At 39.3% G+C, this 103223-nt stretch overlaps 3 protein-coding genes across 3 annotated transcripts; 2 read left to right on the top strand and 1 right to left on the bottom strand.

The window, feature by feature from the left end:
* Positions 1-26587: 26587 nt before the first annotated feature.
* LOC137286255 (DEP domain-containing protein 7-like) lies at positions 26588-55179 on the bottom strand. The gene is made up of 7 exons (XM_067818004.1): positions 54971-55179; positions 31999-32198; positions 31310-31515; positions 30717-30913; positions 29660-30192; positions 29125-29326; positions 26588-28823 (listed from the first exon to the last, which is right to left on the bottom strand). Exons 1-7 carry the CDS (start codon positions 55047-55049, stop codon positions 28624-28626), a joined length of 1617 nt encoding a protein of 538 aa, XP_067674105.1. The 5' UTR covers positions 55050-55179; the 3' UTR covers positions 26588-28623.
* Positions 55180-58655: 3476 nt separating this feature from the next.
* LOC137286254 (ankyrin-2-like) lies at positions 58656-67802 on the top strand. The gene is made up of 6 exons (XM_067818003.1): positions 58656-59170; positions 61635-61726; positions 61921-62050; positions 63201-63248; positions 63462-63554; positions 63715-67802. Exons 2-6 carry the CDS (start codon positions 61667-61669, stop codon positions 67710-67712), a joined length of 4329 nt encoding a protein of 1442 aa, XP_067674104.1. The 5' UTR covers positions 58656-59170; positions 61635-61666; the 3' UTR covers positions 67713-67802.
* A 5360-nt stretch (positions 67803-73162) lies between these two features.
* On the top strand, positions 73163-85104 carry LOC137287301 (uncharacterized). The gene is made up of 6 exons (XM_067819538.1): positions 73163-73266; positions 78738-78830; positions 79023-79155; positions 79911-79958; positions 80190-80282; positions 80445-85104. Exons 2-6 carry the CDS (start codon positions 78771-78773, stop codon positions 84038-84040), a joined length of 3930 nt encoding a protein of 1309 aa, XP_067675639.1. The 5' UTR covers positions 73163-73266; positions 78738-78770; the 3' UTR covers positions 84041-85104.
* Positions 85105-103223: the final 18119 nt, after the last annotated feature.

Raw genomic sequence — 103223 nt, 5'->3', positions numbered from 1 at the left:
TAAGTAACCCCACGTCTCTCATTCCGCCAACATTTCCCAAATCTCCTCCAAAATCACCCACTATCTCCATGGCTACCCCTCGCAAGTCCCAATCAACTCTCCTCAATAACCTGGCCACAACTAAACAATGGGGGGTAGACGCCCAAGACAATCCCCAGAGCACCCGCAAACACAATCCAAGATACAAAAACGCCAAGGCCCCAACCAAGGACAACCAAACTCCAACATTTCATACTCCTTGTATTCAATACAGGTCCCACCCCACTCACTTCGCTGTACACTGTTACGAGCATGTATTTTCTGTATATTTTTGTTATTAATTATGTAATGATTATTATTGGGTCACAATGTTTAGTGTTTTGAATATTTAATATGATGGGTCACATTTCGTTTTAATAGCTGGTCAACACTTTTAGCATTCTGGTTTTCCGGAATTTATCTGCTCCTAGTTTTCGATGTGTCTACTTCCGGGAGACTTATTCTAGGGCATTCTGCAGTGTTGACGATGTTCGTTTGAGCGCGAACTTTCGGGAAATGACTGTATACATATAAAAAGGCTAGTTGCCGTGTTGAGGGCGACACTCACATTCATTCATATTTGCTGGAGTTACTGCCACGCTTACCCGTCAACGCCAGACCTACATTATCTGCTGTCGCACCGATCGCTGTGTTGACATTCTGCCATAGTTGATTCTCTCTCACACCAAGACTTTGGCGAGTTTGCTATATTGTATTTTGTGACCCATTGACTTAGATTTTGTCTCTCTTGGATTGTACCTGAAATGTGCATTGTTATATTGGCTTGTGACTTTGTACACCTTGATCTCGTTGCATAATAATAATATCTGAGTATTTTAGACTTGTCTTTGTTCTGTTTTGCTGGTTCACAATGGGATTTCTTAAATTGTTGTCACGGTAAATTCTTAACTGTAAAAACACAAACAATAACAGATTTGGTCTAATTCTAAAACAAGCTGACCTCAAATTCAAATTTCTAAACAACTGCGGCAGGACTTTCAAACAAACTTCCAGCATCAAGACGACCTCAATATGGCAATGAAAAATACTTCAGTAGATGGCCTCAACCTCTCCTGGCTAACACCCCGATGGCTATCCGAAACCAAAGACCGACCCAGCAGAATCTGACCACGACCTACAGACGTATGTCAACGGGTCAAACAAACTCCTAACCCAGCTTCAAATCACAAACCTGCACAGGATCACCAGAAAAAAACAAAAAACTTGGGAGATCTAAACGCCCATCACCATAGCTGGTCCACCGCAAAACACTCAGACAAATTTGGACATTTATTATGCGAGAGGGGACAGCGCATATTGTGACATGGATTACTACAAATACATAATAAATACATTAGTTATTTATAGCATAACATTTATCATTAGTGTATGCTTTTGCAGTTTTATACAAATGGCAAATGTTGTTTACAGGTGCCATACGGCTAGAGATGATAAAACGCAATTCAATAAACGGGTAAGCCTTATAGTTTTCCGTTGCTTCAGTACACTGTGTGAATGTTTAGACGGTAGTGTCTATTTGTTTAACACAAATATACTGAACATCATTGAAAACGCACCACCCCTAAAATTGTGGATTTCTAAGAGCAGAAGTGAGCAATCTATGTAAATTTTACATATTTGTGTAGAACAATGTTTGATAAAGAAAAGAAGCAAAAAACAATCAAGCAAAACAGTGAAGATTTAATGCAGCTGACAATGAAATAAAGATGGGGTCAAAATGGAAAGTCAGTAGCGTGTATGACCCCCGTTAGCAGCAACACAAGCTGTGCAACGTCTCCTCATTGAACGGATAAGTCTCTGAATAAAGTCCTGAGGCACTGCATTCCACTCTTGGTGCAAGGCATTGTCGAGTTCCCCAAGGTTGTTGATCTGCGGACGACGTGCGAGGCGTTGGCCGATGTAATCCCACAAGTGTTCGATGGGTGACAAATCTGGTGACAATGCAGGCCAATGAAGTAGAGGAATGTTGTTGTTAGCCAGATACTGTATCGAAACACGTGCAGTGTGGGCTCGTGCATTGTCATGTTGAAATGTGTGCAGATCTTGATGCTGGTGAAAGAAGGGAACGACGTTGTTCTGAAGAATGTTGTCACGGTAGTAAACGGCATTCACTCTGCCACGACAAACAATCAGAGCGGTTCTGTGGTGATAACTTATCCCCCCCCCCCAACACCATAATGCTGCCTCCACCCCACCGATCGGTTTGCACAACACAATCCTGATGATAACGTTCACCCCGTCGACGCCATACCCGTAGACGCCCGTCAGCATTTCGCAAGTGAAAACGCGACTCGTCGGAGAACACCACACCATGCCAACGTCGTAACAACCACACACGATGCTGTTCAGCCCATTGTCGGCGTTCACGGCGATGCCTGTCAGTCAGGATGGGTCCAACGTAAGGGCGTCGACAACGTAACCCTGCCGCACGGAGACGGCGTCGGACGGTGGAAGCGCTGATCAAACCACGTCGACCCTGGACAGCGTTGGCGGTTCTGGCAGCGGGCAAGGTTCGATCCCGAATATGGCGCCGTACAATGTCTCGATCTTGACGAGGGGTGGTAACACGTGCCTGACCTGGGCGTTGCCGGTCCCTGCTGGTTCCTGTTTGTTGGTATCTGTTAGCAAGCCTCAGAATGGTCGAATGATGACACCCAAATCGTCGTGCAATGTTTCTGCTTGAAGCGCCGACCTGCAACATACCCAAGGCCTGTTCTCGTTCCTCTGGTGACAATCTTGGCATGGTGAAAAAACTTTACTTACGAAAGTACTGCGAAAATGAGAACGGTTTTGTGCCGAAGGTCATTTATACCCCTGAACAGCATGCTTTCTGCATGCAGTTTGTGCCCTTCGTGTGTGATGTGCATGAATTTTGTTGTTTTCATGTGATGTGTTCGATGATGTGTTCGAACGATCCGTTTTTTACTGTAGAGCGTTATTTACGATCTAGTGTGTTATTATCAAAATTCCCACCATTAATTTTCCATTTCCAAAAGATTCTATTGCCTTATTTCACAATTTACAGGTGGTGCGTTTTCAATGATGTTCAGTATATTTTGTAATGAATGCAACCTGTAAAATATATTATAAGAGTCCTATTTGTTATTATATAAAACAATAATTGTTATGCGAATGGATTATTTCGCTATTTCTATTCATTATTGGTCAAATGTTGCAGGGTGATGCGTGTTGATCTACTGACTGCCCTTCCCTCACCCTAACCAGCGTGTTTGTCATTGATTAGCTGGTGGCATTAGCACACTCTGTGTTTGAGGGAAACTTCCAAGTTACTTACTTACGAGGCAAAAAGCAAATTTCAAGTCTAAATGCAGTGCCCAAAATCAGGTGTTCAGAATGAGTGTGTTAAATGATTTCTGTCGCAATATGGTGAACTTGCCAAAGTAAAGAGCTTCTTTTCCTATCGTTGGGCCCTTGTTTATCAGAGACAGTAACGAGGAATGTTGGGGTTGACATTCATAGTTAGATACCTTGAGAAACGATATGCAACATTTGAAACGATTGAAACTGAGTCCAAAGGTTCCAATGTCTACATTTCTGACTCGATGGTTTCACTGAAAATAGTCCGTGTGGCTTCAACATTCACCTGTGAGTGTTGTAATTGTAACAGACAAATAGCTATCAGCTACAACATGCAGGGTGTCTTGCTGAGCCTCAGCAGCATCATCCGTGCTGGTGACCTCGGTTCCCATATTCATCATTTACGTACATCTTGATCAACCGTATCTTACATAAACCCGTCGGCTATGTGTCAGCCTCCTTGCTCACCACTTGACATTTGCTAGGTCCGTGGGGCCTCTGCCCCTCGACCAGTCCATCGTAAAAGTTCGATTTCGATTGGACACTTATCAGTCGATCGCCACTGAAAATGATATGACTGAAACCAAATGATCGATTCTTAAGCAGCAGAAAGATAACGTAAGCTCCTTTCTTCTACTTTTACCACCTCACTTTCCCTCTCCACCCTTCAAACCCCACTAAAACTTCACAGTTCCACATTCCCAACACTTGATCTTAGAAACCCCAGTTATCTCATTCCATCAACTTTTGCAATCTCCCCTCCAAAAATTCAGAGATGTCATGTTCCCGCAAAAACGCGAAGATTTACGTTTTTCAAAACATGTTGCCTAAAATCGTCAACTGGACCGCGATTTTTAATCAAACAGCCAACGAAATTCATTGCTGAATAGTCCGGAGTATATCAACCCCGGAAATCATAAGATTTTCCTGCCATTTTAATCTCCATTGAGAGTCCTTATATGTGGTATCTCGTGGTACTGTGGGTAGTACCAAGGCAAGTCTGAGACCTCAGCGTAAGCAAATGATAAACATGACTGAAATTGAAATGGAATTTAAAATCCCTAGCGCTGGGCTTAATTGGACAAATATCTTAATAGAACACTTAACTTTTAAAATCTCAGGTTTAGTTTGTGAATTCTTTGGATGCATGTGACAGAAATTTACATTTTAAAAATGACAATGTTTGGAAATTATCTGCGTCATCACTATCTTGTATCAGTAATTTTTTAATGCTTGAATTGATATTTAGTGACAGATATTATAAACTATATTATCAAACAAAGAATCTGGGATATATTGCAGTGGCCATGAATGTTAAAAGAGAGCCCTAAGAGCTAGATACTTAAGAGTTAGACCTCAATCTATCTTGGCAAGCACCATTAAACCAAACTGTAGAACACAGAGATGAGTTATAGCCAAGTTTAGATATGGAGTGGCACCATTATGTATACAGTCAGGCCGATAAAGTAACACGTCAATAGAAGAAAGAACATGCCCATTCTGTAATGATTTTATTGAAGATGAGAAACGCGATTTATTAAATCGTTCCATTTACACGGATACCCGAGAAGAGCTCTACAATCACTGTTTTACAAAGTGCACTGGTTTTTAATCTTTGAATGACATGGGGAAAATAGATTTTATTCTTTAAAGACCAGAAGTAATTTTAGGTACTGTCATGGCCTGCACATCTATTTTTATAGATAAGCTGATTTATAACAATGTATAGATTATTTTTTCCATTTCACATTTAACTGTGTGTATATGTTTAGTTTCATATGGCTCACTTTAAAAAATATTATGGCGTATTTTACCAGCATCTACATGTACATATGTGATGTGTGAATGATGCATTTTATTTACTATTGTGATATATATAATAACTCGCGTGATTTGTCTTATATTTTATACAGTTTCTCATAACTCTTATATGAAGTGGCTTCTTTTGCTGTATCTGCTGTCTGTATGTTTTAGAATGTTAATGTATTTTGTAACAAGGTGAAACTTTAATTAACAATCTACTACAGATCACCAGAAAAAAATCAGCCCTCCAACCACATCACCACTGTAATCCTGACCTTCAAAGAAACACTGACAAAACTAGGAAAACCTCAATTCAATGATAAATAAAAAACTTTCAGAATCTGATCTTCCCGCTCTTCCCCAAAGGGTAAACCCCAATGTGTACAAATGCACAACCCGCCCCAGCTGTACTCATCTTCAAATGACAACGGCGTCCTCTCACCAGGCCAGGGTCCCCATCAAGACAAGAACACCAAGCTCCAGTCGCATACATATTTAAACCACATACACTTTGAACAACACTGACCTTGGCATCCTAGCCAAAAATATTTCTAAAAACGAAACCTTTTTAGTAGTCAAAAACACATCATATATGAACCACAATGAACCATTGAGACAAATTTGGTAATTTATTATAAGAGTGGGCTCAACACAACGACTTCATAGCCTTAAAAGACAAATCCCCAAAGAGATACAGCTTACAGGAACATCAAAACTCTCCAACAGCATCAGACCTTCTTATATTTAAATCACTACTCCAAATTTGGCATGTAAACCAACATGGGAAGTACTACAACCCCTGGGAAGCGGACATTTCCCCATCTCATTAACATCAATATTGGTCCAAATTCTGCACCTGGCAAACCCACCAGGACACAAAGCAGATTTGAGAAAATAGACTCTAACTGACCAAACTGACCATTCACAAATTGTCTATCCATATTGTGAAATAGGTGTATCTATTAGGCAAAAGATCCCCCAGAGAAACGAGCTTTCAGACGCACCAACACCCACCACGGGCACTCTCCCATGCAAAACAACTTGGAAATTAAACAATACACACACACACACTTGTTTAAAAACATTGGGGTAGATTCCGTAGCACTTTTCCAGGAAATATTCCAAACTGAGAAAATCTGGATTAACAGCGTTACTAAACGGGGAACAATATACAACAGAAACTATGCCAGCACCGCAGCCACGTCTTGTGGAGGGATTTATCACCACCGAACACGATACTTGGACAAGTACAGTGTGCTCTGTATGGACACCGGCTGGCTGTTGATGGTAATTCAAACCGAGGATATGTAGAAAGACATGGCAGAAGAAACAGACTCACACGATGCAAGCGCTTACCCAGAAGACCACCCTTTGCACAGCACTGCAATCAAGAATGTACTTGAGAAGACAAGGGATGAAAGTGCTAGAACCCCTTGTAGCAGAGTACCTTGCATTGAGGTCCAAACTGTATTCCATAAAGAAGGCAGACAGATGTGAATTGATAACAGGATAAATGTGTTAAGATGTACGTTCAGTTCAACGTGGTCCTGTTCAGTGGAAGAACGTTCAAGCACGATATGAATACCCTAATAATGACAAGTACCTATGGGTGAACAAGACATCGTTGTTGCCCTTGGATACAAAACGACTGATTGCTGATGACTACATATGCATACGGTTACAATATGGAATGGTTTAGTTTGTGTTATACTAATAACCATTTAATGGTAACGCAATGGCAATGGGGGAATGAAGATGTAAATTTGTGCTTACAGGAAATACAAGTACTTCAGACAAGAGTTGTGTTGCTGTGTGTTGCACGATGAGCCTGTTCCAGAGGAGAGGTCGTGTAAGCTATACAACAGCTCTGTGTGCGGAATGGGTGTCAAGGACGAGTACCGTTTTATGCAAAGCTCATGGGACAGGCAAAAAGCGGTTTCAGAATATTTTTAAAAGGTGAAAGGAATACGATAGCGAGAGAAAATTATAAGGTAGGATTAACCTTGTTGTAGGGCATTGCACTCACAGGGGCTTGTATCGCTTTGAAACGGCGTTCGAAAGACATATAGATGTATAGACCCTACCCTAGTACTATATATCGGGTCATCCGATTGGCCACTGCCACTGTATATTTTATTTCCCAGCAATCGGATGACCCGAGTCTGTTTGCGCGGATCTGCTCAGTTCATTGAATGTCAAGGTCACTTATGGCCGACAAGTGAGTAGGTTTGCCAGCGATTTTGGTGAAAATGTTTGCTTACTGTCGAGAAAATGACATGTAGATGTTGCAATAAGTTTTCCGACCCACGAAATGCCGCAGCCGATCGAATCCAGCCCAGCGCTGGTGCTGTCAACGTGTCTGGAATTAATAAACTAATTTAAAAGGTGAGTTTTTGCCGTATTTGGTGATCCATGATTTTGGCGTGAAATTGCGGTGGTAGCTGTTTTCGATGATTCGTGGCGTATAACTTTTGAAATAATGATCCGATTGTGACCATTTATGGCTCATTTTGTAGGGAAATCATCTGGCGTTCGATCCGTTGGCCTCGACGTTGCCTTAAAAATATTTTACCCGGTGACATGTAACTTTGATCGAGGAGGGGGTGGTTTCTTCGTTACATCCCTTTCCTTTTATATAGTACTAGGGTAGGGTCTATACATCTATATGTCTTTCGAACGCCGTTTCAAAGCGATACAAGCCCCTGTGATTGCACTAGGATATACTCTGTACTGATACAAAGTGTTCAAACTAGAAAAAGTACACTGGAATTTAGCTACTTTTGCCAAACATTTGCCACTCATTTGCAATGTATTTGATACGGATTTGACGAGCATTTGCTATTTTCCTGTTACAGTTTATAAGGGGCGGTGGAGCAGCCTAGTGGGTAAAGCGTTCGCTCGTCACGCCGAAGACTCGCGTCCGATTCCCCGCATGGGCACAGTGTGTGAAGCCCATTTTCTGGTCTACTCCGCCGAGATATTGCTGGAATATTGCTAAAAGCGGCGTAAAACTAAACTCACTCACTATTAGATTATATATATACTATACTAAATTTAGTACAATGTTGAAACGAAAAACTCTCTCACAGGAGGGTATCCAAAGATACTAGAACTGAATGGCAAAATGTCTGCCGCTGAAGTTCGGAAACAGTTCGGTACAAATTGACTGTGTAACATATGGAAAGGGGAAATGAACCCACCATCGAAGAACCTGTAAGGCCCATCGTTGATGTGGATTCAATAGAGACTACAACGTATAGATGATTTACACACACAATAAATTTCTTCAGGGCAGCGTTCAAAATTCACGTTGGTGTAATTAGGGCCGAAGACGACTTGAAAGCCACTCGGACACATAGCTTATGTTTTCTGTAGGTCCTTATGGTCCTTATAATTCTTTGGAAACTTCTTTTTCTGTACTTGATGCGTCGTTTGGACGGATTCATATACTGTTGTCAAACAAAATCATATACACTAAAATAAGTCGTTATCCATGAAGAATGTATATGGATATGTTAGGTTTTGAAAGTACATGTTCTCTGAATTTACGCTCTGAATCCAGTCAAAAATCATCTCAGTAGAGATGGTAAACTACTGCGTGGCTGGAATCTGTCATTCGTCCACGTACAAAGCGAGACTTGAAACTGACAAGAGCTTGCACCAGTTTCCGTCAGATCCAATCATCTGGAAAAAAATGAAGGTAGTTTGTTTGCAACCCACAGACCTAAAACATGTCATGTGTATCACACGTGCCTAATTACGTAATGTGGCAGAGACGGGACTCGGGTGCAAGAGTCATAAATCAATTTATTTTCTTTATGTCGTATAGTCTGATAGCCGTTAAATTCAAATTGCACGTGGTCAATGATTGAAGCTGGGTATTGCATATTGTCTTTAGCAGACAGGCAGGCAGACATATAGGTGTCAGTAAACCAGACACTGAGCTTTCTCTGTGACAGAGACTACTTACCACAATCAACAAGGTTTTTTTTGACGTAACGAGTAGATTATTTGCTTGTTTGTGTACACAACCACGATTAGACTACTGCTCACGACCTCAGACTCTGGGCATGCATACTGTTTCAAGCTCCGCGAACCTATTCACTGCGCATGCGTTATGGACGCAGCACAGCACAGCTGTTGAAACCAGTTTTCCCCCCAGCGCTGGGGGAAATTTAGTGAAACGTTTGAACTCCGATTTCGCGGGCTTTTTTTTCATCGCGTTTTTCAACTTTATAGGTTGAATTGGCATTTTTTATGATTTGTTTCGGTAAGTGTATGACGGAAGGTACCAGAATCTGCAAAGTTTCACGTTGCATGTGACCTCTAAGGTTAACCTTTACTCCCATTCTTTAATCACTGGAATAACTGGAATGTGTGAACCAGACTCGATTGCTCACAACGGATATCGTACCGCTGTACATAATTTAACAGTTAACCTCCTCATGTTTCAAAATGTTACTACAAAATTAAACCCGATAATAAAAGAAATGCATAGACCAAACTGATGATATGCAAGTTATAAAATCAGATTTTGAAACATTTTCCAAAACTTCCATAGACACCAAGGGTATCCCGACACCTCGTCCCGACACTTCGTCCCAACCCCCGACGTGGTTCTCTGGAGAATGTCAGAATGAATTAGGATATAAGACAAGGAAAACAAGTAGTTAGATGCACCAAAACAGATACACGTACACGAACACGCACATATGCACACGAACACACAACATGCCAAAACTACAAGCATAGTTTTTCTTTTTTAAAAAAAAGTATAGACAAAAATTAGACTGGGAAATACCAGGACAAACTGAGACACAAATCACTCCCTTTATTTAAACAGGCATAAGATGATAGATATCTAAAGAATGTATGTAGAGAATCATATAGATCGATATCACTCACATGTAACATAAGCCGTGTCAGGGACACAATAATTAACAAAGAAAGATTTCAACAACTTACATTGCATTATTCGAACTGAGCATTGCAATGTAACTTCCTTGGCTAACAGCACTACCTTCTAGTTATATTTATCGACTTCTCAAAAACTGTCAACGTCATTTGAAATGTTAAATAAAAAAATTATGGATGTGTTGCTGTCGCTCGTCCAGATCGCAAACCATGCAGACCATATTTGGTCCAAAAGGTGCACTTGCAGTCAGAGACACTTCCGCTATTGCAAGATGCAACTTCATGTGCTTGCACAGGGCACATGTCAGTGTAGCAGCTATTACGATCCATCTCGATAAACATTAGTTTTGGATTTTTCAATGAAGATTGACACATACTTACGATAGATGATTAAATCAGATCTGACGGTAAGTGGTAATTCACAAGACCGCAAAATTCCCGAATGAGCTGCCAAAATCATGGTGAAACCTACCACTCTGCTGGTTTTAAACATATGCAACAGCGTTATCGGATCGTTCTTACATACTTCCTCTTGTCCCCATCTGCAGGCTTCCAGTACTTTTTACATGACTATTTTCAATCAGGGAAAGTCACTGCAACAATAAAAGTAAAATGCTGCCTACGTACCCATGGCTTCAGACGTATCAATTAATTTGATGTGGTTATTTCTTCTCTCTGTGCCTGAAATGTCATTAGCGAGTCGGTCGTGAAGATATCCTTTACCATAGTCAAAATCAAATTTAATTTTCTTCAAATTGTCAACAGTTTCGGTGTGAAAGCTGAAATGAATTTTACAGCCGTCACGTTACCACACGAATTTTTTTTCTGGTTTGATTTTTTAGTCATATTTTTAACTATTATGCAAAACAGCGACTTTAGCATTCACACCGTTGTCAGGATCTTACGTGGACATCAACTGTGATAAAATGCTGTCAGTGTTTCAACTGATCTCAGACGAGTCGTTCGTAGATCGAAACCAGGTGCACCTCATGAAGAAAACTCCTTGCTGAGGGGCTGGCACGCAGACGAAAATGAACTGCACGCGCCACGACCTCACGGATATACTCCTTTTAACTCAAGACTGGCATTTATGAAATCATGTATAGACATGTACTTTTATGTATTAAGTTAAAACATACCTGTGAAAAGGACTGCGAAATGCCTTCACTTGCTGTCGACATTAATGACTCGTGACAGTGATGACCAAGGTGCACGTGAGACAAGTTAAAAACATGCAAAGCTGACAATAGAGTGTCATTCAAGTGGAACATTTGACCTGGGTAAAACAAAAGGGCTGGTAGGGTAGAGACAGGCCCAAGCAAAAACTACTTAAAAATATTAAAGGTCCAGTACCACGTCTTCATTACAACTAATACGCTTAACTAGCTGTTATGTTAATACTAATATTGACTAGTAATGTGTATAGTAATTTTAGTACTATTATTTCTATGTTAATACTAATCATTAAATGTTATTGTTAATACTTACTTAACTGTTTACGAACGATATTGATGAAATGTGACTTTAAATTTTAACTCACTCCCTCACACACTTTCCGTTTGACATGCATTTACTATTGTTGAAGTGACACATTGAATGCCACAGATGCAAGCTCAACGTTCCCAACTCACAACGTTCCTCAATCGCACCACAACCGTAAAGCGACACAACACGCATTGGATCACATCTCATTCAAAATGGTATGATACCATCGAAAAGATATTCACAGTTATCCGCCGAATGATAAAAACAGCTTTATTTCCAGACGGTGCAGTTTTTAAATTTCTGGACTGCACTGAATCTTAGGTACCTATCTAACACAGCCTACACAGGTACCTATTCAAGAGGTATATAGTCAACCCAATCAAAAAGTCCATTACTGGAACAACACTTTTCGTACAAAAAGTGCAAACCAAGATCTAATGCGTAGCATGTGAGACACGGACTAGGTCGGATTTCTTACTTAGCTAGAATATGCTGTATTCGAATACGACACACCCAAAGAACCGATTCAGAGCAATTAGAATCAATACCATACAAGACGCAAGGTATCAGACACTGCTCTTGTGTCTTACTTTGCGTTGAAACCCGTGAAGATCCTTAGTAGAATAGGTTTTCAACAAGCCATGGTTGTCACAAAAGGCGACTATGCTTGTCGTAAGAGGCGACTAACGGGATTGGGTGGTCAGACTCACTGACTTGGTTAACATATGTCGTCGGCTCCCACTTGTGCAGATCATGCTGTTGATCACTGGTTTGTCTGATCCAGACTCGATTATTTACTGACCATCGCCAAAGAGCTGGAATATTGCTTCGTGCGACGTAAAACCAAACTCACTCATTACGTTGACTGTAGAAAATAACCCCTACCTTGAAGTTCACATCACGCTAAGCGACTTGAACACAGCATGTACAAATCCATGACTAAGCGAAACAGTAACCTCATACCAAAATTTACCAGAAAGTCAAGCTACTCAAACTGACCCCAAATGCCTTAGTTAACTGAACAAATTTCTAAAACATAAACCACACCAATTCTGAGTTCGAATCGCAACGTTGGTGAAAAGTCGTAAGACCGTATGACCTTGACCTTTGACGGTAATTGTCAACCATATTCACAGCATCAGGTTTGCCAGATTTTAAGATTTCCTAGAGCTGTGATTTCGTTCCCTTTTGAGAGGTCATATTCATCAGTTGCAACCAGGTCATCACAACCCTTAACATCTGTGATCGTATTGTGATATTGTGCTTTGTCCATGATCATCTAAGACCTGGTAGGAAAGCATAGAAGGATTAAAAAACTCAAGAATTCAAATTAATTTATACTGAAAACAACGTTACCGGAGTGTCTTTCGAGTATATTCCCCTTTATCTACGAGCGCTAGATCGTCAAAAGGGCGACTGAAATTATATTTGATAGTTACCATATTTTATCTCACCATTTTAAACTACATGTACTTCCACCTGGGCGCCGCTCTCGATTACTTTTCGTTAAGGAAACAGAGCTCGACAGTTATTCATACCATTCAGTATTCGTGTTATTTATGCAACAAATTGTCTTTTTTATAGTCACCCTAACTATACTACCTGTGTGGTTAATTTGAAAACAGGGAAACTATAGCATGTCAAAATGTAACACATTCTTTTGAACACGACATAAACATAAGACAAATGCAAACAACATGGCGAAACATGCAAACTATGAAAATGAAGTCCAAACGAGCGGATCAATCCCAAGCAGACCCTGACCAAGTGAATATTGTAAATACAGTAAACATAAATGACCCAATATCAATACCAGCGGAACTTATCTCATTTGTCAATTCTACAGGCTCAGCAGAGACAGTAAACGGTTTCTGTCTGATTTAACAATTGGCGAGGAATCAGTATATGACTAAAGGTAAAGCTAATTTATCAGAATGTATTTGGGAACACTGGGTACTATTGTCAGGTTGTTTAACGACGTAACAATCAGTTGTTGGTGAACATTTTGCATATTTCTTATTCGTTTATGCACATAACAAAAGATATAATACTTAAGGGGTAAAACAATTTCAAAGAATTGGTCATCGATGTTGCCTGTAGACTAAGCGATTTGGGACTGAAGTGTCAGCCTGTTTTCAGACATAATTTATTGCATACTGTCGACAAGACATGTTTTATGTATAAACGATCCCCGAAACAATTTGTGTTAGGTTTCCACGGCATCACCATAAACCGCCCAGGAAACAGGACAATAAATTGAATCTATTTCTATGTGTTAACTGCAACACGTGCTCTCTCGCTTATACCTATATTTGTGAGGTGGTAGCCTAATGGTTAAAGCGTTAGCTCGTCACGCCGAAGACGGGTTCGAATGCGCACATGGTACAGTATGTGAAGTCCATATCTGGTGTTCCCCGCCGAGATGTTGTTGGAATATTGCTAAAACGGTGTAAAGCTAAAGTCACTCACTCACTCATTGGTGGACCCCTATTTTGAAGATGTTGCTTGTACACGTAGCAACATGATAGCTTCGATTACAACGTTTTCTAGTGATGGGTATAGCATTACCAAGCAGCTCATATTGTTGGGTACAGGGTAGTCACTGTCATGTACTGTGTTAACAGTCAAAAGACTATTCCCGATTTTGATTTAATTTGTAATTCATTGTTTTCATTTGGAGACAAACTTACTGTTCCATCGTATCCCAATTGCGTAGATCATGCTGTTAATCTCTGGATTGGCTGATCATTTATTTACAGACCGCCGCCGTATATATCTGGAATTTTGTGGAGTGTGGCGTAAAGCTAAATTCACTCACACACTCACTCACTAACAAACGGATTGTATATTTACCGGCATAAGTGAGTTCGCGACCTCCCTGTGTTATATGATTCATGTGTGGTGTCATTAACCTATGGTGTTGTTTCTATGGTTTTCATATTCGAGGCAGTCGGTGTCACCTAGATTATACATATCTGAAACCTACATCACTTAACGCGGACACTGATGTTCAGTGGTACATTCATATGATTTCACAGCTGTTTTGTACTGTAAACAAATGCTATACATAGCCGAAAATGGGTATTCTTTTCACCAACTTTGAAGTTAGGGATTTCCCTCCACATTAAGATGATAAAAAAAAGACTTTTAGTAATTAAATATTCAAGTAATCATCCATAAATATTCCTCAAGTTTTTTCAGGTTATAGGTGATAGTAGCAAAGCTTGAATCTGAACAGGACAGTTGGCGGACCGATTAGTGATGATATTAAATTGTAACAGCATGGTAACTGATGACGTCACAATGTATGTAAACCGTCTTGCTTTATCCTACTAGCCAACACGTGAGTTACTTTCATGATACTTATTATCTTCAATGTTTCTTTTTTGTTGTTGTTTTTGTTTTTTGGTTTTGGGGGTTTTTTGGGGGTTTTTTTTGCTTAATAGTTGCTTTGGGTTTTTTCTCATTTGTATTGTTTTTCATACATTTTACAGTCTTTTCAGAAAAAAGATAACAATTTGACATCCAGAGTAACAGACTCTAGACACAAGAAAATATTGGCAGAGGCAATAATTAACATGAATATCCAAAATCATAAAAAGAGGTTGTGCACATCAAATAAACAGTCCGTGACATGACGAACAAAACCTATAGAAGGTGTTGATATTACCCTCCAACAGTGGTGCCTTCATTCTGGAAAACTTGAAAATGTGTCACTTTCTTTTTAAATCTGCTTCCAAAAATGATGTTTTTGAAGATAATGATAATAATGTTTAGAGGATCGTTATTTTTATCCAAACCAAAAAGTACATGTCTTTTACGTTATTTTAATATTGATATGTGCTTTACATTTAAGCCAGATTTCCAGTTTTTGGATTGGATATGGTTGGATATGGTATCTTGGACCAGTTTTCAAAAGGTATATTAAGTGATTTAAAATAGAGCTTTATTGATCTAATAGACCCATACATGTAACAAAGTCACTTTTCAGGTTTTAAAAGTCTTACAAAGTTTTCGAAAGGGTGTATGTTGTTCTTAGAATCAAGTAGGCTGTTAATACATCGCACCCCTCTGTCAAACCATTGTTTACAAAACACGGGTTTACCTCCAACATAAATTTTTTTGCTATACCATAGACTTTCTGAAAGTTTATCATTTATGTCATGGTTAGAATGGTTTTGAGATATGCCACCATGCAGTTAAAACATCTCTATAATATCTATCGTTGATCAGCGGGAGGCAGTCCTCTTTCAAATATTGACAATTATAATAACAAACATTGCCAGCACTAAGCTTTGGGAGATTATACATGCAGAGATGACACCAATTTGACTCACGTCTGAGAAATCTTACAACCATAGATAATGTTTGTGCTTGCGTTAATGTTTTTTTTATATTTGGCATATTAAAACCTCCATCTTGTTTGTCGCAGATTGCTGGACTTCTCTTAATTTTGTCAGGTTTATTGTACCAGATAAATTTGTAGCATTGTTGCTCGAATTTATTTATAACTTTCGAATCTGGGTCAGGAAGAACACTAAATAAATTATTAAATGATTATCTTCAGATGTGTTCCTTAATGGTATACCTGTCATTCAGGCACCAGTTATCCTAAATCATCGTTCATGTCGAGCATGTACACTAAAATATGTTTCTAACGAATGAATGTGTGACGATTACAGTGAATACATCGTCTCCGTAGGTTCAGCATTATGGTCAATAAAGTATGAATCAAATTCAGAGTTGGTGTCTTACATTTGAAGAATAACGAAGGAAGGTGGCAAAATATTGATGTATATCTGAGAAACCGTCGTGTATCTAAAGTAGATTTAGGAGATGAATATCACTATTTTTTTAATGTTTTGATTATAAAGAAGATTTTGGGTAAGATAAGCTATGCGGGCAGACGGGTAAAAGCTATGAATTTTGAGAAATGTGTCTTGTTTGCTTCATGCCTTCATATCTGTGTTGAATATATATATATATATATATATATATATATATATATATATATATGGGACGGTAGTCTTAATACGTAATAAAGAATTTGTTGTTGATGATGATGATGACGATGATGACGATGATGACGATGACGATGATGATGATCATGATCATGATTGGTTTGATCAGTGTACAGTTGACTTCAAAGCATCTGAGTCTGATGCGAGGGATGAGCCGAAAGTAATGCAGGTCTTAGACGTTTGTGAACTAACTGACAAACTTTGACTCATAAATCTGGATTATGTTATCGGTTTCAAGGTATCATATATGACTCTCCCCAACCATTGTGTGCGCAGGATGCAAATAATTTGTGCATTACATTCGCGCCACACATTTTATTGAATTACCAACACAAACTAGAATGGGATATCTGCAAGCGGAGCATTATTGTTAATATGACAAGGACACGTCCATGTACTGAAATTCAAGGATCTCCTCACCAGTGAATATGCACATGGTTACATACTGTTTATGTTTTTTTCATATTGGCAATAGTAGTTATTGGGAGTGTCGCAAGCAACGTCATCCCAGAGGTATTTTCCCTGCCTTCTAGAATACTGGATGCAATCATATCTTTTAAACACCGAGTTTGTAGGTTCATCTGTATGCCATCTGAATTCAGATTGTGATATTTCCCTTTCTATAGACCATTTCCAAGGATCCTTGAAGAAAAAATTGTAGTGATGTCTCCATCCACCAATAAAACATGACTCGCCTTCCACTGAAAATACACAAGTATAATGTTTGAGTTACAACGTGAAATACAACGTGAAGCATATCTCAAATAAAATGATAATCTGATAACTATAGTAAATGCCTTTACGAAAATCAGTTCTCTCAACCTCTCTCCACAACGAAACCCATTATTATTATAACTATACTGCTACATGTGACGCCATTCTAGCCCCTGTTGAGTATGTAGTTATCACTCGTTTCAATCATACTGCTGTTCATATGCTTGAGAGGCATTTGGAAGTAGGAGGGTAAGATAACAACATTCACAATTCTCCCGATGAAGGGACAAGAAGTAGTCAAAAAACGTTTTGATGTAAATAATAAAGAAGTTGTAAACAATACATATACTGGTGTTGTAGATTTTTTCGGCAACATTTCTTCTTCTCTGACTACTTCCTTTGCATAAAATATCACGAAAGCAGCCAGTATGTATCCTCACAAAGCAAACATCAATAGTGGGAGCGAAATGTGATTGGTAGCCTTCAGTAGTACTAGAGTGTACTGGTATGCGACAAAATCCGAACCTATTACAGACTAGAGTTGTCCGCCCTTCACACATATGATCAACTTACCAATTTCATGCAAAACCGCATTTATTAATTTCTCGTGGTCAGGTAAACCTATTTTGAGCTTCTTTTCCGATGACATTTTATATAAAGAAATATATTTCTATTGTTTCCATATATTGTAACAGTAATTTTTCGTTAGTTCATTGGCTATATTATCAACATGCAGTTCTTTTTTCCAAAAGCGTGCATTTCCACTCTCTGTAGCAGAGAATGCGCAGTACTGAAGTTTACCTGTCTAACACCACTGAGTCTAAGACAAACAAGTATTTGAAAACATGATGAACGATCCGCTCCATCGGATCACATGAAACAGATTACTGGTAGGTAATGAAACAGTGCCCGCCCGCCCTACCTATGACAAACAATAGCTATCAGCCTATATTGTACTATGTTAACAAGTTTCCTCACAGATGTGAACATAGTGAAAATGTCCTATAAAGGTAGCAAGAGAAGCTGATGTGAATGCACACATTTAACTATACTCCTAACCACCAGTTTCACATGTCCATGCTTGGTGGTGAGATGACGCCATAACTCACATTCTTTCTGCACCACATTCACGAAGAACATGTGTTCCTCTTCGCTGTCAACGATAAACAGGTCCCCATCACGATTGCTGCAGTCAGAAGCGGCGTCTTCCTTTGTTGCTTTTCTCTGCGAGTTACTGTAGCAGGTGCTCCAAAGATCAGAGTAATCATGGCCTCGGCTGACGCACCACTTACCTGAGACATTCGTGTACATTTTATGTGCATCTCAAACCTAACATTGAAATAGGACTTGAACAGCTTGATACCGCTCTCTTGTTTAAGTGTTTTGTCTTACTGATACACTGACATTAAATTTTGTTCATATATGCGAATGTGAATGTGAATAATTGAATCGACAGTTCACACCTATACCGTTAGTCATATGTCTGAAATGTCACTGACAATGAACACAAACGACCCTTTCAGTTCGGAGAAACTCGCACTTCATGTTGGTGACGTCTATAGCCGCAAGGTTCAAAATATCTTGTTTCCATTATACTCAGGAGCGAACGTTCTTGTGAATGGAATATGTTATTTGAGCCAGTGAAAGAATGTGTCACAAAATAGTCGAAGAAATGTAACCAAGCATGCCATATTGGAGACTAATGTCCAACAATCTTTACTTTAATAGGTCAGATCAGTATGAAATAGTACAAAGGTCAGAAAACACATGTATTCATCGTCCTTGAATACATGTTCGCCATGCTATACCTCAGGGACAATGACCGATGGCGATTTATACTACAGTCTCGAACCCAAGGTTAACGTTGCTGGTTGATTGGAAGGCAACAGAAACGTCTTTTTTAACAAAAGGACCTACTTACTAACCGAACCCTTGGTGACAGAACAAAAGTTACGACCCCACGTCGAGACCGATGTATTTAAACCACGCACCTCCGACGCAGGTTCCAGCCAGCAGCCAAAACAGGCCTTGTCACATCTTGCAGGTGTATCAGTGAGAACAGTCCTACACGTTGTTTTCCAGCGGTCATATGAAAATACGAGGCATCTCTAACCCTAATTTGATTTTATACACGTGTTGTTCTGGCTTTTTCTCTTTAACGTCTGACCAAAGGGAGTCCGAAAACCATGAAAGTAGCCCGTTGGAACTCTGTGCTTTAAACGTCCTTGCACTGTACGCATAATGTACATACACTAAATACTTGTTTTGGTAAACCTGTTCTTTCGTATCCAGTTCTGAACCATCATAAGACAACCCATAAATTTTTGTCAGAACCACACGAGTACCACTATGAGGTATACCGAAGATACTAAACGACCTTCCGTGTAATACCATTTTTATTAAACGAGTTAATGATCTGGTATCAAACGAGCGAAAGCGAGTTTGAGACTTAATCTTTCACGAGTTTAATAAAAATGGTATTTCTCGGAAGCGAGTTTAGTTACTCGCCAACGTAAATTGACAGAAACTGCGGCGAAAATTCGTACAGTGTGAGGACTCTCAGCTTTCCGTGTGTCAACCAAGGTCTAGTAAACATGCGACAGCGACTAAGCATTGTGACGTCACAACTGTGAACATTGACGTCATACGTCAAGCGGTATTACACTAGTGTAATATTGCCGTAAAATATTACACTGCAGTATCTTCAACGTGCGAATAATAAACTCGGCTAATAATTTGCACATGTTCTTTATGCACCAGCCACAAAGCTGATATTCTTCCAAGTTACATGTCTAAATTTCTGTCTACAATAAATTTCACAGTGTCCATGTTTCGTGTAAAAGTGAAACGTCCTTCAGTGCGCGTGTTTGCTTGTTTGTCGTCTTTCTTATATTTGTTCTTTGTTGGTGGTGTTTGAGAAAATTTAATCAATTTGTGTCCCTGGCTGTAAGTTCTTCCCAGACATCAAGTGCTTCGTTCCTAAGTAAATAACAAATAACTTTTGGATCATGTGCTTCTTCCAGTTCGTTTCTTTGTGTCAAAGTTTCCTATTTGTGTGATATTGACATAAATACTGTCCAGTCATCACATTATATGTGATTCCTGTAAGTGCACCTATGCCAATTGACACCCCGAAAAACCCCATATAGATATTTTAACTTTACTTACCATCAGTATTGACCGTGTTCACGTAATAGTTCATTCCATTTCTTTCTTCATATTCTTTGCTCCAAACAGGAAGGACCCGAAAGTATGGATAGCATTTCATGAAGTTTTCATCGTGAAAGTATGAAAGACATTTCATGTCATTGTTGCACACAAGAGCGCATTTTATAGCCGACACGTTCCCAGACACCGCTTGTAAATCTCTAATAAATGCATCCTTGGTTGCCATCATAAAATGTAAAACGTTTATGGCAAAATACATAGTATGTATTCAATGGAGGAGCAACTCAAATTAACGTGATGTCTTTTGAAACAAGAGCCCGTGGACCAGCCACACATAACCTGTGTGTTGAGTGTAGTGTCTTGTAACGACCCCAGCAGTTTTGTAGTGCACAGAAATTGATATCTTGGGAGCACAAGACAAGACGCGGTTGAAACAACATTAACCCCCTGGATGCCGAGTTTTTTTTCAGGCGCACATTTTCATAAAGTTTGAAAAGTGAACGTTGTGCGAGATTTGCGCTCGCGTGGTCCTGGATCTGCGTACGGCTATGAAATTGCACAGACATGTAGAATATTTGATTTCCTATCCGTTGGTATAAATATAATTGCGGCTACCTAAGGGGTTGGAGAAATAGACACTGCTAAAAGTTGTCCAAAACTTTTATGTGTGTTCAAAAACAGTAAATTTCTCAGTTTTTTATCGTGCACCAATAAAAGCACTCTGCTACGATTTTTTTAATTTGGCATCTTTACGGAAAGTGTGAGCGAAGAAAATACAGCTTGATATCTGAACGACATAAGTGTATATGAAATGGATGTATGTGCTAATGCATAACGTCATACTCACAAAATCAAAAATGACCTGCAATAAATGTCAAAAATCGATTTTCTACTATGACGTCAAACGTCGACAGAGAGGTCATGCACGTATAAAGATAAGGGGGCATAACTCAGCTATGGTTTACATTAGGTCAATGTAACTCCGATCACATGGAGAGAATTTGCTGTGGATATGGACAGTATATTTTCGTGATGTTTTGTTCACAGTGAACCAAACTATTCCAATACAAATTTCCCCAATGTGAGAGGATACCTTTTGGTAGTTTCACAATTTGTAAGAAAAGATGCAAGTGTACTACATCAAAAATCAGGCAATAGCGATTTGGATGTCCCTATCCGATACATATTTTAGTTCTTAGATTCCCATATTCTCCTGTTTGTGTATATGTATTTTTATTAATTTTCCGTCATTATATACCGGAGTAACAGCCACATTTTCAAACGTAATGAAATAACTGAAAATAATGCGACATTTTAGTTGACGTCACGGCATGTTTTGTGCATTTTGTGACGTCGGAAAAAGACTACTCTGGTTGCTGATTAGTATATATCTAACCTAATTTCCACTCAATGTGTAACAGATCTCGGCTTCTGTGTCAGAATTCAACACGTTTTAGCCAAAATATAATGATTGGTTTTATCACTGAAATAGTTTCCTGAACTTATCAACAATTACACGGTTTTACTACATATCTTATTGTGAGCAACACGCGCACCTGCCTAGCATCAATTTAGCATAAATGAAAATTTCACAACACCTGAATATTCATTGAGTATTCATTTAGGAAAAAGACTTTTCTTCTCATGATTATGAAATCAATTCCCTTCATAAGTATGCACCGAAAGGTACAAAGAGATCGCTTTTTCAGTAAAGAAGTATTAGAAAATGGACGTAATGCTTGTCCAAATTAAGACTTGACCTGATGTATATATTTTTAACAATTTCCGTATGAATATTGTTTGAGTTAGACATTCTGCCATCAGATATATTTTAATCGCATTTGAATTGACTTTATTATCGAAAAACAATGGTAATGAATCATGAAACGTTTTTGACAAAATCGCACTTGGCAATCAATATTCATAATAGTTTTGTCTATAAAAATGACACAAACCAATACAATGAACAAGACAATTCCTTTAAAGAGTAGTATGTGTGCCCCTACATTTGATAAAATGTACAAATCATTTTCATTAATATTATCCGTTCTACTTATAAGTTGGAATTAAATCGCTGTTTATGAACCTGTTCGTATGAAACTGCAATATTTGTCCCAACGTATTGAACATTGTATATCACAGTTAACTAAAGCACATGTTGCAGTAATGGCTACGTGTGATCTTCCAACACTTGTGTAGAGGCTTAAAATGTGGTATAATACACTTACTGAGTCAATGTCCCATGTAAATATTATTCAAACAATCAAAAGCTTTCAAAGAATATAAACGGATACCTCATATCCACACATGCTATGGTGTTGAACATGGATATATGTAGATGCTGAAATCAATTTCATGAAAAAATACCCGAACGATGCCCAAAATATACACCACAATACTAAAAGTGCAATCGGACTGGTATGGGCATTGTGTTTGCTCTTGTTCAACCGACCCTCACCTCAAAGAAATTGCCTAATATGTGCAACAATGTTGACGTGTGACATCACTACCGATGACCGATTTCTTTCAAAATGGCGGCTTCGCTGAGAAGGGTACACAGGATTTTGCGACGACTTTTTGCTTGATTCAGGGATCTTTTGTATATAAATGTGAGATGTAAGTAATCAGAATTATTCTGACTGTCTGTGTATTGTGATATGTTCTTATCGTTTACATTGTAAGTGACGGAAGAAGCCAGAAATGCCGATAAGTACCGTTGTCGTTCTGCGTGATTTTGAGTCAGTCATGGCGTCACGCTGCACTAAAAGTTTGACAGTTTCTTATGAATTACCAAATTATTTCATTGTATCTATTTTCAATTTGCTATTTTTTGCCACGATACTCTTCCCCTGAACATACTAAGCGTATTGAGCCATTGTAAGCAATGATTAGAGTGCTGGATGTTGGAAAATTTCCGAAAATGCTACGCAGTGTAAAATTGGAATTTTTCTTTGTTTACATTTCAGTCAAGCGCTGTCTTTCGAGCACAGCGTTCGTTTTCATACAAAATATATTTCGTTTCGTTTTGTCTAGACAGTTGGTATTGGTGACAAAGACCATTTGTAATTTGATTCTAAGATGCTTGGGGAATTCAATGATGCATTTGTCGCAGCTAACAATGAAGTATACATGATGTAATAGGCTTCTCAATCCAGGCCTTCTCGAAACGTGATTTTGTAAACACTATCCAATATGGCGGAAAGCGCACTTCGGCGTTCGTGTAAGTGTATTTTCGAAAACATCCCAACCGATTCTAGGTACATCGGTGACGTTTCAGAATTATCATTCCTGGTTACATGAAAACTTGATATCAGTGATCATTAATATGCTATTTTTGAAATTCATTACTTCCAGTACTTATCCGATTTTCACATTTCAAAACATACTGCAAATAATGCTGTGAATCTCGATTTTGTACAGTTTGAAAAATGGCGACATTTACGATGAAGCCTATTTTGAAAGGCGATTTTAAGCACTTTAGCTTGGTCTAAGATAATAGTGGATGGTATCAAGAAACTGGGAATTTTCCGCAGAATTCAAAACTGTGAAGTATTTATATATGCGTGGTATATTTAGAATTTTATTGGACTTCCAAGTGAGGTATGTAGAGGAAGGACATATATGTCCCTGTGGCATCCAGGGGGTTAAAACTGATTAGTCGAAAGTATGTCCATGAAATTAAGACACCCTTCAAACACTGGTTTAACATTTAGACATACCTGGCTTTCTGTTTAAGGTTAAAGGGAGATGTAAGGCAATAGATTTGTCAAGGTTGCAATGTCCGATAAGTAACTTTTACACGTGTCGGTCAAACTATATGATATACACTGAATTCATGCAACTGATGCCAGTTGATGTGACATGTGAAGACTGGCTTCTTAAGTACTGGGGGAGAACTATGGTTTAGGCTGTCTTCTCCAATTTGCATCTGCGAAAAAAGAATGTGTCCGAGGGATATATTTTGCAAACACCTAGAATCATTTATATTTTATATCGATTTGCTGACCCACGTGCATGTCTGTGAAATAACATATGTCACAACTGGCATTACACTTTCTTTGTAAAGTACAAACTACAGTACTTTTTTGGGTTGAATCCCATACGGGATTCGAACCCGCATCCTCAGAATCAGGCACGTAATCGCCTAGTCGCGGTGGGTGAACGGGTTAGACGTCTGACTTTGTGTGCTGGCGATTGGGATTCAGCCGAACAAAATAAGTACAAGAATTTGTTCCTATTAAGAAAGTGTAATCCCAAATATGACATGTTACACTGACCACTTTCAAAATGACATTGTGTAATCATCGTCTCTGATATAGATGGAATCGGACAACAGACACTGTCGTTCGGTGAGGTTTTCTGTGGTCAGGATTTTATCGATGGCATTTTAGGCTATAGTAAGGATATTTCCAAACTGGGGTCATCATATCACATGTTCAGCATTCCGTCAGTTTCTTGGGTTGCAAAGCGATCTCCAACACATTCTCGAGTTTCTATGTAGTGTAGACATGTGACAGACAATGTTGTAACACGAGCCACTATTGGGTTGAAATGTATAAAACTTTAATGTGAGGGACTTCCAAGTAGCCAAAGGAAATATATCAAGTCTAACATGGGCCCAAAAGCATGAAAGATGCAGCAAGTCTTAAATCACTTCAAGCAAGTAACTCCATAAATACTGCATTTCTTTGGGTTTGACACAAACCACATTTGTATCAATATTGGTTTTGCAAGACACGTTCACTTATGATGTTAATTTATCTTCATTTCCCATAAGAAAAACAGATGTTGCGTCTTCATCTGCTCTAATGACAGTCTGGTACCTTTTTGTAAAGGTACATTGACCAGAGGCAGATAATTAAATCATCTTTTGGTCTACCGACTTTACAACCTTAATGTCAAACATTTCATGTCTGCACCTTTAGAAGGGGGTGCAGGGGGCACCATGTGGGAATCAAACCCGGCTCTTCGGTGAAAGGAGCCAGCGCTTTAACCACTTTTCTACCTCATCGCAGCTGGGCTCACACGAAAAAAGTGGCTCATTTCCCATCTGGCACAAGCATCGATCTACGCAGTTCGGACACAATGACGCGTAAATTAATAAATAGTTAATTATTCAACGAGCATGACCAGCCGATTCCGTTCGTCGCACAATGGAAGCATAAGTTACTCTGCTTGACGTTCATAACTGAAAGAAGCCCCAGTGATATAGACTTGCTTTATTTAGGGGTGAGTGAGTAAGTGGGTTTAGTTTTACGCCACACTCAGCAATAGTCCACCTATATGAGGGCAGTCTATAAATAATTGAGTCTGGACCAGGCAATCCAATGATCCATAGCATGAGCAACGATCTGGGAACCAGTGACATGTCAAGTCTGAGAGCCTGGCCACCCGATCATGTAAGTAGGTTCCTACCACAAGCACAGTCTCCTTTTATAGCAAGCATGCTCTTTTGGGGCCTTGGTGGGTGTGGAGGGTTAGGCAGTTCTGGGGCTGTGGGAGACTAAATGGCAGGCCAACAACCATGTTAATGTGGCTTTTTTTCAACATGGGTCGTTTCCTTGGGGCAGTTGAAGTAGGGGCCTTATTTAGCAATCATGGGGTGCAGTAATATGAACCAGTGGACTATATACTACAGCCTTGATTACTTTCAAATGTTTCTGGAAGGGTTCTTGTCCATTATGGGTTGTGAAAATAATGCTTCAAACGGGTCTCAGTGACAAAGCTTGTAGGTGTTGTCATTTTAAGCCAATGACAAAGGGTAACAATAACTGAAACTTGCTGAACAAGGAAAGTGAAACTATATAAGGCTATAAAACAAAAGTGAAATGTTTTTCAGGCATCAGCCCGTCCTGATCATCCATTTGTCAATTTTAAGAACGAGTGTCTGTAAGAACAAGTGACTGAATCTACAGCTGATTAACATCTGCTAAACTTCCCACACTGTATTTCTGAGGGATAAAAAATAACAGTGTATTCTTCCCTTGTCACTTTTTTCTATCAAAAATTAAAAGAAAAAGTCCAACCACCCTCATCACTTTTTTTTTTTTTAAAATGTGTCCAAGAAACATTTAATACTTTTTATGCAGCCAAATCCAGCTGGGGAAAGAAAAAATATCATGAAATAGTGTATACATGTTTATTCATTATGTCCATGTATATATGTCCTAATGATTACAAACATCTGATTAATATACTTTTATTTACAAAAAACATTGCAATAGCACTATTGGTACTGAAACAGTCAGCCAGTTCTGTACATAGCTACAAATGGAGCTTTAATTATATATACAATTTCTACATATGTTATCACACATTGTTTTGATTATGAAAATATCACACTCAGTTCTTCACTTCAACAATTGAGATCCCTTTAAACAAAAATATGCTTTCTTTTTACAGTTTTCATTGTTTTCCTTAAAATGCCCTAAAACAGTTTATATGTACAAACATAATTACACACCAATAATATCAAAATAAATTATTAAAACAAGTCAGCTAAAATGGCCATTGAGTTCCAGGAATTTGAGACAGAGTATTACTACAGGAGATCAACAAAGCTGGATACCTGATGTGTAATGTGATTGATGAAAATGAGCAATATCAAATCATATTTTCAAATAAGATGGGGGGGGTGTGAAATTTGAATGTGAATCGCAATGGGAACCATTCACTTCCCACAGGTCATATCTCCCTACAAACATCTGTTCTAGTAATGCAGTATTTCCCAGTCTTCATAAAATTCCCTAGCAGCAAAAAAGCACAACATGAGTTATCTCCCTTCTTTCTATACAGTTAGAACGTGTTACATTGACTTGCATCCAACTTGACACATACAGGCAAATACAGGACCACAAATATCCCTCCATAGCTGGGGACTTGTGTTGATGTTACACACTTAGGAATGATCACTTTAAAACAATGTTGCTGATTGCACAACTAAATCTGACTGCATCCATGCCCCCAAGTCCTACACTCGCACCATGAAAGGGTCATATTAGAATAGAGATTTGTAGGATATGACAGGAGTGACCTCTGTGGTAAGAGAATGAGTGGGAACAAAACTATAGTGAAATTAGGAACAAAGCATAATTCCTCCAATTTGTTCAACTCAATAATTGCCAAATTTTAGAAATTTATGAAGTAGATTTTTGACAAATGATACCACATTTGTATGGAAGAAAAATTTAAGATGAATGCTATTGCACTATGAGAAAAAAATTATCATCATATAATCCTAAAAACTGGAATACAATCTGCCTTGCTTAATAATGAGCAAAATAGGTAATAATTTAAGATTTGACGTGACACAAGACTAGTCATACACTCTTTAAGCTCTTCCTCTCCAGTATGGAAAAAGGCACATCCTCTGAATCTCCAAAGCTAAAGTAAGGGTAAACATAATATTTGGTAATGTCAGCTTAAATCATGAAACCAATTTCATATGATCAAACAATTAGCCTCTTTTGCTGAGCATAAGGTAATGTGCCTATATGATTCACTGATAACAGGAATGTTGCGTACATTATTGCCCTGAATTGCAGGGCTTCCACATGCTCCAAGAATGACCATGATACTGCCGCTGACCTCAAAGAAACATGTCTAACAGGTAAAGACACCTCAAGTTACTGAAGGAAGTACGTCAGATATGAAAGGTGTTTGGCAAGGTGTGGGTATTGCACTCAGTTCCAGAACTGCATAGTAACAGAGTAGAAGCATAAACATACTAACATCTGATATGCATATCTCAATCTCCCTTGACACTAATATTAAGGAAATTAATTCTAAAAACTGCAGAATTCACAACCATAAACACAACCTTTGATAAATAAATACTGTAAGTATCTTACAAATGATGTTCTGACACAGCCAGCAGACATAAAGAGCACCTGATACTTGATTTTATATCTGCTTATGTGTTTCTTATTCTAAACTCATCTGCAGTGTTTTGTCTTGCATTTACTTTGTTTTTTCAATTGATGTCTATACTTCTTTGACCTCCATCTCTTTTCATGCTTGATTATAACATTTAGGGCACCTTTTCTTTGCAAAGCATCAAACCTGGCGACCTGAATCAGACATAAGGGAAAACAAGTCAACATTGTACCCATATTTGTACAATTCTGTCCATAGCACCATGAGCACGTCAAACTGCAGTTGTTCAAATAAGTCCCTGGAAGTACTTTTCATAGAGAGCTGGATATATCTTCTGAAATGATTTTAATCTTTGTTTCTTTTCTTTGAGGGGCACTTGTGTATCATCTAATACAGAGTTCATCATTTCTATGAGAGCTTCCTTCGTTCCATCTTGAGACTGCTTCTGATATTCTTCCTGGGTAACTCGGCTACAGAATGTTGAGTCTAGAAACAAAATATATCAATACTCATTAAGGAGTCAAGGGTAAGTTTCGCAAATTATACATATCGATATGCCTGTAATATTCCAGTGGGGACTCATTGTACTCATTTAGGCATCAAACACAACCCATTATCCTACCATGACCATTACAATGAAAAATGAAACTACTTACTCAATGGTACAAAGTGAAAATCAAAATTTCATTTTGTTCTGACACACCTTTAATGAAATAGCTATCGTAGTGATTTCAACTAAATAAAGGTGTATATACTATTTCATGAATATGTAGGGAAGGACGCTCACCACTGACTATCTCCATAATGCCTGTTTTGACTTGATATAGTCGGAAGGCAACTTTCTGTCTGATGGAACGTGGAACAATAAAGATATCAGAGAGGTGGTTGAGGAAGAACTGCACTAGCTCAGCCCCAACACTGGATGACAACACCTTGTGCTTAAAAATGCAGCCACTGAACGTTCTCAAGACCATCACTTCATTTGTCTCCTAGAAAAAAATGCAATCACAGAAATTATAAATTATTCCCAATCAGAAACCTTCTTAATAAGAACATAGACTATAAAACAGAAACATGAAAAATGAATGCTTCCCTTATTAGCTGAAAGCATGTCAGCCGTATTTGTCTACAAATCTGTCATCATAGTGCAGAAAATGTACATGAACTTATTCCCTGAACTTATTTTGGTAATGTCATATCCCTCAACCAGAATTTGCTGAAGAGTAACTTCATATATCATATTGTATATATCTGCCAGATATATTTTACAAACAGACATGCTGTCTCCAGACATTTGAAAAAATGCACTAATTCATGCCTACCTGTTCATCAATCATGAAGGTGTTATCTCTGGCTATTGCTAACATAAACTTGAGTAACCTCTGCAGCTCCTCCCGAACTGCCCATGGCAAGAGCACAACATCCAGTTTTAGAGCCAGCAGTGCTGTCTCCTCTCTCCCAGTCAGTATCAGGTTCAGTATTGCCATGTGCAAATCAAAAAACCTCTCAGGAAGCAGGGGGTCTGACAGGTCCTGATAATACTTGGAAATAATCTTGAACAGTTTCAGTTTTGTTTGTGTCCCTGTCTGTTTAAGGGTATCATCAGATAGGAGAGCTGTTCCCTTGGGTAGACATTCAATACAGTCAAAAGCTGCCTGCATGACGCAGTCGGTTGTGTCTGAACCTTCCAGGAAGGGCACACCACTGTGTTTGGCAACAACATTTGAGATGATGACATTACGACGTTGCTGGCGCTTGTTTTCCTTTTCCTCACTGAGGATACCATCAAGGAACATGATGTCCACTATTGTCAGAAGCTCAGCCAGGGCTATCTCCTTCCAGGTCTCCTCCACCACTGTTGGGAGAAGCAGTTCACAATATTGGTCATGGTTTCAAAATAAGTACATACTTTAGTATCAAATAATATCACTGGGGTCACTCATTTGCGCTGAGGGTTTCCTAGCAGCTGCAATTTTCCCTCAATACAAATGCTCTATTTTATCAGCAACACAATTTTTTCATATTGTGCTCCAGTGAATCTATGTAATGTCCTTCCAAATTTTATTCACTAAGATTGTGAACTGAGTGAATGAGTACAGCCATACTCAGCAATATTCCAGCTATATGGCAGCAGTCTGTAAATAATCAAATCTGGATCAGACAATCCAGTGATCAACAACATGAGCATCAACCTGCGCATTTGTCAACTAAGTCAGCAAACCTGACCACCTGATCCCATTCTCACAACAAGCATAGTCGCCTTTTGTGGCAAGCTTGCTGAAGACCTATTCTACCCTAGATCTCTGTGGGTCATAAGATTGTCATGCATTACCGAAACCATGCTTAACTATTTTCTGTGTTTTTCATCAACATGTTTACCTTCTGGTGATATTTCCTGACTGTCTTCCGACCGTGTACGTTTGAGATCAATTGACTTGAGAGAGCTGGCACTTTTGCATCGTATTGAGCTGCCTAGTTTGACGAGTTCCTGCATGACAGAGGCTGACTGCTGCAATGCCAGTGGGTTGCACAACAGATCATCCTCAAGTAGGTCAGGCTCAAATGCTGGGTTGATTCTGAAATCAAGCAAACACAATGAGTGCATGGTTTGTGAACCCTTTGCTTGCTTCATGTATGGTACACTTCTTAAGAAGTTTTTGTTTGAATTATAGTAGTAAAACAAATGACAAATTAAAATATTAGATGTTTATTAATATTCAAGGCAATGTAAATAGATACATGTTTTCAAAATATACACAATCATAGCACATTTACATATATAAATATACATAAGAGATCTTGAAGATTAGTAACATAATCAAAGTTGTAGAGTGGGGCCTTATGCCACATAAGAAAGCAATATGTACACCACATGTTTATATCATTACAATAGGGTATCAGACAATCTGTCAGTTGCAATTTGAAGTACAGATCTGGGCCGGACTATTCTGGGATGGACAGCATGAGCTAACCTCATATGATCTTTCCCAGATTTGAAGTCAGAAGAGTCATCCATTGTAGATGCCTCGCTTTCGTCCTGACTTTCATCCTTGTTTTCCTTATCCGAGTCAACAAATCGGTACAGTTTACTATTACTGTCCTCAAAAACTTTCTTGGCTTCACTGGACCTGCAGCTGGCTGGCTCAAACACATTTTGGTTCATTAACATCTGGCACACCTGCAACATAGGAACTTGAACTGAGCAAATGGTCATACATTACTGTAATGAAATGAACATATGTAAAATAACAATTCTTCCAATAATCCACTGGGCTACAATAAAATCAATCGCATGTTGATTCTATTCTAAATCATGAGTCATGAGCATGTGTGTAGTATCGACAAGCCCATGGAAACCTAGGACTTAAACATATTTCTAGTATGCTAAAGGACACAATTTATGAAGCAAATGAATCAACATGCCCTAATCTCTCCCTGGAATGTAAATATATTTGTTAGTCACAGAGTGTTGATATGATTAGCAACTCAAACTTGTCTACATCAACAGCATCTCAGTGTTCGATAAAGAAAATAATATTAAGTGGGCTGATCTCATACACTGTGGTGAATGTAGTATATTTCACTAAACTACCAGTCATATTTTCTTTATAATTGGCATGATGTTGTCATTATGTATACATTCATCCGAAACATGAACTACCTTGACAGCCTTGTCCCTGGACAGGTCCGTACAGAATGTTTCTTTGTCACTCAGGAGATAGTGTAGGACAACATCCACAGCATCTGTACCAGTGAATGTGTTGTCATAATGCCTCATCTTGTAACGACGACGCTTCAGCTCCACTTTGCTCTTTACATGAGAGATTATTTCGTTCCATATTTGTGTGGCGCGGAAAGGACCTGAAACAATAATAAAAATACAACTCAAAATAGTATGAATACACAATGCTGAGTGGGTAAGGTGTCTGAATCTGAGGGTGTGGGTTCGAATCCTGGATGGGACTCAACCCGACAACAAAAGTACTAGAATCTGTACTCTACTGAGAAAGTGTAATCCCAAAGAGGGTTCTCAAATGTTGATCAGAATAACCCACTGTCACCATTTTACAAATCACACTTTCAATGATAATGGCTTACGCACAAGCACTAATACAAACCACAATTTTGACTCTATTCACAAAATTCTTCAACACTTTAAACCTTAATCCTTCACAGAGAGCTCACCTGAGCTCAACAGCTCACCTGAATAACAGCAAACATCAAAAACTACAAAGTCCCAGTCACAATAGCACAATACAACATCTCAGCAGGGCATCCAATAATAACAGACTGTGCAGGCAGTGTTTGTATGTGCTTAAACACCATGTAGCCAATGCATTGTTATCACCTTTGCAGCACAATCAGAGAACTGTTATTCTACCTATGCTGCGACTGGATTAACACCCTCACACAATGCGGGGTACCTGGGCTATTGTGAGCTGTGAACTCTAGCTCAAGTGCCACTTACTTCCATGGTCTGTAATTGCCAAGAAGTTTACAACATGGATGGTGATTTAATCCCTTTGTAGTTGCATAACTGAACACTTTGAACACAGGCTGCTGGTTTATAGGCAAGTTCAGGATTTTTACAACCTGCTGAAACAGGTTTCACAAAGATGTTTGCATTATTTCTAACAGCAGTTTTAATTACACTTTTAATTATGCTCCGGATTTACTTAAAGTTAAATAATTCTAATTACTTTCACCTGAATACTGGTTTTATCAACAATACTATAAACAAATAACCCTATTCCAATAACTGTGATCATGACACTTTTATCAATATCTACCATTATCTCCTAGTAGAATGGACAAAATTCTAATAAAGGCCGTTAAGAGTTGGACATTTAAATAGAACAATAAACAATAAACCTCATATGTTCAAAAGCTACACCTTATGCTGATATTAGATTATGGTCACTAAAATCAGCTAAAAAGCTGATTCCATGATGTCCATGAAGTCAGCTTCAGGTTAAAGTACCCACCCATGATGTGTTGTTGACTGTGTGGAGGTTCTGGGTGCATCTGAACTCACCCTCCCACAGCTCTAATTAACTACATGTGCCAGGTGAAATGAGTTCACTCATTGCCACCAAACAAGTCAACTACTGTCTCAACAGCTTAATTAGTTTATCAACGCAAGTTGTCGTTTCAGGTAAGCTCAATTAGCTAATGAGGAAACAATCTGCACTGCTGTCAATGAGTGTCACCCATCACTGATGAGTTAACTACAACAACAGCATGTCAGAAGCCTGACAAGTGAAACAGATTGGATTGCGATTTGGGATGGCAAGAATACTCTTCCAGGTTGTTACAACTATGTGCCATAGCAATGACAGCTATATATGTCAGATGGAGGTGAAGCTTTACATTGTAGCACCAGGAGACAATACATGAGGTAAATGTATTCTTGTCACGGAATAAAGTTTAAAATACATCATATTATCATCTACTGTGTGTGTGAGGGAACATGTTATACTATACAATGACCCAGCAAAATGATATTACCAACATATGAAATTCTGTATTCAGATTATTACAAGAAAATGCATGAAATTATCATTGCCTGTGAATTTGAACAATTACCTTATTAAGCATTTGCCATACTAATACTCCAGTCCACATAAGATAGACAGTTAAGTGTGGCATCTCAAGGTGGAAATACATCTTAGTATCACAAAGCTAATAAATTGTCTAGTATAGATTACTTTCTGTGAATTTTTTAAACACTCCACAGATTTATTATCGCCACTTTTAGAACTAATATTTAAGATCTTGCAAAAGGATAGTTCTGAAAATCCTGGTCCACTGGCACAGATCCTATACTGACTGAGTTTTGTTTTTACAGCGCTTTTGGCGATATTTTCAACATCACTGGCAGGGACACACAAACGAGGTTCACACATTGTACCCAAGATACTATACATAAGAACCATGACCTAAATAATCCTGAAACCTATATTGGCACTGCATTATTACGCATATTTGATAAGACATTAATTGAGTGGGCAGATACCTTAGAAATGATAACAGAATCATGGGCAGGCTTCAGGAATGGATACACTGCTATTGATAACATATTTGTTTTACATTCTATTATTCAGAAATATTTTAACCAAAAGGGAGAAAAATGCTATTTCTTATCTGAAGATTTTTCAATAAACAGAAATAAACTGTAGAATCTATACTGGACAAGCAAGGTTTCAGTTGCAAACTGAGAACATTACTGCAGAGAATATATGAAAATGTGAAAATTTGAGGTTTCATTTGTCCTGTTTGATACTGAAGTTTTATTTTTAAAAAATAATACATATTTTGAACTTCAGGCAAAGGGAATGTATACATGTATAGTCCATCTCATCCTTATGTTTGTAATAAATTATGCAATTTCAGATGAATATGACCTGTAAATCAAGAACACCTGAACATCAATATTAATTAAGAATGAATAACTTACATTCTAAACATGTTATAATTGACACGTGACATCAAAAATTAAATACTCCAATATCGTATCATTAGCTTTGCTAAATTCAGGACAAATCAGAATAATATATGATAAATTAACCCATAAAATCTTAAAAGTCCAAACTCACATTTTTTTTCATTTTAACTTATTTGCCATATTAGCACCCTAGGCACAAAAACAGATATGATCTTTGATAATTTGTGGATAATCAAAAGGGACAGGTTAATAGAAATTATCCTTTCTGGGGACAACATTATGACCAAAAGCATCCGACAGCTGCCAAGCTGAAATTGGGATGAACCAGGTGCATGTACAAAAATATTTTATTTGAAAACACAAAAGTTGCACCAAGAACCTAAAAAGTCTTGTGCAAAATTAATTTGATTTCAAATTAAAGATCAAGATGATATCAACTATTTAAACTGTTTACATAAAGTGAAATACAAATCCTTATTTATATATGCATATGCAACAATTTAGGTTTGTCTACCAAACTGTCCACATATTTTCTAAGTAAAAGTAACCTTAAATGCAAACTATCCTCATTTGGGGAAAACGTTTCAGTACATAACTATAAGTAACAATGTGACTTGTAACATTTTGAATTGTGAGAATTACTAACAGTAACACCAATTTAACCCTGACATTTTGCTTACTGCTTTCTGTAAACAAAAACATTTAAGTGCTACCTCATTTTGAAAGGCAAACAGCCACATCCTCAATGTCAAGAGTTGTACACAATGTCACATTATTCACATTACAATTGTGCTGGAAAACCAAATAAATGTAATCAGTCAAGATTTACTAACCTGATCTGTTGTTCACCATGATGCATGTATTTGCTATCACATAAAGTAAATCCAAAGTGTAAGAGATATATCTACAGTATACTGTCTGTAAGGGGAAAGTTGCATATATAGCCTTATCCCCAACAGGCCTAACTGTGTCAACCTCTTTCCTGATTGGCTGTTTTGGATGAGCATTACATAATGCTAGTCTCTATTTAACAATAGAACATGTGGCACTGCTTCAGCTTCAGTCTGGGCTAATACAATATTGTCATAACACAATTTAAAATGTTTATCACTTGTACAAACACCAGTTTAGAGTGGATCAAGGCAAATCCCATGCTTCCTGTAATTATTCCCATTGTCTCCCAGGTGAAGCTAATCTCCTACTAATCAGTACAGTGACATCAGTGTGTTCCAGTTCCTTATCCACACATAATTAGTTGCAATACACCCTCTCCAGGAGCAATGTTTTTACTTCCATGAAAAGATGTTTTCCTTTTGCTCTAGATACAGAACAAACTGCCTTCAGCGTCTAAACATTGAGATTGGCTTAGCTGAATTGAACCAGTAGCAATGTTTCTGGTAGGGGAATAACTGATTACCGTTGTCCCAGAAGGGATTTTCTCTAACCAAAGAAAACTGGTTTACTGGCTTAGTTTACAGGGTGATCAAGTGTTATAAACAAGCTTAGTATTATAGTAACAGATCTTAGAACTTTTCAGACTCTTCAACCCTTAACATTTGTCTGACGAAAAATAACCATTGCTAGCTGTCTTACAAATCCTGACAGCTAACCATTGCTAACTGTGGAGCAAATCCTGACAGGTAATAGCGACTAACCATTGATAACTGTGGAGCAAATCCTGATAGAGACAAGAATCTAATATTATAGGCAAATGTGAAATATATAAACAAAATTTAATATATCTTACATTTTTATTTTGTCTATTACTCATTCTCCTATTAAGGGAGTTTGTCTGAATACTTTCACGCTAAATTATATGTCAAAACGAATTTAAAAAATTGAAGTTATTTACAGTACAAATCTTGAAATCGGTTCATTTTCACCTGCTTCATTCCAAGAGGACAAGAATAATATGAAAATTAAAATCCTACATAATTTAAAAATTTCAGAGATTTTAAAGCACTGTGCCCCTGATCATATAAAAAAATAAACAGCATACAATGTGTTCATTGATCACTTCACAATGTTTACTCCGATAACTTGAAGAAACATCTTTACAAGTTAACAGTTTCATAGCGTAAACTTAACACTTGACAGCATAAACACTCAGCTTATGAGTCAGTCAGTGACTCACACTGTGAATATGAGCGAGCCTGCTCAAACCTTGACAATTAACTTTCAGCGCAACAGTCATTAGTACTTGACTCTTCAACTCGAAGATTGTAAGACTTAGAGAATGTACTGTCACTACACCAGCCTGCACTGTTCAGAATGGTAGGCCATGCTGTGCTGCAGCAGAGGTGGAAGCTGCTCGTGTACTGTGAGCTCCATACAGTTCTGTGTTCCTACGTGCTGCAGACAATACCAGACGTATCCACCTGGAAACAGTGTCCTTACTAACAAGTCTGAATGGTATCTGGTAACTCAAAAATAACTCACTTCTACCCTTCTTTTGGGTTGCTGTGGCATTAATGTAACATTGCAAACATTCTAAAACACAAACTTGAGTCTGCTTGATATTTCTTCAGCACAATAGATTTCTGTGAAACCCAGGTCTTAACAGTTTATGAGTATACACAACACACCGTTCCACACTGAATTTCAATGAATCTACAGTCAACAAATACAGAGTCCAGGCATCTCTGTCCAGTTAAAATAGCTAATAACATGACTAGTTTAAATGTCAATTGTTTCAATGAGATTGACTCATAACAAGGAAAAGTTTTCAAGTGCAGCAGTACAATATTAAGATCCCAGTCCTGCACATATTTTGGTAATGCTGGTTTACACTCAAATACCCCTTTCAATAGTCTTTTCACAATGGGGTGTTTACCAAAGGCTGAACCATCTGGCATGATAATCACAGATGAAAGTACACTTCTGGCTGTATTAACAACACTGTACCCTACTTTCCAAGCAAGTTCTGGAAGATAGTTAACTCCTCCATTGAAAGGGGCCGAAAGTGGATCACACCCTGAGGAATTACAGAAAAGTTCCCAGTCTTTAAGGTAGGTCTGATACTGTTTTTGTGTTGTGGTTCACCAAGCACGGAGGACATGCTGGGAAAGTCCAGTCTTTTGGAGCTGTCTCCTGGCAATGGGCAGATTAGGAGTCTGAAAGACTTGTTTCAATAACGTCCTTCATTTCCTTTTGAAGGTCATCTCCAAATAAGAAAGCAGTTACAGGGTGATCCGAATTACACAGACTTTTGTAATCTTGGTGTAAAGCAGGTCTCATGAGTTCTCTTCTCCTCAAAGGTAGATCATACTGAACCGAACCCAACATAATCATAGCATCAGTTACATGAGTTATAAGCATGTCCATGTCCATTTCTTCGGGTTTCGGTTTGGAGTATAACTCATTCAACCAATAGGAGACAGGCTTCTTCCAAACAGAACTCATGTCCTTCATAGAACATGAAACTTTATCAAGTTGCTTGCCCGCCTGCATAGTTTTCAGGGTTTCAACAATCTCACTTGTTGACACTGGGTTCGCTACTTTGCCAAGTGATGTTTTTATTTGGCTTTCTTCAATGTTAGAGTTACCATCACTATCCTCACTGAGGAGATTCTCACTAAAGTCAATTTCATCAGCCATCATGGCAGCTTGCAGCGGACCGCGTGGTCGGAACGAAACTGAGCGAAGCGTCACACTGGAAGGTCAAAAGCATGCGCACAATCTCACATGATTACGTAGTGATATAGACTTTAACGAAATAGAATTAAGTACCTTGTTCTACTAAATACACCAAACTGTTGTAATGGACATTACAAACAGAAGTATTGACTAACAGCCTGCTGGGCTTGCTTACTGATCCAGCCTAATTAATACTGAACAACACTGGGATTAATACTCAAATTCAATCTATTTGTACCTGTGAAAATTTAGAAATGACTACAGGATCCCAATGCTTAATGATATTGATCAGTGGATTGTCTGGACCAGCTTTGATTATTGACGCTCCCCGATCAAATAGCTGGATCATTGTCAAGTTTAGTGTTAAACAAACATCAATTCATTGGTAACTTAATTTGTACATCCTGTCTTTTCTACCAATTTCCATATTATGTTCATGTCATCCATTATCATGTACAAATTATGAGAACTACTACTATAATTCTTGACTTTTAATTAGTGATATTTGGGATTACACTTTTCAGGAAAGTACAGATACTAGTCCAGTCTTTTGGTTAGTCCCAACTGAATTGGATATTTATTTATGGGAGCCATTCCAATTTACAGTTATCACCCTAGGAACCCAAAGAGTGTGGTCTAGACAACTGGCTGTTAGGCTTTCAAGTTTTGTGTAAACCGATGAGTGGACTAGACTACAGATTTGTGAAACTTGTTTCATTATAAAGTGTATTGTGATGTGTGCAGAGAACAGTACCGCTGATTGTTCTTAGTGAACTATTTATAAAGAAATCTTAGAAACCCAGTCAGGTATACTTTAGAGCTTAGCAATGCAATGTTAATAATCCAGTAGCAATGCCTCTAAAAAAGTAATCCTATGTACATAATTATATCTCATTACGTATCCACTGACAGTCCTGTTTCACAGTGATATTCCTATGGTGGAGAATGCTATCAAAAATATCTTTCCATGTAGATGTCGCCCATTATGATTATATGACTGTCTCCTAATGAGAAATGGTGGTCTGAATGTATTTCATGAATGCTTCGTATACACTTTTCTCTTGAAAGTGTGATGGCAGTGTATCTTCTCTTTAAATCATCTGCTGGGCTTACACAACAGGAAATAGATCCCAGTTTATTTCTGTAAAGCTATAACGCAATAAAGCTAACAACAAAGTTTATAGAGCTATGGACATTCATGTATATTATTTTATCTCTTATTTTTTAACACTCAATATTTTACTCATAACCTCATTTGTTTAGGGATTTTTTGTGTACGTTTTTTGGTTAACTGAGTTTCAAACTCAGGAACGATGGTAGGGTGTGAATTACCATGGTTGATTCATACAAAGGTTTAAGCAGCAGTGTTTCATTCCATTTTTTAATGATTTTGGATTGCCTGACATTTCACAGAAGCTTAATGTTTAGCATTCATGGAGAACTGAAGGCTATAACACAGAAAGTATGCCAAACACAAGGAAAATATATAACTTTTAACATAGATGTCACCTTCTACAGTGACAAGACCACCAAGACCCATCAGCAAGCCAATGGCAGAGGCCCTAGAAAGACTTGCCCCAACCCCAGAGGATATATTTACCAGACTCCCTGCAACTGTGGACACCCTCAAACTCCTTAACAATAACATCTGTCAACAAACTAGACTTGAAATCCACCATCTCTGAACACATCCTCAAGAACCAAGATCATCACTTCATGCAAGAACCCACCAATGCCCACCAGCAATAACAACTGGCAACAAATTATGCTGCATGGAGCCATGGACATCAGAATACACCAGCCAGCCATGAACTGCGACCACAGAATTCACCTGAACAGAGCCTGGGACTTTTTGCTTTGAGGATTGTTTGATTGTTGTCAGTGACCTAGTGCTTTATGAATCTAAATCAGTGCAAATTATCTTGTTCTGGCATCCAGTTATTTGTTCTGGCCTCAATTTGTCAATCTCTACCATGTGTCTACTGCATTTATGTATTACTGTTATGTCCTATCTGCCCTTTGTCTATTCCCTATAACATAATCCCACCTTCCAGCTGTCCACTGTCCATCATCTAACACAATTTGACTGCTGGCTTCTATTCAGCACTAAATAACGGTTAACACCAGTTTCCATGTGGTTTTTTTGTTTAGCGTGCATCTTTGTTGTCTTATTACCAGTCTAAGTAAACTTTGTCTCAGTGTATTTCATTACACTACACCACTGAGTCTAACAAAACCTAGTAGGTCACGTCAGGTAACCTTTGAGCAATCAATGACAGTCCAACCACATGCGAGATGGTTAAATAGATTTAGCCATTCAGACAACGACTACTATTTAGGGATCGGAGGGACTTTCAAAATATTCAGGTCACCGACATAGATCTCTCCACAAACAAAAATCTGCATATAACACAGTTATTTGACCCGCAGTATATACGCTTTGGGGTTTCTGTTGACATGGTTACCATTAACTAATATTTCCGCAAGATAACATCCTTTAATATTGTCAAAAACACTATTTTCAGCGACTGTTTACTCGCCGTTGTCATGGCAGTATGTACACAGTGTGCATCACCCGGAAGCTATCGTACGCTAAATAGCATTCAGAATTGTTTGGGTACGAACCTTTTCGAGATAAAAAAATTCATAAGGTATGTGCGAATGTGCACTTTCGCAATTTGGTAAGCTGTGTTCTGATTGGTCAATCTCAAAGTTTACCTGACGCGACCTCCCATAAGGTTTTGTTAGACTCAGTGGTGGAGTGTAACTGAGGATAAGTTTACTTAGACTGTCTTATTACTTTCATTGTTCTTACTTTTACATACATGTTCTCTGTCTTACTATTCATTCAACAGTATGACAGTGTTGTTAGCCCATTACCAATAATTTCACACCATATTTAAACAAAATATAAAGCCCTCTAGCAACATACAGCTTCAGATATTATGGCCCCCTTGTCATGAGCACAAGAGGAATATGAAAATGTTTGCTGGGTATCACAAGATAACAGGTACACCTCTTATTACATGTACCTCATTGCAAAAAAACACGCATGAACTCACAAGTAATTATGCCTGTCCCAAACACACGTTACTGACTGCACAAGACCTGAAACCTGCTGTTGATCTAAAGGTAACAACATTATTGTTACTACGGTTACTAATGTCATGATTCTCCAATGCAGCAATTCCACTTTTTAAAGATAATGTTTGTCCAATGAACAATGCAATACATACATCCACTGAAGAGGGTTTCTCTTTATTTTCACACATTCAGCACTCCAGATGATACTAAAACAGCGTCACAGTATTTCCCCATGGTTATTCACGTTGAGCATTGATAGCTTTCTTTGGGTGTTTAATAGATTTTGAATGTATATCACATTTTCACACAAATATATACATATAATATTATCTCTACACACTTTCTCAAGAATGTCTAAAATGTCACAAGTTACAAAATCACAACATCTGTACGTCAGACATATGGCAGTATTTCTGGCCATACCCCTATACCAATCGTCATCCTAAAACTTAGTTCTCAAGCTTTCAAACTGCTTTGAGGGACTGGACATGATTTGGGACGTGAAGTGAAAACTACTAGATGCTCAGCTATTCCTGCAGCACCAGAACATTATAGTCTGATACGTTTCTATTTATCCATTTTCACCTCATCTACAATGATGTAGTTTTGGGAACTGGTTGAAGTCTCATAACTGATGATTTATTCATTACTAACAAACTATCATCCAACAAAATTAGTTTGCATCATTTTTAAGATTTTCCTATTCAGGTTGTTATTGCAGGTAATAAGGTTATCTGTTGTTTTCAGTTTCAGAAACTGTGCAAAATGCATTTGCAAACTTTACATACAATGTAAAATTAAGCAACTTGCTAACGTGATGACTAATATAATTATCATGAACATACACCTCCTGGTGACTTCAAGAAGTAGTCAGTCATGGCTTTCCAGTAAGTGAAGTGAGTCTTCTGTTTTCAGGCCCTTTCAATTTCTCATATATGTTCCATTGTCAAGTGTTTCAAACTCAGTAGTTTCAAAATCATTTGATTATAAGAAAATGTGATTGATTCCTTGGTCGTTTGGTCACTGCAACAAATCCCTGATTATTTCAACTAATCAGAACACCAGTACAGTGATGTAGAAGACATGGTCACTGAAGAACCCAAGAGATGACACTAAGGGACGCAACTCCAACATCCTTACCAACCAGGCTGATATCCTTTGCACATTCAAATGTATATGGACAAGACATATGAACCCCTAGATGGAAGTGTAATACATCCATGCTTATGTCTTATATATGTTTTATGCATCACAGTGCCTGTTATTATTGACTGGTAGATCAAAGAACACTGTGAATTTACAGTAAACGGGAAAACGTTTTAGTGCATTAGGATTATCTTTGTAAGATAAGTCTACAATAAACATGTCATAGGTGTACGATAAACATGTCTAATTAACAATACAGAAAATATAAACCTTCTTGTTCGATGACCATATCTCAGGTGCCTCCATTTCCTCATAAAACAGAGGATTTGTACCGATACATATGCATAATAATCACAGGCAGCATTGAGATATTGTGCAGAATTAGTCAAACTGAGTAGGGGTGAGAGGGAGTGTTTCATATGTATGTGTACACAAGTATCTAAAACTCGAACAAACCTGTAGAGGTTGCAGATTCTTTGAATAGAGTCCTCCTTGGGGTACTTATAAGCATTTAAATGTTCTTTAAATTCTCGCGACAGTTGTAACTATATTTTTTCAATAAAATATATACAAAACAAAAAACATCGTTTTTGTCTTGTGAGACCACCCCTACAGGGCCCCTGGCCCCGTGACAGCCAAGAGCAGGTAACTCTTCAGACTATAGCCTCCAGCAAAACACTTCCGTTCTGTAAGCAATACAGACAGAATGTGGGGAGGTGGGTGGCCTTACCCCAAGGAGGACTCTATTCAAAGAATCTGCAACCTCTACAGGTTTGTTCGATTCTTTTTCATAGAGATCCTCCTTGGGGTACTTATAAGCATAAGACAGACTCCTAAAGACTGATCTTAGGGAGAGGCATTCTGTCTGCTCATAAACCTGACATAAGATGATAACCTTTATTACGTTTAACTGAAAGTAACAAGGAATCAAACTTACCTGGTCACGTGACCTTCTATGCCTTGCGGCGGGGGTGCGGACCAGGGCCAGGCTATTACATGGTCTAACCCTACATTTCTATGAGAAAGTCATAGGGTGCTTATAAAAAATGCCCCCCCCCCCCCCCCCACTTTTTTTTTAAAAAAACGGGAGTCGAGACAGGCGACCGATATATCAGGGTCCATTCTCGTGCACTGGCCAAGGTGCTAGGGAAGGCCTGAAACAGTCTAGACCGGTAAAGCAAAAAATACCACCACCATAATAGAGCCCACCACCGGGATAAAAGATGGAAAGTATACAGTAAGACACCACCACCAGTCTACTTGTTGCAGCTACAATGTCAAATGATCGTTCGTCAAATGATCGTTCGTCAAATGCAAGAGTAGCTCAATTGGCTAGGGCACTCGTGCCCTGCCCACTGGTGAGAAGTGACTGGCCAAACCGAGCATGCTCGCTTGACAGTCTAACTGATAATGACGGATGAACGTGCTCGGTCGGCTCCAAATAGCCGCGGAGCAGATCTCCTCAATGGGCAAGGCAGACGCATATGCCTTAGACGTCGCCACAGCCCTAACCGAATGAGCTTTCAAACCTTCAGGGGGCGTACAACCTTTCGAGGTGTGTCCCATACAAATGGCAGAGACAAGCCACCTAGATATGGTCTGCTTGTTCGCCGGAAGGCCAGCCTTGCCGCCACCATAACAGCAGAACAATTGATCATTCTTCCGAATGTCTTTTGTTCGTTTAATATAAGCCTTAAGGGTCTTACGGACATCTAAGACGTGAGCACGTCGAAGAGAGGTACCGGGCGGCGAAGGCTGCGTGAAAACAGGAAGCTCAATAGGCTCCGTAACGTGAAAGGTGCTATCTCTCTTAGGACGGTAAGTATCTGGCAATCGAATGCTCACTCTGTCTTTGTGAAACACCGTTAATTCAGGGTTGGCGGACATAGCGTGTATGTCGCCTACCCGCCTGCAAGAGGTTACCGCCACAAGAACAGCAGTCTTCCATGTCAACAGCTGGAGGGACAGAGCTGACAGGTTGTGAAAAAGAGGACCGGACAGCCAATCAAGAACGACTGGCAAGTCCCACGGGGGACTAATCCGCCGGACAGATGGACGGATTCTCTCCACGCCTGCAAGGAAGCGCTGAACTAGAGGGTGCTGCCCCAATAATGCACCATCGACAGCAATGTGGAAGGCAGAGATTGCCGTGGAGTAACCTCTAACTGTAGAAGCGGCCAGACCGGCTTCCAGTTTAGATTGCAGAAACTCCAACACAGATACTAGATCTGCAGAAAAGGGATTGAGAATCTCCCTGTCGACACACCAGCGCGCATAACAGGCCCATCTATCCTCATATTGAACATTCATCGAATCCCTCCGCAAAGCCAGAATTGTGTCTGCAACTGGTGCAGGAATTCCTCTCGCATGGAGGCGACTCCTGACAGCGGCCAAGCCACCCACTGAATCCTGGGATTGGGGTGTGGCGCTCCGTTCTGGGATAGTAAGTCCGGTCGAAAGGGTAATAGAACAGGAGGCTGAGCCAGAAACCTGAGAATTACCGGAAACCAGCTTTGAGTCGACCAAAGCGGTGCCAGAAGCACAAGCAGCCAAGCCGGTTGTTCGGTCAGCTGCAAGAGGACTCTTGAGATCAGAGGAACTGGTGGGAACCCCACAGCACTCTGTCTGTCCAATCGAGCAGAAAGGCGTTGTTGGCTTATCGCTCTCGGATCTGGTATCCTTGAGCAAAACACAGGAATCTGATTTGTCGCCCAAGAGGCAAACAGATCTACCTGGAACGACCCGAACAACTGGGAAATAATCCCGAATATCCCCCGATGCAGCATCCACTTGTGTGGGACTAGTATACGTCTCGATAGCGCATTGTCTATGCCCGGGAGAAAAAAGGGGAGTACCTGAATGTCGAACTGGTCGCACCACAGCAGAAACTGCCACGCCTCCTGAAGGAGGGACGGAGACACTGTGCCGCCTTGCTTCAGGATATACGTCATAGCGGTCTGGTTGTTCATCTCTAGGCGAACCACTTGACCCCGCACTGACTCCACAAAGCTCTCGAACACCCGGCGGACTGCTCTCAATTCCAACACATTGATGTGTAGGGTAACTTCGTCCTCAGCCCAACGGCCCGAGACCGATAGTTCGCCCAGGACGCCCCCCCAGCCTGTGAGGGAGGCGTCCGTCTGAATCGAGAGGGAAGGTGTCGGTGTCTCTAAGGGGATCCCCCTGGACAGATTTCCGACTTCTGTCCACCACTGCAGGTGAGGAATCAACCAAGCGGGAGTCTCAAGAATAGTTTCGTAGCTCTCCGAATGGGACCACAACTGGGCTAACGCCTGTTGAATGGGTCACATCCTCAACCTCGCACGCCAGACCACGTCCACTGTAGCCGCCATAGTGCCCAGCAAATGAAGCCAAGTTCTTGCTGTGGCTCTGGGGAACTCGAGAAACTGAAATACAGTTCTCTGAACTTTGACGATGCGGTCTGGAGCTAGGGAAACAATCCCCTGAGCCGTATTGAACCGTGCCCCCAAGAACACCAGATCCTGCGTAGGGGTCAGGTCTGATTTCTTGAGATTGATGATCCAGCCGAGCTTCAACAGGATGTCCATCACTTGTTGTGTGGCATCGTGTGATAACAGGAGCCCGAGGGCCCTCAAAAGCCAATCGTCCAGGTACGAATGACAACACCTGCCCTGTGACCTGGCTAGCTGAGCCGGAATCACCATAAGTTTGGTGAACACCCTCGGCGCTGTGGAGATGCCGAAGGGTAGAACCCGAAACTGATAACACTTCCCGTCGAACGAAAACCTAAGGTATTTCTTGAACTCGGAGTGTATCAGAACATGGAGGTAAGCGTCCTTGAGATCGATTGACGTGAGCCAATCCCCAGTCTCCACGGACGAGATCACTGACCGCAGTGTCTCCATCCTGAACGACGGAACCTCTATGAACTTGTTCAGCCCCTTGAGATTCAAGATAGGTCTCAACCCTCCATCCTTCTTGGTCACAAGGAAGTACGTGGAATAAAACCCGTCTTCTTGTTGACCTTCCGGAACCACCTTGATGGCAGCCTTGTCCAGTAACGACTGGACCTCGGCACGGAGGACCTCTGCTTTTTCCCAGGAGAACGGCACCGACGTGTGGAGGGTCTCGCTTCCACTGTGGCATATGGCCATCCCTGACTGTGGACAGGACCCAGGGATTTGAAGTGGCTGCCTGCCATTCCGAAAGGAATAGTGACAGCCTGCCGCCTACAGGGACTTCAGGCGCAAGGCAAAGTACCCCCACATTCAGCAGTTCTCCGCCTGCTTGTGTGGGGGACACCAAAGGCTCTGGGCAAATGTTTAACGGGAAGCCGGGGCAGGCTTCCCTGTGCCCCGAAAAGGCTGCTGCTGCTGCGACTGCTGCAACGCAGGCCCCTTGCCTTTGCCTTTCGCCCTCTTGCTTCGTTTGTGCTGCAGCGGAGCAGTCCACTTAGCACCTTCCTTCGCCGGCGCCGAAGGGTAAGCTGAAGCAAGAGTGGGAGGCCGTTGGCGAGACGAGGAGGGTTGCTCTAACAAGGGCTTAGAGTCCTTGAAAGTGCTAACAGCCTCTGCTGCCTCCCGCACAGCCTGTAGTGCCCCAGGGAAGAGGGAAGATCCCAACCTGTAGGGCAGAGCCAGGAGTGCCTGCTGGGTAGCGGGAGAGTACCTGGCTACGGATAGCCATAGCGGACGCAACCCCATGACAGCCCCCATCATCTGGCTAGCACAGCACCTAATGCTGTCCCTCGCCAGATAAGAGTGCACGTCCGTAAGCTGCCAGCCCAACACTGAGTCGTCAGCAGTGCTCCCATGATCCAACAGCTGCCCCTGCGAAGCAGAAAGGTAAGCCGAATGGACCACTACTCTCAGCTGCTGGGCCGCACACCTATATTGCTCCTCAAAGGAACGATAGGCGGACCTCAGCGCTGGAGCGGCCGTGGAGAAGGATGGCAGCCGCCGGCCCTGCCTGGCCGAGGCCAAGGAAGAGGAGGAGGACCCCTCCAGGGTGACCGAGGCGTACACACACTTGTCCACCACCGGCGGTTCAAATAGCGAATCCTCATCCAGCTGATACCGGCGGCTAATCTCCGGGAGATCAAAGCGCGACCGGGTATCCGAAAGGAGTGGATTCACTACCTCCCCGACTAGCGATGGGAGCAGGTGCAACCTCGCCTCGGCGACCTTAGTAGGCGCGAACGCCTCCCCGGGGAGCCGAAACTCCAAGGGGTCAGGCTCCGACACAGGAATAGAAACCTGAGGTAAGACCTCGGCAATTTTCTCTCTAACCTGTTTGAGGGACGAACCGAACGAGTATGTGACCTCCGACTCGCACTCCTCCCCAATCCCCTCCCTATCGATATCCATCTCCTCACGCTCCTCAGACAAGGAACCTTCGCCGTGAAGCGAGCCTGTCGAGGGCGCTACTGAGACGGAACTCAAAGGAGCAGAGAGACTGAGAAGGGCCGAGCCGCTAGGTTCGCCCCTGCCAGAGCCCGAACTAGGTCGCCTGGGCAACTGGGGCATGAATGGGGCATGGCATTAATTGAATCAACAGAGATTAATGGTGCTTGCGAAGTAGGGGTAGGTGCTGAAGATACAGTGGCAGGAGAAGGGGAAGGGTCCCTAGACACCCTGGCCTTCTTAGCCAACCCCTCCGAAAAGGAAGCTGTGCCTTTCTTTTTGTGGGAGCGCTTGTATGGAGGGTCCTGCCCAGATATCCCCCCCCCCCCCCCCCCCCACCTTAAGTAGGTTGGAATAGAACAAGAAGTCTGCGTGTCTAGACTTTCTGGTCTGAAGGGTAAAACCTGCGCACACATCACAAGACTGATCGTCGTGATGACATTCCACTTTGGCCGGAATGAGGATTTGCATGTTGAGCAGGATTTAACTGCAAGGCAACAAATAGCCTCCTAGTGTTGCATAATACACAACAAATGAAACAAGACACGCATGGGCGCAAAGCTAGATAACTTATACTACCTACGTAGTTAAGGTAAAAGCTAAGTGCCACTACACCATAATTTACGACATATTTTACAAAAAATAGTAGTAAATATGGAGATAATATGAATAAAGTACACAAAAAGTATAGCTACACAAGCTTACTTTGAAAAAGACCGCCATAAAACTGAAAAGTTTTGGCGGGAAAAAAGGGTTGACTTCCACCATTATGCTAACCACGTGGCTACCAGCAGGGACGACAAAAGTTACAACATTTTGACAAGTAAACTGTAAAAGAAAATGATTCCTGAGGCGCCCATGCGTCTAATAAAGAAACCATACATACAGTTTGAGTCTCTGTGTTACTCATCTTAACACTTGTCAAGTCACTCTTGGAAGCAAGAATTGTGAACGCTGTAGCAAGTCTTCACAGGCGGGCGACAGAAAAGGAAGTGTTTTGCTGGAGGCTATAGTCTGAAGAGTTACCTGCTCTTGGCTGTCACGGGGCCAGGGGCCCTGTAGGGGTGGTCTCACAAGACGAAAACGATGTTTTTTGTTTTGTATATATTTTATTGAAAAAATATAGTTACAACTGTCGCGAGAATTTAAAGAACATTTAAATGCTTATAAGTACCCCAAGGAGGATCTCTATGAAAAAGAATTAACTGGCTAATTGTATTTAACATAAATACACAGTGCAGGATGTGCTCGTGCAGGATGTGCTCATGCATCATGTTGAACCAGGATCTTCAGAAAGACAATCAAGCACTTTCTGAAATTGGCCTCCCTTCAGTGTTCACCACATCTATGTGAAAAGTACTTTCACGCTTCAGAGAGACCAGAAACATGCAGCACAAACAAACCAAAACAGCTTCACAAAAAGATCAAAATAGGACTACAAATTTATCCTGGGACAATATATAAGAGTCACAAACACAGACTAAAATGATCAATACATGTCTCTTAGTCTTACCAAAATGTCGACCCCTAGGGTTGAGGGTGAAGATCCTTTGATGTGATATGTTGTTTTAGCATTTTTGTTTCAAGGGACCAAACTCTGGGAGTCACCCAAAGTGGTGTCGTACCAGGAAGGCTAAAATCTATTTTTCAGACGTCCCGGGAAGGCTAAAATGTAAATTTTGGTTTTCCCGGCAGAGCTAATTAGGGGAGTACTTAACCTAATGTTAGCCATTAGGGGTACAACATGGGATGCCGACAAACAAACATTAATCCACATTTATAAAACCCTTATTCAGTCGAAACTGGACTATGCTGCACCAGGCCTGCACTCCCTCTTTTCTGGAAATCTCCAAACACTAAACTCTATCCAATATAAGGACCTTAAGCATGCGCTAGGCGCTAGGACTGGCACTTCCCACAACATGCTCATCCTACTCACAGGCATTCCTTCATTCAGTACAATAAACCATACAGCACTCAATTACTGGGCTGGGGCCCAACACAACCCAATCTATAAACTACTCACCACAAAATACTCAAACTGCAGAAAATCAACCCTCATAAAGTATAAAAAAAACAAATAAAGCTCCACTACTCACCCATCTAAACAATGGGTGCTCTTCAGGCACAACAGCTAAACACCATACAAAACTCACCTCCCATAACCACACTCATCCACCACAAACCCCCAAATACCACTGACACCACATCAGTAACCATACTACAAGATCACCCCTTAAAGACTGACATAAACACCAAAACAAACCTCATACAATCTTATCTCAACACAACTTACCCAAACCACACTCACATCTACATCGATGCATCCATAGGAACAAACAAAATCACAGGAATAGGCATCCATGCACAACAAACATTCCCAAAATACACAAATCTCATCTACACAAACTTAGTAACACAGCATACACCACAGCAGAACTCGCAGCCATCCTATCAGCCAAGTTCTTCACCTTGTCCCCACTCTCCCCTCCCAAAACATTCTATTCTTAATCGACTGCCTCAGTGCCATACAACAGCTACAAAACATGCATTCACATTTACATCCAGATCTAATACACCAGATAACACAACAAATACACTCACTGCAACAAATAAACAAAAACATTACTCTACTATGGATACCAGGACACACTCACAACCAGTGTAACAACATTGCAGACACAGCAGCTAAACTCGCCGCTACACAACCAACTCACCCCATTCACCTACATACATCAAAATCCGAAATAAAACAACTCATCAAATCACACGTAACAAAAGAAAACTACCGACAAAACATCAACAGCAACAAATCCATATGGGCCAAAAATATCATCACTAAACCAATCACAATACTCCCCATCTTCTCAAACTCACACCATACTGACATTCTCATCACAAGACTAATATCACTGATTGCCACCTCCAGCATACAAACATTGCAGAATTACACAACTCCATACCCAGCACACTTCACTACAACATTCACAAACTACTAAACCCTCACAACTCACCCTACATCTTCAGTGCCACAGCTACCGGAAATCCGGTTTCTGTAACCGTACAGTCAATTTCACATAGAAAACACTAAATTATTTGCATTTATGTCTCGTATGTCCGGATGGTTGAGCACCTGTATGTTTACACACGCGATTACTGAGGGCCTTGTGTGCCGTAACAAAGAAGTAGGCGGTCTTTGAAGCGTGAGAAAATTAATTACCTCTGAGTAGCAAGGTGACATTGAGTTAATTATGAGGTGTGTCAATTTGTTGGTCACTATAATTAATTAATCCGGTTGGTCAAGCGAGCTTGGACAGCTGTGAGTGAAAAGACAATTGCTAACTGTTTTCATCATGTGGATATTATCCAATCAAATGAGGACCTACAAGTAGACATGGCCTTGTCGATCTACGATCCTATGCACAAGTTGCAACTGTGACTGTTACTGCCATTGATCTTGTGACTGTCAACAGTGACGAAAGTCCTCTCAGTACAATAAAAACACATGTGTTCGGATAAACTGTATACCCACACCTGTACAATACACTTCCGTTTGTATCTACCCAAAACCATCTTCACTTTGTGGTAAAACAACCACCCAGCCCTCGTTAACCTAGCCAACACTGGCCTCCCACCCCACCCCAACTTTAACCCATTTTTTTTCTTTAGTCCTGTACATTTACCAGTACAGCTAAACTGTACAATATCATGTCACAAGCCCCCCTATGCTAGACATCATCCCCCACCCCACACTTATCTATCTGGCTATACCACTCCCTTCTCTCTAGTCTCATTCAACAATGTTATTCTTTTTACCCTTCTCTCAATGTCATATTAATCACTTACCATCCAAATTAACCTAAGTTTACCCCTCTCAGTTATATTTACAGTTTTTTGGGTTTTATATTCCGAGTTATATTCCCAGTATTATTTGTCATCTTATTTTTCTATTGGAGTTAAAATATTACAATTCCATTTACAATTTAGTGCTTTACTGTTCATAAATGACAAATGATATCGTTAATTTAGCTAAAATGTGTACATGAAGTTATTGATACTGCTTAAACATGCTAAATGTTTTAAATTAATTCCATTTACAATTGAGTGCTTTACTGTTACTAAATGCCTATATACTCAATCCTTATCTTTGTCGTTTCTGTTTACTGTATGACCCATGTGACTGTACCAACAATTTAATCCCACTGTCAGTGGTGCGTGGAGACTGTCGGAGCCTCCCTTGCCATTTTGTTTTGAAACGCTGTAGAAGGTTGATGTTTCATTAATGAACCCTTATGGTCACTCAATGTGACAAGCCCGTCATCCCATAAGGATTTGCTTATATCATAACCATTTGGTGAAATGGGAACATGAAGTGTTCAGTAAAACTACAGTTTGACATTCTTTGTTTCAAACTGTTACCAGTGGTTACTACTACTTTGCTTCCAGGAATATATATGTTTGCTTAAAGCCACATTCAGCAATATTCCATATTTGGTCGTGCCCTGTAAATAATGGAGCAGACAATCAAGTGATGACTATCAAAAGCATCAGTCTAAGCAATTTAGATACAATAACATCTGTCAAGCAAGTCAGTGAGTCAACCACCTAAAGCTGTTGGGTACCTCTGACAAGCAGGCATTGCTCAAGATCAACTCTAACCTGAGTCTTCATAGATAGGAATATAATAGACTAACAGCTAGTCTCTGAAATGAACATATTTTACTGAAAAAAACGTCCATAGTGAAAAAAAATAATATAATGAAATGGAGCCCTGAGACTTTCATTTTCAGAAGCTATGGAAATGTAGACTTGCCACATTTTCTAGACTTGCGTGGGCTTTCTTGTACAATGTAAATATATATACTTCAGGGTCTGTATGACAGACTAGGAATATAAATGAAATTGAGCCAGTGAAATATGTTTTTCTGTCTGCTAAGACATAGTTCAAAGCATACCACATTGATATATATCAGAGAGAGACTAATTCAACATTTTACTTTGTTTTTTAAGGAAAAGGCACATCCATGTAGCAACAGTATCCCTAGCAGCAGATCAGCAGTTACCATGGTTAATGTTTAATGATTAGTAACTTTAGAACCAGGCACTTAAAAATTAAAAGTTGACATATGGCAATTCATACTATTTGGATTCAGTATTTGATGGTAGGAATATTATTTCATTATGGAGACTTTCATAACACTGACCATGACTAAAAATGACATGTTCACTAATGATTGTCCGTGCTCATGTGAATGTTTGAGTGACTTTCTGATCATGCTGATTTATCACAATCAATGATTATCTGTCTGCAGAAGAAGCCAGATAACTGATTGTGATCATTGTTTAAAAATTAATAATAAGGGTACATAACAGATTGAGAAAAATGCTACTTGATTTCAGGGTGTTTATTCCTCATCAATATTAGTCTCTTGACCTGTCAACAAGAAGGAAAATATAAATACATTATCAATATTAATCATCTGTGTAAAAGACAGCTGAAACATTTATCATTTTTATCGTAATAATAGAGGCCTTTTAATAAAAGAAAACTTCTTTTAGTAGCATCTGAGAAGTTAGGAGGTACAGTAAAGACTAACTATGGAAAAAGACCATCTTGTCAAGCAGGAAAGACAATATAAACTCTACTATAATGCCTCGCTAGCAAAAATGGTAATCTGTTATCGATAAATTCAATACTATTATGACACTTTTGACATATACATTAGAAATATTCTCCAAAATGGAGAAAAGAATATCTACTGTCAAGTGTATCCAAATGGCATGAAACATGCTGTCACAGCCAATTTATAATACCATCATATTTATTATTTGTTAACAGACGTTTTGAGTAAACAAAGAAATGAACCATATTAAATATTTCCTTTCCAGGATGATAAATAATATCCTAGTATCCTACACTATGCATTATGTGTGACTGCTTGAACTTTAAATTAGTTTAATTGCAGTTCTTGGTAATTTACACTTTGGTAAGAGTTCCTCCGTTCCCACATTCCAAATTATACCCATAAATTGATATATACGCGAATTATAAAGAAAACCTAACACAAAAATTACTAGAGGACTCACAAAAATAACTAGACACCCCCAAATTCAGATTAAGTACAATAATGAACATATATGGGATATATAGGATTGAACCACTTTGTGTTACATCTGTTAATCTGCGGAGGAAAGAATATGGGGAATGGAAGGAACTCTTTCCGGAACTTTTACTTATATTTTTAATACTTTACATACTATACGTTTCCTAATTTTTGGTGGGCATTTGTGATTTTGTTGTTTAGCATTAAAATCACAGGAACCCGATATCCCAATGTAGGTTAAACATAGACCATAGATCTACACTCACGTCATATATAGTATTAATATATGACGTGAGTGTAGATCTATGGTCTATGTTTAACCTACAGTGCGATATCGGGTTCCTGTTATTGACCAGAGACATGTCAAATGTCAAATAACGCTTCAGTCTGTCATGACCATGATATACATGGGGATACATGAACAGTAAAAGAAATTAAATCATGGCAGTCGATGTTCAACAATGTATCTGTATTAGACACAATATTGCCAGAAAAAGTAACATGACTCATGACTGTGCTAACACTAATTGTTTATGTTGAACATGATAACAAAATGTTATTTTCCGCTACGAGGATAGGGATGCAGCAGTGTTATGTATTTTATATCATTTCATGTTTTCAGTAAACAGTCGACTTCTGAAAATAACAATCCCTAGGCCACTGAAAGCGTTGGTTTGTTTATTATATTGCGGCCTGTGTTGATAAAACAAAAATGGCTGCCACGTGTCGATGTTGTAAACACAGCGCTGTTTCAGCGATTATGTTTGAACGAGAAATCACATGCAGGGCATTTTAATGTCTGGATATAGATCAGTACACTGTGTTTTGCCTTACCTATATTGCCACGCGATTGCCTCAAAGGGATGGTTCTTTCAAAGCGCCGAAGTTCAGGCGATGAATCCGATACAGCCATTTCTTTGATTTGAAATTGCCACCTTCACCTATCCCAGGATGCAGCGCTGTGATCTATTTTTAGTTCGCAGCTCGTTAACTCGAGCGTACCTGTCACAACTGTCAACGCATTGCGTCTATTGAATAATCTCAGTGAAAGGCTTTAGTAATCACCACTCACGGAGACAGAATCATTAATCTCCTAACAATAGAGAAATGTTTAATGAAATTATGCTCTATATTACCATAGGCATTGATGAATGAAGCACTGTATGCATGTACGTACTCTTGCTTACCTGGAAAAAGCACAGAGACTGTACATTTGATTTGCCATCAGCAGTGAAAAAGAAAATTATGCAATGAGGATCTTTTCTGGGGATACAGTCTATCACATCAAAGATGACCATAACTTATTAAATGCTTGGACTTGCAGAATTGTTATATTACGCACGTGATATTCAACTATCATATAGGCGTTTGGTTTTCCATAACTGTTTGTTAATATGAGACGATGGAAAATGTGTTGTTGGTTTCTTTTTTAAAAACATTGAATCACTAAGGATACAGAAAGCACCTGTTATTATTTTCACTTTAACTGAAATGACGACGTGAATGCGTGTCCATGTGTGGCTGGTTGCTCCAGCCGAGACCGTTTTATAGTGCTAGCTCACTGAGACACCATGCAGCAGTTCAGCGCGAATGCCCCACTCAGACACATTGTACTGACTCCGAGCCCACCAGTCCTTGTTGTACCCAGTAATGCCGGGCACCAGGGAGGGAGTAACGTCTTTTCGTCTGAAGAGGCCGGGGATCGAACCCGCGACCTTCCGCTCTCCGGGCGGACGCTGTAACTACTATCCCACGGAGGAGGTCTTTAATGATGCTTTGGTCTATTAGCATTTCTTAGATGCCCATCAGTTAGATGGCAAAGTAGAAAGAAATTTATAAAGAACTTGATAGACTCATGCCAAGGAATGTTATATTATATCTATATATTGTCCTTTAATGTCTTTCTAAATGGACTGTGTACTGGTGTTCATCCATCATCTAAATTGTATACAGGGACGTGCAGATCGGTAGTTTTCATGAAAGATGTTTGATCTTTGTTCTGGTTTGAATAATAAATGACAGTTTTGGTGAGATGTGTATGTTAAGACTAGGGACTGTGTACATTTTGTAAGCGTTATCTTTATATGAATAATATGTAGTTAAATCAGTCTTTTGTCGCCTGTTTGGGAGAATTAAACGTATATGTGGAAAGACTGTTGATGTGGTAAATATGGGTTGTTTAATACATATGTGGGAAGGGGGGAGGGGGGTGACTTTATAGTGGTGACTTAGGATAGTGTTAAATCATGTGTTAGATGCACCTCTATATTTTTTACAAATGTATAACGGTAATAACTGTACCTATGAGAGGGTATGGCAGGGGTACTGTTTTGTATATTATGTTTTTTTGTTCAGCTAATATTATAGAATGTTCCGGTTGCCTATGTGTACAGTTGTATAGACACGTAACTCATCTTACATTTCGCTTTCTGTTTTCTAATAATGTTATGTAGGTTTACAAAATAACCTAAAATTACCACAACAATAATGTCAGGAACACCAATTATGTGTAATTGAAAGCTCGTGTGATAGTGTGGAGTTCATTTCATTATTTATCATATTTCTAAAAAATGTCTTTCTCGGGTTGTTTTTTATTCCGAAGCTGGTACTAAGAATGAACCGAAAATTAGCCCGTGCATACCCAGACAGAACACTGTATCAAACGTATTTCCGTAAAAGTATTACTTCTAGCCTTAGCTAACTTTAGACCCGGACTCCCTTTCACTACTAATATAGTCTCAAGTCACTAATGTAACCTTAGTGCAATGTTAAAGAATGGCCGTTAGCTTGACCATGAATAAAGGTTGATTCGTGAAAGGAGCCCCTGGCTGATATCAACTTGAATTTACAAAATTACAGAAAGACTTTGTATGCAAACTGGATGTGTATAAGGTATAAATTCTTTTCTAGGTGATTGTAAGGCTTAGGGTGACTAACCCGACTTTTACATTCTTATTAAATGAACGAGAGTTTCTATTGTACATAAATATAAGAGTAATAATTAGTTACTCATGTTGCACCGTTTTCCACGAAAGTCTGCACAAAGGCGCTCTTGAGGAAAACAGCCCTGACAAGAGTACTCATTCATATGCTAATCTGAACAAGTACGTTTTCGAGCCGTCTGATAGTTCTTGAATACTTTTCAGGCTATGTGGAAGTGAACTCCAAAGCACTATACCAACTTTTGAGAAGACTCTGTCACCACTAAAGCCGGAGAGCAATTTCGGTTAGACTGCTGTGTCGTCATGAGCCAGATGGTACCATGATCTTTCATGAGGACACATATGTATGATGGTGCCAGCCCATGTCTCCCTTGTTAGGAGGAGTATTATATAAACATTGACGAACTTTCTAATAACCTGGAAACTGCGTTATTATAATGTTTTAATATTTACGGACAATATTAGGCATCTGGCTGGGTAACAAGATGTGTGAGGTATCAAAACACCGATCTTTCGTTCTTCAGATAGGCATTACATCTACTGCACCTTAATTTCCTACCCAGTGAATACACACGTTATACTAATAGCTCCCTGTTCAATAGATAAAAACATTCATATAATGGAATTCTAATTAATTTATTATATACTTCACAAACAACAAACATGTGAAAGGTCAGTTGTGGGCCGTATAATGTATCACAGTCATTGTAACGATTGTATCTACAAAATGGAACGCTAGAACTCCACTGAAAGGTTTGTCCATGCTTGTTAAAGTCTTTGAAGATAAACTGTAGCCTGTATCTATTTTGGCAATCCAGCCTCGCATCGAATCAGTACGAGACGCGTCGATAGCAGTCACGTGACCGGCCAATGCGCATGATCACCATCAAGTTCCCCAGAGGGGATTCCCCCTTGGCCTTTCCAAATCTGACTTTTAAGTAAATCGTAGACTTACACCATTGCTACTACATCTGTGGAGAGCCTTTGTCAGCAAAAGGTGAGAATGGTGGCACAACCAACCATTACACGTTTTCAGTGAATTCTAGTATATTTAGAAGTCGCTTCCGCTGCTTGATTCGACCCCCCTCACACACAGAGTAATGCACCTAAATCTGAAATGAGCGAGGATGATAAATATCTATACATCGCTTGCCATGTTTGTGAGATGCAAATCTATATGAAATGCACTTATTCCCGAATATTCACTGTTAATTAGGAAAAACTAGCTGGTGCAACAAAACCTTAATGACCTTTTCTGAATCGAACATTATGTTGAGAGGCGTCTCATTTCCGTACCTTTGACAAGGTGAAATACGTACTATAGGTCACATTTCAACAGTTGAAGTATACAATGATGTCATGCCACTTGTATTCTAGAATGTTCCACTGGGAAATATGCACACATTCTCATTGATTCGCATCGACTCTTCATCACGTGGGACATCATCAGAAAACACTAAAACATCCACATTACCATGCATTTCACTTACAACTGACGACTCTGAGATGGGTTATCGTGCCCTTAACTCCGGTATCGTCATCAGTACACCGGTGTCGTCACATTGCCCAAAGTGCACGTGAAAGCACCGCTCACTCCTGATAGGTAGTCTCGCCGTAGTTGTGAACCGCTGAATGATTTCTCACCGGGAATCAAACGGGCGACCCCAAACATGTAGCAATTCACATAACTCGAGACAAAACATTTCTGAACGTGTCAGTTCGTTTTCAGAAGGTGTCCGCTGTCTGCAAAAGCTTCGCAACCAATATGCTCACCCAAATGCATATCGGACCAATAAGCGCACCCAAATGCATTTCAGCTTGTGATAACCGGCAGCTAGCAACCACCATGCATTAACTAACTGCATGTATCGAAATCACAGGGTCAAAGTGACCTGCTGTTTCTACGAAAGGCATCGCTTTCCTGGAATTGTCAGCGACTGTCAGAGTTATCGCTAGGGTGAAACTGTATTGGATCAGTGTTGCCTGTTTCCAGTGGGTGTATTCTACAATTGTGCAAATTGCTGTGGGACCTTCTTGCTCCCTGTTTCATTTTGTAATGAACTAGACGTGCTGCTGTATCGCCCTCTAGACTGTGAGTATATCTTTATGCACTGTAACCATAACACTCTCACATTCATCTGACGTTGAAAGGGGATCTGAGTCTTACTGTTGATATCCATTTCTGCCAAGCACAAGAGACACAAAAACAATACAATGTGTACGTACGAAAATACACTTAACATTACAGATATTTTTTAGCAGTAAACGTAAACGGTCCACGGTCCACGGTCCACGGTCCTCGTTTGGTCAGTGCGCTGTCACAAGGTGGTCGTTACAGGCATATAGCTTCCCAGTCAATAAGCACATCGAACTGGATTCCCGCTTGCAATAACATATGAATTAATGTAACCACGAAGCCATGTACCACAGGCAAACTGTAGCGCAATTGGGGTTGCGTAACATAGAGAATATGACCAGTCTTCTTATATGCGAGCGAAGCGAGCAAAGGTTGGCAACGCACTTCCCTCGCTTCGTTTAAAAAGAATATTTTTCATGTCAAAATAAAATATCGCTACCATTAAAGGTACGCTCGCATTTCCTCACTAGTTTGTGCTCTCAGATTTCCAATCCCATTTTTAATAATTACTCACGTGAAATATGTTTTATTCAACATTTAAGTGCCACTCGTGGTATTCAGATCGTTCTTCTCCTCCATTATCCCTGCCAGCATCTGGTTCAACGTTTTACGCTCAATATCATGGCGTTCAAGTACCTAATACAAAGGCCCCAGCATCTAACAGTAAGAAGGGGGGGCATGATAAAATGGTTGCAAAACAAAGCAATATCGTATCCAGAAAAAGCAACCAAACCTGTTGTGTATGATATCACAAAGTCAAATAAAACCACACCTGTCTTTAAGGTTGATGAGTACCTTACAGAACATGGTCATTCAGTTTTGCGAGTGCCACCCTATCATTGCGATTTAAACCCAATAGAACTCATTTGGGGTATCATGAAATCGGATGTTGGCAGGCAAAATGTAACATTCAAACTTCGGGATGTACAGACGATTGTTCAACAGTCAATAGACACCATCACGCAGGAAACATGGTTGAGAATGAAATAGAAAGACATTATTGGGAACAAAGTGGACTGGACCATGCCACCACCAAGCCAGTCGTCATCAGGGTAGACTCTGATGGACTTTGTAAAAGCAACTGACTTCCCTCATCCTTATATTGAGGTCACTGGGGCGACGTGATGGGGTATAAATTTTCTATAAAGCCCCCGTTTTCATTGAGTGACTGTGTTGTCACTAGAGGTAAATTTATTGAATCGGTATTTTAGTTTGTTTCCAGTGCTTTATATTCTACTAATTTGTAAACTGCCCAATTTGCCCAATCGATCTTTGATCTGGTGATGAACGTGGCATACAGCTTTTTCTGCCAACTAAGGCCATGGAATAAATGTTCACAGCTACCGAAACTAGGCTAAAATTAGAAATATGCACTGCACATTACGGAGGTTGTATGACATAGCTATATATATGCAATTTTATATAGCCTTGTAATATTTTTATATTACATGGAGATTCAGAGTATCTGGGGGTTTTTTTTATGATGGACATGAATTGTAAGCGCTTGTGGCAAAGCTATATACTCTTTTCATAAATATGCCCTAACAAATAAAGGCATTATATAATATTTAGAGATCATTAAATGTGCATTTTATGGAGGTATGTTATGGAGATTATTTCATCGGTAAGTGATAATCTGGACATTTGTTTGTATTTACGTCATAGAAATGTATTTTGATATCATGTCATTGAAGAGAACATTTGGATATTATGGGTGTCTAATTTAAGACAATGTATAATATACTTTTCAAATAGCTAGAATGACTGTTATATTCCCATGGAATAAGGGAACAAATGAAAGTACAAATGTTCCTTTATTCTTTTCAAGATTTCATCTCAGGCCTTGTATTGCACTGTGGGTGGAATTTTGGAAAAGAATAAAGGACCACTTGTACTTTCATGTGTTTTCTTATTTGTTTCCATGAGTATATACAATATTTGAACATTATGTAGAGGACACATCGTATATGGGCAGGATTATTTGAAACGTGATGGATAATTTTGTTCTAAGTAATTTGGGTAGTCTCCACTGTTGTTTCCATCTGTCCTGTATAAAATGTATTTAGAACGAAGTAGCTATGTTACACTTGTTCATGTGTAAGTATTATAACAAAATGTCACTAAAATAATATCACACATTATAACAGAAAGTTCTGTCGAGTTTATTTTGTGTTATTAATTTTTTAAATGTTCTGAATATGGTTATAAGAAATGTATATTGAACGTTATGCTATTATAGACATCAAAGTACTAACTTTTTATCAATCCACCATCTTGATATTTCTTAAAGTGTTTACCATATTTACATGTAACTCCCATTTTAACCGCCTAATTATCTAATAGTTTATCTATCCTGTTCTATCCAAATAACAGCATCACTAGTTTGTTCTAATACACTGTGCCTGGTACTTCGTGGTAGGTACCAAGTCCTTACCTACAGGTACACCAGCAATGGCAGACCCAGAAACCGTCACAGAGGAGGAAGCCAGCATGCAAGAAGAAGATGATCAGGTAGGAAACATTTGTAGATCAACCATAGATAAGAATCATGAACTAACGAAGATCTCATATTTCAACGATATTGCAAACAAGCAACAGAAACTTGAAAGAAACTACGTGATATGATAATTTGTAATTACTGTATGTGAACTGGAGTATCTAGTTTGGGCTTTTGTTGAAATAAATCATATTTCTATTTACTTCAGAGTCTTACCCTAACGGACAGTGGTTTATCACGTGACATGGCCATGTCAGTCGCACAATATGAGACATCAGATGGTGCACTTGGTCACGAAGCATCAATACTAACCATTGCCCCACAGGAAATCGACCCAGGTTAGTTACTTCCAGGCGTCAGTGCTTATTTCGACAAGAAACTTTAGTACGTAAACTTACAAGTTGCACTTACTTCAAAATATGCTTAGTTGGTTTGCTACTCAACAGTATTCCAGCTGTATGGTGGTGTCCTGTAAACAATCGAGTCTGGACTATAAAATCCACTGATCAACAGCACGAGGATCGATCTACGATACTGAGGTGCAATGGCATGACTGTGTGTGCCAAGTCTGAAAGCCTGACCACCCAATCACCTGACCACACCTCTTACGACAAGCATGGGTTGCTGAGGACCAATACTAACCGGGATCTTCGCGGACTCAAATAAGCAGTGTAACCCCAGATAACAATTTCACGTTGTCACCACGTTGTGCTTTCGTGGTTACGACGTTATTCTGTGGACTCTCATTTACCTTGTCACCTCGTTGTGGCATGACGTTGTGATGCTTGCCATAAAAGGCGACTTAGCTTGTCGTAAGAGGCGACTAACGGGATCGGGTGGTCAGGCTCGCTGACTTGGTTGACACATGTCATCGGTTCCCAGTTGCGCAGATCGATGCTCATGTTGTTGATCACTGGATTGTCTGGTCCAGACTCGATTATTTACAGACCGCCGCCATATAGCTGTAATATTGCTGAGTGCGGCGTAAAACTAAACTCACTCACTCACTCACGTCGTCATAAGATTTAAGTTATTGATGCTAATGTATTTTAATTTGCCTTAGCGTCCTATGGTCAATTAGTTTCCACACCAGTGAACAGTACATAAGAAACAAAGCACAAGTTAACTTCAGAGTTTTTTCGCCACTTTGCGTGTTGTTTTATTGGTATGTTTTCTGCAGCTTTAGTTGAACAGCGAAGACAGAACCTCAAAGTTTCAAAGTGAAAAGCTTCACAGAAAACTCTATCGTGACACGAAGTTATAAATAGCGCTGTTATAACGTTGTGATGATACCAAAGCATGATGTTTCCTCAACGTAAATTTCTTACTACGTTGTGACATAACGTTATAAAACAACGTATTATTAATGCTGTGACAACACTGTCTCATGACTTTACCTATCTACAACCTTCCACAATTTTGCGGAGACTGTGTGTGTTAGCTGGGAAGTAATACTCCAATGTTTAACTACATTGAATATTTTTGCAGTTATTCTGGAAGCGATGGAACAAATGTCACTGTCATCGATTCCTGAAGGTGTGTATTATGCGACTGGATCTATTATGTGTGTTGTGGTAAGATCTGTGACTCATTTAGATGAAAATGAGTTGTTCATCATATATGTCGATAACGAATAATCATATTGCACATACTTTAGATGCCAACTGGTGTGGTCCGATGTATGTATTGTGCTATACCTTAAACTGAATCATTATGTTAAATGCTTTAATATCGTTTTTTTAATCACAGGTGTAAGACCAGAGAACGTGAACGTTGTAAACTTCATTCAAAATGTGAATGTTTCACAAGGAACCTCCCACGGTGCTGTCGACGATATTCCAGGTATGCGAACGTTCATAAACAAAAATGTGCATAAGTAAAAACGCGTAGAGCAACAGTCAGTGTATAAGAATGTACATGGTCTAACCAGAGAAAACATGCACAAATGTCAGTTATAATGGAAGTGTGTCTTTGTTTATACTGGTATATTATCTTCTTGTAGGTATGGTCAAAAAGAACATGAAATCGGCAAAAGACATTTTTGTGAAAACAGAAGCTTATGAAAATGTCTGTGATGCTCTGGAAAACGACGGACATGTGTTTGTTTCTGGATCACCGGGATCTGGTAAAACAACAATGGCACTCTACATCATGGGCAAATACCGACGAAAGAAGTACTACGTGAAATATGTTGATGATGTAGCTCATTTCAAAGTGGAACGCCATGTTGATCTCAAAGTTCCAACCCTGCTTGTGTTAGATGATGTGTTTGGGCGCTTCGCTCCTACCTCTGAAGTCAAAGTTCATTGTACCAAGATATTTGATTACTTAGAGACACATTTCAAACGCTTGGAGGAAAAGAGAAAGAAAAGACAAGATGATGATGAAAGTAAAGATGACAAGGCATCTGCATCTCCCGAAACCTCTCTAAAAGTTATCATGAGCAGTAGGACAAACATATTCAAGCATCAACTTGTTTCTACTATGTTAAGGAAATACAAAACATCCTTGTTCAGACCAAGCACTATAGCTGATCTGACTATATATGAGCTGAAAGAACATGAGAAAGAATCGATTCTTCGAAAACATTTACCCAAAGCGAGATTTGATCTCAGTGAACATGAAATAAAACACATCGCAAGTTTGAAATACAAGACACTTGGTTTTCCATATATCTGTCAGTTGTTTGCAGACGGCTGTTTGTCAAAGGATCAAGCTGTGACATTCTTCGCAGAACCCTGGACATATCTGCATGACTTGATAGGCGACATATTCACATCATCCGATCATCCCAACTACAGAGCTGCAGTGCTACTGCTTATGGTTCTCAACGATGGTACACTGAATTTGATTCATCTCCAACAGGCTCGTAAGAATGGAGGGAATGTTGAACTTCGGGAAAAAATAGAAACAGTCGAAGAGATACTTCCAGATGTTGGTCATGCAAATCGTCTAAATGAGGCTGCAAAAAACGAGAATCGAACTCTTTTGTTGTCCGAAGGCGACAGGATGACATTTAGCCATCCAACTATCTACGATGTTGTTGCGTTTGTTGTAGGGGACATGAATCAAGACTTTATCCTTCAAAATTGCAGTCTCAAATTTTTGATTGAAAGGACAAAGGTTTTAGAGGATTCCAACACTGAGGATCCAAGTGGTGGTGATATGCACAGTTTCATGATACAACTGAGACAAGAAGATGCAGGTGTTGCACTGGTGGAGAGATTAGCAAGGGAGATGGTTGATGGGAATATTGCTCTTCCATTGTCACATCAGTGTTTCACTCTGGAAAATATGACCATATGTCTCTTTTTAAAACTTCAAGGCAACATTGAACGATGTTTGCACTCTCGCGACAATGATCATGGTATGGGATTCTTGTACTGGTCATCCTTCTCCAGCACTGCTCCCGTAACCAAACTTTCATTTGAGCATACCACTTTTTCTCTTCGTGAACTGCTTGAAGGCTATCTTGGTTGTTGCCTGAGCGGAAACGTGTCTTCTTTACTGATACTCATAGAAAACTCAAAGGACAGCTTACACGAAGTTGCCTCTATTACTGTTGGAGACATCCTAGGTAAGACACAAGAAACAAGACCGTTAGTTCGAACCTTATCAACAGCATGCAGCCCGACCAAAACAGAAGTGCCATCAGAAATTGAAACACCTCGATCGCATGGTGACAACAAAGATCAGTTGATCCACATAGCAACTGCATATGGATTCACTGCAATTGTGAAACTACTTCTTGATGGTGTTGGTGTACATACTGATGTTCGAGGAGGCAATAACATGACTGCAATCATGTATGCTTGCTACCTTGGACACAAGGAGATAGCAGAACTCCTACTTCAAAGACATGCTGATCCAGAACTGCTTGATGAAGAAGGTGATAATTGTCTTCACCTTGCATGTCGAGGAGGATCCACAGATATTGTAAAACTCCTTCTTGATAAAAAAATGGATATCGACAAACGTGGGGAGCATGCAAGAACGCCTTTAATGTATGCCTCATACAATGGTCATGGGGATGTTGTGAGGTTTCTACTGGAGAACGGAGCAAATACCGTACCAGATGTATCTGCCATAAAACAAAAAGACAATTGTCTCCACCTTGCTTGTGTGAAAGGTGAAACAGAAGTAGTACGAATCCTTCTTGACCAAGGTGGTATGGAGGTTGAAGTGATAGGTCAAAGTGGAAGAACTCCACTGATGTATGCTTGCAGACATGGATGGTTAGCGACTGCAAAAGAACTTGTAGCGCGGAATGCCAAAGTTAATGTACGGGACGATGGCAATATGAACTGTTTACATCTTACAGCGATCAAAGGAAATATACCTGTTGCAGAGTGGCTCCTTGGTTTGAACGTTGGACTTACTGTTGACTGTGTTAATGCCGAGGGAAGAACACCCTTGATGTTAGCAATGAAATATGGTCACACGGAAATGGCTGATTTTCTTATGGGAAAAGGTGCAAACATTGCAATAACAGATGGTATGAAAACAACATGTTTACACATGGCTGCGAGGTCAGGGATATGGCATCTGGTGGAAATGTGTCTTGAAAACAGCGATGTCAACGCACTCACAGATTCAGACTGGACACCAGTCATGGCAGCATGTAAAGGAGGTCAGGCAGACCTTGTCAAAGAATTGGTACAGAGAGGAGCCAATGTCAATCTTGGAGGTGGTTGCCTGTATGTCGCATGCACTGAGAACTCTCTTGATTTGATCAAATATCTTGTGTCCCATTGCCAGGATATAGATATCAATAAACGTGGACCAAAGATGAGAACAGCCGTTATGACAGCCTGTTTTCACGGGAACATTGAAATTGTGGACTATTTGCAGTCTTGCGGCGCAGATATGACATGTAAAGACGAATACAAACAAACATGTCTCCATGTAGTATGCAGGAGCGTCAACGTGGAACTTGCGAAAAAGTTGGTACGATTGCTGCCTGTTGATGACCCAGATGAAAAAGGCATGACACCACTCATGTATGCAGTGAAGTCAGACTCCCCCGATTTGATAGATCTACTCATGAAAAGTGGTGCAAACATCAACACAAAAGACAGTTATGGAAGCACCTGTCTCCATATAGCTTGCTGGTTTCGAAATCTAAATGCTTGTGCTAAACTACTTGAGCTGGGCATGGATGTGGATGTTCTGGATTCTGCCAACAGAACTCCCCTGATGAGCCTTGCAAGGAGCAGGAAAGACTGCACAGAAGTTGCAAAGTTTTTAGTTGAAAGAGGAGCAAATATTCATGTTAGAGACAGGGATGGTAATACCATGTTACACGTTTCTGCTAAATCGGATGGTCATGAAGCCTTTGCCACATATCTTCTAGAGAAAGGTGTGGATGTCAATGCACGAGGAGCCTACAATCACACTCCCTTGATGTCTGCATGCAGAAGTGGGAATACAGCAGCCTTTGACTTATACTTAGCCAATGGAGCCCAGCTACACCACACAAATGATCATGGAGCAAACTGTCTACATCTGATATGCATGGTTGACACCGATAATACGTACATTGTTAATGAACTACTCGATCGTCGCGTTGACATCAATGCAATAGACGACAATGTGAAAACTCCAGCTATGTATGCCATCAGCAAAGGCAACGTGACCACCTTGCGAGTCTTACTTGAACGGAATGCATCGTTCATTGTATCTGATAAAAGAGGTAATCGGTCTACTTTGCTGCATTATGCATGTAGTGTCAAAGACATCAAGACAGACAAAATAGAGTTACTTCTTAAAAACGGTCTACGCGTAAATGAACCTAACATGTACTACTACCAGACGCCACTGATGCTTGCTACAAGACAAGGAAATAGGGCTGTTGCAGACCTATTGATACAAGCAGGAGCTGATGGAAACAAGGTTGACAGACATGGCAGAAATTGTGTCCACCATGCTGAGAGCCAAGGCCATCATGAGTTGGCTGGATACCTAGCAAATCGGTTAACAAGAAGATACCATTGGTATTGAAATGCCTACAATCTGAATATGTGATGCACTTTTATAGCTGCTTGTGACACCGAATAGTGCATTGCATTGCACAGTAGACGGGAATATACGTTCCTGACATGAACAACATATCCCTGCTTTTGTTGTTCAAAGGGAATCTGGCAGACATATTTATTGAGAAATGTGGGCCTAGCGGCCTATAGTAAAATTGACAGATAGAGTATATTACAATGTCACGTGTTGTGTAATGTTTACACAAGTGGTTCAAAAACAGAGCAACTCATTTAATGACATTTGAATCATTTGTATGCAATATAAATGTTCTTTGTTTACATTGAGGCATGGCATTCAGCTTTGGCATGTACGTTTTGTCGAATTTCATTGTAATACAAGACACTATTATGGATGACAACTTCTTTAATTCTTTTAACACGACGTTTCAAGGCTAATTCTTGCCCCTTCGTCAGGTGGATCACCAAGAAGGTGTCATCCATAATAGTGTCTTGTATTACCTCACCAACTTCTAAATGCCTTTGAAGAATTTCATCAGAATTTCATTGTATTTTGCATAAAAACACGGTATTCCAATCGCTCCAGAATTACAATTTGTACAGATACAATGAGTTGTACCGTTACCTAAGTAACTATGTAAAAATCATGGAGCAATGTTCTAAATTTACAAACTACTCTGAGAAGAGACTTGTCAGTCAGTTGTAAAAGTTTAAATTCAGGCTACAAACCCCTTTTTCAATGTTTTTTTGGACAGGTAAATTAATCTTTCTCTGAACTTCAGTATAAACACATTTATATCACCAACATTTTGTATTGTCCACACAAATATACAGCCCGTTCTAAAGAAGACAGTTCTAATGTTGGACGCCCAATAACATTTTTCATTTTCATTTAAATTTTAAGTAATGCATTACATTGATATGGATAACAGTTTACGAACATTTAATACAATACTTAATACATCGTATTTGAGATAATATAGGCATATCGAACTTACCAGTCTCACCTTGTATAGCCTTGTTAGATCCTAACCTTCCCACCCTTAAATATCGTTTTAAAGATGTATTTTGCACTTATTCTATTACGTCATGATAATTGGAATCAAACCAATTTGAATAGTATATTTTGTTCAAAAGTCAGTAATATCAACAATCAGTCTCCTTCTAGATTCTTTATTATTTATTTTATTTACACGCTGTTCATGTGTCAAAGAAGGGTACCTAAGTATATCCTTTTACTCTATTCTTTTATCATTATAGTACCATTAGTTTTTCCGTTTCCGTTCTTGTATATATGCACTAAATGTGTGTAGAATAATTTGTACATTATTTACGTTTCATACTGAACGATTTTACAAATCTGGCTGCAAACAAGCAATGTCTTCATTGTATGCGAACCAAGTAAATGTCTCCTTTAACAGCTGGCTCAGCAAAATCCCAACTGTATGACATTTGTCTGTGAATGTCTGGCTCAGGCAATAAAGTGACACCATGCAGGAATACCACTGCATGCATCATCAACCAAGTCAGAATGATCCACCACCCCATTTCGTCAGTCGCCTCTTCCACCCCATGGGATGAAGCAGTCAAGCACTATAGACTTTGCTCTATAATGAGGTCTGCTCGATGTAGGGGCGGCTAGAATGCGAGTTTATGTCGACCAATTCTAAGTCGAACAGGTGAAGCTTCAGTGTGTGAACTTACACTGATCTAGTGAAGGTAACTGTTTTATCACGTTTATTGAACATTTCGTCCCATGAAGATCCGAGTTAGAATTGATCTTTAGTTACCCACGTTTGCCGTCAGAGGCGTATACCGGAATATGGCGGTTAGTGCCACTGACTTGGTTGACACATGTCATCAGTTTCCAGTTTGGCAGATCGATGCTCCTGCTGTTGATCACTGAATTGTCTGGCTCGATTATTTACAAACCGACGCAATATAGCTGGAATATTGCTGACTGCTGCGTAAAACTACTCCATTACTCACTCTTGAACATTTCAAGAAATGAACTATATACTAGTATGTATGTGCTGCTGATACATTTTAGCTCATCCTTTGAAATGTTTGAGAAACTTTAAGGGGAGGTGTCTTGTGCCAGATGACTGAGACAAAGGAAACGTCACAGAATTTCATCAGTTCAGTGAACTGTGTTAATATATGAAACAAAGCCTAATCCAGGACCATTAAAGAAATATTTTCTAATATCAGTCTAAGAATCGTATTATGTCACTTGGTATGGTGCTTCTCTTATTTCGTCATTAACGTTTTAACTTTTTTGTTAAACCCTTTGACAAAGTTATCTTTGTGTCTATATTGTCAGTCCGAGCACAGAGAGAGAGAGAGAGAGAGAATATATATATAGATGCTCGAGAGATATTGTTTTCCGAGTCAGATATTTATGAAGAAATGGATAATGAAATACATCAGGCTATATTTTTGTTACCTGATATGGAACCTAAAGAAACATTTTCTAGGGTTCAGAATTGTGTAATAAATTGTATATTTATGAGAACTATATCACACGCTTTCATTTTATTTATTAACGTTATGCAAATTTTCATTTATACTGTTTTGATTCACATCAGTACCATACAAGGGGAATAAGAAATGACGTTTGTATTTCCTCAACGACTGTTTCTCGTATACTAGTCTACACTTTTATTAGCTGTTCTTTGGCCCATTCTCATCGGGATGCCATGGACATTACAATTCATGATAAAGAATCACGCATCACTACACTAGCAATCACTTGTTGATTCCTCTGGTCTGTTGTTGAGTATGTCAGGTGAAAGTCTTATGGGGATACTGCATGCAGAGTGGACCTGATACCTCCATTGTACGCCTTCTTGAAGGTCACATGCAACCAAAAAACAAACATAATTAAAACACAATTATCACTTATTCATGACATGATATACATTGCTCATTGTGGTAACGCAAATACACAAAATTATAAGCGAATCAAATAGCAAATCAAAAGTGTAATATTTTCCACTTCAGTTTACTTCCCTCGAAACGAAGCACAAGGGAGACCGAACCCAGTCAGAGCGGCTGGGTGTGCACTCAAGTGTAACCAAGACTTTTCATTGGCTGGTTCATTTGCCGATACGCTGAGGGCTTATTCAGTGTATATAGAGATGATTTGTTTGATTGGCATTTTAGGAGTATGGTGAGTAATAAGACAATTTGTGGGGATAACAACTTCTTTTATTGTATATGATGCAACGTTTGGGTAAGGATTCATATACCGTTGTCGATCAAGCTTTTTTTCATCGAGTTATTTTTCAACTTAATTAGTGGCATTTTTCGTAACTATGTTTTATATCCATACGGAAAGGAATCATAATCCGCAGAGTTGTATTTTGCGTTGCATGTGGCCTTTTTTAGAGCAGTATTCCACTATGCTTTCCACTGACAAAGCAAGATATGTTTGATTTACAAATGGTAGGTTCCTATGTGACGCCACCCACAGGTCCTGTCATCTCCGTAATTGAGATGACGGATTTGACTGCTCACCACATGTATCCGAGTTACACGACCATACACAGAACACAACTTTATCGTGTTCAGGTTTTAAAATGGGTCCGCAGACATGTCAGATCCGGAAAGAGGGTCAATAGAACAGCGTCCATTACATTTAGTAACAAGTCACATTTTACACAGGATGGACAGTCTGGAAACGTGTTCATGCGGTATTGTCGACCTCGTTTAATATTCCTGCGCGATGAATCGTACTGTCATACGGTTTCAGTGCCCTCTGCCATCCACGACGCCACATGGTTGTGGACTGTCATTTTAACATGAAAATGTTACACCCCATACTATAACCACTTACGTAACGCCGGTGTTGATGCCATGGACTGGCCTTTCCATTCTTCCGACTTGACGAAGATGAACTAGGAAGAGGAATATGAGAGCAGATGAATTCGCCGCAGACCTGTGAGAACTAGTTGACCCATTGGGACGCCTTCCGGTTAGAGCGTTGTGCTCACGGTCGCTCAAGGACACTGGTTACTGATTACGTCTATTCTAAGATTTAACGCCATGCAATAAACTGGTGCCACAATCTACTTCACATACTCTGTACCGTTTACTTCGAGTTTCTACTTCACGAATAGCTAAGATACCTTTATGTAATTGTGGGATTCGGTTAAACGTGTTATTCATTTGATTAAACAACACCCTAACACCGGGGGAAAACGCAAAGTGACAGAGGTCTGGAAAAGTATTACCATTCACGTGACGGATTAGAGCAAGGGAAGGACGTTGACAGACAGCGTTAAGGACGAGTGAGCTGATTGTACATTTCTTTTAGACTAAGTAATGTTACATCAGTATGACAGTGGGGAACACCAGACCCTGGGACAGGATTCAAATATTTTAACCCTGTGGGCAGCTGAATGCTGACAGTGGTTCTAAGGATCGACTGTTTCATTTACTTGACTACCATTAAAATGAAAGTACTATTTATTGAAATGCAGTTGCTCTATGCTAATTGATATTTTTGTCACTTTTTTCAAAGGAGTAGGAAGTTAATTGCCATCAAGTAGACAACAGGGCAGAACTTGAGGATATAATGTGTGACACAAAAAGCTATTTCATTCTAAATACATCCGCTGAGAGATAAATGAATTACCCATAAAATGTCATATCTGTCAACAACGCATTGATGTGTCTGTAACCGATCAGAAATTACACCTAGACACATCAAACACAAACCCCAATCATTTTCATTCTTTTAATGGTTAAACTCCAGGTTGTCTAAACTTGCATGTAACCTTGACGGAAGTATGTTAAAAATGAATAGGCTGAAATATGTCTTCATTATCCCGAGAAACTCCATTTCAAAATGTTAATCTACACTTCAGTGCATGAAAACACACTGTGTAAGATTAACGTTGATTAGCTGTATCAAATATATGTTGTTTTCAAACTCGTAGCTATTGAAATATTTAACAATATTTATGACTTCTCAGTAAATATCAAATTGAATATTACGTTGAAATAAATCAGAAAAGCCAAAGATATCTTCAGAGAAAATACTCAAATCTACGCACTGGAGCCGTAATGTCAAAAAGCGCACGTAAGAGGATTTTAATCTCATCCACGTTGTACATGACCCAGTAATTATTCAGAGCTTCCATACACGCACATAATGCTTTCAGCGATGAACGTTTTAATATCGAAGTCATGATGCATATTGTTAACGATTTAGACGACTTGTGTCAAAGTAACTCAATCCTTATTGTGTTTGGTTAATCGTATTTTCTCATGTCACATTGCTCGTTACTGGCACGCGCATTCAGGAGTGAGTGGTGGCATACCTTGCTTTTTATATGGTGCCGTTTTAGCTCTGAAATCAGTATCCGTTTTCGCGAAACAAATCTGGTGCCGATTCGCTGTGATTCCGTTTCAGCTATAACCCGGCCATGTGACAGACTGTGGCGCATGCTCAATAGGAAGTAAATTTCCCAAATGGGGTTTCCCCAGAAGAGTGCAGACCTTCACACTGACATATCAAGAATCGTGTTCAGGGTACAGAAGGAATAGTTCAGGAAAAGGTAAGAGGCATTACAAAATATTACAAGAAGCATTAACAATCATATGTGCAAAATGAAAATAGGAAGGCGAGGTGATTAACAGGTAGTAGGAACAAATACTAGTATAAATATTTGCTAATGTCAGAGTGTCGTTATAGCGTCAACTAACAAATGCCTCTTATGTGCAGATATAATATTATCGAGCTTTCAGATTTCTGTTTGTGTAAGGTATGCAGCTCAAAAAGCAATGTCACGACTGAAGGATTTCCACGTTTGCTTGACTGTAATGGGATAGCAGGTGACAATGTTGTTGTAGGTGACAGCTTGGTAAATATTTACTGCTACTGTATCTTGATGTTTAAATGCGCTTCGGTTCTATGAAAGAACACATTTTTCAAAACTATATTTACAATTCACACTTTAACCACAAGTGATACACAACGGGGAATCGGGATATACTTTCAAAAATAAACATATACACTCACATGCTCTTTAATAATTAAAACTCTTATAGATTTTGTTAGGCAATATCTCAAAATGAGGAATTGCTCTTACCTCAATGACGCCTATGCTGATTTAGTCATTTAATTGTAAAATATTATTGTTACCTGTGCATATCGCCATCACTTGACATTAGGTTGACTAGTTTGCTATCACAGGTATCCGTTAAATACACTAAGTACATTATCATATCCAGATGTAGATATTATTTCAATATTCTAATTTGTTTCATTCTCATGATATCTGATTAGGGGAAGGTTCAATTTAGATATGATTACCTCGGCATAGAGAATATGTCTTACCGAGCGATACATGAAGGTAGGCATTTCGGTCAAGATGACCTTATACTTCCAGGAAACTAGGTCTAATTTCCGCGAACTGAGCCACACAGACCGTGTCTCTGGTTGTTGCTAGTGCAGTTGTATTGCTCAGTGGGGTTATTTCCGTATCCTATAACGCTGTAAGTGTATCTTTTAGTAACAGTGCCACAGTCTTTTGTCATGTTTGTGTATGTGTGTTGTTATTGAAAGCCCGTGCCACACTTTCCAAGAGTCATCTGTATAAGATGTCAGGTGCAGAATAAAATATTATATGTTGGTTCCTCACTCCACAGAACAATATTGGAACTAAATTTGCGGTAATTTAGAGCTGTTGTATAAGTACCAAAATTTCATTTCTGCAAAAACAAATGAATAGATATTGGTGATTTCCTATGTTTTGGAGTGAGACAATTGAAACATTATGGACATATTTATCTCCATGCCTTACTACAAGAAATGGAAACTGTTTATCGGCATCGATGGATATTAGGATGTCCAAATTGAATGAAAAACATAAATCAGCTGCCTTTTCCTCATAGTTATTTTAGGTTTTGTTGATCTAGATTGCTAAAATAATCATTAGGAGTATTCAAAATGCCGTCAGTTCAAAATGAGTTCCCGTGCTTGAAATACTCAGTAACACCTGGGAATTGACCAACATAAGATGTCTACATCCTAAATGTATGAGTGTATGGTTAGGATAAATCAAGAAATATAATCAAGAGTATAGTGTTTCTGTTATGGATTAAACCTCGTATGTTGCCACGGAGATCGTTCTGCTTGTCGTACATAATAATGATGGAACGAAACGGTTATTTCATATGCATAATATGTTTCTTATTTCTGCAGCATACTTTTGACATAATGTTTTGAAGTACATGTCACGCATTTCCCAGCTTTATATGCTGTCTCCAATGGACTCGTATCAAACACATGCCCCATGTCCGTTCAGTAACCTACATCCAAACTGGATTTTCCTTTTCATTTAAAGGTCAACTACAAAACTAAAGTCGTGTCATGAAGTACATCGTCCTGTGCTAACTTCTACATCTGAAGGGCGGGTGGGTAGCCTCGTGGTTAAAGCGTCCGCTCGTCAAGCCGAAGACCCGGTTCGATTCCCCATATTGGGATACAATGTTTACATTTCTGGGGTCCATCGCCCTGATATTGCTGGAATATTTCTAACGCGGCGTGCGATCATATTCACTAACTTTGCATTGAAACTAGACACTGGAAACCAGTGGAGCTGAATGAATGAGTTGTGCTTCCCCTAAATGGTGCTCTGACACCATCGTACATTGCGTCATGGAAATGTAATGTTTGTCCACAATTCATGCGTATCTACATGGTTCATCATGAAATTTGATAAACAGAATCTATGGCATCACTTCGTCGTAGTTATACTGACGTACTAAAGAAACTTTGATGTTTTCATTATCGAAATAAGAACAGTGGCACCATTTTGAAAAGTGTTTTGATTGTACCGATACGGGGGTCATGGATATACTTTAAACACAGTTCGCCACAGCCAGTTTAATCAAGTATGACACTTTGATAGTTAATGAAGAGTCTGAGTGATATGGATCCTGACATGGTCAATCAGTCATTAACGGCAAAATCAAGCGTTTCATGAAGCCTATCGTGAAAGACATTCTGACTCATACCACACGTAAACTGTAGCGCAAATGGGTTGCGCAGCATAGAGAAAATGACCAGTCTTCTTACATACGAGCGAAGGTTTGCAACGTACTTTCCTCGCTTCGGTTCGAAAAATATTTGCCATGTCAAAATAACATCTCGCCACCATCAAAGGTATACACCCATTACTTCACTGGCTTGTACTCTCACATTTCCAACCCCATGTTGAACAATTACCCACGTGAAATATTTTTATTCAACATTTTAAACGCAACTCGTGGTGTATCAGACGGGGAGGGAGGGGGGGGGTATAATTCCATATGGAATGCTTACAGTTACCTCCCCGGCTTCATTCGTCTATTACGCAAGAAGTGTTTTTATGTAGAATAAATGTTACGAAAAATCTAACAATAGCGACGACATATTCTGCTTATTCTTCTTCCGTCACTCCATTCAACCGGAAGCTGGAAGGTGTAATGGAGGCGAAGAACGATCTGAATAGCACGAGTGGCGCTTAAAATGTTGAATAAAACATGTTTCACGTGAGTAATTATTAAATATATGGTAGACAATTTGAAGGCACAACCAAGTGAGGAAACGGGAGTGTACCGTTGACGATATTTCATTTTGACATGAAAAATATTTTTCGATCCAACGCGAAGGTAGTACGTTGCCAACCTTTACTCGCCTCGCTCGCATATAAGAAGACCTGTCATATTCTCTATGCGGCGCAACCCCATTTGCGCTAGTTTGCCTATGCTCATACAAACATGGCTGACACAGACAGCGACACTGACGCAGAGGATACTGATAATGCTGCTGATAAAGTAATCCAGAATGATTACCTGAAACAGTTTTCAGATGCCATGACGTCAGTTTCAGTTTGTAAAACCTAACGATAATTTGTAGACCCACAATTCCGGAATTGTAACAGAAAGAGTTGAGCACTTGGCCACGTACCCTTTCTTGAGACTTGTGAATACGGGAATTTCTTTCTGTTTGTACAATGAAATTTGAATCAAGACTATTATTGCACACCTGTTTGTCATTTTTGTTACAAAGAGTATTTCGCCCCTAATTATGTTGAAAGAGAAAACACAGTCTATGCTGGAAGTCACAGTGCAGATTAAACGCTTTCATCCGACCACCTTGTCAAGTCACACCCAGTTCTACCTTTTCGATGTGGCAGCACTAGCTTCTGAAGACCATATTAAAGCGAGAACGTGTTTTTGTAAAGATCCGACTCGTGATGATACACTAGTCATTGTATCCGGGTCAAGTGTTTGTTTTCTTGTCCGTTCAACTTTGTCTCAATATACACGTTACATCAAAAATGGTTTGAACAGAGTAAATTAGAAATGATATTGATGTCTCTTTGGTACGACCCCATATACAAAGGGGAGGTAACTGGTATTGCAGATAGCGCTTGTTGGGGCTATGTAAGTGACTTCACAGCGGTGGGTATTCATTCTCGCCTGCAGTCTAGTTCTGTTCGCTTGTGCTCAATACATGTAAACATGAGCACACGAAATAGCTACATCACTGGACACTGATGAGAAACTCAACAGTATCCTGTCTCAGGTGGTAACACGAGACGAAACTGTTAAAGTTGTCGAGTCAAGGTATGGAGGTTTGCAAGAAAACTGCAACAAAACCTCCCTAGAGTTCGTTTTCACAAGGCGTCCGCTGTATGAAAAAAGCTTCCCACAGTACATCCAAATGTATTTTGGCTTACAATTAAAGGCTGAAATGTAACAACGTGACTATGTAGTTTACACCCATTATGCTTCAACTAATTGTCATTTAGGCTCGAAATCACTGGATCAGCATGGCCTGCTATTTCTACGAAAGGTATCGCTTTCCTTGAATTGTCAGTGACTGTCAGTCACACTTGTCGATAGAGTGAAACTTTAAGATTGTTTAAATTGCTATGGTGACCTCTTGGATCTTGTGATTAATTTAGACGTACTTCTTTATCGTCCACCGTTGACACATCTTTCATTTAACTACCCTCATGCGTCTTGAAGTCACTGGGGCGAAGTGACCTGCTATTAATTTTCTACGAAGCCCTCGTCTTCATTGAGTGACTGTGTTGTAGCTAGAGTTAACTTCATTGGATCAGTGCTTAGTTTCTTTCCAATGGTTTATATTTCACTAATGTGTAAACTGCCCAGTGTACCCCATCGATCATTGATCTCGTGATGAACGTGGCATACAGCTTTATCTGTTAACTATGGCCGTGGGACAAAGGTTCACAGCTACTGAAGCTGGACTAAATTTAGAAATCTATAAGGAACATTACGGAGTAATGATAGGTTCTGTGTGATTTGTATGCATTTATGTCATATTGTGATATCATGTTATCGAACTAAACATTTGGATATTGTGGATGTCTAATTTAAGATAATGTGTAATATAGGTTTCAGATATCTAGAATAATTATTATATTCCCATGGAAACGTGTAAGGGAACAAATGAAAGTACAAATGTTCCTTTTCCAGTTTTTTTCAGAAGCTTTATATTACACTGATGGTGAAATTCTGGAAGAGAATATATGATCACTTGTACTTTTATGTGTTATTTTTTATTGTGTTTTGTAATGCATCTTTGGAAACTTTCTTTGTCGTTTTCATGCTTCCTGTATAAAATGTATTTAGAATGAAGTACCCATGTTGCACTTGTTTATGTCTAAGTATCATAAGAATATGTCACTAAAATGATATTACATATTATCACAGAAAGTTCTATATCTAAGTATATTTATCATGTTAATTGTTGATATGTCCTGAATATGGCTGTGTGAAATGCAGACTGAATGTTATGTTATTATAGGCATCACAGTACGTAGTCGTATTTATCAATCAACCTTCGTTTAATATTTCTTGTGTATTCTTCTAATGCGTATGTATTAGCAACTGCCATTTGTAAGGCCAAATTATCTAATATTTTATCTAACCTATCCTACGAGTAATGATAACGGTACTAATAACATCATCACTAGTTGTTCTAATGCACTATGTCTGGTATGTGTAGGTAGGTAACACCTGACCTACAGGTACACCAGCAATGGCAGACTCAGAGGCTGTCACAAATGAGGAAGCCAGCAGGCACGGAGAAGGTGATCAGGTAGGAAACACTTGTAGATCAATCATAGACAAGAATGATGCATTAACGGAGATCTTTTATTTCGGCAATATTTTAAATAGACAGAACTTTGAAAGAAACATACGTGATATGATAATTTGTAATTACTGTATGTGAACTGGAGTATTTAGTTTGGGCGTTTACTGAAATAAATTGTATTTCTATTTACTTCAGAGTCTTACCCTAACGGACAGTGATTTACCACGTGACATGGTCATGTCAGTCGCACAATATGAGGCATCAGCTGGTGCAGTTGGTCAGGAGGCATCAATACTAACCATTGGCCCACGGGAAATCAACGACCCAGGTTAGTTACAGACTTATTTCGACAAGTACGTTATATTATAAACAGCTGCACGTATTTCCAAATAAGCTTGTTTGGATAGTTGGTTGGTTGTTTAACACGGATGGTGGTGGTCTGTAAGTATCCGAGTCCCAGACAATCTAGTAATCAACAGCACGAGGATCGATCTATGTTGCAGGGATGCAAAGCATGTGTCAACCACGTCAGCGAGCCTCTTACGAAAATCAATACCAACCCGAATCTTCACGGGATGTCACATCGTTCTGGCCTGACGTTGTAATGCGTCTTTTCACGTCATCATGAGATTAAAGTTATTGATGCTGACGTATTTTACGTTGTCTTAACGTTATATTTCACGTTGGCAATTCCATAGTTTCCCCAGTAGTGAACAGTACATAAGAAACAAAGCACAAATTAACTTCAATTTTGTTCGCCACTTTGCGTGTTGTTTTATTGATATGTTTTCTGCAGCTTTAGTTGAACAGTGAAGAAAGAACCTCAAAGTTTCAAAGTGAAAAGTTTCACAGAAAACTCTATCGTGACACGAAGTTATAAATAGCGTTGTTATAACGTTGTGATGATACCAAAGCATGATGTTTCCTCAACGTAAATTTGTTACTACGTTGTGACATAACGTTATAAAACAACGCATTATTATTGTTGTGACAACGTTGCCTCATGACTTTACCTATCTACAACCTTCCACAATTTTGCGGAAGTAATACACCAATGTTTAACTACATTGAATATTTTTGCAGATATTCTGGAAACGATGGAACAACTTTCACTGTCATCGATTCCTAAAGGTGTGTGTTATGCGACTGGATCTATTATGTGTGTTGTGGTAAGATCTGTGGCTCATTTAGATGAAAATGACAAGGGAGTTGTTTATCATATATACCGATAAAGAATAATCATATTGCACACACTTTAGAGGCCAACTGGTGTGGTCCGCTGTATGTATTGTGCTATGCCTTAAACTGAATCATTATGTTATGGAATATTCATTTAATGCTTTAATATCGAATTTATCACAGGTGAACGAGAAAAGAACCTGAGCATCACAAACCTTATACTAGAGCTGAATGTTTTACAAGGAACCCCCCACGGTGGTGTATACGATATTCCAGGTATGCGAACGTTCATAAACACAATTGTGCATAAATAAAAACATGCGTAGAACAACAGTCAGTGTGTAAGAATGTACATGGTCTAACCAGAGAAAACATGCACAAATGTCAGTTATAACGGAAGTGTGTCTTTGTTTATACTGGTATATTATCTCCTTGTAGATAAGGTCAAAAAGGACATGAAATCGGCAAAAGACATTTTTGTGAAAACAGAAGCTTATGAAAATGTCTGTGATGCTCTCAAAAACGACGGACATGTACTTGTTTCTGGATCACCGGGGTCTGGTAAAACAACAATGGCACTCTACATCATGGGCAAATACCGACGAAAGAAGTACCACGTGAAATATGTTGATGATGTAGCTCATTTCAAAGTGGAACGCCATGTTGATCTCAAAGTTCCAATCCTGCTTGTGTTAGATGACGTGTTTGGTCGCTTTGCTCCTACCTCTGAAGTCAAAGTTCACTGTACACAGATATTTGATTACTTAGAGACACATTTCAAACGCTTGGAGGAAAAACGAGAGAAAAGACAAGATGGCGATGAAAGTAAACATGACAAGGCATCTGCATCTCCTGAAACCACTCTAAAAGTTCTCATGACCAGTAGGACAAACATATCCAAGCATCAACTTGTTTCTACCATGCTAAGGAAATACAAAACATCCTTGTTCAGACCAAGCACTATAGCTGATCTGACAATATCTGAGCTGAAAGAACATGAGAAAGAATCTATTCTTCGAAAACATTTACCCAAAGCGAGATTTGATCTCAGTGAACATGAAATAAAACACATCACAAGTTTGGAATATAAGACACTTGGCTTTCCATATATCTGTCAGTTGTTTGCAGACGGCTGTTTGTCAAAGGATCAAGCTGTGACATTCTTCACAGAACCCTGGACATATCTGCATGACTTGATAGGCGACATATTCACATCATCCGATCATCCCAACTACAGAGCTGCAGTGCTACTGCTCATGGTTCTCAATGATGGTACACTGAATTTGATTCATCTCCAACAGGCTCGTAAGAATGGAGGGAATGTTGAACTTCGGAAAAAGATAGAAACAGTTGAAGAGATACTTCCAGATGTTGGCCATGCAAATCGTCTAAATGAGGCTGCAAAAAACGAGAATCGAACTCTTTTGTTGTCGGAAGGCGACAGGATGACATTTAGCCATCCAACTATCTACGATGTTGTTGCGTTTGTTGTAGGGGACATGAATCAGGACTTTATCCTTCAAAATTGCAGTCTCAAATTTTTGATTGAAAGGACAAAGGTTTTAGAGGATTCCAACTCAGGGGATCCAAGTGGTGGTGATATGCAGAGCTTCATGATACAACTGAGACAAGAAGATGCAGGTGTTGCACTGGTGGAGAGATTAGCAAGGGAGACCGTTGATGGGAATATTGCTCTTCCATTGTCACATCAGTGTTTTACTATGGAAAATATGGCCACATGTCTCTTTTTAAAACTTCAAGGCAACATTGAACAATATTTGCACTCTCGCGACAATGATCATGGTATGGGATTCTTGTACTGGTCATCCTTCTCCAGCACTGCTCCCGTGACCAAACTTTCATTTGATCATACCACTTTTTCTCTTCGTGAACTGCTTGAAGGCTATCTTGGTTGTTGCCTGAGCGGAAACGTGTCTTCTTTACTGATACTCATTGAAAACTCAAAGGATAGACTGTTCGAAGTTGCCAACATTAATGTTGGAGACATTCTAGGTATGACACAAGAAACAAGACCGTTAGTTCGAACCTTATCAACAGCATGCAGCCCGACAAAAACAGAAGTAGGTCCTGAAAAAGTAACCCCCCGAATGCATGGCGACAACAAAGATAAGTTGATGCATATTGCAGCTGCAAATGGCTTTACAAGAGTTGTAGAACTACTCCTTGATAGAGTGGGTACACCAATAGACGTTAAAGGAGGAAACGACATGACTGCGCTCATGTATTCATGCTACCTCGGCCACTCTGACTTAACTGAATGGCTGATTCACAGAGGAGCAGATCCAGAATTGTTAGATGAAGAAGGCGACAACTGCCTTCACCTTACATGTCGAGGAGGATCTGTTGACATAGCTAAATCACTAATTGCAGTAGACATGGATATCAACAAACGTGGTGAACATGGACGCACTCCACTAATGTATGCCTCATATAATGGGCATGAAGAAATTGTGAAACTCTTATTGGAGAAAGGGGCATTGCCAAATCTTGATGTATCATCAATTGACGAAAAAGACAACTGCCTCCATCTGGCATGTGTGAAGGGCGAATTAAGAATTGTGAAGGTGATTCTTGATCAAGCCAAAGTAGACATTGAATCGAGGGGTGAGCGAGCCCGAACCCCACTGATGTATGCTTGCAGACATGGACAGTTAGAAACTGTCAAGGAACTACTAGCTCGGCATGCAAATACCAATGTCCTGGATGAAACAGGCTTTTCTTGCTTACATCTTGCAGCCATGAAAGGGCACGTTCCCACCGCTGAATGGCTCCTTTCCGTAGGTCAGGGAATCGATGTTGACTGCACTAACAATACAGGGAGAACACCCTTGATGTATGCAATGAGGAATGGCCATGCTGACATGGTAGATTTGCTTATTGCACAAGGTTCTGACATATCTGTAAAAGATCATTCCACGGTCTCATGTTTGCATATGGCCGTACAATCTGGAAGTTGGCCTTTGATAGAACTCTGCCTGGATAAAGGTCACGATGTTAATGCGTGTTCAAAAGCTTACCAAACCCCAGCCATGCGTGCTTGCAGACAAGGAGATTTGAACCTTTTCAAACGCTTGGTGGAGAAAGGAGCCAATGTCAGTTTGGGGGATGGTTGTCTTTCTGCCGCTTGCATTAATGGTAGCCTTGAAATAGTTGACTATCTTTTATCAAATTTTCCAAGTATCGACATCAACAGATGTGACCGCAAAAACAGATCCGCAATTATGACAGCGAGTTTTCATGGTCACACGGATGTTGTGGAGTATTTGCAGTCAAAAGGTGCAGATATCTTACAAAGAGATGAGTATGGACAGACATGTCTTCATGTGGCATGTCGCAGTGGTCACATAAAAACCGCTGAGCGGTTGCTGCCGACATTTCCTATTGATGTAAAGGACAACAATGGCATGACACCGTTTATGTTTGCCCTCAAAGCAAATTACTTTGATATGGTTGACTTCCTTGTTGAACATGGTGCAGACATGAATGTTCAAAACAATCGTAGCCAAACATCTCTTCACACTTCAGCATGGCATGGTAATGCAGTTGGATGTGCCAAACTACTTGATTTGGGTATGCACGTTGATGTCCATGATTCTTCAAAAAGAACTCCTCTCATGTGTGTATCAAAGCGCAGAGATGATCGAAGTGAAGTTATCAACATTCTTCTGGAACGAGGCGCAGACATTAACGTAAGGGATAAAGACGGCAACACATGCCTGCACATCGCTGCAGAATCCGAAGGACACATTGCCACCATAGGACGCCTAGTGGAACACCAAATCAACACCAAATCCAATCTGCTTCTTGAAAGGGGTCTCGACGTCAATGTTCAGAATGAGCATGGTGTGACTCCATTAATGTGCGCTGCAAGACAGGGGAACCGGGCTGTTGTAGACCTCTTGATAAATTCAGGAGCGAACGTAAATGTAACTGACTTGTGTGGCCAAGACTGTATCAGCCATGCTAAAGACCATGGGCATTATGATCTTGCTGACTATATGTCTACGTTATGAAGGTTGCCTTTGCAAGCACAAGGTTGATTGCACTGTTGTCATATCTCGGTTATCACAGTTAAAATGGCGACATCTATTTCACAGAAATACCATTACACGACTCCATCTCTATACATGACTCCATCACAGTTGCAAAGGTGGTTCTTTTCCTCTGGAATAAATCTCTCTCTCTCTCTCTCTCTCTCTCTCTCACACACACACACACACACACTCTCACACACACACACACACACACACACACACACACACACACACACACACACACACACACACACACACACCGACCTTGCTGATTATTTGTCACGTTATGGGTGAAATCTGTACATGTGTCTAAGCACAGTATGACACAAGGTTTTCTTGCATACCTCTTGCAAACATCTTGCAATATTGAAAGGAAGTATGCTGTTGCCTGAAATCAGGAAATCACTGCTGACTGTGTAAATGCTCGTTGAACACCCTTGCTACTTGCATTGTTCAGTGACAACTGTGAAATGTTTTATTGCACATCTACAAATAATCTTACCATTATTATAGTCCGTTTGTTTCACACACTGACCGATGAATTGCAGTGTAAATCGAAACACATAATACTCAATGAACCGCTGGTTATAATCACACCCCAGTAGGTTCCTGGACGTGTTCTTAATGTTACAAGTAATGATACATTGAATCCATTTTCATTGTGCTGGCGTGATAGATAGGCTACCCTTTAGATAAAATGGTTGCTTTAATTCATTACATTGTACAACTTGGAGACCTATTGATTTGGGCATAGGTGTTTGAAGAAAGGTTCGTGTATGTATCCTGTGCAAGCATATTTTCCTTTGTATTTTTATTCTTAACTGTGAATACTTTTGAAGTCTTGAAAATGGACATTTTAATCACCAATATTCATTTTTAATGGCTTATAATTTAGTTCTGTTGGGTTTCAGTAGATGTAGTAGATGACGTTGGATGGTAACAAGTTCGATGTCTGATGTGGTATCTTGTTTAAAGGGCCGGATGTTGTTTTTGATTTTCTTCACTTTAACCTGAATTACCCAGGAATAAATTCTTCTAATGCATGTCTTGACTTTCTTTGATGGATATTTCATCAAGATATTTGTTCCAACAAAACCGTTTACGTAAGAAGTGAGTAAGAGAGCTAAAAGTGTTTCGGGAGTATCGTGAAATATATGCCTAAGATATAAAATGCTGTCATCAAAGGAACTTTAATATTACTCGATTATGTTTAAAACTACTGTGTAATCATAAAATAATATGAGTTTTAACGGAATAAGATTATTAAAGCTAGACCATGGCCACAGCGGAATTTACATTTTGCAGTTGCAATCCCAATTCCAGGGCGACTGTACAAACACTTCCTTATACAGGTATACATTCTTTTCAATCATTATTGTTGATAACGGTGTACAGTACACAACCCTGTGCACTTAAAAGAACTCACGAATCCGTTGTTAAATTACCAGATCCTGGCTACAAGAAGTACAAACACCCCCAGTTGTTGGTACAGCAACGTGTAGTGAGCTTGGACAAAGTGACTATGTGTCCCAGTCCACCCAGCTATGAATGAGAGGTCGCTCCCACTGTAGAAAGGAACTTACTTATCCATACATTATTTTCATTCCTTACTTCTCCAATGTGTACGTACATCTTTAAGACGTTAGGATTAACATCGTCCTTTAGATTAACATAATCCTTTGGATTATTCGCACATTATGCCAAGTGAAACTAGCATATACTCTGCAATGGGAACTAAAGAACTTATTGTATGCATACAACATCCCTGTCCTCTTCGACGAAGCAGACTTGAACAGGCATAGTTTCACTTCTTCCAGTATATTCATTTTCTCTGAGTCAATCTTGGAAAATCGGATAGGTGACTTGTGCGCCCGTAATACGAATCACATAGCTGTATGATTCGTTACAATGTCATCAACAGCAAGTAATAAATGTTATTCAAGACATAACTTGTGGATGTCATGAAATGTTTTCAGTTTCCGTGGTATGTATTGATCGCGCAGAGTGCGTTTGCCTCTTTTTCTGAGCCCTCATGCAAGTGGCAGCATAGGATTGCCTGAAGGGAGGTACAAAGCTAGATGTTTCTCCTAACCAGCTAGGTTTCTAGAAAACGTTTAACACAAGCATTGTCCTTCAGATGTGATGCTATGTATGCTAAGTGTAGTAACAGGAAATGACTCGTATTTTTTGTGTTAAATCTTTTATCGACCAAATATGATTAACACATATTTTCATTTGGAAAGACTGGAAACACATTTGAACAGAACACAGGAAGACAGCACGTGTCTAACGGTGGTTGTGGAAGGTCTGGTCCAGTCCGGTTTAACCAAACTGGTATTGGCAGAGCTTTAAGCCTTGTTTACATATGAACAAATTTGCTGTGACACAGTATAAACTAAATCAACCATCATGGTAAAACATGTTAATATAGCTTGCAAAAGGATTTCGTATAACAAGCAAATAACTATGGTCGTATGATCTTAACCCTCTTCACTAACAAGCTAGCTTTCACTATAGCAGTACAAAAAAGTGGATTTACATATTCAAAGGCAATACAGCAATCCAACTTGCAGAGGCCAGTTTCCTTTCCATACAAAAGAAAATGTCTAGAAATGTCTATGATATTAGCTGAACCAGTATGTAAGCACTTTCGAGATCTTCCTCACTAAATCTGGTACAAATATTGGACACTACTGTTCCGGATTGAATCTGCATGTACGACACGCATTTGAAATAGTGTGGCACAACCTAAAACACTGAAACATAACAACATAAACACAGGGGTATGTCATTTTACATCAAAGTGACAGAACATGTCTATATGCTGGAATCAAGTGGTCCGTCTAACCAATGACAAAATACAGATTTACATACTGGGAAACAATAATCTTTAATATTATACACTGCTGTTGTGTTTAAATACGATGGTAAACATTCAGAAAGTCACTTTCAACATCAGAGTGTAAAATATTGGATACAATTCTCTCTTCTGGCTATTGCGCCCATCTGTATATCATTTAAATTCAAATTCTGATATTCTGCATGTCTAAAAAAATGTTCACGCTCGTCAGAAACACAGACTGGGATATTTCCTCCATCCACCAATAAAACATGCATGTCCTTGCACTAGGGGCTGTGGAGTAGCTTAAAGTGTCACACTGAAAACCCGGGTTCTGTTCGGTACATATCCTACCCATCAAAAGTTTAGATTCACTTAAAGCACTCACTATGTGCTATTTATATATGCATGGCTACATCGGAGATGAATTTTTCCACTATCTTGGAGGAACCATCTGTAAACCTTATTCAAAGGAATTGCACAAGGATCATCCGTTAAAGTGCTGAAATGTCATGTGAACAGGTACGTTCTGTGTAAAGTTTTGTTACAAAGTTACTAATTTTCACTGAATTTCATCATATACTGAGCTCAGGACAATAATCATTTCTAACGTTGTTTTACAATACACCAGTTTGTATATAAAGACTACCTATACAAAGTAAGGGATATTTTGCAAAATCAGCTTGAGAACAGTTGGCTGTAGTAAATGGCTACATTTATATTGGTGTGTCTAAACATTTTACACAGAGTATAGGAACAATATGTGGAGCCCATTTCTATAGATGTTTCTCACAAAGGATTTTTTGGAAATAAATCAGCAAGTATGTTTCTTCATTAAGCGACTATTGATAGTAGGAGTGACAGTATATGCAACAAAATCCGAACTTACTGCCACTATTTTGCATCACCCTTTCTTCTAACATTTAGACAAAATCTCATGCCAAAACATCCGAATTTACAGAATTTCGGTTGGTAAACCGATTTTCACTTTGCATTTTTTTCTGAAACATGTTGTCTTTAAATATACTAGTATATCATTCTGAGATGGCTGGGTCTTCATGGATCATGGTTAATACCTGTTTTGTAAGATATCATTAGGTATATCCAATATTTGAATATTAAGTAATGACGTGTCTTTTTCCAAGAGTGGGCATCTCTCACTAAACATCAGTTCGAGTCTTCGGAAGCAGTGCTGTTTATGGCTGCCTTTAAATAAACCCGACAAACAGATATTTGAAAACATATGATCACATGACCGGTTTATAGTCACCTACATATTGTATTCATATGGGATACCTGCATAAAACTGGGAATATCTCCTAGACACGAAATAGTAGAAGAGAAAGCAAATAATCACAATAATGCATGTCTACATTTTCTCCAAACCACAATTCACATGTAAGGTTCTGCCCATCAGATGACGCCATGATTCTTCTGTCAATGATGCACAGCAGTTGCATGAGCCCTGACTCAGAATGCAGTTTCAGGATCCGTCCATGTATTTACATGCAAGGATCTCAACAGTAAATGTACACCTAGTTATATCCACAGTTTATAAGCTAAAGCCTTAAAAAATGGCAGTAGTAATTATTAGGAGTGTCACAATCAACGTCATCCCAGAGATATTTGTTGCCTTTTCTAGAATACTGGATGCAATCATGGTTATCCTGATCTGAGTTTGTGGGTTCATCTGTATGCCATCTAAATTCAGACTGTGATATGTTCCTTGTCCTAGACCATTTCCACGGATCATTGAATACAAAACCCCAGAAGTCTCTCCGTCCACCAATGAAACATGAACCTCCTTCCACTACAAATACACAAGTATACTCCATGAGTTACATGAAAAGGCAGAGCACATCTCAAACATGATAAGCCCTGGTGGACCGTGGTTACTGTGTTCATAAGGTTAGATTTATTGGCTGTGTTATCATTTGCACAAGCAGTAATGAAATAAAACTTTTTTTCCAAGCATGAGTATCTCATCGGAGAATCAACATGGGTCTACGTAACCTACAAATGTTCAATATTCAGATGTATTCATGTTTATTTCGGCTTGTGATGCAAAGAGGTATTTGAAAATATGATGAAGTATCCACGTCCCTAATCACATAAAACGAAAAAACCATGAGTGATATTAAAACGGAGAAAACGACAATGACACGTACAAAAAATGCATTGTGAACATTCATGATGGTGCATGTTTAAATGTATTCCCACTACCAGTTTCATGGTTCTCTTTCTGGTCGTCAGATGACTTACATTCTCTCTGCACCACGTTCAAGAAGAACATGTGTTCCTCGACGCTGTCAACGACGAACAGAAATCCATGTCGAACCTTGCATTCAAACTTGGCACTGTCCCATGTTTCTTTACTCTGCGACCTACTGTAGCAGGTGCTCCACAGCGCAGAGTAATCATGGCCTTGACTGATGCACCATTCTTCTGAAATATCAGTACAGATTTGATGGGGATCGTTTGGCAAATTAGTTCTAAATTATTACCCCCGATGGAGTTCAATAATCACCACCGATCTTACCGATGTAACAACTCCGCGTCAGCTAGATACAGCCTCATTACGCCCAATGTCTAACTTCTAATGTCCATTATTGAGACAATTCATTCTCTACTGAACACTTTTGGAGTCTCGAATATGACAATGAATTGGTTTCTGTGTCATAGTGAGGTGGTTTTAAGGCCATGACTTTGTCCAAATTGTGCACTTTGGCTTAAAAGCCAAATCAAACTTGGTACACTGATACATCAAACATCAAAGATTTCTGGATATGCATCCAAATCAGTAGTGCTACCTGTGGCAGAAAATCCAGTGACCACAAGTTTGACTGAAATCTAACTTTTTCAGTCAATGTTCGTAATATCATAGTTATGTTGTCATATTCAGAATTATATTTTAAAAATTCGTCAAAATACTGTATGTAATTTACGTCTAGAATGCAGCGCCCCTTGGTGTTGACAAACGTCCTAACTTGTCCCCAAATTTTGATTGTTCATGAATGTTTGAAATGTATTTACACAATATGATTTGTTCAGATAAAAAAAATGTAGGAATTAAAAGTTTTTGAACATTAAATTAAACATAAATCAACTACATTGTATGAAATGCAATTTTCAAGAATTGGGACGTAGCCATTTAAATGGCCAACGATAACACAAGTTATTTGGTAGTGTTATTCATTGTGCAACAAATGTTCCACGTGTAAAACAGTGTGCATGTGGTGTTCTGTGAGGGTCGGTGGTTCGTTGTATTCACATTCATGTAGCTATATTTACATATAAATGCATATCTAATTACACTGAGCACAACGGAGGAGTATCTGACAGTTTTCCCTTTGGTATATAAGGGTGGTTAACTTTGACCTCTTATCTCAGATGACATCTAAAGTTACAAGAAGCGTAAAATTAAGTGTGATGATTAAAACTACCGTTTAAGTCTTCCTTGTATATTTATTACAGTAGAAGAGATGTGAATATTACCAATACTGTCTTCAGGCTGACAAATTCTGTTTCCACTCTTTTTTTACGAGCGCTTAGGAATTTGTTTTAAGCATAACTGGTCTGTCGATATCATCATTCCTCACAAGGATTAGAGATCAAGTCCCATGACTGCATTATCCGATCACATTTTCATATGTGTCTTCATCAAAGCAGAATGTAGACGGATTTCAAGTCTTGGACTAATAGCTGCAACAGTCCACCGCAATTCCATTTTACTGGAAGTTATTTCTTTGGGTAATTAACGGCGATCTACTTCTCACTTTCCTTGAGGGTGGGAAGCTAGGTGTCAACGCGTAATCCAAACTTATGATACGGTTGTACTTGGTTATCATTTTTTTGCTTGGATTGTTCTTTTTCTGTTTCACATTTGGTTTAGATTTAGTTGTCGAACCGACTTAGATTCCCTGAGATACTGATAAATACTGTTAGCTATGGACGTTGCGGAACGTGTGAAACAAGTTTTTTTTTTTGTTTTTTTTTGTGGCATAGCTACTGTCTGTGTCAACCGTACTGGTAGCCAGCCATCATCCACCAGGGAATGTCGTACGTGGAAGCTACAATCATGACCCTAGCGAGTAGAACATGAAGACAACAGTGCAACCTTAAAAGCAAGTACCACATGTTCAGAAATATCGGTGGTAACCAGTTGGTTTATGGCATGAATTGCATCCATGATCATTTTTTTTGGCAAGGGTAACATTTGTTAATAAGAATAGACTCTGGATTGGATTTGCTGTCTACATGCAGTCAGCAGAGAACGTCTTAACGTCATTTACTTTACTTGCGAAACACTCTATAAAGCGTGTTATCTCTTATGACCGTAAAGTGCTTTGATAAACTGGACCATGCTCCACCACGTGCTCATAGCACCCCAGTGTGTATCCTGTCTGGGATGTTTCAGCGTGCTTCAGGTAACCCCATATACACCGTCTCATTTAGGACATCACGATCGCTACTAAAGAATTTAACATCGTGATTTCATCGTGATTACCTTCGTCTGTGACTTTACTGCTTACATTTTTTTTCATACGTATAATAACGAAAAAAGAACCTGTATGTTATATAAATTGCATTAAACAATATTTTTTGCATGCTTCTGAAAATCTGAAGTTAACACACCTGATAGTTTTTCTTTATTTATTTATTGGTTGATTATTCTCCAGCCTCTGAATGTTGTTGGGAAACCCTATTTTCAATCTAAGCTGCGCGTACGTCATGGAAACCACGATGGAACCAAATGTTTCAGATGGTTAATCTAAATCAATTTCTGGAATAACCTCTACTGAAATTCATTTAATCTAATGTGGAATCGGGCATGTTTGTTACAGATTCGCGTATCAAAGTAAACTCTACTGTTAATAACGGTGTTGGCGGATTTGAATTCCTTGTGCCAATGACCTACGAGCTGAACCGCAGCTAGGGATTTTAACTTTACTTACCGTCAGTATTGACCTTGGTCACATAATAGTTCATCCCCTTTCTATCTTCATATTCTCTGCTCAAAGAATGGATGTCACTAAAGTATGGATAACATTTCATGAAGTTTTGATCGTGGAAAAAAGAAACACATTTAATGTCATTGTTGCACACTAATGCGCATTTTATCGCAGACACGTTCCCAGACACCGCTTGTAAATCTCTAATAAATACATCCTTGGTTGCCAACATGAAATGTAAAACGTTGATGGCAAAATACATTGTATGTATTGAATGGCGGAGCAACTCAAATTAACGTGATCTTAGAACAGAAGCACGAGCATCTCTACATTCCACAAACAAAAGAGTTTTTTAGCCTGCTACCAGTGTACGGATCCCTGTAACTGTTACCTCTTACAGTTCGCAGATATACTCACCAAAAGGTTGAGGGAAGTGGTTTATGTATATATTAATGCCATGATTGGTTTGCCAGAAGAACGATCACCTTTGTGATATGAATGACAGAGATGCATTATACCAATTACCCTGTCAAAAATGTTTTAACTTGGAGAAGTCTATTGTTCTGACCTTTAACTCGCTCAAACATGTTTCAGACACTGCTAATAAATATCTGATAAATGCATCCTTGGTTGGCAACATGAAATATATCGCGTATGTGTTGAATTGGTAAACAACCAAAGTTATTTTACGTTTAAATCAGACATGCACCAGATCCTATAAACGGCGCGAATAACTCTTATAGTTCGCAGAATGTTTGCAAGAAAAGGATATCACGTTGTGGACACGGCACTCATACTACTAGGTGAGAAGTATTTTGCATGAAATTGATGGCAAGCTCACGATGTCGTGTTAACATTTGCTAAATATCGAAGACATATACCATGGGATGTTTATCTTTATGTCAGTTTTGTCCTGAAAACCATATTTGTTTTCATGACCAGTCATAAAGTTGATCGCGCTCGTCTCAGGTTACCTAGCTCTTAAAATAATGTATTAATGATGTAGAACAACGTCTCCTTTCTAAAGTTCCGGAGCAAAGTAAGTTGGATGACCTTGCCATCCTCTTATATTACTCACAATACTGATGAGTTTAATATTTATTGGTGACATCGAGCTTACATATAATTTCTTTTCATGTGTTGTTCCTGGATTTGTCAATGGTCGAAATCTCAATTTTTGTCCTTGGTAGGGGTCTTGATTTATTTGATCGAGGATGTATTCGAAGATTAAGTCCACAGCTATGATTACTAACTTGTATCATATATAATAGCAAAGCTATTTCCAAAAAGACAGGAATGGCTAATTCTACATCACTTTGTGTAAAGCCCTGTTTATTTTGGAACTGTTTGCTTGTCCAAAAAATATTCGGTTAGGTTTTAAAGTTCAGTCTGACCTTAACTGACACTCTACCGTACGTAGTAAAAGTGACACTAAGATAATATTTATGGTCATCTGTAAGGATACCATGAAACAGACTCATTTGCCTATAGGATTTGTCAAGTATAAAACTGACATGTGACAGGCAATGGATGGTTTTAGTTCTATTAGTTTTGATGTTTGAACCTCGGGAATAGTCCTAAAATTACTAGCTGCATATTTGGACAACTGGAAAATGGTGACTCCACATGTATTTGAAGCTGTAGAAACAGGCGCTGATGTGGACGGTCAGTGGCGCCCAAGGAAATCAGTACCTTTACCAATATTTCAGCGCTATTGTGACCAGTAATAATATTATCTGTTGATGTTGCACAAAGTATATAAAATCTGTCGAAAGCCACCAGATTATCACATACAGACACGTGTATGTGCGTGTGTGTGTGTTTGCGCGCGCGCGCATGTGTGTCATCCTTCTGGCAACAGTAAGAAAATGAAACCGATCAATTCAAGGTACCTGTAGGAAACTGTAATGGGACTATCGTTTTTCATTGGGACAAATATTTTACTTTACTTCCTCCCCTTTGAAGATACCAGCACTAGCACTCATAGATATTTATTCATTCCACCAGATTCAAAATCACTTAAAATTATAATATCTGTATCATAACTTATCACTTAACTCAATTTTTTTTATAAAAAAACATGAACTAAATGAGGAGTTACTTTCAAAAGAACTTTTTAAGCAGAAATGTGGAAAATAGTTATCCCTTGTGGTGGAAACGTCGGCACAGCCACGTCAGCCAGGACGTGTTTGACAATGCAGACGAGTAACGTTATAAACTGTACTACATATGTCTATATAGTTGGACGCGCGAAGATGCGCGTTAGAAAACTGGTCTTCAGCAAGCCATGCATGTCGTAAGGGGCGACAAACGGGATCGGGTGGCCATGCTCGCTGACTTGGTTGACACATGTCATCGTATCGCATTTGCATAGATCAATTCCCATGATGTTGATCATTTTATTATCTGGCTCAGACTCAATTAATTACAGGCCGCCGCAATAAAGCTGGAATATTGTTGAATGTGGCGTTCAACAACAACCAAACCAACATTCTCTATATCTGACAAGTACAAATGTGTGATTTTGAGGATGAATTTCTTTAACAACCAGAAATGCTGGTCAGGAATCAACATGGATCATTGTGTCTTTTACAATTTACATGGTACACGAAATATATATGCGTATATGGCCAAATTACACACTGAATGATAAACAAATAAAACTATAGACATTTCCCTGGCTAATATCAATGTGAGTTTATGTCCAGGTAAATAGCAACTTTTAACAACGTTATCAACTCAGTGGGGTATCGCCCACACTAGCTCAACAGTGTCACACCTGACTGCATTATTTACCCCCTTAGCGACCATAAAGAGTAAAACATATTCATTTTCTCTGGAATAGTCAGGTCGTAAATTATCGACTTTGTATTTTTATCACGTTTCTGAGATCGTGTTCATGTTTAATAACTACTTGAGACAAAACTACTTCTTATCACATACACGTCTTGTATGTAAAAACAATGTGTATTGTAGTTATAGATGTCATGCTGGTGCATTCGGACGCTTCTCTGCTCCAATACAAAACATACTGTTATGATGTTCGGTGTTTATTATATACCCTCTTATTTAAAATTTTGCTTTAATCTTTTTTAATGAGGTTTCGAGACAGAACCGACAAGGGTTCAATACGGAATGGACAATTGTGTCAAGAATAAGAAATGAGAAATCGGTTTGTACATTTCCATGTCCATTACTAGCCTAAATTCAATCCTATAATGTGAGGTGCAAAAATATAGGTTCTCACAGCAGTTTGAACACCTGTCGTTGTATAAAACAGCTTGTATAAACGTATATAACATCTTCTGCTACGTGTCACTGGATGACAATTGTAACAAGTTGACAAACTTTCAGTTATTGTGAAACGTTTGGAAAATGAGAGAAATAGTACATGTCGGAAATATTCATGTTTTTGTGTTGCAGCCTTAAAGTATTTACTAGAACTGCTAATGACTGGCAAGATGCAACATATACTTGTCAGTGAAAATGTGTCATTATATTGAATATATCCTGTATTTCAAGGTGTCTGAAAACAGAAATGGCTAAATCGACGGTTGCATGTTTTCTCCCCTCTCTTATTCAACCTATTATTCAACGGTCTGGTGGTGATTTTGACGAGTTTGAACATCGGAATTGAGATTGGGGACGTGCTGATGTGTATGCTGCTATATGCAGATATTATACTTCTGGTACTGACAGAAACAGACCTGCAGGACATTCTCTACTATCTTTACAGCGGGTGTGGTACCAACAATGTCGACATCAAAGGGGATAATTCTAAAATCATGCATTTACGCAACGCATCAGTGTAAAGATCTGTAAAACGTTCTACAGTTGGTAATCTGGAACTAGAAATAACGGAGAGATATACTTAACAAGACTTGCTTCTGGAAGAACATCTTGACTTACGGACTACAACTAAACCAGTACCTCAGGAAGCAAGCAGAGCGCTGGGATCGGTGTTTGCAAAGTGTAAAGGAATTGGTTGAGTTGACTTTAACTTTTTCACCAAGTTTTATGATAATCCTGTCTTGCCAGTTTTTACATATGAAGCTTCAATATGGGGTCAGAAAGACTCTTCATATACCAACGTTATCCAGAACAGAGCAGGTCATGAAATTTCATTTCAACATCGGGTTCAGAAATGCAAGTTGGGACAGGGCCTTCTTTACAAACTGATAACAATCAAGGTACGTTCTAAAGAGCATGGGCAGTTTGAAATCCGTCTGCATCCATTGTTATAGGCAATGCGAGGTGACATGTCAGCCTCGTTCTTGTGCACACCCTTTTCATACTAGACTGTCTCATGACACTTAAATTACCTTTTGTTTTCTCGTCTGATGAAAAGTATTTTGCATGACTACCTTAAAGCGCTGGGTCGGGAGAAGACCCTCCATGACGATAGCAAGTAGTTGCCGTTAGAGAGGTATGAACGTACCGAGACACAATAGACAATACAGTTTGGGGGCCCGTCCATGTGTTGATATGCAAGGATGTCAACAGTCAATATACACATAGTTATATCCACAGTTTATATGCTAAGGCTAAGGCCTTAAAAAATGACAGTAGTAATTATTGGGAGTGTTACAATCAACATCATCCCAGAGATATTTGTTGTCTTTTCGAGAGTACTGGATGCAGTTCTGACTTCCAAACGCTGGGTTTGTAGGTTCATCTGCGTGCCATCTAAATTCAGATTCTGATATGTTCCTTGTCGCAGACCATTTCCACGGATCCCCGGAGAAAAAATCGTAGTACCGTCTCCATCCACCAATGAAACATGGACCTCCTCCCACTGCAAAAACACAAGAACACTCAGTGAGTTACATGAAAATCCATATAAGGCACATCTCAAACAATTTGAGAATCTATCTTTCTTAGATAGCAAGCCGACCCACACCGACCAATACATCCACTTCTCGTCCTGCCATCCCATCCAAGTCAAGAGAGGCGTTATCGCAAACCCTGACCTGTCGTGCCAAAAACATCTCCTCTGCACCTGAACTACTCGAGATCGAGCTGGACCACCTCAGACATGCTTTCACAACCTATAACGAACACCCACCCTCCTTGGTCAACCACACCATCAAGAGCACCCTCCATCCAACCACCAAGAGCCCCAGACAACAATCAGCTCCCTTCACCAACAGCATCCCGTACATTGGATCAACCAGCCACCACATCCGCAGACCCCTGAAACAACAGGCCAACATCGACGTCACCTTCCAAAGAGGCAACACCACCCAGAACCCCCTGCAAGCAACAGGCAGGCCCACAGCATCCCAGAAGCCAGAACCAGCAGGTTTAGTGTACCACATTGAATGTGACTGTGGCGATACCTATGTTGGTGAAACCTCCAGACCTCTCATCCATAGACTCAAGGAACACCAGGCCTCAGTTAGTAAACAGGACTCCAAATCAGCCATTGCCAACCACATCAGAGACCACCCAAACCACTCCATCAACTAGAACAATATCAAAATCTTAGAAAAGAACCAATCAGACTACAAAATCCGCAAGCTACTAGAGGCACTCTACATCATGAACATTGAACCAGCGATCAACAGAGATGAGGGCTACCAAATCCCACTCGTATATCATCACTTGATAAAATAATCCTGTACTTCAATCCATCCATTTTGTTATAACAACATCCTACTGGCTTCCAATCTCCTATACCCTACTCCTTATTAACTTCTGGCTTCCCATTAGCTTGTGTACATCAACCCCATTAATTGTATAAACAACTCATCGTCTTCTCAGTCATTGTAACAACAATTCATGTATATATTCCTCCACAAATTCATTACCCTGTACCATTAGCTTGACAACGACATTAGTATCTATGTTGAAACGTCGCACTCACTGAATAAAAGAAGTTGTATATCCATAAATCATAGTCCTCAATCTTTATCTACACAACTTCTAGAATGCCTATCAAAGATAGCCCTAATGTACTTTGGTTTGTTAGATGTATTGGCTGTGTTATCACGTGCACATGCAGTAAAGTAATATAACGTTTTCCAAGAATGAGCATCTCCTCGGAAGATGAACTTGGCTGTTTTCAGGCAAGAAATGTGCAGTGTTCAGATGTTAATGGCGGGTGGCCAAATACAACGTATGAACGAGATACACAAGAATTTGAAATATGATAAAAGATTCACACCATCCGATGACATGAAACTCACCGCCATGTCACCCAGGCTGATCGCCCTTTCTTCTCCTATGGGTCATGTTAATGCTACACATGTCAAAGGAAAACGACTGTGACACGAATAAAGAACATCTTGCATATTCACGATGATGCATCTTTAAATATATTCCTCACCACCACTTTCACAATTGCATTTCAGGGTTCCTTTGTACAAATCAATCTTAGCGCTAAGGTGAACCAAACTCCGAAACTTTAACATAGATTTATGGTAGGGTCTGCGTTAGGATTTTTGGTACAACAGCACTCTGGATGTCAGATCAAACAATGACTCACATTCTTTCTGCACCACCTCCAAGAAGAACGTGTGTTCCTCTTCGCTGTCAACCATGAACAGCCATCCATGACGATGTGCACAGTCAGTCTCGGCATTCCTCCTTGTTGCTTTTCTCTGCGACCTACTGTAACAGATGCTCCACAGACTAGAGTAGTTATTGCCTTGACTGATGCACCATTTTTCTGAAACATTCGTATTCACACACATTTAATGTGGATCGTTTGACAGATCAGCTCTTAATTATTAAGACTGAATGAGTTCAGCGCTCACTACCGATCTCAATATTATGATAAATCCGCGTCAGCTACATACTGCTTCATTATGCCAAATGTACATGTAGCATCAAATGTCCATTATTGAGACCATTCATTCTCTGTGTATATCTAACTATGACTGGTAAGTCAAGTCAGAATGTGCGTGTTGTGTACCATGTCGATTTAGATATTGGATAAAACAAAACTATATCAATAAATTGATGCCATGTTTCCCTCATAAACACTTGCGATATTCAGTGTGATGATTATTAAAACTCTGTTAAGCCTTCTTTGCATGTTTCATTCCTGTTGCTGAGAGGTGAATATTAGCACCACTGTCTTCATCCCTATAATTTGTTCTGCCACTCTGTTTTGCTAGATTTGGCTTGGGGAGTTATTTTTGGTGTACATGGGCCGTGGATAACATCATTATCATTTTCCATAATAATTGAAGATCCTGAAGTGGCTCCATGGCTGGATTATCCGACTACATTTTGATATATGTGTTCTAATATGAATGCTGACGGATTTTAAATCTTGACCTAGAGGTGAAGAAGGCATTCTTTGTGTGATAAACAGATCTACTTGTTACCTTCGTTCAACGTGAGAAGCTAGGTGCCCACACGTGATTCAGGCTTCTTGTATACAGTTTACCTGGTTACAGGACCCTTTGGGAGTTTTGTCATTCTTTTCCAAATTGAATGATGGATGGCTACCAGAACCGTTGACGCTGACAGAGGGTATGCCACAAAAATAGCTTGTTTTGAAACATCGATGTCAAGCAGCTGGATTATGGCATTGTGGATAAAGTATTTGATGAATGTTCATATTTTTGGCAAGTGTAACACTTTGAGCAATGGCTAAACAATTCCTCTTAGGTTTCAATGACTCAGATAATGTAAATCTCAATGACTCAATGTAAATAGATAAGGGTTTGTTTTAATAACATCAGTAACTCAAACAATGTTATCACGTTTTCTGTCTCGATCATACCTGAAAGGCAACGTTGAATTTATTGTTATGGAATCTCCAAGAAGGAGACACCTCAACTGGAAGATTGGCTAATGCTCAGGTTAAGAGCTGAAAACGGGATTCTATATTCAATTAGTAGAAAACTTCTTAAGTTCAGTTACTTCACTTGTTAAACCTTCAATGCTCCTCGCTCTTACAAAAGGATTAAATTTAAGCTTGAGGGTCTATTGCCAAAGACAAGTACATCAAATGCAGTTGAGGCCACCACCTACAGGTAGTTATGTATTCAGCTGTTGTCTCCAGAAAATCCAGCTCAGTGTTGGTTTCCTGCTGAGCGGATATGACTTGCACCAGATACAAACAACCTCTCTCTGTTCAAACTGCTCAGACAGCTGTTAATGTTGAGGAAAATGTCGAAAGCTCACCGGAAACGTCTAAATCGTATACAAGCATCAAACACTCCATGTACAGAACCTATATAGCCTCTAACAATAAAGGTTCAAGAGAGTTTATACTGCCTGTCTGATCTGATACAATCTGGATCAGGGTGTCCCACAAGGCAGTATTATGTTTAGCACACGTTTAGCAATATGAAATACTATTTCATGTCATGATAAAAATAGGTTTACCTTTGAATGGCAGCTGCAATTATGTTTAAATGAAACAAATATATGGTTTAAATTTAAAACTGCTTAAGATTTTCTGAGCTAAAAACTAATTCTCTGCAGTTTTGCCGTAACTATAAACCACGTAAAAACCCGGAACTATTTTAATGGCACTCCCATCAAAGATGTCAAGGAGGCCAAGTTCTTCGGTCTGATTTTCGACTCCCATTTAACGTTTCTTTCGCTAATACCTAAAACATATATGCCTGAATTAGGTTTCTAATTGTAAGTGGCGAGGTGTTCATTGCTCCGGTCAAAACTTTCCTATAGTTACATCGTACATGATGGAACCTGCAAAAGCAACCTATGACTTTCAGATTCTGAACATCGCAAAGGTCTGTCTTTGGTGATCCAATGATGTCAAGACTTAGTCTTGGGTCCTTTAGAATGTCTCCCGTTGACAGTGTCTACGTGGAGCTCTGTTACACAAAGCCGCATAAATTCATTTTCACAGTATATTACAAAACTGTATTCTAACGAATCAAACTCGCGTATAACCGTGTCTTCAATCCCCTCTATGAGGATTTATACAAGAAACCCTCACTTGGGCTAAGAAATATACCATTCATTTCTGCTGCCAGTGCTGAGCTGGAAAATATATCTCCTTCCCATTTGGCAATTAGTGAGGCCACAACTTGACCTCACACTGACAACATTTACAAATCGTAAACTAATTAATTAAAACATAAATTTAATCAGTTAAAACGTAACTACAACATATACAAATCCTCATCCACAGATGAATCCAGTGATGGTGTCTAAGATGCTTGTGCCACTCTCATTGGATCCAGACAATGTCTTCTCGACAACCAGATCGCAGTTCGTTCAGTTTTCACAGCCGCAGCAAAAGTCATATTAACATCCTTAAAACATGTTCATAAACACCCCAGATATATATAAATATATAATCTAATCAGACTGTCTTTTGTGCCTGTTACAAATCTTTCTTGAAAAAATCCAATACTTTTAATTGAAACTATGATTTTGCTAGTGGGACACTCAAGTAGGTACAAATAAGTTACATGAAATTAAACCAAATATTGGTTACACCTACTTGGATTTTCTGTCCATATTTGACGAGGTCATTGTGTGACAATGCTGTATTGGCTACCGCAGATATGCTCGTGAGTATTTGTTAAAAGGTGAAGATCCTCCATTTGCTATCCCTTGTGATGAAAGAATCACGGTCAAGCATTGTAGTCCTACTTGACTGCATTCTTTTTCCATCACAAGGGATCGATATTTTCCAGCTAGCTTCAACCTTAAAGGATCTTCAAATCCTCATTTAATTTCCTTTTTTAAAGGAAATTTATTTGGTTAATACACTTTGATGACTTACTGTAATTCATAAAATTATTTTTGAATTTGAATGCATAATGATTTGAATGATGTAAACCCACCTAAGACCCAAAAAGTAATATAAGTCCCCACGGTCCCTAGCATTGTGATCAACCTTCACTTGATAGCAAACTATGGTATGGTTTTATATTTTGCTGTCTTGAAATGATTTAGTATTTAACACCGAACTCAAACTATTGATAACCCAGTCGTTATACCGTCCTTCACTAACAGGTCTTTAAAATGTATAAATATGTTTATTATCAGTGCATAACATTTTGTCGTCACAATATGACGTAAAGATTTACCTCACTCACACACTCAGACTAGCCTCTGAATGTTAATTTCAACCTAATGTACTCGTAAGTCATGTCAAGACTTCGTTTAGTCAAACTGAGTCCGGGAATGTTTATTTCTCAAATAGTGGAATCCAAAGTTTCACCTGTTTAATCTCAACCAATTTCTGGAACAAGCTCTTGTGTAACTCATTTAATGAATGCTAACCTAATTTGGAATGTGCATACATGTTACGTATTCGGGTATCAACGTTTCTGTTTTTAACAATGTTGGCACCAATTCTGATTTGGATTCCTCTAAGGGCATCTTACGTCAATGAACTACGCTTTGAACTACTATTATGATGATATAAATTAGAACTTTACTTACCGTCAGAAATGAACGTGTTCACGTAATAGTTCATCCCCTTTCTCTCTTCATATTCTCTGCTCAAAGAAGGAATGACGCGAAAGTGCGGACAACATTTCATGAAATTTTGATCGTGGAAGAAAGAAACACATTTAATGTCATTGTTGCACACTAGAGCGCATTTTATTGCCGACATGTTCCCAGACACCGCTTGTAAATCTCTGATAAATGCATCCTTGGTTGCCAACATAAATTGTAAAACGTTTATGGCAAAAAACATTGTAAGTATTAAATGGCGCAGCAACTCAAATTAACGTGATATTTTCTGTTAGAAGAAAAGCACAAGTAAGTCGATGTTCCACAACTAAAACGCCGTAAAGAGCTCTGTAGCCTGTTACTATTGTACGGATACCTATAACGAACACTGTTACCTCTTACAGGTCGCAGATATACATGATATATAAATGGCATGATATATAAATGTCATTATTGGTTGTCAGAAGATGGATCACCTTTGCAATATAACTGACAGGGATGCATTATACCCATTCACTCTGTCAAAAGAGGTTTTAACTTGGATTGTTGTTCTATCCTATAAATCTGATAAACGTATTTTTACAGCATCTAATGTTTACATAATGATGTGGTATTAATGGATTAGACAATTATTTATAGGAATCATGCAATTGTCTAAACTGATGAAGTTTTTGCATGGAAGACAATTCAAAATCATATATTCCATAACATTATCGTCTTGCAGTGATGTCCATAATCTACCAAACAGTTAGATAATGAATGACATACACACAATAGATAATTTCAATAGAAAAGGAGGGAATCGTGAAATAAATGTTCTGAAGGATATTCACATTTTTGCTCAAAGAAGAACGATACGAATGTAAGGATAACACTTCATGATGTTGTGATTGTGAAATTAAGTACTTGAATTGATTAACTCACGTTATAATTTCTTCTAAAACAGATATGGATCGGTGCCCTGTAAGTGGTA

The sequence above is a fragment of the Haliotis asinina genome, chromosome 6 (assembly GCF_037392515.1).
Source record: "Haliotis asinina isolate JCU_RB_2024 chromosome 6, JCU_Hal_asi_v2, whole genome shotgun sequence".
NCBI classification, from domain to species: domain Eukaryota; kingdom Metazoa; phylum Mollusca; class Gastropoda; order Lepetellida; family Haliotidae; genus Haliotis; species Haliotis asinina.
This window is presented reverse-complemented; position numbering and strand designations above follow the sequence as displayed.

Excerpts from the sequence above, each read along its gene's own strand:
- LOC137286255 (XM_067818004.1), bottom strand. The coding sequence starts at position 55,049 with ATGGCTGTATCGGATTCATCGCCTGAACTTCGGCGCTTTGAAAGAACC. Across the intron at positions 32,199-54,970 it reads GCAATCGCGTGGCAATATAG|GTCCTTTCCGCGCCACACAA; the intron begins GTAAGGCAAAAC and ends TTATTGTTTCAG. Across the intron at positions 30,914-31,309 it reads TCTGGGAAAGATCATATGAG|AATCAACCCAGCATTTGAGC; the intron begins GTTAGCTCATGC and ends GCTTGATTTCAG.
- LOC137286254 (XM_067818003.1), top strand. The coding sequence starts at position 61,667 with ATGGCAGACCCAGAAACCGTCACAGAGGAGGAAGCCAGCATGCAAGAA. Across the intron at positions 63,249-63,461 it reads ACTGTCATCGATTCCTGAAG|GTGTAAGACCAGAGAACGTG; the intron begins GTGTGTATTATG and ends TTTTAATCACAG. Across the intron at positions 63,555-63,714 it reads TGCTGTCGACGATATTCCAG|GTATGGTCAAAAAGAACATG; the intron begins GTATGCGAACGT and ends ATCTTCTTGTAG.
- LOC137287301 (XM_067819538.1), top strand. The coding sequence starts at position 78,771 with ATGGCAGACTCAGAGGCTGTCACAAATGAGGAAGCCAGCAGGCACGGA. Across the intron at positions 79,959-80,189 it reads ACTGTCATCGATTCCTAAAG|GTGAACGAGAAAAGAACCTG; the intron begins GTGTGTGTTATG and ends AATTTATCACAG. Across the intron at positions 80,283-80,444 it reads TGGTGTATACGATATTCCAG|ATAAGGTCAAAAAGGACATG; the intron begins GTATGCGAACGT and ends ATCTCCTTGTAG.